The sequence below is a fragment of the Halichoerus grypus genome, chromosome 8, assembly GCF_964656455.1.
Source record: "Halichoerus grypus chromosome 8, mHalGry1.hap1.1, whole genome shotgun sequence".
Taxonomy (NCBI): Eukaryota; Metazoa; Chordata; class Mammalia; order Carnivora; family Phocidae; genus Halichoerus; species Halichoerus grypus.
In genome coordinates, this window is record NC_135719.1 from 110510986 (window position 1) to 110655164 (window position 144179).

The 144179-nt window shown below is 35.9% G+C and overlaps 2 protein-coding genes and 1 pseudogene across 7 annotated transcripts; 2 read left to right on the top strand and 1 right to left on the bottom strand.

Annotated features, from left to right (window-relative positions):
• Positions 1-16039: 16039 nt before the first annotated feature.
• Positions 16040-76987, bottom strand: EXOC5 (exocyst complex component 5). Of its 4 annotated transcripts, XR_013440708.1 has the most exons (20): positions 76721-76987; positions 58816-58910; positions 58057-58204; positions 55882-56076; positions 52089-52153; positions 49413-49441; positions 48090-48199; positions 43150-43194; positions 42901-43041; positions 41839-41921; positions 40600-40809; positions 38876-39023; positions 31536-31644; positions 27739-27859; positions 26661-26747; positions 23437-23545; positions 23037-23252; positions 21811-22382; positions 17767-17819; positions 16040-16965 (listed from the first exon to the last, which is right to left on the bottom strand). XR_013440708.1 is itself a non-coding variant. In XM_078053753.1 (18 exons), the coding sequence occupies exons 1-18, from the start codon at positions 76745-76747 to the stop codon at positions 22194-22196; spliced, it is 2127 nt and encodes a 708-aa protein (XP_077909879.1). In that variant the 5' UTR covers positions 76748-76987; the 3' UTR covers positions 16189-22193. The 4 variants fall into 4 exon arrangements, 2 of the variants coding, with proteins under 2 accessions (XP_077909879.1, XP_077909881.1); XR_013440707.1 differs by having other exon boundaries at positions 16040-17819; XM_078053753.1 differs by having other exon boundaries at positions 16189-22382.
• A 44-nt stretch (positions 76988-77031) lies between these two features.
• Positions 77032-95985, top strand: AP5M1 (adaptor related protein complex 5 subunit mu 1). 2 transcript variants are annotated; one of them, XM_078053756.1, is made up of 8 exons: positions 77032-77493; positions 81667-82312; positions 86609-86836; positions 88186-88325; positions 89205-89290; positions 89379-89497; positions 92521-92617; positions 95262-95985. In XM_078053756.1, the coding sequence occupies exons 1-8, from the start codon at positions 77420-77422 to the stop codon at positions 95342-95344; spliced, it is 1473 nt and encodes a 490-aa protein (XP_077909882.1). In that variant the 5' UTR covers positions 77032-77419; the 3' UTR covers positions 95345-95985. The 2 variants fall into 2 exon arrangements, with proteins under 2 accessions (XP_077909882.1, XP_077909883.1); XM_078053757.1 differs by lacking the exon at positions 92521-92617.
• Positions 95986-102622: 6637 nt separating this feature from the next.
• Positions 102623-111403, top strand: LOC118546294 (large ribosomal subunit protein uL1 pseudogene; annotated as a pseudogene). Its single transcript, XR_013440709.1, has 2 exons — positions 102623-103627; positions 105299-111403. The product of XR_013440709.1 is annotated as a large ribosomal subunit protein uL1 pseudogene (transcript).
• Positions 111404-144179: the final 32776 nt, after the last annotated feature.

A 144179-nucleotide genomic window follows, 5' to 3' on the forward strand; every position in this document is an offset into this window, starting at 1 on the left:
AGATAACAAAATGCACATTTACCCAGGCAGAGAAATCATAGGCCTTTCTTCCCAAAATTGTTAGGGCTGAAAGTAAAAGCAGTTGAACCCAGGAAGTTGACGAATCGAAGATCTGAGAGTGCAGCAGCTGGATGCAGAGCCCAGTGGCAGCCAGTCGAGCTGCTTCCAGAGCACAGGGCCATTGATAATGACTCTTTCACTGGGTGACGACCATGAGGGGACCTAAGAGAAGCCCCTCAAGATCATCACGTCTACTTCTAATGTACCCAGGAGAGAACACAGGTGTCACATCATCCTAGGTAGCTGATTTCTAGACCAGTGGTTCTCAAACTTCAGTGAGCATCAGAATCACTGGCGGGGTAGGACGGGGGGAAGGGGGGTGGGAGGTGGGTTGCTTATTAAAACACAGACTTTAGGGGCGCCTGGGTGGCTCAGTTGGTTAAGCATCTGCCTTAGGGTCAGGTTATGATCCCAGGGTCCTGGGATCAAGCCCTGCACCAGGCTCCCTGCTTCTCCTCCCTCTGCCTGCCACTTCCCGTGCTTGTGTTCTCTCTCTCTCTTTCTCTATCAAATAAATAAATAAAATCTTAAAATAAATAAATAAAATATTTCCTATTGAATTGTATTTGTATAGCAGATTCCATCATACAATATTGATCAACAACCACACGTCCTACTGATGAAGTTCTAGCTCTGAGGTTGCCTTGTATTTATGTTTTGGGAGACTCTCACATCCCCAGGGAATTACAGACAAAGAAATGGGCCACTTAAGGGCTGAGAGATGGGTGGACCCAAAACCACTAAGATGGCTTCAGAAGAAACTCTGGTCCTATATCCTCAAACCTACATGGCCGACTCTGATTATCACAAACTACAGTGGCTTAATTTGGAGCCCTACCCAAGGTCAGATCCACAAACCCAGGAATCCATACAAATCTTTCTGATGCCAGATTCCAGGGCAGAGCACTCGGTGAGTGATATCACCAGAAGCTGCTGACAATGACTCTCGAGTTGAAGGCTCAGGCATACCAGAGGATGATCTCAGCACATTTGTTCTGAGATGATCCATAGACCAAGAACAGATACATTAAAAATATCTCCAAATAATCCAGACCTCTTTCATGCTGTGCCGAAGAATTTAACAGGCCATTCCTGTAGGATGGGCCAGAGAAGGGGGTGGAAATCCCTTGCACAGCATGTTATAGTTTACAAAGCAATTTTCACATAAATTGTCATTTAATTTCATAATTCTGCAAGGGTACTCACATTGCTCCCATTTTACAGATGAGGAAATGGAAATCAGTAAGGTCTGCCCAAGTTCAAGGACTTGAGATTCAAACCCAGGCCGCACAAGCTCGATGCATGATGCCACACTGCCTCTCAGAGGCCACAAACACATGAAGTACAGCAGCAGCTCTGGAAAGTGTTCTAAACAAGTCGGGAGGACAAGCAACAAGATTAATTAATTAAAGTTCTCCATGCCAAGCAAAGGGAGAAGTGAATGAGGCAAGGGGCAAGCTGTTGGGCCAGCCAATAATGGTGAAACAAACAAAAGTCAGATAAAATTGGATTGGTGTTGTTTTTTAAAGACATTTACACAGTGATTTCACTATAACAAAATAAGACATTTCTCTGAGGGCACACCACAAGGTTCTGACATGAACTATCCTAAAGGATCCTTCAGCAGATCTCTCACTCATCACTACTCCCATAGACATTCAATGCTCAATTTTGTGATAGTTTTTATTTTAGGATTTTCCAGGAAGACTCAGTACTACAGGAACTAACACTGCTTTTAGAAGTGGTCAATCTCTGAGAGCCAGTGATGTTGAGAATGCTTATTGAGACAGTCTTTAAATATGTATTCATGAAGATGCACTTCTCCCGTAAGCTCATTCTCCTCCTCCCTTCTTATCTCTCTTATGTCCTGGGTCAGAGCCAGCCTGAGGCAAAACTGACAAATAGAAGTTTATTTTCAGCACTACCTCCTCATTCCTAATCTCCACTCTCCCCATCTTCCTATAAACCCCAGGTACTTCTTCCTACCTCCCTTCACCCAAGGATTCAGTTTTCTTTCCTTCCCAATCAAAATCTGCCCTCCAGAAAGGATATGATCAAAATTTTCACCCTCTAGACCAATGGGTCTCAACTTTGGCTACACACTAAAATCACCTTTTTAAAAATAATGTATATATATATATATATATATATATATACACACACACACATACATCTGTATCTGATGTGTGTGTATATATACATATACATACGTATATCCATATATATATTATATATTGTTATATAAGGGTGTGTGTGTGTGTGCGTGCACATGTGTGCACGCGTGCGTAAACTGATGCCTGTGCTTCAACCTGGACTAATTGAATCAGAATCTCTGACATGGAATTTTGGCTTCAGTATTTTTAAAAAAATCATCTCCAGGGCGCCTCGGTGGCTCAGTCATTAAGCGTCTGCCTTCGGCTCAGGTCATGATCCCAGGGTCCTGGGATCGAGCCCCGCATCGGGCTCCCTGCTCGGCGGGAGGCCTGCTTCTCCCTCTCCCACTCCCCCTGCTTGTGTTCCCTCTCTCGCTGTGCCTCTCTCTGTCAAATAAATAAATAAAATCTTTAAGAAAAAAAAAAAATCATCTCCAACTGATTCTATATAGCCAGGGTTGAGAACCACTATATATACATACATAAATGGAAAGGTTTATTATATAAGCCTTTCTGGAGATTTGTATTTTATATAGTATTTTCAGGGAGGCCCTAAGATTAATGCAGAGTAGAAGGAGAATTAGAGGAAGAGGAGAAGACCCCTGTGTTGAAATCACTCCCTGTATCCCATGGTTGTCATCTCACTAGTGAGCTTTGTGGGACTGGTCGTTGGAGGGTCCTTCAAATGTGTATTTGGTTTAGGTTCGTTCTATCTTATGGCTTGCCTCTCAAGCACACCACCCTTTGACTGGTGTTCATGTTGCCTGGACTCAGAGCCCCTTCATTTATCTCTATTTTTCTTCCATGCTGTCAGATTATTTTCTTTTGTAGGCTTGATTCAAATACCTGCCCATGATTTCCAGCATTCGGCTAGAGTAAGGGGCCCCAGTTTATTTAACATGGTAAATGCTGCAGCAATGGTCCTCAGGTCTTTCTGTAAAGAGAAAAATTAAAGCTGGCTGTCACTTTCTGGACAAGTCTCATGGGGTGGCAATTTGGTAGAAAGCAGGGTCTGTTTCTCAGCTTTGTGGGCTCTGAACCACAGTTTTATGATTGCACCTGAGAGTGATCAGGCCTTCAAGAGGTGGCTCATACTAATTTACCACACAAGTCATAATCCCAATGGACTCATTTTTTTTTAGATATTTCCAACCTTGTCTAAGGTTGGTAAATGGACTACTCCCATTGTCCAGGCTATGCCTTAGCTTAGAAAATTTAATTAAAGTCAAGGGCTTTATTAGTGAGAATAAAGGTAGAGCAAAAGTACACAATAATGTAGTGCCTCCACAATGCACTTCCTGAGATTCCATCTGGAAATTCTAGAAAACATTTTAGCCATACCCACTGCCTCTTTTTTTCCTTGTCTTTGAAATAGAGACTTGCTTTCTGAAAGTCAAGACTTCGGGAGTGGCAGAAGGATCAGTACAAGAGGATACATTTGTTGAGGGATATTGCCAAAAAGAATCAGTCACTCAATGTCTGATATAGTCTCTCCAACCAGACCAGTGGTTCTCAGTCTTCTGCACATTAGAATCATTTGGGAGCTTTAAAAAATCCCGATACCTAAGCCATACTCTAGACCAATTAGATCAGTGTCTGTAGGGGTGGGAACCCAGGACATCAACATATATCAACATATTAGGGGTTCTAAGTATACTATAGAAACGTGTCTCCAGTGAACTCAGGTTATTTTTTTTAAACTCCCCCAGAAAAGTCATGTTTGTGAACCACTGAACTAGGTTAAACCAATTGCATATCCACAGTCAGATTCCCTTCTTCCTTAGACAAGGTTGGAAATAACCCCCTACTTCCCTTTTGTCTGCCATCCTGTTTAGGAGAGTTCAGGGTAAGGAAAGTTTATATTTATATGGCAGACACTGTAGAGGCCTTTACATATGTTGTCTCATAAGTTCTGAATGTAAACTGCACATTCTAATCCCCAGGGCTAAGCTTCCTAAAAATGCACGTCAGCTATAGCCCTCCCCAGGTCTCCTTAAACAGAAACTCTGAGATTGGGTGCTGGAAATCTGAAGATTTTTCAAACTCCCCAAATGAGCTGTTTCAAAGCCAAGGTTGAGAGAATCACTGAGCCACATAGATCACCTAGATCTTTTGGTACTTGTCATAATATCAATCTTTATACAAAACAGATTATGGGGTGGGCCAACCAGAAAACCACCTGCGGTACCAATATATCAGAAGTGTCAAAAATACCACAGACTATATTGCCAGTAAACTCAGGTCTCTATACTTACCTCCTAACATATAGGGCAAAATGCAACATGGTTCCATTTCTACTGAAGTAGATGACCTTCCAGAAGAAATTAAAAGGAAGAAAGGGAAAGGAAAGGAGAGGAGAGAAGAGAGGAGGGGAGGGTGGGGCAGGGCAGGGGAGAAGAGGGGAGGGGAGGGGAGAGGAGAGAAGAGAGAAATGAAAAGAAAAAGGAATAGGAAAGAAAGCATTCTTGCCAGTATTGACCCACATCACTAAACAGATGTTGAACAAGTATTTTTTGACAGCCACAGTCCTCACATAGATCAATCCAGCCCTAATTTCATATCAGATTTTCACTGATGCTATTTGGGTTGGTTGTTTCCAGGTAGACCATATGATAAAATAACAAAGCCAATAATGCTGCCATTTATTGAGCATTTACTACACTTCTGGTGTTAAATCTTACTATAACAGGGAGAGCACCCATTCACTCATTTATTCATTCACTCAACAAGTATTGACTGCCTGTAGCAGAAAAAGGCAGTATCTGATAATGGTGAGCACACAGGCTTTGGGATGACACAGCTTGAACTTGAGTCCCTGCCCTGTGAGCTGCTGGTCCTATGCCTTTGGACAAGTGATTTACTCCTTCCAATCAGTTTCCTCCTATGTGCAATAAGGATAATGTCACCATAAACAAGCAACTCATTAAGATACTGAACACAATGTCTAACTCTTCAGTAACAGTAATGAGCATCGGAGACTGTTATTATTGCTACTATGGGTATGAACTGCGCTGCTAGTCTAAGAGCTAGACACCTTTATCTCATGAGCAAATTCACCCATCCATTTGTTTATTCATCTATTTAGTAATTCAATCAGTCAACAAATCATTCTTTAATGCTGTGCTAGGCTGTGGGAGCTCACAGGAAAGGGAAACAGACAATAAATAAATAGTGATGAGAGCTGCAGGGGAGGTGTGTGTGTGAAGGCGTCCTGGCAGCGTGGAGGGCGGGGCCGGCGACCTCGCGGAGGGCGGCAGGCATCGGTTTCATGGCTCAGGAGATATCAGAGCAGCTTCTCCTAGAAAATGTGCGGCTAGTGATGTGAGGCTGGGAGTTAGGGAGGCGAAGAGGATGCCAGGCAGAAGGAAAGCCATGTTGACAAGAGAGGTTTCTGGGATGACGGCCATTGATCGCTGACCAGAAAGGAAGGTCCTTGACTTTTCCCTGGATTTGGCATTCTGAGAGGCTGGGATTTGATTTTTGAGCCTGTAGACTTAACGTTTACCTACTATACTTCTCAGAAAATCCTCATTGAGATTGGATGAGTTACCTATGCAATTCTTATGAATAAATTGAGCAAAGCTGTAGGCAAGTTAATGTTTCCAGAAAATTTTTGCAATCACTCAATCATTTACTGGCAAGAAACCTCAAGACCAAGGGCAAAAAGGAAATTTGGGTTTAATAACTGTTTGCAGTGGATATTCCAATATGATTTTCATACAATTTTTCTATCACTTGGATTTATTTTATTAAGCCTTTAAATATCAAACACATGATTCTGCAGCAAAAACAGGCTTTTGAAATGTTAACAAAAAGAAGTATTATCAACATTCACTTATTAGGTTAGAATATATTCTAAACACAAAGGATCCCATCACTGGGGTTTCTATGGGAAGAAAGCTCTGCCGATGCAGCCATAAAACACAGACCAAACCTGTAGCACTTTGTGTCGCTCAGCCCCGCTCCAGAGGCTGCAAGACAGCCTGTCTGAATTCTGCATGCTCCCAGCAGCCAGGATGTCTCCCGGGAAGTGTATTTTAGCCCTTAAATCTGGATCTTTGCAGCACAAGGAAAAAAAATGATGACTATACACGAGAGTGACGGTCTCTGAAAACCAGGATGGAAGGCAATATTTACTTTCTTTTTATACTTTTCTGTACCTTGCATTTTTTTTGGTAATGAATGGGTTTATTTCTTAAAATTTTCCCCCAAGTCATAATTTAAAATACAGGTTTTGCCCTAAAACACAGGTAAAACACTAAATCAACTTGGGCTTCACGTATAGTTCCCTCTCACTTCTTATGAGCTCATTTTGCTTTGTTTAAGGCAACTGTGACAGAGACATTAATGCTAGGACTTAAATGCCTTGATGAAAATTGCTCTGTTGTCACGGTTGTAAAAGTCACCTAACTTTCATTCTTGTGCATTTTCTTTCCTTAGTTATATTTTGGTTTGGAGTTTATAATTTAATTAATTATATTTTAATAATGTGTGCTTTTAAATCAATTTATTATCACAACTGATAAAACAATAGGAATTTAATAGAACATGGATACATTCCTTACGAAGGCTTTGTTGGAAACTTTTAAATAGGAGCTGGAAGCTTGGAGGTAATTCCTAAAATTTCTCCCAAGAACTTACAGAAAATTGCACGAAGCCCATAATGACAACATTTTTACCGTTTGTAAATACCAATGGCTAATATTATAAGAATTGAATCGGGATTAATATAATCTTACAGACTGCTTCTTTTCTCAAGAAATTAAATTATAAGGGAAAAACGTCATCTCCTGGTCATAGTCTTACACAGCAAGAAACATTTTAATTGTAAATGTGCCTTTTAGAGCCTTTAAATTTCAAAAAGATGATGAGGAGGACGGATCCTGTGTACTTACTAATCTGTAAATAGAGTACCAGGCCAGAAATCAATTCTGAAATGCGGCATCAATTGCACAGGCTTCCACTTGGTTTTAGTTGAATAAAAGCCCTACTAGATACGCAAATAACATCAAACTTGCCAGATTAAAGAGAGGCCCCTCATACTCTAAATCATGATTGTCAATCATCACCCAGGATTAAGGGATATATTTTAAAAACCTAAAAGCTAGCGCTTCCTTTTAACTTCTGCCTACTGCGCGTTTTGGATTATCGCCCAGAAATAGTATTACTTGAAACAAGACTGCCTCCCTCCTACCATCTATGAGAAGTGCATTGTTACCATCTGCTGTTGTCTATTTGGAATAAAACTCAGCAAGGCACCAGCTTAATGTTCAGAGCCCTTCAGCAGACTATGCTGGTGTTTAGAATGCAGCTTCACATTTAAATGGAGCTGGTTTTCAGTTTAGTCAGTGTTTTCTCAACGTTGCAATCCTCCCCACCAGAAAGAAGCAAATTAGTCTAAGAACTAAGACGGCCACAACATATTTACATTGTAAAGTGGAAACTTTAAACCCTGCAGCGACCAGTGAAGCTTTACTTGTAAACTCTCCAGGTTTATTCAGGTGAATAATTTTCCCATTTTTGTATTTTCTCATTAGCATTACCTGCTGCAGACATTCATATTACTTTCACTATTAGAAAATATTCTTTTAAAAGGCATGTGTTCTGAATAATACCCAAAAGATGTAATCATCAAAGCGTCTTAAATATATATATATATATATAAATACATATATATATATAATGTAATACATATATAAACATATGTATTAGGGAATCTTTAAAAAGAGTTATAAGAGGTCTAAAAAAAACAACAGATTCTGTGAATTTGTATGAAACAGATGTGCAAATAATATCTCTAAAGAAATACACAGTAAACTGATAACCATTTTCTTCAGTTAGAGGTGGGGAAAGACTGAGAGTCTGGAGTGGGAAAGACATTTACTTGTCTATATTATTTTGTGCTTTTTATTTTTAACATGTAAATGTATTAAACATTTTTTATTAATAACCAAGAATGTGATTATTTTAAATGGTAAAAAAAGAAAAAATATATATCCTGGTTCTTTAAATATAAAACAAAATCACATTCCAGGACTAATCTTATCAAAAAATAACCTTTTAATAAGATTATTAAAACAAAGTGTTAATTTATGAAAAGTTCAGCATTCTATTAAATTGCTAACAAAACACTGAATTACAACCCAACAGGTTGCTTCATTGAATTCATTCATCTACTCCTGGCAAGGACATTCCAAATTTGAACTTAATTAATATTCCTTCTCCTGGTTTCCATAGTTTCTTTTTAAACATGAGTACCAGCAGAAACTGGCAGTAACTTTACCCATATTCTCAATAATAACCCCCCCTGGCTGTCAATATGTATAAAAAGGAAAATTTTTTTATACCCAGAAGAGCCTCCATTTTCATGTCTTTTGTTTAAAAATATGCTGGTAACATTTCTTTCTCTCTCTCATTTTGTGCATGCAGTTTGACATACTTAACTCTTATCCTGCCTGTGGTTCACACAATGCTCAGCTGAAAAATGAATGCTAAGAGTGGTGTTGCCATTCTGGGTCCGAACAACAGCCTCCCATTCTACCTTCCCATAACTGCAAAATTGCAGTGGTCTATGAAACTGGGGCCTGACAATTAAGTGTTCTGGTAGAAATCACTAGATATGGCTTGAAATTTATCTGGGTGCAGAAGGTTCTTTTATTTCTATTCTAACACCTGAATGAAGATCTCCTTAGCCACTGTAAACAAAGAAATATGAATTGGTGAGAAACTATACCTATACAAATAAATGGCATATGGGTCCACTAAAGTGGGTCATTTGAGCACAGCTAATTCACTGTATTCCACACAATTTCTCTAAGGCTAGGTATTTTCCTATAGCCCCAAGTGGAAAGAAGCAGTCTCAGACCTAGTCTTGGACCTCCTCTCTCTGCCTCATCTTCTCTTGGATCCATGCTTGTCCTGGCTGGGCTGACTGCCTTCTGTGAATCAAAATGTCTCCAGCAGTATGCTGCCGGGCTGTTGCAGTCTGTCAAATACCTCTGGGTCCACTTAATTTTAGTCTAGACTGTCCACCTCTTTCTGCTAGGATGCTGTTATTTTTCAGATTTTGCTCTTATTTTTCATCTAGCTGCTCCATCTCCGTTTATTTGCATGTTCTACACTGCTGGTGAAGATACTTCTGCTGATTAAATGGGTCTGTTGTGGTTTACAATAAGATGTATAGTCTTACTGATCTGGGAGGAGTTCCATTTTCCCTGGTTTGCAAGAATCAAGCCTGGACCACACATCGCATCAGCCACTGTGGTCCCTGCTTGTGCTTTTTGCATTCAGTCCTCATTGACCACTGGTGTCAACGATACATTTGTAGACTCCACCCAAGAGGCCATGGGGTTATTGACCTCTCTAGCTACATCTCTTTGGTCTTACTGACAACCATAGCTATCCCAACAAGTAACCACAGAGCAGTTTGTTCTCATGGCCAATACAGACCTTGTCTTGACCACTACTCTTTCAGACTCACTGATCTGTTTTCTCCTGAAAGGGATTATGCATCTAATTCCAATGAGTTTCAGAATAAACTTGCAAGCAAAGGACAGCTAGGAATACAACATGCCAATAAACATGTTTCTAGTTGTATGTTTCTCCAAAATTTTCTCCCTTCTTCTATGATTATAAGTAAAAGGACAAAACACTGGATTTTTTAAAAAGTTTATTTACTTAGTTAAGTAATCTCTACACCCAACATGGGGCTTGAACTCACAACCCTGAGATCAAGAGTTGCATACTCCATCTGAGCCAGCCAGGTGCCCCCAAATGGTAGATTTTTAATATGAAAAAGATGTGCCTTGTATTGAAACTGCTGTTCTCCCAGAAGAGTCCTAGGAATAAGTTCAAATACAATTTAATTAAAAAAGAAATGTGCTGACCCTAAATAGAAAATACCTATATAATATCAGAGGACATAAAACCAGATAGAAAAGCATACCATCTTCTTGAATGGAAAGAGCTTAATATTTTAAAAATACCAATTCTCCCTAAATTAGTATGCCAATATACTGCAGTTTCAAGTAGAATCTCAACAGACATAAAAATTGTCCTCTGCTTATACACATACTCCCTTGTCCCATCAGACTTCATTTGAGAAGCGTAAGTTCAAATATAAAATCAAAAATTTCAAGATGTCAGCAGAACATCAATCCAAGGGCATCCCTTCTGAGCATGGGCCATGTGCAACTGCACATCACACACACACAAAGCTAACCCTGCCATCCTGACCTCCATATTTAAAATGGAAACTCTTCCCGGCCAAGTCTTCTTTTTCCCTATATCCTGATCTATTTTCTCCCCTAAAGCACTTATCACCTTCTAATGTATTTTAGAATTTACTTATTAATTATATTGATTGAAAAAAATTATATTGATTGGCTTCTGCTGCTGGAATGTAAGTTCAACAACAAATGGGATTTTATTCACTGAATCATCCCATGTGCCTAAAACAGTGCCTAGCGTATAGTAGGTGTTCAGTAAATATTTGACTTGAATGAATGATAAAATAAATCAAGTGCTAATAGGGCCTCTATCCTAGGCTAATAAAACTCTATGAGGTAGAGTTTTGCGGTGATTCCTCACTAGAAATGTGTTTTGTTAAACTTCTGAATTTTGGGCACCCTTCCACAAAAAGCAACGGAGACCCTGGGACTTCTCCACTCATACACTTGTATTGCTGCTCATTTGCAAATTTGTTAATTGGGTAAAAGTATCCTTAAAATGGGCCTTACGTGTCTTTACTGCCTGTCTTGGAATCTGGACCATGGACCAGGCTTTGGGTCTGGCCTAGCCCAACATTTAGGCAACATTATCAACTGGCCAATGAATTCTTACCCACTGGCTTAAGTAAGAAAGGAAAGGCTCACTCTCCCAACTCTTCATGTTAATTTAGGTATTTCCAACCTCTGCTCACGCTATGAAGGGCCATATTAATGTTCAATCTGCATACTAAAGTATGAAAAATATTAATTTGAGGGTAAGAACAAGTTTGAAAAGTTATACCAATCAAAATCCATGGCTTGATTATTAACAGAGTTGAACTCTGAGCAGGATTATTGGGATTTTTCACTTTTTCAGTGTTCTGATTCATTCGTTTTATAAATGATCTAGGTTTTGGGGGTTGCTGGATAGTTTGGATTCCTGGAGAAGATAAACCCATTATAATCTCAGATGGATATACCCTTTGTTTGGGGAAAATTATCCAAGATAAACTCTTCACCAGTTGATCTTGAAGAAACATGTGAGGTCATCAGAAGTCTAAATCCAGATGTTATAATCTGAGTAGCTGATTTTCTCAGAAATATAACATGGTAGAGTTAAGAGTTATGGGCACCAATGTCTCACTGCTATGTTCAATTGTTGCTCTACCTTTCCCTACCTGGGTAAATTTGCACTGGGTTTCTCTATGCCTTGACTCTTTCATCTATAAAATGATGACAATATTAGCAGCTATTCACAGAGTTTTTGTGTAGATTGGATGTAAAATCATTAAAATAACATCTGGCACAAAGTAAATGCTTCATGAGTGTTAGCTATCATCATTAGTTTTGTTTAATAGCTGAATGTGGTTGGTGTTGGCTGTGCTGGGCTCCTGAAACATTGGAAAAGTGCTTTCCTATATGTAGATTTAGGTAGATGACTCTCAGTGCTCCTGCGTGGTGGTATTAAAATGAACTGACTTGGGCTTTGAGAAATCCACTCTACTGTAACTGACCTTCTAGTCCCTCTCTCAATCATTTTAAAGCAGAAAAATGAAAGGGCCTTGGAATTAGGAGTGTGGGAGGGGGACAGAAAGAACTTCTCTGGGTCTGGATTTGGAGAATGAAAGTTCTTGGGAGAGTTTTTTAATGGACATTAAATTGGCCTCAACATCTGGGAGCCTGATAGAAACTCCACAGGGTCCCTAATACTGAATTTGGGGCTCATGAACCTCAGAAAAATCACGGCCAATGGCAGAGTAAATCACTTTTGGAGCTGTTCTTTGGTTATCCCCCAAGCATGCAGTAAAGCTTTATTAACACTACAACTTTAGGTTTGGGGGGAATTGAAGGTATTGTGTTGGAATCGTTAGAATTTCAATATTTTTTAAAAATTGACCTTCTGTAGACCAAGCCAGGAAAGCAGCACACTACACTATATTTCTGGTTATACTACACTGTATATTTCTGTAATGTTTGGAGTATTTATAGTATATACACATTATTTTAGAAATGAGAATAGAGAAAAAATATTATATATACACAGGTCTTAACCACCTATATGAAGGAAATACTATGGTAAGCCTTATCTTTTGAAGTCAGATGATGTTAATTATAGAACATGTAAATGATCCAATCATAGGAAGTCATCTATATACTTCCCAATTTAAACATTCTAAAGGACTGACTTCGATGGGGAGGGAGGGGGACAGGTGTCATTCCATTTGAGTCTACCCAATATATCTATACACTAAAATGCTAAGAAAACTTTTTTTTTTTTGCCTAAAGTAAAAAAAAAAAACTCAACAACTATACAATCATCAAATATTATTATTCAGATTTCAAAATCATTCCCCTATGTTTCAAAGCCAATGGAATTTTTTTATTCTGCTACAACTTCCAGTATTTCTGAAAAAATAGATTAAAAATAGTTTAAATTTTTTATATGACTTTAACCAAGTTCTCCTGGTGAAAGAATAGATGTTCTAGCACTCTTTGACTTTCCCTCTAACCCTATTTTTGCTAATGTATATGATATTATACATTATTGTGTAAACTGATAATGTTAACATTCACCAAGATACATAAGCTAAGAATCTTGGAATCATCTTTGATTCCTTCTCTTCCTTGCCCTCCACATCCAATAAGCAACAATAGGTAGGTCCTATTGGTTTAATCTTCCAAGTGTTTCCTGAATTCATCACCTCTTCATTCCTGTGCTACTCCCCTAGTTCAGACCTTCACCTTCCAGGTTAAAGCAAGTAACCTCATTTCTGCTCTCTTCTCCCCTCTCATCCACTGCATACATTCCTATCAGTCATCTTTTTAGAGCTGTTCATGTCATTTACCTGCTTATTCATCAATGGTTGGTTCTGTCATCTTCATGATAAAGCAACAATCAGCATAACATTTAAAATTCTTAATAAGCTAACCCTGACCCAAGTATTCCACCTTTACTTGCCTTTTTTTTGATAGATTACACAGTGGGAACTCTATTCAGTCTTCCCATTCAATGAATATACCAATGACTTGTGTGCTACACCCCTGAAAGTGTGAGCCACTTCTATCTGGAATGCCCCATCCCCTGAAACGCTCCTTGCCTTTTAAGGCTCAATTGAAATGTAACCTTCTTTTGGGGAATCTTTTTAGAGGTAATAAAACAAAGTGGTTAAACAACTGGCTCTGGGAGCTTGTGGGTACAGTTTGAATTCTGACTCTATTACTTTTTAGATATATAACCTTGGTCAAGTTATCAAACTTCTCTGTGCCTCAGTTCCCTCATTTGTAACATGGGGATAATAACAGTATCTACCTTGCAGTGTGAGAATTAAGTGAAATGACAAATGTACTTATTAGCAAGGTGCTTGCCTTAGTAGGTATTTAATAAATAGTAATTTGAGAAGCTTTAATTACCTACCTCACCCCCTACCAGCCCACAAATTTGAAAACAGTTCCTCTGAGCTTTTGTAGCACCTGGTTCCATGCTACTATTACCGTACTTATTACAGAGCACTATGATTGGTTGCATACATTCTCTCACTAGGCTAGACTCTTGAGGGCAGGGTCTTTTTATTTATCTTAATATCCTTATCTTCTAATGCAGTACCTGGCAAAAACAGAATTTCAATGTTTATCAAATGAAGAATGAATGAATGAAGTGACCCCTCGGAGGATTGGAAACTCCTTTAAAAAGCTCATAGAAATCAGTGCGAATGAAAAACAATCACAAATATCTCTTCTCCCCACTTTACAACATTTGCACAAGGTCACAGAATTAGTAAGTGACAAAGCCAAGGTGCACATCTGCCATTTGTCTGATCAAGAGCCTTAGCTATTAATCACAATGGTATTTGGTCATTGCATGCTGGTAGCAGTAGGGGAGGAGGTGACTCTCACATATTCTCAGTTGGGCTCAGAGGTGACTTGTTGAGCTAATCTATTTCTGACATCACTATAAGCTCTTAATAGAATGCCTGCATCTTCTTGCATTTAGAATTAAAGAATTTTGGTAATCATAGAGCCCTAACAAGGAAACTGAGAGTTGAGTAATTTGTCCATGCACAGACTCCTATTTCACATGAAGTTCATTATAACATGTATTAAATTCATCCCAGATATTGACCCTTTTCTCACATAAAGTCTATCTTACTTAACATATATATTTTTTGGCCTGCTAAATGACAACTGTATGATCATTTTCCCTCTGAACTTTATTAGTAAAAATATCCTGTTGGTATTCAGTCATCAATGGTCAAATTTGCATTCACACAATCAGTTTCTCTGATGTACTCTTATTAATTAGTAACTACTCACAGTAGGAAAAAGAAAAACATATGACATGCACTTCAAATTTAATTCCTTCAAAATGAAAAGTGCCATGTTTTGGCAAAAACATTTTAACCGTTCTCAATTTGACTTTACTAATTTGCTCACTACAGTAAAAGAAAACACACCAAAATATAATTGTTTCTGAGTGATAAAATTATGAGTAATTTTTATTTAGAATTTTTACATGTTTTCTGTAATGACCACTATCATTCCCCTTTGTCCTAAAGCCAAAACTTTGGTGGTTGAATGGGGTGAGGAAACCCTCCAGAGTGGGAGAGGAGAGAAACCCAATATGGGGTACTGGAGCTCAAGTGGAGTGAGAAGGGTGTCACATAGGAGAGGGAGTGTATGTGTATGTGTGGGTAAGTTAAAAAAAATATGTGTGTGTGTATAAACACACATAAAACCCCCTAGCACTGTCCACTGAGAGGGAGTAGTGACAGTGAAATCTCAGCCATGATAAACTCATCTCTCGCACAAATCATGGCTTCTAAATACCAAGTCCCACTAAATGGTAGAGAAATGGCTGATTCTAGGGCTGGGGCAAGGCAAGTACAAGATGAGTTTGGGAATCCTGTGTGCCTAAAAGTAAGGAAGTGCTTTAAAAAATGATGGCAACATATCAAAAGGGCATAGGAGCCAACGTGAAGGGGCTTGCACTGGCTAAATGTGGAACAATTTGAGATTGAAAATAAACAACAAATTATAATCCATTGACTGGAAAACCATGAATTCATATTGGTATCAATAAATTGAAAATTTGATTAGCAGGATATATACATAGCTTCAACTACATCCCCCAAAAAATACTTAAAAGAAAAAAACAGTAACTTTATAGTGGAGAAGCCTGATAGGTAAACAAGTGATCAAAATGAACATCATCAGAAATGGGGCGAAATGAAATTGTGCACTACCTAACAGAATGCAATGAGAACAGACAGTTAGAATCTAATCGTAAGGAACAGGTAAATCCAAATCTAAAGACATTTTGCAAAATAACTGGCCTGTAATCTTACAAAAGTCGAGGGTAGCAGAAGTCAAGGAAAGGCTGAGGAACTGCTCCAGAGTGAAAGAAACAAGAGATTCTGCAACCTAAGGCAACATGCGATTTTGAACTGTATCTTTATACAACATTATTGGGACAATTAATGAAAATTGGATAGGGTCTGAAGGAGTAATATGTGTTAATTTCCTAATTTTGACGGTTGTATTATGGTTACATGGGAAAACTCTTTCTTTGTGGAAATATAAAAGTACTGTAGGGTGATAGGGCATCATGACAGCAACTTACTCTCAAAGCGGAAAAATTTTATTTGTACAGTATTTACAACCTTTCTTTAAGTTTGAAATTGTTTCAAAATTTTTTCTTTAAAAAGCAGAATGCAGAAAACTAATCAATAGATTATTCTTAAAGAGCTGATAAAGTAATTCAATGAGATATATAACTCCAAAAACATAATTTTAATGATGATGTACTTTGTCCAATTCCTGTGTCCACTGTGAACATACAAGTTCTTCAAAACTGTCTTAGTTTTATGTCATTAACTGACCCAGAAATTTTTCACATGACTTTCACAATCTTATTTAAACACACATACACACACACAAACACACATTCTTCCTATTAGTTAGGACCGTGATATGTTCATAGGTGCTGTTCAGTAGAGAGAAACTATGTGAGTTCTATTTTTAAAATCAAACAAAAATGTAGGTATTATTATAAAAATAACTTCTCCCCCTTGTGGCAAAAAAGGAAAGTACATTTTACTGGAGACTCCTAATACAGAGGCACTTAGTATTACTCCTTATAAAGTATTTTCACATAATTTCATGTGAATCCTCTAAATAGCACACAGCATTTGCAAACAATATACTTAGAGGTAGTTTCACAGTTCTCTTTAGGTCAGCACTGTCCAGATTCCATGTAGATAATATTCTCTATAGCAAAAAGCTGCAGATTTGAAAGAACTGCCACAACAAAATACCAGAGTTCAAAGGAACCAAATTTACCCACAGTATAAAAGATTAAAATGATAGGCAGGTAAAAAGTGATGGTCTCACTTAAAGGTACCTGCTTATTTAAGATTACAGGGGCATCAAGAAGGCTTCCTACCTCTCCAAGTTTAATCTAAAAAATTTGAAAGTCCACCACTGGAGATTAATTCCTTGGAGTTGGTTCCATTCAATCTTCAGACTTAGAGTATTAGTACGAAGATACTCTGGAAGGGATAAGACATTTTCCTTCATTTAAGATTGCTAATAGTGAAAATAAAAGGAAGTCACTCATCTGAGCTGTAACTAAATGAAAGTTAACTTACTCATTGCAGATTCCTAGCCCTATTCTTAACCCTCCACACTTCTTCCTATTAAGTCACCAGTCACTGATAATTCTATGTTTTACTGACCTTCCCATGATTATAAAGTAATTTAAGTGGTTTTTCAAAGTAAACTTAATTCCAGTTTCAGACTTTTAAATTAAAAGTGGCTCAGTTGGATACTGTTTCTTCAACATAGTAATATAAATATTAGTATCTTGGCTAAAATGCATTATTGACAATTTTAATACATGTTGCACAGTACATATTAATATAGAAAAATACATGTTATCAGCAGCATAATGTTGACTATGTTCTAATCCATTCCACCTGCTCAAATATTAGTGCAAATAATTATATATTTGTAATGCATCATTGCTGTCTAGCACAAATCTATGCCTTCTGAATAAATGACTTTCCTCTGAGGTTGTTTGCTGTTTGGAGTATGATGTGATATATTCATATTTAAATTGGCTTTGTACGGTGAGGCAGACTGCAACCATCTAAAACACTTAGAAAATGAACAAGTATGGTTAATTACTTTTCCCTCCCCCAGAAGTGATATTTATCACAAGAACTGAAGTTTACTGTTACCACCCAAATAATAGTGTTGATGTACACAGGGCCAAGTTTTAAAAAATATCAATCTTGTTAAGCCCAGGGTTATCAGCCTAACTGCTCCAAATCATCAATTAAAATTCTTACACTCTAATGTGCCAGGTTTCTCTCCCACATACACTTGAGGAGTTGTTTCTCCCCTAAATTTGGAAAGAGAAAGGATTGATCAGTGGTAAGAAATAAAAGAGTTAAGGCAATTTTTAGAAGATTAAACATGCAATTTTTGATTACATGAAAATGGCTATCTATTGCTAATACACTGAGTACGTTTTCCCTATATTTTCACTCCAACATTAGTCATTTAAAAACTACCAAATGCATTAAATAATTAACAGAATTGGCAAACTTATGACATTAAAATAGTCTGTTTTTGAAGGCAGAAATACTGATTTCCTCATATTTTCCAAGCTAGAGTTGTCATTTACTTCTATGTTATAAAATGATACAAAATTATTAAGCAGACATAGTACTATAATTATGTAAAATAATACTCACTAAAGAGAACTTTTTGATAGAAAGATTTCTATTAAATACAAACAATATTAAATTAAAATTTCATGACCACTTATAAAATTTTAAAAACCAAATTTAAAAAGTATGATTATACACTGGGCACATTAAAAAATCCAACAGTAAATTAGATACTGATCCTGTGTATCAACTTCATGGTCTAAACATTACAGTGAGAACCAAACATTGGATGAGAAGAGAATTAGATTAAGCAAAAACTAATGAGCCTATCAAAACAAAGGACCTATTTAAACGTTAAACAAGGAGACTGTACAGAACATAAACAGTGAGTGAGAAAGACTTAAGTTTCAATCTGAGCCTTTTATTAGCTATAGACCTTGAGTAGGTCTACTTAACGTTTTTGTGGCTTAGATGTTTCATCTGTCAAATGAAGGTAACAGTACCCAACTCCTAAGGCTGCTTTGGAATCTAATGAGATCATGTATACAAATCAAATGATTAGCATAGTGCATGGGACTTGAGTAGATAAATGTAGCTATAATTATTTTTATTATGTATCAAAATTTAAAAATTGCTGTTTTTACTTTAGGTAGAATTATTTACTCTAACAACATGGACTGGTCTTTTCCTCCAAAGTACACAATGTATTTTAGAACCGAGTTTCTCAAGCAGAGAGAAGTACTAAAGGAATCGAATATAGTTAAACTAATCGTATAAAAGCATAAAGTGCTTTTGATGTCAAATTTTCCAAAAGAAATCGGAAGAATTCAGTACACTTCTAGGAAACATCTTACACTTCTGAGTCAGAGTAATATATGGGTAATATGCAGCATAATTTCATATTAAAAAAAATTAAATTCCCAGAGGTGAGCTTTTTAAGTCTACGACAAAGTATGCACTGAGTGAACTTTGCTTATTCTCATAAAACAGTTGTTCAAGCATGCCTTAGCCACTACCTTATAAACATGACCACCTTAAAAGGTTTTGTGGCATTTCAGGAACCAAAATCTCTTTATCTGGGTACTTATAAATATTCACCATCATAGATGAAATAAAGGCATTTTAGGGAAGCAGTAAATTCTCCACTTTGAGTCAATCTGGTAATTCAATTATTTCACCGTAAGTCAGAAGGCTGCTATTCAGATAGTGAAATATTTAAAGTGAAAGAGGAAAGAAAATCATTTAAATATATCATAAGTTAACATACTTAGCAGCCCTTTTTTAAAAAGGGAAGGTGCTAGGGACTTGCAATGGTGATGCTCAAAATGAGGCTAAATACTTGTCTTGAAATAGTCAGATAGTCAACTATATCTAAAGATCCATCCAAGCGTTATTTAATAATTCTTCATAAGGACTATTTATCTACTCTGGTTGACTGTCATTTTCAATATCATAACTTACATATGCTAGACTTCCTTCTTAAACTTGTGTTCCGTATTTCACTTTCTGTACCATTTTATGCAAACATAATATACTCAAGTTGAAGAAAAATAATTTGCAGGGTTTTGGAGCCTATTTTCAACTTCAAAACATTACCTAAATATTGCCTGTTAGCTCATGTGGAACTGCAGAAAACTGTAAGATTCTCCTTATTCAATGTTGGCTAAAGTTACTAATATACAAAGTTCCATTATTGCTACCTAAAATTTTACCATGTGCACATGAAAAACATCTTACTTATTGATCATCTCTTTTGAGTCATAAATTGTGGACAAAATTTTATAGTGGCCACAAATATACAAAATATTTTAAAAACTGGAATACAAAGAATGCAAGTAATGCATAGGGGTTTATACAACAAATTTTTTTTTTCTTAGAGTAAGATAATCAGTTTAGGTTAAATTTCTAATCTTATATTTTTCTCCAAAAAAAAGGAAATGAGAAGACCTATGCTATAAAAAATAAAGAACATCTTGAAAACTTAAATAGAAATAATTTTTAAAATTAAGTACACATATCCTAAAGATGTAAAAATGGAGTGAAATAAAAAAACAATTGCAGGGAATTTGTTTATTAAACATTAATATTAACACTTCTAAGTTAAGTATTCACTTAAGAGTTTTCTTTGTCACTGCCTTGGTCAATGGACATAATGGAAAATATTGCACAAAACTCAAGCATGGAAATAGTAATTAACAAAATATCTAAGCAACATGTATATGCTTTACATTTTAAAAATTAGTCCAAACAAAATAATTTGAAGCACTTCTCTGATTTGGAAGTCTTAAAATGTTCTCTCATGTTTTATTTAAGATTTTTTTCCTTTTTTTTTTTTTTTTTTTTTTTAACAAATTGACACTGTGTACAAAGAGTTCAAATGGCCAGTAAAACTACTGCTTTAAAACTGTTGGCTTTCAGTAACAGAGGTATAATTTGAATTCACATCAGAGCTTTCTAAAATGGCAATAGTACAAGCATATGACTTTCTCTAGTATCCAAAATCTGTTCTGGCTTCCCTTGGCTAAGGAATAGAAAACTAGACAGCCTTCTAAAACTGCCACGATTTACTAAAATGCTTTGATAAAAGTTGGCATACTTCGTTTCTCTTCCTTACCTTGATAACACTGGGCTAAACAGAAAATGAAGAATATTCTGTCAATAGTAATTTAAACAGTAGCTAGCACTGGACCTGGAAATTTTGGTAAAATTGATGACCATTCAGAAACATAGTCTTAAAGGAAAAGTAGTTTGCCAAAATTAGGCCAAAAAGGCTACAAGGCTACATTAAAGGAAAAAAAATGCCAAGAATGAGCTGAACATTAAAGTTTATCTGTTCCTAGAAGATTATGAACACCACAAAGGAAGCTGAAACATTACATATAGATAAGAATGAATTCTTGCAGAGCAAGTTTATAGAAATTGTAGAGTAATAGCCTTTCTAAATTTCCACTTGATGTTTAAAATTTTATAAGTGATTTATTATGTCACCATATTAAGCCAATTCAATTAACTCCAATCAGTAAGAACTGCTTCAGAAATGCCTTGAAAAAGATGACAGAAACTATAGATTTGAAAAGCAACCAGTTTTTACAAAGCTCATCTCCAGACTTAGAATATATAATGCTATCTATCAATTCCTGATTCCCCTTAAAATGTATTACTTATGTTTAGCCATCCCATCTTATTCCAGTTTAGCATTAAGAAAGAAATCTTAAAGGACTGCATTGTTGCTAAACACTGTCAATATTTCTCATATTCACCATTTAGACTAAACCTCATTTTACTTCCCTTATAATATTAAAATAATGAATAAACGTGGTCCTTTAGTTAAGGTCCTCCACCTTATCTTAAGTGAAATATAAAATAAGGTAGACTTATTAATTTCTTGCTAGCATTGGCTTAAAATCTGTTTACGAAATAAGAAATAGTAAACTTTAAGTTTTTTACCCAGAAAGCAGATGTATTCTGATCCACTCCTAATATCTACATAAAACATTTCATCATTTTAGTTTAGTTTATAACATTTTTCTTGGAATATTATTGTTGTACCTCAGGAAAAAAGCCAATTAACCAACTACAGAAATTATGCTCAATTATTAACCTTTTGAAAGAGGCAAAAGTTCTCTAGGAAAACCTAAAATAACTTGTTTAACAATTATCAAGTGCTGAAAAGGTCATTAAAAATTGGTAAATAATAAATGCAGTTTTGCTGTATTTTACCATTAATGCAAAATAGGATGGTGAAATTTTCCAATAGAATAAGTTAAAGAATGTCAACTGGAACACTGGTAACATCTCATTTGTCTTCTGACACCAACATTTTCCAGGATGAAAACAGTGACATGTAGGTTCACAGCATTTGAAATTTAGAATTTGAAATTTATAAGTTCAAGAATGGAATTAAAATTCAACTTAAGGGGAAAAAGCAAAATATGGCTAGTAGTGTCCAAATTTCAAATAAAATCTCAAGGGTAAGTATGGCTGCTGTTTCTCCAAACAGTCATTTTTCCATAAAATGTTGGCTGTGTCATTAAGAAATCTCCTGTGCTTTCCATCAACCAAGGCCTGCTGAAGTACAACACGTTTCCCTTGTAAATTCAACCTCAGCTGAAATGTCGAGCAAGGCGGGCAGATCTATAGTCAGCACGAAGTTGTACAAAGGAGTGAAGAATGTTCTTGTCCAGATTAGCAAGTTGTTCTCCTGAGCAGACCTGCTTTAAATTATCTGGGGCAACTACCAGAAGATTGCAAAGTGCATGCAGAGTATCAAAGAGCTGTAATACCAGTGGAATCTGAATTGAAATAAGAGGAGAAAAAAAAATAACATTGAAACAAAACAATTTCTAGTTTTACAATTAGTTTCTCATTTATATATTATTCTCATTAATATACTATTAAGACTTACTAATGTGGGAGAATTCAATATTAAAAATTGTAAAAGCTCCTGAAAGTGTCAAAACTCAAATATTTCAGACATTACATAAACTTGATATAATCTTTTTGGGTGAAAAGGTCCATGTCAATTTCCTTCAATAGTAACAGTCATTTATATTTCTGTGGATTAGAATTAGTTACCATTAATTTAGCACTTTTCTTAAATAATTTAAGCCTTAAGGAAAAGGGATTTCAGAGAGATGTACATGAAGAAAGAACATATTTTCCTGATGTGTGATATATACAGCATTAGTTATGAAAGTCAACAATGTCATTTGGACTGTCGAATTGAAATATGGCCTTGTCTAAAATACAGCACAGAGCAAAAATGTATTAAGACTGAAAATATGATTAGAACAATACTTTTTCAGTTAGGAAATGTTAGATCTGTCTCACTATAATATCAGCAAGTTTTAAACTTTTCGGTAGTGATTATAAGTCAGCATGCATTTTTAATGGTCTGACTTATGTTCTTGAGCCTATTTACAAGTTTTATATTTGTGAATACATACCTTGAAGTCTTTGGCACACTTCCTATATTCAGCTACATCACAAATTGCTAACATGCCACCCATACAACTGTAGGAATATTGTTGAAGATGCTCATAAATAAGTCGATGAAAACGTACTCCAAGTTCCATCAAAACTGTATCCACATTCTTCCCATCCATGGAATTTTTAATCTTTTCCACTTGCTTTCTTACATAAGCACAGACTTTAACACAGGCCTGTAAAATTTTTTCTACACTTATTACATAGAAATGTGTATCAGTTTAGCTAAGGAGAAAATACATATAGTGTGTCTCATTAATTTCTAAGTATAAAAGAAAAAAACTTAGAGCACAGTAAGATACACCAATGAAAATGTTAAGCATAGTGGATATTACTAGTATACTGAATTATTTTACTCACGTTAGTATACTGAATCAAAACATTGTTTTCATCCTCTGGCTTAAAATCTGTTTTCTTTTGTTCTGCAGCCAAGATATGCTTCATCTGTCCAATCATACAATTTAAGGTCCTAGAGAATTAAGAACACCATATATTTGACCCATTTATTTTAAATTTACTTTAATTTATATTATTTATACTAAATTGAAATTATTTAATTTCAGAGCACCACAAAATTATTTACTATTGGTAGACTTTAGATTTTAGAAAAAATAAAGTCTAGGTCTTGCTATCAATGAACTCTTGGTTTTATTAGCTTCCTGTTCTTGCCCAATACTTTATTTAAGGTAATCTTAAAGATCTTAGAAACCTGTCACTAACTTACTTCCTTAACAACCATATACAGAGACTGGTTAGGAAGAGGGGAAGATAGAGGGTTAAGACAAATGGCCAACATTTGGAAGAATTAGTGAGATGAATAGGAGTTCCACAGTCTAAGGACAAGCAGGAAGCTGAACAAATGGTACTAAAGACTCAGTTGAGAAATGAGAACATGGGTTTGTAGAGGCACCAATAATGTTCAAGTTATATGCTATTCTCCAACAGCAATCAGCCACCCAGTTATGGGAATAAAAGAGACTGCACTGCTCCAAAACCTTGGATCTGTAAGATAGTTAAGGTTAACGGAAACAGATTTTAGGGTAATTATAAGGGACTAATTTAAGAGATGGATCAAACAACCTAAGCATAATAATGAATAAAGAAAAGGATAGAAGATTGGCAAAAGATAAATATATTAAGGGCTAGAGTTCCTGCTGAGGTCAGAAAGGTTATGGAATTGGAAGAACAGGAGGTTGTGAGCAATGAGTGGGATATTCAAGTTTCAAGTTCTTGTTATCAATGATAATGAGGTCTAGTAGGATATGAGAGTAGGTAGCTAAAATGAAGATGATGAAGAAAATGAATGGGTCACACACATGGAAGTAGAAATAAACTAAGATTTAAGTTTAAAAGAAAAACTGTAAGCCAGATGCCCAAATCCTCAATTAATGTAGACTAACATAAATGATTGAGAGACAACAGCAATAGGAAAAGATGATGTGAGTTTCAAAGGCAAAGGGGTTCTGACCTAACACCTATAGATGGATACTGGTCTGAAAATATCAGAGAAGAGATCAGGTGAATGCTCTGCTCACCTCTTGGCCCCATGGTACATGGGTAAAAAAATCAGAAGTTCACATTCATGAGACCACTACAGAATACTGTGCTTTCAATTAATCAACTAGTGCAAAGACTCTGAGATTAAGGCTTATACAGAATGACATTAAGAAGACACCAAGGAAATACATCTTTCCTATATCTCTGAAAGTTTAATATATCCAACCTCCCTATGTCCCAAATATGATTTTCAGGTATTCTGAGGTAAAGCAAGAAGAAACAAATTAAGTTAATATGAGGGATTTAGGTTAGGAAAATACATACTTCTTGAAGTGATGATTATAATGTGTACAATATACCATACACATTATAATTATATTAAATGAAATTATATATGGTTCTCATATGGTCCTGACTAAAAACAAAAGGGAGAGACCAGTTTTAGGATTATTCTAAGCATATAATTCAGTAAATTAGTCTCAGTAATTAATTTTATAATACCCTATTTTTCCTAGTTTTATTCTTCAATTTTATTTTTCTTACCTTCATTATCATATACTCAGTAGTAATTCTTGATCTTAGTGAGAAGATAATTGGGAGGTGAGCTGCAAGTTTGATACTGATAAAGTAAAAATTCTTAATTTTTTGTAAATTAGAGTAGATTCGAGGCTACCCTTATACAGCACTGAAACTAACCTGCATTCAAATATGCTTTCTTAAACAGAAGAGAAAGGAACAGAATTACAGTAAGTGAAAAAGATATGCCCAAATCTAGTAGCACGGGCTTTAGAATTTGAGTTCCAGCTCTACCACCATTAACTGTGTTATCTTAGCACATTACATAATTTCTTTAAGCCTCCATTTCCTCATCTGTAGAACAGAAATAGTATTTCCTACCTAATAAATAAAATAATACAGGTAAAGGTCCTTGCACTGTGCCTAGCACACACCAAATGCTTGATAAGTGGTAACTATCATCATCATCAATATATGCCCACCACGTCATCTCAAGAAAAGAGACCCACTGCTCTACACTATTAACAGGTAATTAACTACAAAAAGTTATAAAAATTTTTGAATGCAGTCTGTATTCACTTAATGGAATTCACTTACAGAAAACAAGTATATTTATTTAAAGCATTTCAGATATAAGCCTAAAAATTCAAATGAAAATAAAATCCTCTATGTTACATATCATTTTTAAGGAGTCTGGAGAGAGAGAGGGAAAGAAAGAGGAGGAGGAGGAGAAAGTGGTAGCCTACAAAAATGGTTTTTCAATTGAATCTAGTTTAAAAGCATACCTAAACATACTGAAAACCTTTTCATGCTGCATTTATAATGGTGTTTTTACAATTTAAAAAATATGAGAGAAAAGGAGGGGCGACTGGCTGGCTCAGTCAGTGGAGAGTGTGACTCTTGGTATCAGGGTTGTTTGAGTCCCACATTGGTATCAGGGTTGTGTTTGGTATCAGGGTTGTGTGTGAGTCCCACTCTTGGTATCAGGGTTGTGTTCGAGTCCCACGTTGGTATCAGGTTGTGTTTGAGTCCCACTTTAAAATAAAAACTTTAGGGACGCCTGGGTGGCTCAGTCGGTTGGGCGTCTGCCTTCGGCTCGGGTCATGATCCCAGGGTCCTGGGATCGAGCCCCACATCGGGCTCCCTGCTCAGCAGGAAGCCTGCTTCTCCCTCTCCCTCTGCCCACTGCTCTGCCTACTTGTCCTCTCTCTCTCTCTCTCTCTCTCTGTCAAATAAATAAATAAATAATCTTTAAAAAAAAAAAAAATTTAATTAAAAAATAAATAAATAAAATAAAATCTTTAAAGGGGTGCCTGGGTGGTTCAGTTGGTTATACATCCGACTCTTGATTTCGGCTCAGGTCATGATCTCAGAGTCATAAGACTGAGCCCCGTGTCTGGCTCTGCGCTGAGCAGGGAGTCTGCTTGAGATTCTCTCTCTCTCTCCCGCTGCCCCTTCCCCCAATGCTCTTTCTCTCCAAAATAAATAAATAAATCTTAAAAAAAAAATCTTAAAAAGTAAATAAATTAAACATAAAAAATATAAGAGAAAAGGTAAAACTAACAACTTGCCTATCAATGCCAGTATCCAATTTCATCTCCATTTGTTCAATTATTTCTTTTTTCTTCTGAAGGCATTCAGATAACTTAGGAGAAGAGCTATTGAATGTTTAAAGGGAAAAAAAAATCACATTAGTAGCCTTATAAAAGTTTTTCATATGCACATGTATATTGTTATAAACATTTATACATACACATATATTATTTTACTTTGCTCACAAATCCAAGAAGCACATAAGTAGTAATTACTATGCCCAATTCAATACTAGGAAATTATGTTGTATTACTATGCCTAATAGTCACACTAGGAAAAATTAACCAGTTAAACGAGAAGGAAGAGGAAGATTTAGATTTGTTACTTTCATCTAAGAGAAGATATCCCTTAAGAATATAAATATATGTGATTTTGCAATTTTGGGATTATTTGGTTTCCTTTTTAATTAGATATCTGTATTAAAAGTAAAACAAAAACAAACACCAAAGGATATCACCAGAGTCTTAAGAATATAATAAATTATACTAATTAAAATGTGGAGACTAATAGCCAATCCAGCTGTATTTAACTTTCCTATATTATAAAAACAAATTTGACAATCATATTTGCCTTCTGAATGCCATCTAAATGTCAAAAACACCTAAACTATTAAGGAATCTGCAACCCTAATAGTTATGTGAATTCTGTGCTATGTGGCATTACAGCTCTTAAAATAGTACATTTCCTTTTAAAGTGTGATTCAGGGATCACAAGTGATCTTTATCTTTGAGACTGTTTTTGAATTAATTTCTTGGCATATCAATGTGTACAATAAAATGTTTAAAATTTTATCTTTTATTTTTCCTCTTTTTAAAAAATATTTTTCCTTTTTAATAACAGTATACATACAATTTTATAAGGCATGTTCACGTATATTCTACCTTATTTAATCCTCACGTACTTTAAAAGTTCACATAAATTGAGATATAAACCAAATCTTATTTAATGCCTTATTAAAATCTGTCCTATTAATCTTACAAAATTTTTGTTGTGTATCTTTATACATAGAGCATTATAAGAGTCACTGAAATACCAAAAAAAATCAATTTGACTAACCTTATTAGTGGCATAAGGTGATCATTAAACTGCTTGTCAAAAAGATGAAAAATAGTATTGGCCTGTTGCACAACATCCAAAAAATAGAGATTTGCATTCCTAGCATCTGAAGAAGGAATTCCTAAAATTGGAAGGCATGTACATATTAGAATCATACTTGAAGAAATTCATCTTGGCAACAGAAAAAAGAACACGGTATCATGAATAAAAGTCACTGCTATTTTAATAAATTAGCAATGATTTTTGTGGACAGAAGAGTAAAATTAAGTTTAATAACTTAATAAAATGAATCTAAAATTTTTACATGAAAATTTTCACCATCTACTCAGTCTTCATTATTTGCTGAGATAAACCAAAAATTAAATCAATAAATGAATCATCTTGGACTGTATCTTCTTTCCTTTCCCACTCTCACGCCCAGTGGTTCCACATGAGCCATCCATACACTTCCACCATTTTTCTTATAACAAGGCCTCATTATCTCTGGTAACAGTTAAAATAATTTTTTATTAGTTTCCTGGGTTCAAATCACTTTATCTTTTCTGCTATATATTGTTGCCAGAGTAACATACTTAAACTTACACATTTCACTCATCTTGCTCTCCATTATTTCCTCAAAAATATTCAAAGTCTCCTCACTGTCTAAAATTCATGGCATTCAAGCGACTCAACATGCTGACTCCAAAAAAGAGAGCTGACCTATCCAGACTTCAGTTTCCTCTTTTTTGTAGAAGAGCAGTCCATTCTAACCTTAGATGTTTGTGTTTCTAGCTAAAATTAAAAGACATAATGGGCTAGGGAAAATATTCACGTATGAGAAAATAAAATTAATACCTAGAATTCTTTATAGGATGATGATTTTTTTCAAAGTTTTAAAAATGAAAGCAAAGGTGTTTCATTTTCCCATAAAAGACAAAATCACCAACTGGTAAGAAAATTAAAGGCTCCAACACAAACTTACAAAAGAAAAAAATAAAGTCAATACACATGTGGAAAATCCTATTAATCAAAGTTATTAAAATTAAGGTAATATTTATGTATATTTCTAACCACTAAATTAAAGTTTTTAAAAGAATATTCAATGTTATGCAGAAGAACTGGTACATGCAACAGCAGTGTAAATTAGGGCAAAAAAAACCCTTTTGGAAAACGCTTTATGTATAGAAATTTTAAAAATTGGTAACACACTTTGTGGGTTTTTTTTGTTTTTTTGTTTTTTTTAAAGTAAACTCTAGCCCCAATATGGGGCTTGAACTCATAACCTAGAGATCAAGAGTTGCATGCTCTACCAACTGAGCCAGGCAGGTGTCTCTGGTAACATACTTTGCTCTGCTAACTTCACCTCTGGGATTTCATACAGAGAAAATAATTCAAAATAAGGAAAACACTTTAAGCTCTACAATGTTCACTGCAGCATTATTTATATTACTAAACTGCTGGAAAAAACCCAGTATGTCTAGTAAGAGGGGATAGTTAATTTTATTTAACTTTGTAATATATATGCATGACAAAATTTTATACTATCATTAGAAATAACAGCAGTAAGTGCTAACTGAATGGCTGCAGGGAAGAAAATTTATGAATTATAAGAGACATTTTCATCCTACCAGTAAATTTTCTAAGTCCTTCCAAATTGTGAATACAGCTACTAAAATGAAGATGCTAGATTTGCATATGAGCTAAATAATAAATCCTTCATACCATATGGATTCAAATTCTTGTTACTTTTTCTCATTATCTTCTTTAATCTTCTTAATATCTTTGAGGTATTATCATCCCAATACAAATTGCCACATTTAGTCATTTGCAAATGGCAAATGTTAAATACTTGATGTCAAGAGTTTGCTGTAATTGGGGTGCCTGGCTGGCTCAGTCAGAAGAGCATGCGACTCTTGATCTTGGGGTCATGAGTTTGAGCTCCACACTGGGTATTGAGATTACTTAAGAAAATAAATTAATAAACTTAAAAAAAAAAAAAAGAGTCTACTGTAATTAAGTTAAAAAAAAGCAGGATACAAATGCTTTTAATTTGTCCTGAGAGCAAATCTACAATCATGAGAGCAAATTAAAAAATGGGTAAGAATAAATCAAGTTTACTGAATTATGGGTAATTTTGCTTCAGTGTTAAAAAACTAAAAAATGATGTGATATACAGTCAATAAACATTTTTGAGCATCTGCTATGTGCTTTCTAAGTACTAGATAATAATGGTGAATAAGACAGATAAGATTCCTAGCCAAAAGAGCATATATGCTGTTTTCTTAAAATACTCTTTCTCCAAATACTCCATTTACTTTTTCACTCCATTCAGCTGTCTAGTTCATATAATTCCTCAGAGAGGCATTCTCTAACCAACCTCTCTAAAAAAAGTCCTCTGCTCCTGAATTCCCCATCCTACCTCCCCAACACTTCTCACTATCTTACTCAATTTTATTTTTCTTCATTGTACTTTCTAGTCATTTGTCTATCTTATCCCTAGGAATGAAAGCTTTGTGAGTGCAGGAGTAGGCATTTAAAAGTGAATGAATTCTGGTAAGTGGAGGCAGACATTAACATATGAAAATTTCACTGTGATAAGTGCTATGAAAAACATTAATTCAGTGATGAAATAATGAATAACTAGGCTGGGAGTAGAGGGCTATCTTAGAGTAATCCACAAAAGCCTCTTTAAGAAGGTGACATCTTAGTTAACTGAGATCAGAGGTTGAAAAGTCAGGCATGAGAAGTGCTAAAGGAAAAGGGATTGGGGGATGGGGGAAAGCCTGAGTGAGAAAAAAAAGAATGAAGGCCAGAGTGGCTGATGGCTAAGGTAGTGAGAGGAAGTACAATATGAGAAGTGGATGAATACATAACAGGAGGACAGATCAAAAGCCATGCTTTTGTAAAGTTTGTTATTGTTTTTCCCCTAAAATTAATAGGAAGTCCCTGATAGGTCTTAAACAAGGAAATGATAATCAAACTGTTATGTGGAGTCAGTAATGTGGAGAGGTTGAGAATGTATACAGAAAGGCCAGTAAGGAATGGATAAAGATGATGGTATTTAAATTAGGGTGGCATTAGTAGAGCTTGAGAAAAGTAGATGAATTTGAGTTATGTTTGGAAGTATAGGATTTGCTGACAGACTAGCTATCAGGTTTGATGAAAAGGAAGAAATATGGCAACTCCTATGTTTGGGGCCTGAGCAACTAGTAAATAGTAATGCCTTTTAAGGACATGGGGAAGAATGGGAGTAGAACAAGTTTAAATGGAAGATAAAGAGTTTCGGTAGGGATATGTTAAATTTGAGATGCACACTGAACAGGTGGAAAGTTCAAAGAGGGAACTACATTAATGCGGTTGGAATTTAGGGAAGAAATCATTATTATCCTATTAATTACCAGTAAACCTGAAAGACCAAAAGCAAAAGAAAAATTTTAATATGAATCTATTCCTTTCCAGGCTTATTTTGGAATATTTTCCTTTCTAAACTTTACATTACTCAACTGCTTCAACCAGAATTGCTGTCACCTTCAGTTCTGCTCCTTTGACATTTTATAACTTGTAGCATTGTACCACATTCTGCCATACACTGTAGTGACTTATGTAGCTTGCCCTGCCCTGTTTGATGTAAGCAATATGAGAGAACTGTCTCTTTCTGCGCCTGACAAACTCTTGCTTTATAGATGCTCAAAAAGCATTATTCATTGCATTGAACTGAATTTGATATAAAGAGTTGAATATATACAAAACATTATGCATACAGTTAATCAAGCATGATCAAAGGAATTTAACACAAAATATAACACAAATATACTTACCAGCAAGTCCTGTTTCCAAAGCATAATCAATATGCTCAATACATAAAAATTCCACAAGAATGGTAAAAATTCTAAAGGCATTCCTTGGTAAATCAGAAGGATCAGAGAGCTTTAAAAACAAAAACCAAATACATCACTCCTAAAGTCTATCTTTAAAAAAAGGGCTTTTTTTTTTTTTTTTTTTAAGCAATCAACTTTGTATACGATGTACCCAGTATTCAGGTATCAAAATGATAACTTATGCCTCTTCCTCTCCACCCCCAAAGCCTCTCTCACATACATAGACATATAGTTACAATGCTTCATATTTATCTACAATTCTCCTGGCTTAGACTAGATCAGTATTTTTCTCACCTGGATTGCAATCCATTAGTGGATTGCGACAAGAAAGAAAGAGGGAAGAGAAGAGAGAATCAATAGTAAATAAAGTATAATGTACATGTTAAAACCACATATAGTTTTATGAAATACACATACACACAAAAACATCATACACATACGCATACATATAACAAAGATCCACTGGACTGCTATGTAAAATCCATTTCTTATAGGTTGTGGTCAAAGAAGTTTCAGAGCCACCAACTTTAACAAAAGCTATTCTAGCAAAACTCAGAATAAAAAGGATTCTCTATTCTTCTGGGGGGTGGGAATGGGGAAATCGATAACAAATGCACTATAAAATATGACAGGCTCAAATCCCAGCTTCATCACTTCCTCTTTGAGTAAACCCTTAAGATATTATTTAACCCCACCAGGCCTCAATTTCTTCATCTGTAAGGTGGGAATAATATTAACAGTACTTACATCCTAGTCCTGAGGTGAGAATAAAATATAAAAATGCACATAAAGTATTTTTAGCACAATGTATGGCACACAGTAAACTTACAATAATAAATGTTCATTTTGCTGTTGATATTGCTGATGATTAGTCAGAAGAAGTATTAGTAATTATGGTGAGAAAATGAAATCTCTCTTTAAAAAGTTAGAAAACTACCTCTCAACATCTTATAACTCCTTTCTGTATTATTTATCAACTGATTGTTGCCTCTTTGTAGTCTATTCATTTACCTTTCTCAGAGCAATGCTTATTATCTGATATAAAGAGCTGGGAGCTGAACTGCATAACCCCTTTAAAAACCCTATTAAATACTGATTTGGTATTACTCAATTCCCTTCCTGATCTTCTTAATACCACCTCAAAGTTTACTCTTCACTAGTCGCTCTACCACAACCTTTACCTCCCTTCTTTGCTCACTGATGCTCAACAGATGCCCTTAACAAGCAATAAAGAATAAACTTTTCACCCTCCTCCTGTTTACATTCATATATCCATGCATAATTGATAGAAGAGGTAGACAGAAAATTGATAGGCAGACAGAAGATGTAAACAACCCTGTCAATCAACTGGACCTGACATTTATAGAATACTCCATCTAACAACATCAGGATATACACTTCTTTTTTCAAGTATACACAAAACATTTATAAAGATGGATCATATCCTGGACTAAAACAAGTCTCAACAAATTTAAAACAGATTCACATCATACAAAGTATGTCCTCTAACCACAACAGGATTAAATTTGAATCAATAACAGAAAGAACTAAAAAATACCCCAATATCTGACAACTAAAACACTTCTAAATCACTCTTGGGCCAAAAGAAATCAAAAGGGAAATTTAGAAGTATTTTGAACTGAATGAAAATAAATACAACATATCAAAATTTGTGGTATGTAGCTAAAGCTTACCTTAGAGAGAAATTTATAAGACTAAATGTTTATATTAGAGAAGAACGGTCTCAAATCAATGACCTCAGTTCCCACCTTACAAAACTAAACAAAGAAGGGCAAATGAAACCCAACGAAGCAGCAGAAAAGTAATAAAGAGTGGAAACTGATGAAACACAAAACAAAAGAATAGAGAAAAATCAATGATACCAAAAGGTGATTCTTTGGGAAAATCAATAAAACTGATAAACCTCTAGCCAGACTGATCAAGGAAAAAAATATACAAATTACTGATATCAAGAATGAAAAGGTGACATCACTATAGATTCTACAGATATTACAAGGATAATAAGGAAATATCATGAACAACTTAATCCCAATAAATTCAAACATTTATGTGAAATATACAAATCCTTAAAGACATGAACTACCAAAGCTCAATTAAAAAGAAATAGGTACCTTAAATAGTTCTAAATCTATTAAAGAAGTTGGATTTGTAGTTAAAAACCCTCACAACGAAAACCGCAGGCCCAAATTATTTCACTGGTAAATTCAAGCAAACATTTAAGGAAGAAATAATATCAATTTTACACAAACTCTTCCAGAAAATTAAAGAGGAAGAAATATTTTCCAACTCATTCTACAAGGCCAACATTACCCTGATAACCAAAACTAGACAAAGACATTGTGTGAAAAAAATATATGTATAAGTCAATATCCCTCATGAACACAAACACAAAAATTCTAAACAAAAGTTCAGCAAACCTAATCCAACAAAATATACACAGGATAATACCTGATAACCAAGGGGAGTTTATCAAAGGAATGCAAGGTTAACATTTGGAAATCAATGTAACTCAGCATACTAACATAATAAAAAGAAAGCATTTGACAAAATCCAACACCTAATCTTATAAAAACTCAGAAAACTAAAAATAAAAGCATTTCCTCAATCTGATAAGGAGCATCTGTGAAAAACCTATAATTAATATCATACTTAATGGTGAAAGACTCAATGCTTTATTCTTTTTTTTTTTTTTTAAAGATTTATTTATTTATTTGAGAGAACAAGAATGAGAGAGAGAGAGAGTACATGAGAGGGGGGAGGGTCAGAGGAGAAGCAGGCTCCTCGCTGAGCAGGGAGCCCGATGCGGGACTCGATCCCAGGACTCCGGGATCATGACCTGAGCCGAAGGCAGTCGCTTAACCAACTGAGCCACCCAGGCGCCCTCAATACTTTATTCTTAAGATCAAGAATAATACAAGGTATTTGCTCTCACCACTTCCATTCATCATTGTACTGGAGGTTCTGAGCAATGCAATAATGCAAGAGAACAAAATAATAGGTTTCTATACTAGAAAGGAATAAGTAAAACTGACTTATTGGCAGACTCCATGATAGACTATTTAGAAAATCCTTTGGAATCTACAAAAAAAAAAAAAAAAAGCGCTACTAGAACTAATAAGTTTGGTTAAGTTGCAGGTATAAAGTCAACATATAAAAATCAACTGTTTTTCTATACACTGACAACAGAGTATCAAAAATATAAATTAAAAAATACCACTTGCATTACATTAAAATAGCACAAAAAATGTTAAATACTCAGGGAAAAACCTTGTGTGCTAAAAAATTACAAAACTTTGGTAAGGAAAATTAAAGAAAACTTAAATAAATGGACAGATATACTTTATTCGTAGACTGAACACTCAATATTATTAAGATGTCACTTCTCCACAAACAGAACTATAGATTCAATGCAATCAAAACCCCAAACTTTTTTTCCCCAGAGACTGACAAACTGGTTATAAGACATATGAGGATGCAAAATAATTTATATGAAAATATTAGGGGACTGACACTACCTAATTCAAGACTTAATTACAGTGATCAAGACAGTGTAGTATTGGCACAAAGACAAATAGGTCGATGGAACAGAATAGAGTCCAGAAACAGATCCACATATAAATTGTCAAGCAGTTTTCGACAAAGGTTCCAAAGTAATTGAGTGGAGAAAGGATAGTCTTTCCAATAAATAACGCTTAAACAACTGGATACCTAAATGCAAAAAACTGAACTTTGATCCATACACCATAGGACATGTATAAATTAACTCAAAACTGATCATAGACCTAAATGTAAAACTAAAACCCAATAAGATATCACTACACACCGTTAGGCTGTCTAAAATTAAAAGGACTGATCATGGGGCGCCTGGGTGGCTCAGTTGTTAAGCATCTGCCTTCGGCTCAGGTCATGATCCCAAGGTCCTGGGATCGAGTCCCACATCGGGCTCCCTGCTCCGCAGGAGGCCTGCTTCTCCCTCTCCCCCTACTTGTGTTCCCTCTCTCGCTGTGTCTCTGTCAAATAAATAAATAAAATCTTAAAAAAAAAAAAAAAGGATTGATCATACCAAATGTTGGAGATCATGGGGAGCAAATGAAACTTTTACACATTGCTGGCAGGAATGGCAAATGAAACAACAACCTTGGAAAATAGTTTGGCAGTTTCTTTAAAAGAAATACCATATGAATCAGCCATATTGCTACTAAGTATATACCCAAGAGAAATGAAAGCATATGTCTGCATAAAGACATATACATGAATGTTCACAGCAACTTCATTCATAATAGTCAAACACTGAAATCAATCTAAATGTCTATCAATAGTTAAGCAGATATACTGTGGTATATTCATGCAAGGAAATACTACTCTGCAATAGAAAGGAGCATACTAATACACACAACAACATGGATGAATTTCTAAATAATCATGCTGAGTGAAAGAAGCCAGAAACACATGTACATATTATAACATACCATGTACTATTTATAAAAACTAGAAAATTGATGAACCTCTTAAAGACATCCTATTTAGCTTTCAAGACTCAGTCCTCAAATGTCGCCTTCTTTTTGAAAACAAATCTATAGTGACATAAAGCTGATCAGTGGTTCTCTGAGGATAGAAGTGAAGGGAGAGGAAAGGGGGATTATAAAAGGACAAAAGGAAACTTTTTGAGGTGATGGATCAGTTCATTATCCTGACTGAAGTTATAGCTTCAGAAATGTAGACATAACTTACCAAAGTTATCAAACTGTGCAGTTTAAATATATGCAGTTTACAGAATGTCAAAGGTATCTCAAAGTTATTTTTTTAAAAAGGAAAAAAGCACCAATTTGCTCATTACACTGCCCTTTTTTAATAATCCTTTAAAGTTTGCATCATCTACAAGGTCAAGTCTAAATTTCTATCCATGGTGTACAAAGAGTTTCTGTTTACCTTTGCAATTTCCTTTCTCATTACTCTCCCATGTACATTTTTATTTCAAGCATTTTATGCTGCACATCTGATCTTTGTATATTACTTTTTACATGTACTATTCTCTGCAAGAATCGCCTTCTTGAAGATATCCTATGTAGCTTTAAGACTCAGGCTTAAAAAGTCCCCTTCTTTTTGAAACCTTTTCAAATAAATACTCTTCCTCAATTCTTTAACCAGGCAGAGCTGGTTGCACTGTCTTTGGTCCCAGCAGGGTATATACCTATTTTGCACTGATTATTTATATGTCTACCTCCTTTCTCCACACTATTCAAAAGTAATATATATGTCTTATTTTTATATCCTCAGTGCCTAACATAGCAGCTGGTACAAAGTAAACACATGTTTCTTGGATCAGATTGTGCTGAACTTCAACTGAATTTCTATCTTGTAACTTTCCAGACAAAAGGTCAGGACACTGAGCTAGTTACTATGATTCAAACAACATAATGTTGACTGCTTCAGGTTCAATAATGTTTAGAAATATTTTAACACATTTCCAGCATTCAGAAAACTAGAGATAATAATTTACCAAATATACCCATCACCCACCCACATATGTCATATCTTTTTTTTTTTTTAAGATTTTATTTACCCATTTGACAGAGAGAGACACAGCGAGAGAGGGAACACAACCAGGGGCAGTGGGAGAGGGAGAAGCAGGCTTCCTGCAGAGCAGGGAGCCCGATGTGGGGCTCGACCCCAGAACCCTGGGATCATGACCTGAGCCGAAGGCAGATGCTTAACGACTGAACCACCCAGGCGCCCCCAGATGTGTCATATCTTAACATTTTTTCCAAATGTACTTCAGATTTTTTTTCTTTTTTTGGGGGGGCAGGGGAGTCCTACATATGGATGAAGTCCCTTAGGTACTCCTCCCTCGTGGCAAACACTACCCTGAATCTATCATGCTTATGCTTGTGCACATCCCTAAACAATATAAGGGTATTCTTCTACTTTTTAAAACTTTATATAGTGGCATTATACTGAATATATCTTTTCCCCATTTTGTTCTTTTCACTCAACACTGTATTTTTGAGATTTTTTTTGTTGATACATGTTGATACTCTAGTCATTTAAATTGTTGTACAGTTTTCTAGTGTATGAACAATGTCAATTTATCAATTCTCTTTTCAAGGCACACTTAATTTGCTTCTAATTTTTCACCATGATAAACAATGCTGCTATGATGTTAGACATGGCATGTAGACCTATGAGTTTCTCTAATGAATTCCGAGTTACTATCCGAAGTAACTATACCAATTTTTACTTCCATTGGTAGTGTAAGAAAATTTATATTGCTCCACATCCTTACTATCATCAGACTTAATTTTTGCAGACTGAATGAGACAGTATTTTCCCATTTTAAGTTTCATTTTCCTATTAGTGAGACTGAATATCTTACTGGTAATTTACATTTTCTGTATTTCTTTACATGTTTAGTGGTCGAGCCAGGTTTTGAGTCCACCTCTGGCCGACTCCAGAGACCTCACTCTTGGCTACCACATATAATGGAGTCAGATGATAGTTTCTTTATTTACTGAGAACCCACTATGTGCGTTTATTAGTCTTTGTTTTCTATTGATTTATATTTATATGTATAATTTATATTGATTTACTGTCTGTCAATATAAAATAGACATATATATCAATACAAATAAAAAAATTAAGACTGCCTCAACTCTCAGTTCCACTGCTTAAGAAGTATGTATCTCAGTTTCTTCATCTGTAAAATGGAATAAAAACCTCACAAGGTTGTTACAATGATTAAATGAGCTGATGTATATCTAAAGTGCTTTGGAACATAGTATATGCTATACAATTATTTGCCACTATTATTTGTTTTCCATAATCTTCTGCTAGTAATATTGGTTACAAATACCTTCTTGCAGACTGTGACTTAGCTGTTTCCTTTGTTAAAGTGCATTTGTTGGAAAGAAATTCTAAATTTTAATGGAGTCAACTTTTCCTTTGATATCTCGGTTCTTAAGACATCCTTCTTTCCCTAATGCTCTATTTCTTTATGAGATGGCTCTAAACCTCCCTTTCATATCTTGATTTAATATATCGTACAGAAGAAATATTTGGTATATTCAACTTTTGAAATTATATTAAAATACACTTCTAAATAATTTTAAAATAATTCTGTTCTCCAAAACAAAACCTTTATAATTTTTGATTACAAAAAATAGTTGTTCCTAACCAGAGAGCAGATTTATATCTTACTATAAACAAGGCAAAGATTAAAAAACACAACCATATAAATAAAATAAATTTATAACTACTCTTACCCTATGACATCTTTCAAAGGCTTGTTTGGTTTCTTGTAAAAGATTAACCACCACTTCTTGAGACAGGAAAGTTTCCCCATGAGTATCGATACTTGGCCCCAATGGTAAGTTGGTACGTTGTCTAATTCTCTCTTTCAAATCCTGAATACTAATGCATCATAACAACAAATGAAAAGAGAACACTTTACTATACACAGATTTCAATTTCAAGTACTCTTCAACTTAAGTTGTATATAGCAACAGAGAAAAATGGACCAATTGCCAGACATAAAAGTTCTAATTCCAATAATTAGTTCTGTAAAGTGAAATAAGCTTTAATCTCTAAACATACGATTTTCAACTGAAAAATGAGTATATTTGGAGTTGTGACCTTTAAAGTCTCTTTCAGCTCTATAATTCTGACTCAAGAGCCAAAAATTTGTTTGGTTTCCTTATGAAGTGGACTATTCCAAATAAGTTAATATAACTAAATGGTTCTGCTTAAAATAAACTTTAAAAATTTAGTGCTTTTTAAATATATCTAACCATTTGAGCATATTGCACATTTCTTTATCATTATTAAACAAGATATATTAAACATAATTTAGCTTTTCTTAATGACTGAGGGTATACTTTGAACATTTATTTTATGGTGGTTTTAGAAGGTTGGATTTCTTTTGCTCCTAGAATACCTAGCTCTAGACCACTATGAACTTTTTTTTTAAAAAAAGATTTTATTTTTGGGGCGCCTGGGTGGCTCAGTTGGTTAAGCATCTGCCTTCGGCTCAGGTCATGATCCCGGAGTCCCGGGATCAAGCCCCGCACCAGGCTCCCTGCTCAGTGAGGAGCCTGCTTCTCCCTCCTCCCTCTGGTCCTCTCCCTGCTCATGCTCTCTCTCATTCTCTTGCTCTCAAATAAACAAATAAAATCTTTAAAGATTTTATTTTTTTTTAATTAATCTCTACCCCAACATGGGGCTTGAACTTACAATCCTGACATCAAGAGTTGCATACTCCACTGACTGAGCCAGCCACACACCCCAAACTATTTTTTTTTTTAATTATCATGATTGTTCTTTAGTTTTTCTCTTCCCTTACTTGCTGCTGCCTTTCAGATGTCACTTCTTATTCCTAATTATAACCTCTCCCTGATCACTATTTAGGATATAAAAAACTGGGAAACAAGAAACTGATTTGAGTGTACTCTGTACTCTAGTTATATGGCTCTGCATAAGTCATTCTGCTTCATTCTAGAATCAAATTGGTCCCAGACAGTTGAGATCTGGGTAACAGATGCCACCAATCCTATAGCAAATCATTTTCTTCTAGTATGTGAATAATCACAGGTTTTAAGGTATTAATTAAATAATTTTATGCCCAAGTATTAAAAAGCTCAGGATACCTAAACTGTAAACTATTTGCTATTTTTTCCCACACCTGCAACAACAAAAAATGATGTGCTTCTTAGTTAATAACCTGGAATAATTTACTCAGTCTGGAAAAAAAAAGAAAGGAGACTACAGAACTCTTTATAGTGCTGGTATTCTGCTTTACATTTTAATTACATTATGTTAGGTCATTTCAACATGTGGTTCAAGAGACAGGATTTGATCAATGGTGTAAATAAGCTGGGTTAAATGAGTTCTTCACAGAAAATTCACTGTCAATATTTGACAACTTTGTCCAAATATAATAAAGGTCTTAAAATCTTTAGTTTTAACTACAACATTTAACAGAAACACTCACCCTCCTGTGCCAATGGATCTCTTTTGATGGTTTTTTGAGTCATAATAGCGCTGTAGGATCATAGCACTTCTGCTTTTCAAATATCCAGTCTCCACCTCAATATAGTTCTCCAAATAGGAAATGAAAATGGATTTGATAAGCTTCGACAAGAAAGTCTGTTTATCAGTACCTAAGTTAAACTCCATCAACTTGCTGGAAAGGTTTGTGGTTCTTTTCATGGAAAAGGGGGAAAAAATTAATGTATATTTTAGGTACAGTGACAATACTAAGGAATATATATTTTTACAATGTGATTTTAATAACTTATGTTAAACCACCATTTCTTAAACCTTGGAAGGCACTTAGGATACAGAGAGCAGCTGCATAGGGCTATATATAAAGTAGAATGGATATTACAAACAACATTGTGGCTTAGAAAACTGACTAGGGATAATCTCCTAGGGATGACTTAGAAGAAACCAAGGCAACCAAGCAGTCTAGAAATGGCAACAGTGGCAGAATGACTTCAATATGTTCTAATGCCATTCATGACATGGTACCCACGTCAGAATACTGAGAGATCTACTTTCTGTTCATTCTGTTTTGTCTTTGTCCATGTGGACTTTCCTCTAATTTTCTGTTTCACATTATTAAAGATAGGCTCACAATAAGTGTTGTTGGGATGGACTTCCTGATTATGGTTACTTTTGAAAACCCTCCTCTCAAAATGATGACACTGATGAACAACAATAGGACTGGGAAAAAAAACTCCCTAAGCAGCTTCTGATACGATATTTCCAAATGTTACACTTGTATTTACAAAGCCCAAGGCAAATTTTCATATCAGACTTAAGGCTGAAACTGTCATTTGTTAAGAATTTGTGACTTTCTCAATTTCTAAAGTTTTAACTGCCAGATAAATGTAATTATACTGTCTTAGAGAAAAAAATTAAAGAATAGTGAACTAGCTTACAATTAAAACCAGAAACAAAATTCTTGAGTCTTAACGTAAAGAAAGTTACGTTAAAATACATGACTATACAGCATAATATCCAATTCCTTAAGTTAACATGCTAAGAATACTGCTCTTTGTACTACAGTAGTCTATATAACCAAGCATTTAATGCTAAAAGGTATACTACTATCTACAAACTATTACTCAAAAATACCTGAATACTTCATTTTCTATTAAAAAAAAAAAAAAGGAAAGAAAATCTGAGATGTTACTATTTTCCTATTTTCTAGTAATTAAAAGCATACCTTGTATATAAATCATAGAGATTTTTGAGATACTGCTCTGCATCAGACTTCCTACATTCTTCTAACTGGTCTTTCACAAAACTCTGAAAAAAAAGTCAACATTTTATCAATTAAGTAAATATTAAATTATATATTTTTCTCTAAAATTATTCCACATTCTTGAATTGTTCTGATTAAAATACAATGGAAAAGGCAATGCATAGAAAATATACCAATATAAAAAAAATAAGAACATAGGTTTCTAATTTTTAATGCTTCTCATATTTACCTGTTCATCTATAGCACTCTTAGGAATAAGTATTAAGAATTTCAAAATTTCTTTTGAAACTGGCCTATCTTGCCTCATAAAGTACATTTAAAAAACAAAACCTGAGGCTATACTGATATAGTCAATTCCTTAAGAAACAGCATTTCCCAAACTGTGGCCTGGGTAACCCTAGTGTCCCTTGAGACATTAACAGGCATTACTCTAAAATTTTAGACTCCTGTTTTCAGAGAATCACAATACATATTAGTGCTGTTAAAGGATATTAAGAGTCCTGAATTGTGTTTTAAAAACAAACACTTCTTTAATGTTGCTTAATCCGGTAGTAAACATAGTTTAGGAAATGTTGTTTTAATGTACAGTGCTATGGGAGTCAAGGTTGTAAATTAAATTACTGTGTTTTTTCTTTTCATGTTAGTACATATTATAAAAAATTCTATAGATTGCACTTGTAATTCTTACCCAATTTCACAAATGCCATCTATTGGTCAAAGTAAGGACCCAATAAAAATAAAAATCTGAGGTTTCCCCTCTACAACCTGTTATAACTACTATTGCTGCTGGAATAAATTTCAAACGTGCTCTGATGATACTTAGTGATTATGATTAGCACCTTTTTTCTTGATGAACAATATTTTTTACAAAAGCATGATACTATCATTCCTTTCCCCTTCACTGAATAGATTACTATCCCAAAGGGCATTACATGAATAAACTAAACTTTTAAAAAACTTTTAAAACAGAGGAAAAAAATCACATATTGCCTTAAGAACTATTTAGTCATTGTTTAAAATTACCTGTAGTTTGACTTCAAATACATTTTGAATAAGTTTAGCCAGTACTGTTTCTGGATTGCTAAAGATATCTCCAACTTGTTTGTTCACTCGTTGGCAGAGTATCGCTGCATCTTCAAATATATCATTTCTCAAGTAAGCACCCTAAACAGAGGCATTTTACATAAGTGAATATATAATTTTTAAATGGTTTTAAAAACACAAATTAGCATAAAATAAAATAAAATCCAATAAAGTATACTATTATGTTACCTCCTGGCACTGCTTTATATAAACATCAACACAATGGGAATAACCCTACGAAGAAGAAAGAAATACATCATCACAGTTCTGGTTTAACAACAATAATTATAACAGTAATAATCTCAATAAAAAAGTTCTTGTATGTAATAAAGCTATGTCTATGTGACATAGACATAGCTATATATATATATTCATTAGATATAAAGCTATATCTAATGAATCACCAATAGTAATAGTTGTTGGACTTAAATAAAATTAATAGTAGAAAACTAATAATATAGTATTTCTCCCAGTTGCTTTCTATGAAATTGATCACCTGGTTCATATCCTTGCAGGACTTTAGAATGAAAGAAGAACCCTGAGGTATGAGTTCTGTACAGTCATTTTGCCCTATGATCACCTAGCCATCTCCTTCAACTCTAAAACATGTATTTGTGTGCATGCTCCCACACACACACAGATTCACAATCTTGAAAAAAGGCTTATATATATATATATATATACATAAGTATACGTATGTATATACATGTATACACATGTATGTATTTCCTTCTTTACTCTCTTGAATTCAAAGCATTTGTGTTCCCCTGCAAGAATCTGAACAGAGCTGTACTTAACTGGCATTCTGGAAATTTACTTTTAAAATTCAATCTATTTTAGCAGAACATATTTAAAAAAATAATTTGTCATATTAAGCTCTCTTTAATGATTTGTATTCATTAACAAATCATACATAAAAAGAAGTAAGCAATGCAAAGTATACAATCGTCTTAAGAGCCATTCTTAATACGCATGCAGATATTTTACTTAAATGAAAAGTCTAAAAAATAACTTCTATTTCCCTACTCAGATACAAATATAAAGAAACAGATTTTTTATATATATTTTTGTGTGTATTTGTTCTTTTTTTCTTTTAGATTTTATTTAAATTAGTTAACATATATCATATTACTGGTTTCAGTGGCAGAAATTTAGTGATTCATCACTTGCATGTAACACCCAGTGCTCATTACAGCAAGTGCCCTCCTTAATGCCCATCGCCCATTAACCCATCCCCCTCCCCTCCAGCAACCCTGTTTGATCCCTATACTTAAGAGTTTCTTGGGATGCCTGGGGGGTCAGTCGGTTAAGCATATGCCTTCAGCTCAAGTCATAATCCCAGAGTCCTGGGATCAAGCCCGATGTTGGGGTCCCTGCTCAGTGGGGAGCCTGCTTCTCCCTCTCCCTCTGCAGCTCCCCGCTTGTGCGCTCTCTGTCAAATAAATAAAATCTAAAAAAAAAAGTTTCTTACGGTTTGCCTCCCTCTGTTTTTATCTTATTTTTCCTTCCCTTCCCCTATGTTCATCTGTTTTGTTCCTTAAATTCCACATGAGTGACATCATATGGTATTTGTCTTTTTCTGCCTGACTTATTTTGCTTAGCATAATACACTCTAGTTCCAACCACATCACTGCAAATGACAAGATTTCATTCTTTTTGATGCCTGAATAATATTCCATTGTATATATACACCATACACCACATCTTTTATCCATTCATCAGTCGATGACATCTGGGCTCTTTCCATATTTTGGCTATTGTGGACATTGTTGCTATCAACCTCGAGGTGCACGTGCCCCTTTGAATCAGTGTTTTTGTATTCTTTGGGTAAATACCTAGTAGTGCAATTGCTCAATCATAGGGTAGTTCTATTTTTAACTTTCTGAGGAACCTCCATACCGTTTCCAGAGTGGCTGCACCCGTGTGCATTCCCACCAACGGTGTCCCTTTCTCCACATCCTCACCAACATCTGTTGTTTCCTGACTTGTTAATCTTAGCCATTCTAACTGGTGTGAAGCGGTATCTCATTGTGGTTTTGATTTGTATTTCCCTGATGCCCAGTGATGTGGAGCGTTTTTCATGTGTCTGCTAGCCATTTGTATGTTTTCTCTGGAGAAATGTCTGTTCATGTCTTCTGCCCATTTCTTGACTGGATTTTTTGGTGTTGAGGTTGGTAAGTTCTTTACAGATTTTGGATACTAGCCCTTTATAAGATATGTCATTTGCAAATATCTTCTCCCATTCCATTCATTGCCTTTTAGTTTTGTTGATTGTTTCCTTTGCTGTGCAGAAGCTTATCTTGAAGTCCCAATAGTTCATTTTTGTTTTTATTTCCCTTGCCTCCCAGAGACGTATTTAATAAGAAGTTGCTGCGTCTGAGGTCAAGGAGATTGCTGCCTGTGTTCTCCTCTAGGATTTTGATGGATTTCTGTCTCACATTTAGGTCTTTCATCCATTTTGAATTTTTTTGTGTATGGTGTAAGAAAGTGGTCCAATTTCATTCTTCTGCATGTGGCTGTCCAATTTTCCCAACACCATTTGTTGAAGAGACTGTCTTTTTTCCACTGGATATTCTTTCCTGTTTTGTCAAAGATTAGTTGACCACAGAGTTGTAGGTCCATTTCTGGGTTCTCTATTCTGTTCCATTGATCTATGTGTTTTTGTGTCAGTAGCAGACTGTCTTAATGATGACAGCTTTGTAATACAGCTTGTGATGCCACCAGCTTTGGTTTTCTTTTTCAACATTCCTTTGGCTATTTGGGGTCTTTTCTGGTTTCATACAAATTTTAGGATTGTTTGTTCCAGTTCTGTGAAAAATGCTGGTGTTATTTTGATAGGGATTGCATTGAATGTGCAGATTGCTTTGGGTAGTACAGACATTTTAACAATGCTTATTCTTCCAAACCATGAGCATAGAATGTTTTTCCATTTCTTTGTGTCTTCCTCAATTTCTTTCACAAGTGTTCTATAGTTTTCAGAGTACAGATCTTTTACCTCTTTGGTTGGATTGTTCCTAGGTATCTTATGGTTCTAGGTGCAATTGTAAATAGCATCGATTCCTTGACTTCTCTTTTTGCTGCTTCATTACTGGTGTATAGAAATGCAATAGACTTCTTTGCAGTTTTATTTCCTGTGACATTGCTGAATTTCTGTATCATCTGTAGCAGTTTTTTGGAGGAGTCTTTTCAGGTTTTCTACAGAGTATCATGTCATCTATGAAGTGTGAGCCTGACTTCTTCCTTGCTGATTTCGATGCCTTTTTTTTTGTTGTCTGATTGCAGAGGCTAGGACTTCCAGTACTATGTTCAACAGCAGTGGTGAAAGTGCACATCCCTGTCATGTTCCTGACCTTAGGGGAGAAGTTCTCAGTTTTTCCCCATTGAGGATGATAGTAGCTGTGGGTCTTTTATATATGGCCTTTATTATGTTTAGGTATGTTCCATCTATTCCTACTTTCTTGAGGGTTTTGTCAAGAAAAGATGCTGTATTTTGTCAAATGCTTTTTCTCCATCTACTGAGAAGATCATATGGCTCTTATCCTTTCTTTTATTAATGTGGTGTATCACAATGATTGATTTGCAGATATTGAACCATCCCTACAGCCCAGGAATAAATCCCACTTGGTGGTGGTGAATAATCCTTATAATGGACTATTGGATTCTATTAGCTAGTATCATTCTTGTTGAGAATTTCTACATCCACATTCACCAGGGATATTGGTCTGTAATTCTCCTTTTTAGTGGGGTCTTTGTCTGGTTTTGGGATCAAGGTAATGCTGGCCTCACAGAATAGGTTTGGAAGTTTTCCTTCCATTTTTATTTTTTTGGAACAGTTTGAGAAGAATAGCTATTTATTCTTCTTTAAATGTTGGAGAATTATCCTGGGAAGCCATCTGGCCCTGGACTCATTTGTTGGGAGATTTTTAATTACTGATTCAATTTCTTTGCTGGTTATGGGTCTATTCAGGTTTTCAATTTCTTCATGTTTTAGTTTTAGTAGTTTATATGTTTCTAGGAATTTATCCATTTCTTCCAGATTGCCAAATTTGTTGGCATATAATAGCTCATAATATTCTCTTACAATTGTATTTCTATCATTTTTTCGTTGTGATCTCTCCTCGTTCATTCATGATTTTATTTATTTGGGTCCTTTCTCTTTTCTTTTTGATAAGTCTGGCTAGGGGTTTATCAATATTGTTAATTCTTTCAAAGAACGAGCTCCTAGTTTTGTTGATCTGTTCTACTGTTTTTTTTTACTTCTATATCATTTATTTCTGCTCTAATCCTTATTATTTCCCTTCTCCTGTTGGAGTTAGGCTTCATTTGCTGTTCTTTTTTCAGCTCCTTTAGGTGTAAAGTTAGGTTGTGTATTTGAGACTTTTCTTGCTTCTTGAGGAAGGCCTGTATAGTTATATACTTCCCTCCTAGGACCACTTTTGCTGCATCCCAAAGGTTTTGGACTGTCATGTTTTCATTTTCATTTGCTTCCATGTATTTTTTTAATTCTTCAATTTCCTGGTTGACCCATTCATTCTTTAGTAGGATGTTCTTTACCTTCCATGTATTTGTTTTCTTGTGGTTGACTTTGGTTTCATAGCATCGTGGTCTGAAACTAAGCAAACACTATTTCTTTAAGTACCTTCTTTGTAGAAATACAATGCCATACAGGGATTCTTTCCCTAATTCAAATTCCCAGAAGACAATATTCCTTTGTATTACCACCTGAGATCCTCTGAATTTAATTTAAATCTTTTACTAGTTACATTCCATCTACTCTCTCGTTCCTACATTCTACCAGATATTTAAGACTAAATCTTCTTGCTTATGACCTATTTCATAACATGTTTGACTGAAAAAATAATTTAAAAAACAAGAAGATAGTATGATTTTTCTGTCAACCTATATAAAAATTAACTGATAAAATATTAATATTATTGAATATAAAATATTAAATACCTAAAATTTAACATTTATGGAGATGTGAAATGTATATTCAAATTGTTCAAAACAATAAAAATTATCACTGTGATATAGTCACACAACTATAATAAAATCAGAGACTATCCTATATAGAATTTATATAATCTCCACAATCTTGAAAACCAAACTTCGTTTTTATTACTATTTACCTTAAAATGAAGCAAAACTGCTGCTACTTCTCTCATTCTGGAGATTTCACCTCTTCTTTGAGCACTAGTAAACTCCTGAATCAGTTGGCATTCTAAATCATGATATTTACCTAAACATAAAAAGAAAGTCATTCATCTACAATGAGACATTCAAGGTATCCAAGTTATTTACAAACATATGAATTATTTACAAATATAATGACTATGGATCTAGCTTTCTTTTTAAAGACTTACAAATACAATATTAGATTATAGGCAGTGAATCTAGCCCTTATAATACAGTATGATATATAAATCTATATTTTCAAGACAAGAAAATCTTCCCAACCAGTAAACAGCTGAACCCCCGCGGTCTGATTACCATTTACCACTGTTACTTAAAAAAGCAGATGACTGAGATAAACCTCTAGATGTCATTTCTGATAGTAAGAGATAGGAAAAATCTTAAACCTAAAGCTACAGAAAGGGTGAAGGGGACTATAAAACTCCTTACTAGAGATCAGATGTCTTTACCATGAACAATGGTGGATTCAAAACCAAATCTCACCTTAAGATAATATATGGTGTCTGATTCACTACATTATTGAGGCTACTAATGTTCTGAATGAAAACCTGACTTTGGACTAATCTATAATAATCAAAAACAGTGCCAGGAAGTCCAACTACCTATGTCATTATGATAACACTTCTGGGAAAACAGGTGGCTCTTTGAACTTTCTATGCAGTGGCATCCCAAACGTGACTCAGGTTACCATGGGGGCCTGCAAATATAGTGGCTTTTCCAGAGACCTAGACTGACCTATTTAAAATATAATCCAAAGATTGGAAAGAATAAAACTAATCATGTAAGGAGTCATATAGGTACCAAAATGCTCATATGAGCTTGGCTTTTAAGAAAAAGAACCTATTTTAGAGATACATGTATGGATATAAAACAATCTCCAAGATGTATCATTAAATTAAAAACACATGGTATATGCTAGCCAATTATTTTAAAATAACTGGGACAGCAGAACTAAATTCTATATATATATAGATATAGATACATATAGATATAGATATGTGTGTGTATATATATATGTGTGATTTATGTCCTATGCTTATATATCCAGAGCATACTCTAGAAGAATACCCAAGAAACTGGTAATGACTGTTTCAAGGAAGGGGACTCAAACTCAAGGATGGGGTGGGAGGATGACATTGTTCCCACTACCTCTCCTTTTACTATTTTTTTTCTTTTACATAAGTATTTTTATCATCTATTCAAAACTAATACTATTTTAAATACTTTTAAATACTATTTAAATACTATTAAAAACTTACTTGCAATTTTGGATTTTACTTCTGAAAACCTGAAAGATAAGAATTAATGATAAGATTCATTAGTAGTGACAAATGTACCATAGTAATCTAAGATGTTAATAAAAGGGGAAAAAGAGTCTGGGGGGTATAAGGGAACCCTTTGTACTAAAGGTAATCATAAGGAAGGAAGGAAGGAAGGAAAGAAGAGAGGGAGGGAGGGAGGGAAGAAAAAAAAAAGAAAGAGAAGAAAGGAAGAAAGCCAGCCAGCCAGAAGGGAAAGAGTACTGACAATAAGCAGGCCAGGTAACAAAATTGAATTTGGACAATTCAGATGGTAGCTGGTTTTCATTTATGAAATTCACATTGAATAACAGTAACTCCTTGAAGAGGGAGAAGTTCTATATGAGGCGCTGACAACTCCACCAGCCCCAACACTGAGCTGTTGTCTCAACACATTCACTAACATGTTAAATTCCTTGATACTTGTCTATTTGCCCCTTCTGTTGGGATTTTTTCATACAAAATTCCATTACTGTTATTTAAACGAAAAAGAATGATAAAATAAGTATATGAAAAATAAAAGAGAAGTCATAAAAAGGACCCAGCAACGTGTCTTACAGACTAATCATTCAATCTTTGCAAATTCAGAAACTAAAATATCACATACTACCATACACTAGAAATTTTTAAAATCTTAAATATCAAGGAAGAAAGTACATCACGGAAAATTAATGTTGAGAGATCCTATGCAATCAGTTTGGAGAGAGGACGGTGGCTGGCAAAAGAGATGGCATAGACAGATAAAGAAGGTAATAAAAACTTAAGAGAGTTATACAAAATTGATGTATCAACGTGATGGTGGATTAGAGAGTGCATGTAAGGCCATATGATCTTTCTGAAAAAATTAAATCTAATTAGGATATATATTCAATTCCAAGGCTCAGTAGAGAGGCTAAAACAAAACTGTAAGAGATGTATGTAACTGAGAAGTGAAAGAAGATGTGTATATGTAGAATAGGATGGAGAGATTATCCAATAATTATCAAGCACCTATTCTGAGCCACACATTTTACCCACTTAAGCACATGGTCCAACTCTGAAATGAGATAAAGAGAGGTTTTTCTGGTGACTTTAAAAATCATTACTCATGAAGCGCCTGGCTGGCTCAGTCACTATGGCATGAAGCTCTTGATCTCTGGGTTGGGAGTTCAAGCCCCATGTTGGGTGTAGAGATTACTTAAATAAACTTTAAAAATCAATCAATCAATCAAGGAGATGGGTATGATAGTTCTTGGTGAGGATAAAGCAATATACTAAAATATTTATATTTTGAAGATCCCATTTCTTTTCTAATTTATTTCAAAGTATATATATATATTTTAAAGATTTTATTTATTTATTTGAGAGAGAGTGAGCAATAGAGGGGCAGAAGGAGAAGCAGACTCCCTGCCAAGCAGGGAGCCTGACACGGGCTCAATCCTGGGACCCTGGGATCATGACCTGAGCCGAAGGCAGACACTTAACTGACTGAGCCATCCAGCGCCCCTCAAAGTATATTTTAACACATATTATGAGCTAAATCTCTTCAATAAATTGCAGTAATATAACAAAAGATTTTTTCCCATTTAACTATGTTTTAATGACTTAATGCTTCTTTATAAAACATATGAGAATATCTTTCTGACCTTAGTAAATACTATTTTAATAAATAAAACAGAACTATTCATTTAAAAAATCATGATTCATAGTGCTGGGAAAATATGAGATTATTATTAGCAATCGCTAAATGACATGGCCATCACTGCTAATCCTATATGATGATTCAGAGTTGGGATAAAATAAGATATATTTTGGGGGTAGGGAATTCATTCTCACCCTACATTTGTATCACAAGGTATAGCAATACATTTATATTCTACCTGTACCCAAGAATCCCCAAGTACTGCCAAAAGTAATAACAGATATATTGTCTGTTACATGAAGACTTATTTTTTTCACACATTCATATGAGGAAACTACTACTACCAAGATTTTATTAAAAAGTCTGACATTCTATGGACTAAAGGAAATCATGAAAAAAAATCTCCTTCTCCATAAAGTTTCTTTTAAAATGAAACCATTAATACCTGACTTAGCAATGGCCCTAGGGCCTTGCATCTAAAGCAAGGTTGCTTAACCTGATGTCCCTAGGGAGGAGTCTGTGGATAGGCTAAGAGTCTAAAATTCCATGAAGTTGCAAATAATAATCTGTGTGTATCTGAGTTATTTGAAGAAACTTTATAGCTTTCATCAGCTTTTCAAAGGTGTCTAAAACCCCAAAAGTTTAAGAATTCTCATCTAGATATAAGAAAAAACAGCTGAATGACCCCATGTTTAAATTTGCCCTGTTCTCTCCCACCTAGATTATCAAAGTCCAAAAAATGAAAATTCAAAGTATCACGTTAGTAAATTTCAAAATTCTCCTTCAGCAATTTCTTTTCAGAAGAAAGATAAAGGATTGAAAGTATTTCAAGGTATATCATTAAATGTAGGTATTAAGAGAGCATATTTTCTCAATTAACTACTATATACTATGAGTTGTACAAAGGGGGTACTCAATAAATTCTTGTTGAATAAGCAAAACCATACAGGGAAAAATACAACTTTATCTATAAATTATAGCACATATCCAAATTAGGTCTTGAGAAATAAACTTGCCTGTCAAAAGGTAACTCCTGGGCAATTAGATGCAACTTCTGAATGATGTCTGCTGCTTCCTTTATCTATTCAAAAAAAATTGAAAGCAATAATTTTAAAAAAAGCCCTTATATATATCAAAAATATTTTTATACTTGAAAATAACCCATAGACCCTCACTCCAACAATTTTCTTTTAAAATCCACAAAAATAAAACCTTTCGAGCAACAGAAAGACATTTGGGATATCACTAATAATGAGTCAATAAAACATAAACATTTGTCTTTCTGGTATTGAAATTTTGTGGTTTTATAATACCACAGCTCCTTCCCAATGAAACCTGCAGATCAAATTTACTTGGAAAAAAATTCAAGTCATTGCTTGCTGAAAAGTAGTGTCTCTTCTGGTTTATGTACCCAAAAAAGACAAATAAGATATATGAAAACAATTCAGATTATATTGCTGCATATATCTCACTTTAAGCTAAATGCATAAAACAATAAAAACACCTGTCATTTAATAAATATATTTATAAAACTTGTTCTAAAAGCAAAGATAGAATTTAATATGAAGTCTCCTGAATGAAGTATCGTACAAAAATGTGTGTACTTAAGTTGTAAAACTAAAGGACTAAGGTCAAGGGTCTAAAGTTCTTAAAATGCAAATATGTGACTGTGCTTACTAATGTGTAGGGGAGTTATATAATATTCACTTTCTTTAAATGTCACATAAGTCCTGAGATTTATTTTGGCATACTTCAGTAATTGATTTTATGATCATTCACTTTCTTTTACCTAAAAAATAAAGAGACTCTTAAAAACATGAAGGAAGAGCTAAAAACATTACTATAGATCTTTCTAACTATGTACTCATGTGAAGTCTGGCAAGCAACAGTGGATAACAGCAGGGCCAAAGAAAGGATATCACTGTTGTCAAACAATAGTGAATATAGCATTTCGGTTTCCATTATCTCTTCTCTCCTAGTCAGCATGTCACTGTCATTTTCAGCTATCACTCACTCAATCCTGCTGCACGTGGGCACAGGTACTACTGCAGTATCACTGTTCACCATGCCATTTAGTTGGACTGGCAATATCCATCCTTTTCTCCTCACCAATATCCCCTTCAGAAAAGACTTGCCTGGTCCACAGCCAGTTCTGTTTCCATCAGGAATGTGTTATCTTTTAAGAGATGGAAGTCCCCATTGTATGCTGTTTGCAAACTTTGCTTAAATGTAGTGGAAATAGAGTAACAAATAACACTTGATTTTACTGAACTTCTATAGGTAATTATTTTGTAAAAATCATTTAAAGCACAACAGTTCTTACGGCCATCCATCAGTTAAAATGTACTATAACAGTAAGTACAGAAGTTGCCAAATCCACAATCTAATCTAATTTGCTTACATGTAGAGTGAGGTGAGAGACCGCCCATGCTAACAGTGTTAAAGATAATCAGAGTCATCAGGCATTATCTACATGAAGCACAATAAGGTGTGATTCTAGGGACAAAAACAACTAACATATTTTGTAAGAACAGAGGTAAGAGGAAATATATAATATGGACATAAAATAGGTCTTTTCTAGGGAAGAAAATTCAAAGATTCTGAAAAACAAAGATTAAAAACCAAAAATGACTATGGAGCAGGAAGATGTGTGGATATCTTATCCCATTTCAGTTCCTTCCACAATCATACACTTCCCTAGCTATGTGGGTGATCTGGCTCTTCTTTCCTTTGGGAAGGTAGAAATTGAGAAAGCCAGAAGTTTATCTGATAATTAGCAATCTAATACCATATATAGTTCCTAAGTGTAATTAACTGCAATAGTACCAAGCCAAAAATAATGATTCACTATTAGCAAACAGTAACCCAAAACTTATGGAAGACATGAGAGAAAAACAAGACGATCGGGGGGAAAAAAGGAATAAAATATAAGAGAAAGGGAACACAGGGCACCTGGGTGGCTCAGTCTGTCGCATGTCCGACTTAGTTTTGGCTCATATCATGATCTCAGGGTCATCAGATCGAGCCCCACATTGGGCTCCTCACTCTGCGCTCAGCAGGGAGTCTGCTTGAGATTCTCTCCTTCTCCCTCTGCCCCTCCCCCCCAACATGTGTGCACACTCTCTCTTTCTCTCTCCCAAACAACTAAATCTTAAAAAAACAAAGGAACACAAAATGAAAGAAAATGGAATATAGAAAAGAGTGAAGCAAAGGAGAAGAGGAATTCACTTAAAAGCTGTTAGTCTATACTTGCACCTCAAAAATTACAGATAGTTAAGTGACCAAGTGAATGAACTAGCAATGTGAAGACTTTTTCTTTCAATTAAAACCTCAAAACTTAAGAGGTAACAATAATACCAAGAACTATACAACTACCTGAGGATAATTGAAATGTTTAAAAAAAGTGTAAAGAACTTAATTTCATGATATAAGATATTGCAAGCAATAAAAAATCAGATTAAAAATATGTATGATCAGTTATATTTTCTTTCCCTAGATCCTAAATGGCTGCCTTGAGCTGCATTCAAATAAACAGGACAACCCACATTGGATATAATATCTGCATTTGGTTTATAACAGCATAAATAGATTACATAATCCGACAGGTATAATCCAAGGTAATCCAAGTTATAAATGTTAAATTATATAATTTTTCATGTTTAAAACATATTTATAATATGCATATATACTTTTATATTATAAATATGTTTATATTTAGTAAACATAAAAACTATCCTGAAAAAGTTCATTGTTCAAGCATTGGGGTGTGTGTCTGTATGTATGTATATTTACTCTTATGCTTAAAAATCACATAAATCTAATAAAAGCTAGATATTGCCACTGTTTAACAAGTGTTTAAATATGATAATCTTAATGTTACTCTTGTCAATTCAACTTTATAATATAAATATAATTGCTTAAACTCATTATTTAAAATACTATCTTTTCCTTAGAGGAATTATGTATATGTAACTGTTTTTTCAAAGTTCTCTAAAAATTATAAATTCTATAAGCCTATACAGTTCCCACTCACAAAAATGTGTTGCTTAATTCAATGTAAACTTTAACAATACATAACTTTTAACTTTCCACTATCAAAAATACTCCATGGAGTAAACTCGGAATAATTCAGGGAGACTGTATTTATATATTAGTGGATAATGTTACCATATGCATATACTACCTATAAGAATGTCTATTTTTTTGTGCATTTTGATTTTTCCCCCCTGGGAGGAAGAAAGTCAGCTAAATAACCTCCTTTCAAGATTGGAGAACAGCCAATACCATGTACCAGTATTAAGTGACTAATGCAAAGAAAAGGATTAACATAAACAATTCAGATTTTTCAATTCTCTTTAGTCCAAACTATGCTTGAATTCTTTATAAGCACTCTTTTTCAAGTAATAGAAATTAGAAGCTCTGAATTCCTTGTGCAGAAAGATACTTCTGCCTATCAGTGATTTAGGTCAGACTACATCCTCACGCAATGGAATATAACTATTAAATTTTGTTAATATTAAAAGTCAACAATGGAAAAGAAATACTTATTAACACAGTTACCTCAGCATTTTCACATATAATTTCATAAACAAAAATTCCAGACAATCCTGCAATTAAAAATCTGAATATATAAACTTCATCAGTAATCTGCAGGCAAGTATACTAAACACACTTCAGAACAATAAAAAGTTTTAATAAGTCAGCTACTCGGTGATTTGAAAGTAATAACTGGAAAGTAATAAATGTAGTTCATAATTTGGGCATCGTTATTAATGATGCAGGTGCTTTTATCCTTCTGACAGTACTCACCTTTTCAGAATTTGTAAAAACGTCAGATTTCAATTCTCCATCTAGAAACTCATTAAAGTATTTCATCAATTTCTGAGCCTCTACTGCCCGTTGTCTAGGTGTGTTTACCCCTTCCAACTGGTCTCCAAGGTGACAGACCTTGGTTGCTACGTAGCTGATGTGCTCATCTAGTTCTTGGAAATGTTGGAAGGCAACCTGGGAAAAATGCGCATAAGCATAAAATACAATCAGAGAACCCAGTTTATAAGTGAATTCGTATCAAAACTAGACCACCAATCTCATCTCTACTCTCTAACTTAGGTAACCAAAGATAACATAGAAGTTATATGTGAGCTAAATTACAGAAACAATTTATGCTCATTAGCACTGCATGATCTGAAAACTTTTTAACAAAGTTGCACACTTTTATGTCTTTAACTATTAAAGTAATATTTTATCATGAACATTTGTTAAGCAATAAAATAGTATCCTGTTTAACAATATTCCCAGTATAATTTAGTCCTAAACAATGATTCTGAAATCAATGAACTAAGTATCAAAGGGACCAGTGATCGGAACAATTTGCTTGCTACTGAGTCAAAAATGTCAGAAATAAAAGGCACTAATTAAAAAGAGCATTTAAGGGGCGCATGGGTGGCTCAGTCGTTAAGCATCTGCCTTCGGCTCAGGACATGGTCCCAGGGTCCTGGGATCGAGCCCCGCATCGGGCTCCCTGCTCGGCGGGAGGCCTGCTTCTCCCTCTTCCTCTCTCCCTGCTTGTGTTCCCTCTCTCTCTGTGTCTCTCTCTGTCAAATAAATAAATAAAATCTTAAAAAAAAAAAAAAAAAGAGCATTTAACATTTATTTTTAAATATCCGAAGAGCAATGAAATGAGGTAAGATGGTTCTTGCCCAGTTTTGAAAACATAAAAGACTATAACAATTATTCAATTGAAGCAAAGGTACAATACTTCCTAATATATTCTTCCCTTTTTTCCAGAGTACACAGATTGTCCTGTGGTTTTTGAAAATTATGTATAATGAATGCCTTAGAATTGCCAATAACACAATTGCTGATAATTCACTATGGTATGGCACTTTTGTTCTAACTTTAAGAGGTGAGGGAGGAGGGAGCTGCAAATATTCACTAAGGACTTCCTCTGTGCCACTGTTCTAAGCATATTACATGTATTTACTTATTTAATCCTTATAACAACCTAATTTATAGATGGAAAAAACTGAGGCACAGGGAAGTTAACTTGTTTGAGATTATATAGCTAGTAAGTGGCAGAACAGACTATCTCCAAAGCTTGTTAGATTAACTATTAATACTATTATTATTACCAAGAGAAAACTGCATTATAAGTATTTGGAATCTATCACTTTGACTACTTAAAAACACATTTTCTATCTTACGTAAATTACTGACTTTATTAAGTATTTTTTCACAGCCATATGTACTTAAGTGAAGGAAATCAAATAAATAAAATTTGAGCAGAAATCAGTTTGCTAATGCCTAACACTAAGAACAGCCCCTGGGAGGCAGCAATGCTAAACAGGACTCCATGAACTATACTTACAAAGGGCAATCAAGTCCCAGATGAGGCCCAGGCTGTAAAAGGGTTTCACAGGTTCCAGATTCAGTTTAGGATTTAAGAATGGCTTAGAGGTTTGGCCTACTTATCCCAGGGGTGGGCTACTGATTTTACTCCAAAATGGATTGAGGAAGAATTCTGTATCCACTCTCCCCATAGTTATACTACAGTTCTCACACGGGTATATACCCCATAACTTCTGTAAAACTTCCCAGATTAGGGAAAAATCTGATCCAGGCAACAGCTGTTCTGGTATTACTCTGTTTTATGCTTAATGAGAATACAAATGACTACCTAACTATCCAAGCTAATCATGAGCCCCTAAAAATGCAGGTCTGCTACAGTGTCATTCTTCAAAGTTTGCCCACTGTGACTGTACTGGATACCACTCCAAACTAAGAAGGGAGTGCCGTGATCCCAAACCACTGATCAACAGCAAGTCAGTGCTAAGAGTACCTGATAACAATTCATTGACATTTTTCCCCAGGGATGGGAACAGTTGAGAAACCTCAACAGTTACTATTATTTGACTAGAGTTTTTTAAGAACTTAATGGTGGAAGGAAATAAAGATAACCTGTGTATTGATAGCTTAACTGCTTACCTGATTGCTTTTCTGGAGCTCTTGCACCTTCTTGGCAAATTCCTTGGCTTCTTTCTGACACTGTTGCTCTAGTTTCTCTACTTTCCTTTGAATCCTTTCATCCATTATCTGTAGTTCCTGAATATGATTTACAAATTCTTCTAATAACCTAATAGAGGAAAATCAGAATATGTATCAATCCATCTATGATTAATCATTAGGAACTGGCCAGTTCACTTGTAATAGAGTATCAATAAGCATTCCTTAAGGTAGGGATGATTATGTTAATTTTCTCGAGAGCATCTTAGGGATTATCTTTGACATGAATGAAAACCTCACCCAGAATATCTACTACCCTCCAGAATAGAAATCAATTTTATAGAAAATAGTCAAAAAGATAAAAAATATATATTTTTAATATATATGATATAAAAATTTTATACAGTATATAAAAATAACAGTGTGCATTCCAGGGAACAGTGACTTTCTGTTCATTTAATTTACAACTATACTTAAAACAACATATTCAACATGTTTTTATTTTAGAGATATAACCAACCTTTTCTAGTATATTACTAATTGGAGAAAATATTAAATTCTTACAACACAATAAAATCCCCTCACACCAGTTAAAGTCCTTCTCTAAAATAAAAGAAATATAAAAGAAAATAAACCCCAGGCTGTAAAAGGGTTTTGGAAAGAATTTCAATAGTCACCTTTATTCCAAACACCAATTTGTATTAGATTGGATCTATGGGGGAAAAAACATTTTTACTTCACCTTTTGGGATCAAAAGCTTCAGGACCCCCTCTAGAGCCTCCTCCTGGGGTTCTCCACACAAGTCGTTCAATATACTCATCTGCCACAAAAGGCTCCTAGTTTACAAAATAAATGTTCTTTAAAAAAGTTTCATAGAAGATATCTTAATGTTACTTGCAAAAATGAAGCAGGTTTTACTATGTGAGAGCTTAAAATGGAATTAAATTACCATTTAAACACATTATTATTAAAATATACAAGGTTATTAATTTTAAAAAATCAACAAATTAATAAAAATTAGGATATTAAAATATTAGAACAGTATTATGACTAGATAGAACATCCCATTGGGAAAATGAGCAAAGGACACAATTTATAGAAGACATACAAGAAACAGGAAACATATGTGGCCTCACTAACAATCAAATAAGGTCAAATTATCACTTTTTTTTAACCTCGAACACACTGACAAAGTGGTTTTTTGGTAATTATAATATGCAATACAGGAGAGGGTAAACTGAAATTCAGACACTCATTTTTGTTAGAAACGTTAACAGGTACAGTATTTTTGGAGGACAACAGGTAACAATTTGATAACATAAACAGTATTACGAATGCTCATACCCTTTAATCCAGTAATTCTACTTTTATTTTTATTTTTTTTTAAGATTTTATTTATTTATTTGACAGAGAGAGACAGAGAGAGAGAGGGAACGCAAGCAGGGGGAGTGGGAGAGGGAGAAGCAGGCTTCCCGCAGAGCAGGGAGCCCGATGTGGGACTCGATCCCAGGACCCCAGGACCCCAGGACCCCAGGACAATGACCTGAGCCAAAGGCAGATGCTTAACGACTGAGCCACCCAGGCACCCCAGTAATTCTACTTATAAAATTCTACGGGAAAAGCAGATATGAACACAATTTTTGCAGAATGTTCACTGAGTGTTATGTATGATACCTAAAAATTGTTTACATAAATATTCAATAAAATAATTATTGAAAAATTATGACAAACTTACAGGATGAAAAACTATGTACTTATTAAAATCATGCTAAAAAAAATTAAATGCAATGAGAAAAAATGTTCACAAAAAAGCAGGATACAATTTTCTAAATTTTCTCAGGAAAAAAGCATTAATTATGAAAAAAAAGAATATTAGAATAGAAGACCCAATCAAGAAACTAAACATTCAAATATTCACCATCAGCTGACAATGAATTTTTTAAACTAATACACACTAATTTACATATTTTTCGTACTACCTTCTTTCATGCAAATGGGTATCATATATTGCCTCCCACTTAGCATGTAACTTAAACTAGTAGCATTTGCTGGTGATTCCAGTTTGAATTCTCGTATCTGCAAAATTTTCCATTTGTTAATCATATTTTAAAAACATATTTTCATTGATAAACATTCACTGAACAATAAAATTTCCAGTGCCAAGCACTCCGTTAGGCTTTGGAATAAAAAGATATATTAAAAAACTGTAACCTCAAGAAACTCACAGCCTAATAGGGGAAAAATTATAGATAAAGAATGCAATCGTATGTGATAAGTAAAATTAAGAATGTGTGCAAACTTTAATATTAATACTGCTAAGTTGTTACCTCAACAGGTAGCTGGGCAACAGAAATGCGGTATTTAGTAATTCAGCAAATTTTGCTGAGCAACTGCTATGTGCTGGGCATAGTAGTAGGCACTAAGAATATAGATGTTAATTCAATAGACAGGGTTCCTGCAAGGCCTCATAGAAATGATCTTCTAGGTAAGGATGCCAACATTAAACAAGTACAGACATAACTAGTTACAACTGTGATAAATGTAAGCGAAAGAAAAGTCCTGGATCTAAGACTATACAACAGGAACAGACATGATAGGAAGATAGAAAGGGTAGAAGACTGGCAAGAAGTAGGCATTACATCAGGCAAACTTTCTGAGGACCAACACTTAAACTGAGACTAGAATAAAGAAAAAAAATCAGCCAGACAATAATGGAACAAATATTTTTCCCGACCATTAGGGAAAGAGTAGATAGAACTTAGCCTATTAGGGGAACTGAGCAGATGGACTAGATGACAAGGACCACATCTGGAGGAACATGAGAGGTGACAATTAAGGCCAAGAGATAATAATCTTGTTCTTTTTTATCATCACCACCACCACCACTACCACCACCACCACCACCACCACTACCACCATCACACTGGTACTTGAGAGAATCATTCACCAGTCTGATGTGAGAGGAGGAAGGAGAGGATGAATTTCAGTCAGACTAAGAATAACCATCACGATAAGAACAGGAATATGTACCAACAAGAATAACATCTCACATAAACACTTTACACGTATTACCTCATTTACCACTCTCTTCATAAGACCTGTAAGGAAGGTCCTATTTTACCCCCCACTTTACGATGAGGAAACAAAGGTTAAGAGAGGTTAATTACTTAACCAAGGTAACACAAGCTGAGCTGAGATTTAAATCATTCTGTTCTATTGCTATGTAAAACTGAATGGCAACTATGGGAAACTACAAGTAGTTCCTTGTACCTAAAGTTAGATGGTAAGGATAATAGGTGAAGCTAAAAAGGTAAAAACTGCCACACGAAGGCATATGCACATCACTGATCATGTCTTTTAAAATTTCTACTTATATTTATAAACATTCTAATTAAATGACCAACCAATAATTTTATCAGACAACTGATACACTGTCACATGCCTATCTGTAGATAGAATCCAATATCAACTTTCAAACTGGTTCATATTTTATAAGAAAACCATATAACCTTTATGACTGTTAATATCACTAATTGCTAACAGAAATAAGTAAACATCGAGCAGTAACACAAAACAATATAAATAGGTATTAAAAAATTTTTAAAGACTTTACATTTTACCTGTAAAAGTCTCTTTTATAGTAGTCAAATAACTGAAAAATAGCAGTCATATTAATCCAGTTTCTCTAAGATTTCCATTATAGGAAAGCTATCTGATAAGATGAAGGCATAGAAATAAACAAGATTGTTAGCTACTTAAAAAAAAAAGTCAGTTTATCCATGTGCTAACATGTTTGAGAATTAAGTCCTAAGGATAATTTAGATATCCTGCAAAGGAAAAATACTGGCCCTCTGAAATATAATTAACTCATTTAGCAAACATATCATCATTTAAATAATCATATCTCTTCTCTAATTCATTTCTGTTGAAACAAAAGTTTTATGTATGTCTAACAATTCTTAATTTACATATATAAACTGGGAAACATTGACTCAAGATAAAGGAATTTATGTTTAGAGCTACTTAGAACTTCAGAAACTGAGCTACTTAGAAACTTAAAATCTGACAAGCATATGAAATACTCCTAAATAATGATGAAATGTTGACAAAAGCTAATTTTTATCTTTACATACTTAATCTCATTTAATACTTACAAGTCTATGAGGTAGGTTTTATCAATATTGATTCATTTTATACCTATGCAATTGTGTGATACAAAAAAGTTATTTAATCCAAGGTCACACAGATTCATCTGATTTCTGAGGTCCAAATTTTCACTTCTGGTAAAATCCAGAGCTTTTTCTTTAAAAGAGGCTAAATTAATTTAGGAAATAACTCTTCCAAAGTCCACAATACTCCCATAAATAACTTTACATAGTAATCATGTTCCTTTTCCCTGTCATTTTTTACACATGCATACCTATGTAAATACTTAATAATCATAGTTCTCATGTGTTAATTTCATTTATTATTCAGTAGTTGCAATTTTCCACTAAATTTCATTGAAATTTACACTGTTCATTAATTTCCATATAACAGTTTTACTAAATGATGTATGTCCAAAAATTTATACATCAACACAGGTATTACTGACATGGTAAAAAATAAGCATTTTTTTCATATGAAATATTTCAATTTTCTCAAAATACAATATTCCTTCATTCAACAAATATTCATGGAGAGCCTACTACATGTTACTGACTATTCTACAAAAGTCAGTAAACAAGGCAGGAGAAAAATCTCTGCCCCTATGGATGTCATGACAGGGAGTGAGAGACAAATGAACAGATACATGATAAATAAGAACTATGAAGAAAACTAAAGAGGATACAGAGTGATGGATTAAAGTATTTATTTTGGTAGAAGTGATCGGGCACGGCCTCTCTAAGAAAATATATTTTGAACGCAGCTAAGGCATAAGCCACGTAGGAAAGCAATGCTCCAAGTACAGAAAACAAACTTAGTATGTGAGCAATGACAAGAGGCCAGTGTGACTAGAGCAAAGGGGAGAATAATTGTAGATGAGGTACAAAAGAGGTGGTGAGAGTCCAGAGCTTGTATCAAGGTCCTGTAGGATGTACTATGATATACTTCCAGCTATTTATTGAAGAAAAGGCCAGGTTCCTGAAAGGGAGGACTCTGCAATATGCTAGCAAATATATGCAGTAATGATTCTACTATTCCTTCCCCCCCCCCCCCCCGAAAGAGCTATGACCATTTACTTGAGTGTGCACTAGGGAAAGCGGAACACTCAAACATTTTGAGGTCTGTTATATACAAGGTCCCAGGTGATACTGATACTTGATTGACTCCAAGTATCATGGATTCAAGAGAGTGAGGACATACGGGAACCAAGTAATAAACCAGATTCCTAGCCAAGATCCAATGGATCCATCAGCCCAACTACTGGCCATTTCCCCAGTCTGCAAACATGTAACAGTGACAGACACACTTGATGGCGGATGTAACTCCCACATTGGGTCCTTGATCTATAGAGTAAGAGCTTTTATAGTGGGAAAGTCCAAGAAGTCTCTGAAATTGCCTCTACTCAGTGTAGTAAATCAAGTGGAATGGCAAAATTTGGTGCCACTCTTTAAGCTCTAAAACAAGGATCAGCAATTTTTTTCTTAAGGAGCCAGACAGTAAGTATTTCAGGCCTATAAGCCATATAGTCTTTTTTTACAACCATTCAACTCTGTAGCCATAGTACAAATGTAGCCATAGACAATAAGTAAACAAAAGGGCATGGCTGTATATCAATAAAACTTTAAAAACCAGCATCTACCCCATGGGCTATAAGTTGCCAACCCCTTATTTAAAGAATGCTGGAGTTATGTTCCCCATAATTTTCTTATTTAATTCATTAGTCTGGTCCTATAGAAACCAGACAAATCCTGGAAGGTGATTATCTCAAAATCAACCAAAAAGTAGCCCATTCCATCTGTCATGTCAGATGTAGTATCTCCCAGCCTCATGGTATATGGCCAGTGATTTGGCAAATATGTTATTTTCTATCCCTATTAAAAAAGAGGATCAGACAATTCAGTCACATAGAACTGACAATGGTACACATTTACAGTTTTGCTTCAAAACCATTTGAACTCTCCTACCAAAGCTGATCCAGTTACTGTCCAAGCTCAGTATCTAGCCTAACAGTAACAGAGACCAACTCTGAGCCCCTGAAACAGCCACATCCTTCAAGTAGACTAACCAACCACATGGTGGCAAGTTGATTACATAAGTTCTTTTCCATTCTATATGAGTAATTCATTCTGACAGGAATAGAAACATTTGAGTTGGGTATGCCTCTCCTCAGAGGGAGTGTTGTTTCTGTGGCACTGGATCCCACATATCACATCAGCCCAAAGGACCCATTTTACAGCAAAGGAGGTGACCATGGATCTACTGGTCATATCACAAACTACACCACCCAGAAGCTACTAGTCCATAGAGCACTGGAACAGCCTGCTGAAGGCACAGCTGAAGTGTCAGTTCAGAGACAATAACTATAAAGATGGAGCACTATTTTCCAAGATGCAGTATATATTCTGAATTTAAAACCTTTATATGATGCTGTGTTCCCACAGGAAAAACATGAGTCTGAGAACAAAGCACAAAAGCAGAAGTGATCCTGCTCATAATGACTCTCAATTTGTGCTTGCTATTCCTACAATTTTGGGATCTAGAGGGTTAAAGGTCTTGATCTCCAAAGGCAAAGATCTCTTCACCTGGGAATATAATAAGAGTCCCATTAAACTATAACTACAAGTGCTGCCTGGGCACTTTGGCTGCTTATATCCAGTGGATAAAAGCAAGAAGAGGAGTGACCATTTTTTTGGCAGAGGCAACTGAATCTAATCAGGAGGTAGGGCTGCTATTATGTAATAGGTGCAGGAACCATATTTGTGACACACAGATCTCTTAATGGAGATCTCTTGGAACTCTTTTGACCAATTCTGAAAGTACACAAACAAGCATAGCAACCCTGGCCTAAGAAAGGTATGGTAACCAGTAAAGCCACCAAGCGTAGCAGAGGCATTAGCTGAAGGTAAGGGGGTATCAGAATGAAGAATAGAGAAAGGAAACAGAGACTAGAGAAATGAGTATCAGTTGCAACCTGAAACCAGCCACAATAGTGGGAGCCATAGTTCATGCCACTAACCTTCTAATTTTCCTCCCAATTGGAATGCCAGAGGAGCTGCTCCCCAAATGTATATGAAAAAGTGGAGTCTCATGGCACAGGAGTGGTCTGTGGTGGACACAGTGATATGTCATCCAGATCTCCCTTCAAGAAGGGTCTTGTTCTAGCTGCCAGCAGTGCTGTGCTATCAACAGAGAGGCTTTGGCTGGCAGTATTTTCAGGCATCACCTCAGCTGCAGAGAACCAATTCACTCAATGTCATACCTTTCCCTGTGTGATCTATCAATACCTAAGATAGGGATATAAAGGCCTGACAACTTTGGTCCAAAGCAGGACAACTCTGACAGTTCATTTTTGTTCCAGAACTCCCCACTGGGGCCAATAACACTGTCAGTGGGCCAGCATTGTAGCTCTATTTCTCCATAGGCCCAATCTTGCATCCTTACCCTGCCCTTTCACAGACATTCACCCCAAGGGTACCTCCTAGTAAATATTCTGCACACTAAACACTGTCTCAAAGTCTGCTTTTCAGAGAACTCAACCTGCAACACTGCAGTAGTGGAGAGATAATGATAATGGTTCAAACGAAAGTGACAGTGGTTAAGGTGCTATGGAATGATCAGGTTCATGACATTTTAAAGGATGTATTCATACAAATTGCTGGATTGGATGTGGGGAGAAATTTAAAAAGGAAATCATGATTAGTCATGGAGAATTGCAGCCTGAACAACTGTGTGAATGGTGGGTGGTGTCATTTACCGAGACTGGAAAGAGATGGAAAGAGGGAGTGAGGAAACAAGTTCTGCTTTGCATATGAACTGTTGTGGATGTCTATTCGATATATAGTAAGTGAAAATGTAGAGCACATAATCAGAAAAACAAGTTTGTATTACAGGGAGGAAACTAGAGCTAGATATAATATCAGAGTTATTTAAAATCTCATAACTAGATGACATCTAGGAAAGAGAAGAGCATGTCAACAACATTCAGAGAGATGGAGGAAAAGGATCCAACAAAAGAGACAAAGCAGGAGGGACTAGTAGAAGGAGGAGGAAAAACCAGGAGAGAACAGTGTCCTGGAAGCAAAGTACAAGTTTTACCCTCTAAGGCAATCAAATTATCACAAGAGTTTAACATAAATCAGCTACTCCTCTCAATGGAATGAAAGTTCCAAAAAAGCAAAAAGCAAAACAAAACAAAACCCTTTCTGCTTATAAAACCAAGTAAATCCCAATAATTTGCTCTCCAATACTTAACCTTGCTGCAAAGGCATTTACAATAAGAAAGATAGCCAAACTAACAGATTCTAAGACTTCCAATTGACCAAGTCACCCCAAAGGATTCTCAAAGGTACCTGTAAACAATTCCCCAAAAAATCTTTTAGAATTTCATAAACCTGGCAAAGTTATATCCTTACCTTCTATTTTACTACAGTAACAAAAAAGCAAAAATTGCCCCAACAAAAACAAAAACCTCAGAAGTATGCAATATAGACTAAAATACTATCATATTAGGTTTAACTTTACATAATTGATTATTGTGTCAGTCTGTTAAAATGATTTTGTATTTTCTACAAATGCTACCGATTATAAGGAAAATATGGGGTTTGTGGTAATTTCTATTAAAAATAAGACATCAAGCCCTTGGACAGGAACATAAATCCCTAATTTAACATTGTTTCTTTGACAAAACTAAACTTTTATATTTTCTTATAGCCTCTTTCCCAAAAATAGATCCAATGCAATGTGTTACAACCACCCACAAACTAAAAAAAACTAATATTTTCCCTCAGCCTAGGTAAAAAAATAAGGCTCAGAGGATTTCAGAAAGTATTTCTGGGTCCTATGAAACGAACTAACCCACGGGTTCACAAGTACTACCTATAAAGTATTTTTCTTAAATTTATTGTGCATACCACTGCCACACTAATCTTTAAAACACTGCTTTTAGTCAGAAACTTCCCTATGCAATTCTTAAATTATCAAGTTCACACTCTTATGTCTACCCTTTAAGGTTCTCATCTTACACGTCCTACCCAATTTCTTTTACCCCCAAAATGAACAGCCACACTACCATCAGCCTATTACAGTCTTCTCTTCACCTCCATGCTACTTCTGCTTCCTTACCTGTGGCCAGGTAACTCATCCCACAAGGATACTCTTTCTCTTCCAACAATCCAAACACCTTTATATATTTACTCCAGCTCAATTCCTATTTACGCCTTGAAGAGTTCCTTCCCTACATGACCTCCCCTGATTTTTTCGCTCTTAAACCCCTACAAGGGTTAAAAATTCAAATCTCAACACAGAACAATATACTAGTCATTTTTGTCATTTATTGTTTTATAATAACTTTTTTAAGTTTCACTCTTCTCCACACTTAAATTGAAACCAAGGGTATCATCTGTCATACACTTCTCTTGCTTTCCAACTGTGGTCAACAGAATAATGTTGAGCACCACAGATACAGAGTAAGTCAAAACATTTGCTAGTTGGGGCCATGGCCAAATCCCCTGCAGGGGATCTTGAAAAATCAAGCCTTGATCCATATATCCAAAACCAAAAAGCCAGTACAAAAGGCAGTACTACCACCCCACACTCCAAAAATAAAGAACAAGCATTCCCAATTTTGGAAAATTCAAAATTTTAATAAAAACCAAATATGAACCTTATGCAATTCTGGCACTGGAACTAAACAAATTTTATTACATTTAGCCTCTTCTTTTTAACCTCATTTGATTTGGTTTTCACGAGACCATGTGTTTTATGGGGGATTAATAGATGAACTACATTAATGAGTATTGATTTTTTTCTTTAAAGCGCTATAAACTCTTTCATTTTGTGTCAGGCTGGCAAAGTGGAAAAGTAGGAAGATAAAGCATATCAAGATCCTTGAAAGCAACTAAGGCGAACTTTGCAAAAGTAAGTTTGAAAACTACCTGCAACATTATGAGATGAATAGTTTTACTTTTTTAAAGTCAATTTTAACATTCGATCTTCAAGGGGATGCCAGCTCTTTAAACTATGATAAAATTAGCCAATTAATCATATTAGAATTGTTTTGAAGATGATCAAGTAGTGGTACTTTAAAATTTTATGAAATATTTTAGATTCTCTTATGCAAAATCTCTCTTCAGAATAGAATATATCTCACTTCTGACAATAAAGTAATATTTGATTTCTATGCCCCAAAGAAAAGGTAACAGAATGTTATAGTATTTTTTTTTATACCAGTCTCAAAAGAACCACAGGATTAGGTTTAAAAATTGCAAAGCTAGAGGGGTGCCTGGGTGGCTCAGTAGTTTAAAGTGTCTGACTCTTGATTTCAGCTCAGGTCATAGATCTCAGGGTCTTGGATCAAGCCCCACCTCCGACTCTGTGCTCAGCATGGAGCCTGCTTGTCCCTCTCCCTCTGCTCCGCCCCCCACTCATTCTCTCTCTCTCTCTAAAATAAATAAAATCTTTAAAAAAAATTTTAAAGCTAGAATAGTCATTAAATACCATCTTACTGTAGTCCCTTCATCTCATTTTTATACCTAAGTAACTGAAGCAATGAAATTTAAGTCTTGTCAAGGTATTAAACCAGTATTCTAACCAGAGATTTTTCCACTCTATTATGGTGTCTTTTAAAATTCTACAAACACCAGGAAAATTATCACCTAAAGTATCTAAAAAATTTTACATTAGCATTTCAAATTAAATATATTTATAAATTTACACATTAAATATATTTACACACACTTAACAAATACCTCTGGGATCAAATTAAGCAAATGGATCCAAGGAATCGTTCACTTTAAAAAAATATATATATTACCGATTTATTCATTTTAGAAAGAGAGCACAAGTGGGGGGTGGGGGGGGCAAAGGGAGAGGGAGAGCAAGAATCCCAAGCAGACTCCCTGCTCAGCGCAGGGAGTCCTGATTTCCTGAGATGAAATCAAGAGTTGGACGCTCAATCCACTGAGCTACGCAGGCGGCCTGGAGTCATTCACTTTTTTGATTCATTATATCTTTAGTAAGCAAAGATGTATATATATGATAAAGTTAACTACATCATTATTACTATTTTATATATATTTTATTACTATTTTTGTATTTCAATTCCAAGGAAAGAAAATAGCATCAGAAAAGTTAGCACACATTTTTAAAATATCATATATATATAAGCTTTTAAACTATACACCACTCAACTCCTGAGCACACCAGGGACTCAATATTTTACACTAATTATACACACACAGTCAATAAATGATCCTCACTTAAAGACATTTTCATTTCAAAAGTTAAACGCCAGGTTGGTTTGACTAGAGAATTCAGACTACAAAATACTTAAATGTAAACCCATTACTCTTTAAGCATCTGCCTCTACCTCTACCACTCTAATGAGAGTGGTAATCTTGGTGTGGAGTTGATCAACCCCTGTTCCAATCATTTATTGCTACATAATAACCACTCCAATAAATTAGTGGCTTAAAAATAAGAATGATGATTACTTTGTTCACAAATCTGCTATTTGGGCAGGGCTCAGCAGGGAAATCTCATCTCTGTTCCATGTCATATCTGCTGAAGCAGTTCATCCTGGGGCTAGAAGACCTACTTTCAAGCTAACAAGTTATGTTGACTATAGGCTGGGAGTTCAGTCAGCGGAAAGCCTGGATTCTCCCAATTGGCTATGTAGCACAGTTGCTGGGCTCTAAGAGGGGGAATCAAAAGAAGGTCAAGCATATCACCTTTTATGACCTAACCTTGGAAATCACATAAGCAACACTTCTGATACAGTTATAAGCCTGCCTAGATTCAAGAAGGGAGCATGGGCCCTATCTCTCTATGGGAGGAGTGTCAACATCACATTATAGGATAGCAGATCTGTAGCCATCCTGAAAAACACACCCTTCCACAGCGCCTTTTTGTAATTCTCTCCTCCTGTCATCTCCTACCTCTATGATTATTTCCTGTTAGGCTCCTTTGAAGGCTTTTTCTCCCTGACCAATTCTCAATCTAGTCCTCTTCTCAATCCCCTTACCAATATTAATTTTAAAAAGCTATTACTCTTCTATGGCATTCTTCCATGTAGTTTAAATTTATCAACTCATATAATCTTTGAAATAACCCTCTAAGGTACTGTTACTATCCCCATTTTATAGATAAGAAAAGAGGTACGAGAAGATTAGGTAACTTGTCAAAGATCACAAAATAGTAAGGGACAAAGCTGAGAGATGTCATCCATTCCTAGGTCTAAACTGCCACCCATAATGGATAACAATTCCCATGATAATTTGTATCTCTAGTTGGGGTCTTTTTCTGAGTTACTAATTCATATTTCTCACTGCCTTCTGGACTTCTTCACCAGGATGTCTTACTAAAAATTTAAAATATAGTTTTTTAAAAATGAATACATTATTCCTTCCCCCTGAAAGGGTCCTTCCTATTTTCTCCATCACAGTTAATGAATTACCTACTTTCTCAACTTCAAAAATTTGGAATTAACTCCTCAGTAACCAAATTCTTTTGATTCTTCTTCAAAATGTCTTACCAAATTTCTTGTCTTCTCTGTCCCCACTGAGTTAGGTCAGAATTTCACCTGCCTAGATTAATCAATCAACAGACAATTCTGGACTACCTACTAAATGACAAGAACTATGCCAGGTAGGGTACACCCTCTATATTCCCAACTATCAATCTCTTCCCCATCGAAAACCATTCTTCACAGTAACGTTAAAATTATCTGCCTCTCCACTCCTCCCTCAAAAAGTCACGTCAGCTCCCATAAGCATAGCCTTAAAGCCCCCTCGAAGATTCCCCCAAACTGCCTCTGTGGGCTCTATGAACCACCACTCCACATGCCTAAAACATGCATACACAGACCCTATCTCTTCTCAGTATTTCCCGAATACACCTCATCTTAAAAATTAGTCACTTCTGGGGCACCTGGGTGGCTCAGTTGGTTAAGCGACTGCCTTCGGCTCAGGTCATGATCCTGGAGTCCCAGGATCGAGTCCCGCATCAGGCTCCCCACTCAGCGGGGAGTCTGCTTCTCCCTCTGACCCTTCCCCCTCTCATGCTCTCTCTCTCTCTCATTCTCTCTCTCTCAAATAAATAAATAAAATCTTAAAAAAAAAAAATTAGTTACTTCTGTCTCTGCCTTGGAATGCCCTTCTCCTGCTTGAAAAGTTTCTACTCATCTATCAATATCCAATTTATATGTCATTACTTTACGAAACCTTTCCTAATTACCCCAGGAAGTGATTCTGTACTCGTACTACACTGTATTATCTGTTAACATATGTCTCCCTATGATACCATAATATAATAAGAAATGTATATTTTATTTTAAGAAATATATATTTTAGTCTTTGTACTCAGCTCCTAAGACCTTTGTTTTTTCCTAAGTGATAAATGTGCTAGGCACATCTTTTGTTCTAATATTTGGTCTTTGACCCTGGTTCCTGACACAGAACTCCTAAAGCCCTTGTAATTTCCTAAGTGATGTGGTTGATAGGAACATCTTTTTTTTTTTTTTTTTTTTAAGATTTTATTTATTTATTTGACAGAGAGAGACAGAGCGAGAGAGGGAACACAGGCAGGGGGAGTGGGAGAGGGAGAAGCAGGCTTTCCGCCAAGCAGGGAGCCCGATGTGGGGCTCGATCCCAGGACCCTGGGATCATGACCTGGGCCGAAGGCAGACGCTTAACGACGGAGCCAACCAGGCACCCCTGATAGGAACATCTTATGTGGAGCTCCTAAATCTTGTAATTTCCTGGGTGACAGAAGTGTCTTTTATTCTACTGAAGCAACAGGGCTCCTGGATGGGGCTGGTCACCAGAAAGATCAAGCATGATTAGAAGTCCCTCTACTCCTGAGTTAACTAAGTTAATAACTGATTATTCCTATGTGATGAAGCCTCCATAAAAATCCCTAAAGTATGGGGTCCAGAGAGCTTCCAGGTTGCTGAATACATCAAGGTGCTGGAAGGGTAGTATACCCAGGGAGGGCTTGAAAGTACTACACTCTTTCCCCCATACCTTGCCCTAGGCATCTCTTCCATCTGGTTGTTCCTGAGTCATATCCCTTTATAATAAACCAGTAATCTAGTTAGTAAATTGTTTTCCTGAGTTCTGTTAGCTGTTCGAGCAAATTATCAAACCTGAGGAGGGGGTCATGAGAACTCTTATTTTTAGCTAGTCTGTCAGAAGCACAGGTGACAACCTGGACTGCAACTAGTATCTGAAGTGGGGGCATACTTGTGGTACTGAGCCCTCAACTTGTGGGATCTGATGCTAACTCCAGGTAGACAGCGTAAGAATTGAAATGAATTGTAGAACATCCAGTCAGTGTCTGCTGGAAAACTGAACTGAAATGTTGTAGGTAAAATCCCCACACATCTGGTGTCAGAAATGAAGTACTGAGACTAGTCGTAGTGCTGAGAGAAAGAGTTTTTTTCCTTTCACTCCGCCAACTAGGTGTTTAACTTAAACTGTCTTTTAACTCCAGTACTTGAGATGACTTCTGCCCTAGTACTCAATAAATGTTTGCTCAATGAACACATTTTCTCAAATGCACGATAATTAATTAATTGGTAGCCAGGTTCCACACACAATTATCTAACAGCTAATATGGCTAAAGCAAGCAGCATTTCAGCAAATAGAAGGTAAAGGGGGTGGTCCACATTTATATATCTCATGTTCATTACTATATATTTAGCTAGTTAATTGAACGAGAGATCTTTTTTCAGTAACTCTGTTTAAATACTTTTGTAACTTAGTTTGAAAATCCAAGAAACATAAATGTATTTGTGTGCAAAAATGTGTTCTTGGCTATTTAAATTCTAATCTGGAGGTCAAACAACCATTGTTACCATAGTCAAATTACCTGACCTCAAATACAATTATCAAGGCACCTCCATTTACAGGAAAGAAAACACTTAAGTTCCTAATCCTGGCATTTAGGACCTCCACAATTAAACTCCAATTTACCTCACATGCCATTCCTCTTCTTCATGCATGCTATACTCCAGCCAAACTGGAACTCTTCCCTTGCCTCAAGGATCTACACTTACCTCCCTTTATGTCTTGGATTTTATTGTCTGCTTTATTAGAAAGTCCCTCCATCCAGTTGCACAAACTCAAATCTAACAGATCCTTAATATATCATTCAAATACCACTTCCTATTCCTTTCCCACTTCTAGACGTAATCTTCCCATTCTCTCAACTCCTATAGCACTTTATCTTTGACACCATTTATAACTTTATTTCAAGTGTACACAGTTATACATCTCTATTCTCTTCCCACATTAATAATAAGGGCAGGTTCTATATGTAACTCAACATTGTCCAAAGTACGTTTGGAATTCACAAAATTAACAAGCAGTAGAAAATATAACAGTCTCATGGTCAACTAGTTTGGGAAATAAACTTCTCAGAACCTTTAATATACTAAGGTATGTTGTAACTCTCTAACAAAACAAAGTATGCCCATTTCCAAAACTTACTTGGCCTCTAAACCATTTTGGGTTTTCTGCAGCTCATTTCATAGTATTACTATTTCTATGGCATGCCTTTGAGACATGCAGCCTCATTAATCTTGGCACCTTATCTTGAACTTAATAGGTATTCAACAAATATTTGTTGAATGAATGGGTAATTGACCCTGGTTAACAAAGAACTCTACCATAAAGGCAGCCTGCCCAAAAAGAAGACTCCAAGAATGACAGGAGAGAAAAATAGCAAGTGAGAGAGGAGTACAATGTCCTCAGTAGTGCAGTAAGAGAAGAGAGGAATACTTGTGACAACAGAGGAATTTACTACCCCAGCCACTTTTTATATGCAGGGAACTAATCTAAACCACGTAGGAATGCCTGTTTACAACGTCCATCCTGAGGTAATCATTTAGAATCACTGGAGATAGAATCTTTCAGAAAATTTGTCAACAAGGGTTGAAACTATGAAGGTATTCTTGTCAATTTCCAGGATATATACTATTAAAGTAACTGAATCATCTATTACTAAAGCATTTCTGCCAACTGAAGAAATATCCTGGAGTTTGATTTTGTTGTATGAGGGTGTTTATGTTATAAAAGGAAGTCTCATAGGATCAACAATAAGATTTTAAAAGAAGTAGAGTTAACACTTACGAAATTTCATGGATTCAAAGCATAATTTTGTATTGATTTATCCTCTTTTTCAATGTGGAAATGAAAGCAGAATTCAACTTAATCGTGCATTAAGACCAGGATGTATAAAAACAAAATATCCTGACTACATCCTGACCTCTGTTTCCTACAGTTCTCCAGCTGTGACTAAGAAAGGGAAGAGAAAAAGACACTCCCTGATATGTCCTACAATCTAGATCCTATGGTAGTAGCAACAGGAAACGGCAGTGATGACTGAGGTTTGTTTTTTGTTTGCCTCCTCACTCTAAAGTAAAGACAAACTTCACTTAGGGATGAAAACTTATCCAAGAATAGAGTCCACTGGGGGCTGAAAAGATAAATACATTTCTTAATTGTAACTATTAACATTTAATTATAACTTTCAACGTAACAGGCTTTTAATTTTGATGAAGCAACAAGAGAAGGTGACATGAATTAAGATCTATAAGCATGTTTAAGGTTGCCCTACGAACCCTCTGGCCACAGGACTGGTCTGTCTCTGTCATCACTGATCAGTTAAGTGAATATTACTAGCTATACATAACAAGTCACTCAGCTAAACTAAACCCTAATTTGGTTCAACTACTTTACTAAATAGCATGACCCTAGAAAGCAAATATATATTTACTTCTAAAAAAATAAATATATAGATATAGATATAGATATATATACATGTATATATATCTACCTTCTCTCCCCTTTACCCTGGGGGGAAGGGGGGCAGAAATCAAATATATTTTCAATTAAGTTAGGTGGACTCATGTGGTCAAACATTTAAAGAAAAATAGACATAATATGGTCTTAGATACAACTGGGAATGTCAAGCAGGATTCATTAAATCACAGGTTAATGCCTTATGAACCATGTAAGAAAATAGTAAGTTTTCTATTAATAGTTGGCTGGTCATGTATTCATTTAGCAAATTAAAGATCTCAACTTCATAAAGTTTTCTACCTTTATAAGATGTGAAAGATAAAACAAGGAACGAGAGAACTATTTAGTATCTTGCCCAGAAACACGCAGTAAAAGCTTTCAACAATCTCCCTGCTCCTGCATCAATCAATAAACAGACGGCACAATTTTGGAATTAGAGAAGTTAATGCAATATACCTCCCAACACTTATATCTGAGAACATACAATTAATATTTCCAAATTCTTTCTTGTAATTATAATCCTTCACTCACAAATTACTATTTGATTATTAGTTATTGTAACAATGGTGTATGTTATTCCTCTCAACAAAAAGCATTATCTATCCAAGAGCTGACAGGAACCCCAACTATAGTAACAGTAACAAATGAAAAGTTCCCAATTGTTGTAAAAACTGTGGCATTCAAATTTTAAGCCAAAAAAACTGCTGACTCTTAAGCAGAAAAAGAATCCAATCTTCACTCGCGGAGAAATTCTCTAATGTCAACTGCAGTCTTCTCAATTATTACTTACACTTTTGCTATTCAATTTGAAACACAAGCACACACAAAAAGGGTCTTTGCTTCCTTTTTCTTTACATCTGTTTTCATTTTTTTCACAAAAAGAGATCCTTCATAGGTTTCATTGTTTGGTGGTCCAATTAGAATTTTCCTATTCTATTTATCTCAAACATCACAGCTTCTTCTTACACTGAATTTCACTAAATTAAATTTTAAGTTTTAGAGAGTGAAAATGCTCCAGGAAACACGTTTGAATGCTCACTGTCTCAGGAGCTAAGGATTCTCTAGCTTGCCTTTACGTGGTTTTAAAATACATTTAAATTCCTTGAGACCCGAACGTAAATGTTAATTTCTAGTTTCGCCTCCCCCTTCAGTCTCAAGGGCTAAGTAGGCCTTTTATTGTCCTAAAAAAACACTTCAGCCTTTTCGAATGTAAAGGAAAACTGGCCACTTGTAACGTTTACTAACGGAATAATTTTAATTACTCAACCGCAAGAAGCCCCCAGTCGTCCCAATCTCAGGTGGTCCCCTTAGAATATTACTCGAGGATCCAAGCGAGAAGACGGGGCTCGCCCAACCTGAGGCTGCTCGCTCCTCTCTCCGCGCCCTGAGTCAGCCTTTCCCACTTCTCATCCAGAGTACATCTTCCAACCCCTAAACCTCCGAAGCTCCTCTCCAGCCCTGCGGACAAAACCAACCCTCCTCCTTTCGGACTCCAGGTTCCCTTCCCTGCTCACCTCCCCACCCGCATCCCCAAGCCACCCCTCCCCCATTTCACGCTCCGCCCGCGCCGCCACCGGAGCCGCCACCCCACCCCTCGCCTTTCGCACCTTTCCTCCCCGGGCTGCGTCCGCTCCTCCGCCCGCCCACCTCGCTGCCCGCACCCCGGGCCTGCCACTCCCCGAAGAGCCGCCGGGACTCACCTCGAAGAGCTCGGCCGTCGTAGCCATCCCGGCCGGCTGAGAGGCTCGCCTCGCACTGGAAGCCGTCTCCTCTTCACATGCTGCGCCTCAGCGGCGCCGCGCACAGGTCCCCGCTCGGCTCGCCAGCTCTGGCTCCGGGCCGCCGCGGGATCCCCCACTCCCCACAGAGCCCAAGCGGGGCGGGAGGGCGGCCATGAAGCGAAGCCGCAGACGCCTGTCAGCTGCCTCCCGGCGCCGCCCGCGCCGCTCCCATTGTCACCGCCTCGTACGCCGGAAGTGGAGCTGCGCGCGCCGGGTTGGCTGTCGGGAGGGGCGGGAGAGGGAAGCCTGCAGCCGGTGAACCGCAGAGAGGCTCGTCGCTGGGGCGAGCGAGGAACCATGATCCTTGCGGGCCACCGTCCCGGAAGTGGCCCTTAGAGGAAGAAAGTACTGGGGTTCCTGGGGAGGAATGCTTCTCGGCATTCTAGGTGAGGATTCACAGAACTTTTGTGACATGTGTTGACAGGAGGGACTCAGAGGTTTTAGTCACTCCACCTGAAGGAGCCAGCGTCTCTGCTGAGCCCAACCTGTTTGTGGTGGGACAGAAGGTGGCTCAGGTTGGGTGAGCCTCGGATCTGGTAGGATCCCCTCTGAGAAAGCCGGTCTGCGTCCTTTTTCCGTGGCGACCTTAGGGATGAGTTGATGCTTTAGTGGCTTGTCATGGCCCAGCGGGCAGTGTGGCTCATAAGCCACGAGCCGGGAACTCCACTTTGTGGCACCGTCAGATTCTCCAGGTAAATGCAGTTTGAATTCTCAGGGGTGATGGATCGGAGGGATTGATAATGTACTGTAGTTTGGGGATGTGTCTTTGTCCGCCGCCTTGGGCTAGTTACTTAACTTCTGTTTCATCTGTTAAATGGAAATTTTAACACCACTACTTAATAGTATTGTGAGAATTAAGTGTGTTGATGTTTGGCACATATTATGTGTTTTTCAATATTAGTATTACTGTAATAAAAATTAACTTCACCTGCTTGGGATTGAGATGGAGATGACCAAAGGAAAGGAAAGGAAACTTATTGAGCACTGAACATGTTTCAGATTTTTCTACTTTCGTTAATAAAGGTCATTCAAGGACATTTTAGCTCATTCTTCGGGAAAATCTTCGCTGAGCAGTAAAAGACTGTTATTTTCATATTATGTTTCATTCTTAGAAACTTTCAGGTGGATTACTTTAAAGTTCCTAATTGTTGAAGAAAATTGGAAAAGTACAAAAAATAAAATCGTATTCACTTTTTCTTAGATTGTGTAGGCTGATCTGGCTCCACTTTTAGAATATGCCACATTCTATCAAAATAACTCTGTGGTGAGAATTATACAATAACTTATGGTAAAATGTAAGTGGCAGTTCTGTAATCTGTATCACCTTTTATTCTTGGTGGCTATTGACAGTTCTTTCTTGCCAACGTATTTATTCTTCCCTGAGGAAAGCTCTGTAGGGAGGTAGCATAGCTCTGCATTGAGATTGAGACAGATAAAGATGAGTGTGATTTTAAATGAAAGTGGTTGGCAATGTGGATATGAAAAATTCCCTCTTCACAACCTAAACATTTTTTGTTACTGAGGGTATCAGAGTTAAAGTTTGCCATTTTCTCCCAAGATACCTGGCTTGCTTTGTTGTTGTTGTACCTCAAGTAAGGAGTTTAATAATATTTAATATGGTTCAGGAGCCTCATTGGTTGGTCCAAAGTACTTATATATTCCTTTGAGTATCTTTATTTCTGCCATTCTCCTCCTCCTCACAGGTAACTCTTACATGTTTGTTGCTATCCCTTTATTTTGTGTTTGTCTGTGCATTTTTCAAATTACACAATTAAGTGTGCTATAGACTTCATTTTCTTATATTTGCCAGACTTTTCAGCACTATTTTTAAGAAACATCCATGTTACTTTGTGTTCATCCAGAGCAGCGCTGCCCAGTAGAATTTTCTGCAATGATGGACATGAGAAATGTCCTAAATCTATGCTGTTTAATATTGTGCCACTAACCACATGTAGCTATTGTGCTTTTGAAATGTAACTATTATAACTGAGGAACTCAGTCTTGTTTAATTTTAAGTTTAAATAGTCACATGTGGCTAGTGGCTCCTGTTTTGGACAGTGCAGATCTAAACCATTGCTCTTTTGTACTCTATGGTTTACATCCTCCATGTTTTGCCTGTCCCCTTCCCCTAGTGATGATAATCCCAGGTTGCCTCCAACTCAGCCATCAGAATGGTGATGCAGTAGATACCCTCAAAAGGCTCATAGGGCCTATCTATGCTGATTTTGACTGAATATTGCCAAATAATTAGCTCTTCAGAACACTTTCTCCAGTCTCACTCTTCTCATCAGCAGTGAGCAAAGGTTCCTATATCTCCATTCTTTCCTAACATTTATTTTACTTTTTGTCAATATTGCTATAAAGGATATCTTATTTTCATTTGCATTTCTCTGTGTAGCAGTGATTCTTAGCCCGTTGGATTTCCTTTTCTGTGGATTGCTTGTACATATCCTTGTCCATTTTATCTTTGAGAGTTGCTATTTGTCTGTTTGTTTGTTTTCATGTTAATTTTCTCCTGAAAATTAATTCATTGTGTATTCTTGTGTATTCTTCATATATTCTCGATACTAGGCCTTTGTCATTTTTAGCTACTACAGATATTTTCTCTCATTTTGTCATTTTTAACTTTATATATCACTTGATTAAACAAACCACTAATTTTATTACAGTCAGAGTAGTACTTTGGGGGTTTTGTTGAGGTCATACTCTACCCTTATTTTCCAAAGCTATCTTCTTACATTATCGTCTCTTAACTTTATCATTTTATCTGTCATGTTTAGGTCTTTAATCCATCTTCAGATGTCGTGTTAATAGAGGAATCCATTATATTTTTCTCTATAGTGTGGGCCAGTTTTCCTGTATGTTAAATGTATTTTTTTGGTATATATATATATTTTTTTTCATCGATTTGTGGGACTATTGATAGTTGATTATGTTTCTCTTATAAATATTGGTCTGTTTCAGTTCTATTACTTTATTTGCCTATTCTTGGACCAGTACCATACTGTATTTATATCTGTGACTTTGTAACTTATCTTAATACCTTACAGAGATAAGATTTTTTTTTACTGCTTATAAAAATAAGTTCCTTGAAGAACTCATTGTTGCTTTCAGATTTTTTTTTTTTTCTCATTGTACTCAGGATATTTCAGAAGAAAAATTCAGATATGTTTGGGTGGGTTTTTCAGCATCTCTGTGGAGGCAGCAAGTTGGGTTCAAATAATTCATCTGTCACTTATTAATTCTGTATCATTAAAGAAATTAGTTTTATTATTTTCCATTTTCTGAGCTCCTGGGCCTGGTGTAAGGGCTAAGCATACATACCCTGGCATATTACCCACATATATGCCAAAGGTTAATGGCCATCATTTAAGATTTTTAAAAGCAGATGGTCGTTCCTGTATGTAATTACGTTTTCCCAAAACAAAACTTGGTTTAGATTCAGATTTAGAAGTTTGCTGTCCAGATATATAGTAATAGTATCAGCTTCAGTATGGCTTAGTTTGTTATTGTACCCCATAATTGTAGGGCCAAGGTTTGAGTCCTATTTTAGAAAAGGTCTAGAATAAATCTAAAATGATAGGTTGAGTCATCCAATAAAAATATTTATTGAGCACATACAAGGTATTGTGTACAGTCCCAGATTAACTTCTTATCTTTACATCCAACATTGAGATTCTTACACTTAAGAAGGACTTTAATTATCCTCTAGATAACCAAAGGGTAAAACACTGGGCTGGAGTTTAGTCCACAGTTCTCAACTGTTCTTATCCAGAGACCCAGAAAAAGAAATGGCATTCAGCTGCTAAGCCACTACTGGAGGGCTAGCTAAATCTTCTCCTTTCTCAATCAAAAAAGTACATCAGAATGTGAGTGATAACTAATATAGAGATAACTTTGAATACATTCCTATTTTTCTTTTTAAAAATTATTAGTAAACATCAATATCTTATTAGGGGTATTAATGAAAAAAATTATTTTGGCCAGGTGTGTTTTTGCTTCTTGATGAGAATTGCTGATATATTTAGATACCCCTTTATTGTACAAATAAGAAAATAGACTTAGGGAAGTTAGGTGACTTACACAGAAGTTAATACCAATAAATGACTTTGTTCTGGACATTAGAGTGGAGAGAAAAGGAATAGGGAAAGTACATCTTTTTTTTAAACTAAGAAAATGTGACATAACATTTTGTAAATGAGTAAAAGCGTCTTACTTAGATTTTATTTTTATTACCTCATAATATCTTTCAGGGCCATAGAGATAAACATTTTTATTAGTAAAACATTCTTACATTTTAAGGAGTTGGCAAGAAGACTCAGGGTATTTGTTATTCACTATTAACTGAGTAGAATAGAACATTCCTTTTACATTTCTATCATCTCAGCTAGTGAATCCAAAATTATGGCAGGTTAAATTGAACCACTTCTTTGATTCTGCTCTACTAAGATGGAATCAGAAAAGAAAAAAAAGGCCTTAGTAGATGCCTAAAAAGTGTCCAAGTATACATTCCTGGCCTACCAAGCAGGAATCTGAGTGACCAAGAAACTAGAATTTTGAATTAGAACCATGTACTCTACCTATTTAAAAAATTAACTAAATTGAGCTATTTTCAGTAATAAATAATGACATTATAATTTGAGATAATATACCAAGTATACAACAGTTAGTTACTACAGTAGAAATTTAACGTGTAATACATTGTTTTGGTTGTGGATTTTGTGGGTGTATGTATTATTGTGTGTTTTGTTGTTATTGTTAGTCTTGTGTTTTGGGTTTGTTTTTGTTTTGGGGGTTTTTTGGATTTTTCTACTTTTATTTTCCTTGGAAGAACCATTTATAATATTTTTGTTTCCATAATTCAGACGGTATCCAACTGTTGAAAAACGAGCCAAAGTCTTCAATGGAACAAGTTATGTGCCTATTCCTGAAGATGGTCCCTTTCTTAAAGCACTGTTTTTTGAACTTAGATTATTGGATGATGATAAGGACTTCGTAGAAAGTCGTGATAGCTGTTCACACATCAATAAAACATCTGTCTATGGACTCCTAGTAGGAGGTGGAGAACTCTGGCCAGTTGTTGCTTTTCTGAAGAATAACATGATATATGCTTGTGTTCCACTAGTTGAACAAACTTTATCCCCTCGTCCACCATTAATTAGCATTAGTGGAATTTCACAAAGCTTTGAACTTCTTTTTGGGATACAGGATTTTCTTCACTTGGGTCAAAAAAATGAAACTGAGTTAAACACAAAATTGAACCAACTGCCTGATTTGCTTCTACAAGCTTGTCCATTTGGAACTTTGTTAGATGCCAACTTACAGAATTCATTGGATAGTATTAATTTTGCTTCTGTGACACATCCACAAAAACAGCCAGCCTGGAAAGTTGGAACATACAAAGGAAAACCACAAGTTTCTATTTCTATCACTGAAAAGGTAAAATCCATGCAATATGATAAACAGGATATAGCAGATACATGGCAGGTTGTTGGAGCTGTCACTTGCAAGGTGAGATTTTCTCTGATACTTGTTTTATCATACCATTGAACACCTATGGAGAAAAGTAAAATTTTCTAACTTTATTTTACATTGTTATATGACATTCTTGATTTTTATCATAAACAGCAGTCATTAAATGTGTGAAATTTTGCAACATTACCTTTTTGTATTCCTTATGAATTGAATTTTTTTAAAAGATTTTATTTATTTAAGAGAGAGAGTGCACAAGCCGGAGGGAGAGGCAGAGGGAGAGGGAGAAGCGGACTCCCCGATAAGCAGGGAGCCCGATATGGGGCTGGATCTCAGGACCCTAGGATCGTGACCTGAGCCAAAGGCAGACGCCCAACCGACTGAGTCCCTTATGAATTGTATTAGTTATATATGGCTGCATACTGAATTGTTCCATTATCCCCAAAATAAACATTTATTATCATCATTGTTCTGTGGGTTAAGACTTCAGGAACAGCTTAGCTAGGAACTTCTAGTGTGGAGTCATGAGATCACAGTCAAAGCAGCTGGAACTATAGTTACCTGAGGGTTTGATTGGGGCTGGAAAATCTACTTGCAAGGTGGCTCACTCACATGGATAGTAAATTGGTGCTGGTTGCTGGTGGGAGGGCTCAGTTCTTTTCCATGCGGACTTCTCAATAGTCTAAGAATATCCTCACAACTTGGTGACTGGTTTCCTATGGATCAAATGATGAGAGAGAAAGAAAGAGAAGGCACAGGTAGAAGCTATTCTTTTTATTACCTCAGCTGAGGACAGATGGCATCACTTTTACCACTTTTTGTTCATTAGAAACAGGTCACTAAGTCCAGTCCACATTCAAGGGGACTAGAATTAGGCTTCACCTTTTGAAAAGAGTAAAAGAATTTGTGAAAATATTTTAAAACCATCATATTTGATATTTTCCATTTCCTCTAAAAGGATGAAATTGACAAATCTTTGAATTAATATCTAAAACCATTTTGAAGGGCTCTTATATTATTTTAAAAAGTTTGTAGGTTAATATAGTGTTCTCTGGTTTCAGGATAGAAAATAGGAAATGGCAATAGGAGTAACAATATAATTAGTAGTGAGGAGTGCCATTTTGAATAATGATCAAAAATTAAAGCCTTCCATAATTTCTGCAATTACATATCAGTAATATTTTTAGATGTCCTTATTTTTCTGATATCCTTTATTCTCTGCACTTATGAATATAAACTTTTTAATAAAACTTAATGTTGAGTGGCTATGTACAAATGCTCTAGATAAAAGTAGATTTCAAGAACAGAAAATTGGAACAGTCCTGGCAGACAAATTGGGTCTTTCTTTTCCTTTTAACCTTAAAATAACTTAAGAGTTTATGTGTCTATTTTAAACTCACTTCTATCATGATCAAAAATACATTCCAGTTATTAACTTATTAGAAATAACTATTATAAATGATGGGGCGCCTGGGTGGCTCAGGTGGCTAAGTATCCAACTTTTGATTTTGGCTCAGGTCGTGATCTTAGGGTTGTGAGATCGAGGCCCATGTCAGGCTCTGCACTGGGCATAGAGCCTGTTTAAGATTCTCTCTCCCTCATCTGTCCACCCCACCCCCAGTAAAAAACGAACAAACAAAAAAAACTACTATAAATGGCTCTAAAATTGAGGTGTGCATGGATTATGTCATTCACAAATCTTAAAGTAGTTGAACCCTTCTTTCTCATAAGTCTGTGAAATAAAAGGAAAATTCACCATTTTTGTTTTTCCCTTCTGTGGCAATAAATAGGGAATATATTATATATAAATTTGCTACTAATTAATATCATGGTTTTTAAATATCTCAGCTCATTGATAGGCTGACTGACCCTAGTTTATTGCTTATGGGAATTTTGGATTGGTTTCTATACAAATTATCATGATGGAGAACTTTCTTCTTTAAAAAACTTTCTTCTAAAAATAAAAAGAATGGGGGTGTGCCATAATCCATGCACTAAATGTTTCTTTAAGCTTGTACGTAAATAGTACATCTGTTAGCCAAACATTTTTTTTAAAGTTCTTCAGGAGGTTAGTATTTAAAGTTTTATTATGAAGCCTATTATAAATGGAAATAATTATCTTCATTTAATCTTAGTCCTAGTAGAAAACCTGGTGAACCAAAAGCCAGTGGACTGAAGTTCTAGTCCTCATTCCACCACTAATTCTTTGGTGTCTTTGGAAAAGTCATAATTTTTACAATCTTTTCTCATTTTTAAAATCAGGTAAGTTCCTAGGTCCCTTCTGTTTTTATAACACCTAGTTAAAAGTGAGATTTACATATGCCAGATTGGCTTAAAGGGTAGTACCCAGGTTTCATCTAGAATGACTGTCCTCATTCTATAGTAAATGACTGATGATCTGGTATTTTAAATCACTAGGTAGCAGATAATCCATTGGTGGCTTCCGTAATGGTTGCAATTTTCCGATCCCTCTAAGAATCTTAGACTGATTTAATAAGCATAAACTGAATATTTAAATATTATAATAGTATTTGCTATTAATATTTGCTCATTTTATTATTTCCATAAATATCTGTCAAAAAACAACTTTTTTTTGTTCTTTCTAGTTCACATATAGAGTGAAGTCGCAGATAGTTTGAAACTCAAAACATTAAAATATTTTTTTTCATGGCTGCATAGTAATTTATTTACTTTTTAAAATTTTTTTAAATTTTATTTTATTATGGTATGTTAATCACCATGCAAAACACTAAAATATTTTTAAGTTTTGTGGTAAGGTTATTGGACATCTTTATTTTCAAATGTGATAGACATTATTGTAACTGTTACCAAAAAATCTTTATGAGGTACTAATACCTGGTACTGTTCATAATGCCTGCCGGCTAAGTGTTTACATTGTATAGCAGATATATTCTTGAATTCACACATATGTCAAGCAGTAGATAAAACATAAGAAAGTGAATCATGTCACATTGGAATGGAAAACAAAGGTAGGGTACACAATTAGAGAAAGATGCCCATTCAGTAAACATTTTTTTGAGTGTCTCTTGTATATAGCAATGTGCTAGGCACTAGAAATACAAAGAAAAATATAACAGTTCTTGCTTTCAAAGAACTTAAAGCTTCAAGAGGGAAACAAACAGGGCACAGACAAATATCTATAGGGGGTGAGCAGTTATTGCATGATGCGGACTATGTATATGATAGTAGAACTAGCTGCTTGCATTTGCAGCTAAGCATTATACCTGCTAAATTCTATTAACTCTTAAAATATTTGTTCAGATCTACCAAACAAAACACATCAATAAGCTTTCTATGGCCCAGTTGGCTAGTTTTAATTGGGTGCTTTAATAGAGGTAAATGTCAAGTTAGAGTTGAGGTAGAAAGGAAGAGCCTTTTTACCATGAACACACAAGTAAGGTATATCATTCTGGTTGGGTCAGAAAAAGAGCCATTACAAGGTTTTTGGGAGTAAAGGTATTTAATATAGGATTTAGGGCTTACTAAAAATAATAGTTAATTTAAAACTTTATGAAAGTGAAAAATAATTTTGAATTCTGTGAAGCTCATACCAGGTGTAAGAGGAGTTGAGAGAATAAAAATTCTGATATTCTGGCTGCAGCCTTCCAGAAACAGTCACTAATGACTTTAGTCTGGAGAAGCCAGAATTCACAGATAAGTCTGAGATGCCACCATGTCTATCTGTTACAGCCTCAAAGCAGAAATTCATGGAAAGTTCTGAAAAGTGCTGCATCTGGCCACCACATCCTTAAAGCAGGAGCTGAGAGGTCTGTGAAGCTATCATATCCAGCTTCCATAACCTTCCAAGAATACTGGCTTCCCAGTTGCAGGGTAGAAAATGATTAAAGAGGTAGATGGGAGCCAAACAATGAAAGGCTTAAAAGTAATGCAAAACTGAGGGGAAACTATTGAAAGATCTTGAGCATGGATACAATATATTTAGAATTCTGTTGGATCCAGAAGATGGATTGATTAGAGGAAGGCGAATCTAGATACATTTAGAGGCCTGTGACAAAAATTGTAGGGGCCTGTACCAGTGTGTTTGCAATAGGAATGGAGAGATGTCAGTGGACTTAAAATAGCTTTTTGAGGGTTTAGATGTAAGCAGAGGGCTCTAAGAAGTCTCTCCTAGTTCCTGCTTGGTATCTGAGAGTATAACAGAACCACTAACCCGAACACAGAAAGCAAGAATAATACCTTGAAATAAAAATGAGTTAAGTTATGGGAAATGACTCAGATAAATTTAGAAAAGCCTCACCCAGAAGATGTATGCCTCTAATATCTTGGTAATATCTGTTTCTGTTTCCATTACAGTGTGATTTAGAAGGAATCATGCCAAATGTTACCATCAGCTTGAGTCTCCCCACCAACGGGTCTCCACTTCAGGATATTCTAGTTCATCCTTGTGTGACTTCTCTTGACTCTGCTATTCTGACTTCTAGTAGCATTGATGCAATGGATGATTCTGCATTTAGTGGACCTTACAAATTTCCATTCACTCCTCCTTTAGAGTCATTCAACTTATGCTACTATACTTCGCAGGTAAACAACCTTGGAAAAGTTGAGACTTTGCTAATCTTCATATTTATGAATTCTGTTGTAAGCAAATCATTCATACTTTTGGCCCACATGAGAACTTTTCATTATTAACCAGATAGTAATTGATGAATGAAGATGAAGATTCAGGTCTTTGAATAAGATACTTCTTCTCTCTGGTGTCTGTAATAGCATTGAATGGTTTTCAAAGTCATGGGATCTTTTTTTTTTTAATGTTCCCTAATAAGGACTCCATGGTCATAGGATAGATCCTGATATAATTTAGTCATGGTTTGAATTATAACATAAAATTCCTGTAATCCCAGGCAACTGGGGTGACAAATACATAATATTATTTATAGATATTGTTTGTTGAATAACTGTTGTGTCAGACATTGTCCTAGGCACTTTACATGTGTTTTCTCCAGTACTTTTAAAACCCTTAATATAGGTATTACTGGCCCCATTCTACAGATGAGGAGAGTCTCAGAGAAGTTAAATGACATGCCTAAGGCCTTATAACTAATAAGTAACAGAGTCTGGATTGAACCCAGATTTTCCACACTACAAAACCCAACTTCCTTTTTACTATACCATTTGTCTTTTGTCCTAATTATGAATCAATAGTTTAGAAAACCTACTCAAGCTACCTTACATAAAGGGAATTTATTTTGATAATATAAGAGGCAATCTGAGCGTCATTCAAGGATAAAAAGTAGACCCAGCCTGTACTGGGAATAGAACCAGAAAATCAAAATTAAAATCACCCTGTACTCAATGTCTATACTGTCTGTCTCATCTCTCAGTTTTCTCTTCCAGCTGGCTTTCTCTGCTTCCACATGACCTATAACTCTAAAACCTTATGCTACATAAGTAGAGTCTATTTATTACTTCAAATGTACCAGAAAGAGTGATTGGCTTACTTCAGCCTACAGATAGTTTCTCCTTCAATCAGTTACTGATAACCAGTTGAGTAAGCTACTGCTGAGCTAGGGGGTGGGGGAGTCACAAAATACACATAGGGAACTGTGAGCAGGGCGTCAGTGAACATTATGTCTAGTGCACATCTTATGTTGCAGGTCATAGAGAACCTGGAGGAGGGGAACCTGGATGAGCAAGCAAGGAAAAACAATGTATTGCAAACCTTTGTAAGGCACCTTTCTTATCTCTGGAAACAGAGAAGGAAAAATCCCTGCCTTTAGAACGATAATGGCTCCCTCATCTATTATCAAAACAGTGTAGAGTAATCTATACATAATAACTACATTACTACAGGCCTTTTTCTCAATCATCATTGGTATTTTAGACCCATTAACCTGAGAATTATACAAAAATTTGTTTATGTTTGTTTCCAGGTCCCAGTCCCACCAATTTTGGGTTTTTATCAAATGAAAGAGGAAGAAATACAAGTAAAAATAACAGTTAACTTAAAACTTCATGAAAGTGTGAAAAATAATTTTGAATTCTGTGAAGCTCGTATACCTTTTTATAATAGGTAAGAATAAAACAACCTGGTACATGATTTCTGCCTTTCTTAGTACATTCCCATTGCCCTACAGTAAATTAATCTTTGTTTTTTTACCTTATTTTTAAGATCTAAAAACTTTGTTCAAATGAATGCTGATTCTGAACAAAAAATTCAGTCATAAAAATAATCTCTTTACCTTTAAATGTGTCTTCATTTCTCTAGTTAAACTTACTAGTCAATACAGGAGGGCATGTGATGTCATGAGCACTGGGTATTATATAAGACTGATGAAACACAGACCTGTACCTGAAACCAATAATACATTATATATGTCAATTAATTGAATTTAAATTTAAAAATGTTAATAAATAAATAAACTTACTAGTAAATACAAACTTAAGCCAATGTAACTTCTTTAGGGATTATTTCACTACTGGCTTTATTTCTAGCAATTTCTCTGTGCTCTACATAGAAGTCAAACCCAACTATCAGCTACCTGGTGAATTAAGCCAATGGTAACATAAGATTACTTCCTCAACAGTTCTGCTTTTAAATTTGTTCTACAGCATAGTTCTTTTCATAGGATGCCTAAAGATACAGTGAAATTATAGTTTTAATGTTATGTCATTCCATATGACTGTATTAATACGTTTTATATGACTTTATAGTTGTCTTTAGAATTAATAATGAAATGTCTATCATCACCAAAAACATTTATTGTGGTTTTGGTGTTTTTTGAGATATAATATTTATTATTTGTTCTACTTTATTCTGCAAACTTGAATATATAAATCTGCTTTTATGCTGTCCTTCTATTAAGTAACACTAGCTAGATTTGACTTAGATCTCTTTAAACTCTTCTATGATCATATTTTTCTTTCTATTTTGTCCTTTTCTTTTTTAAAGAGGTCCAATCACACATGTGGAATACAAAGTTAGTTTTGGCCAGCTTGAAGTATTTCGAGAGAAAAGCTTATTGATCTGGATTATTGGTGAGCTTTTATTTATTGACTTTTTAAATTCATTTGTTGTAGAATCTACTTACTTTAAAATAGTTAACTGGTACATTTGTGTTTTTAGGACAGAAGTTCCCCAAATCAATGGAAATTAGTCTTTCTGGAACAGTCACTTTTGGAGCCAAGAGTCATGAGAAGCAGCCATTTGATGAGATTTGCATTGGAGGTACAGCATATTTAAAGGTAAATACATTTATGTGGCTCACTACATTAGAAACCCTTCCTTTGTTTTTAAATTGCATATATCTAATTGATTTTTAATGTATTCTAACCATTTTTTGTGGGAGAACTTCTTGTCTGTGCTAAGTCTCTTTAGATTTTTGTGAGATTTCTTTTTGTTTAGTATTAGTCACTTTCTATTTCACTTAATACTTAAAAAATTTTTAAGGTGAAACAGTTAAGTATAACCTTAACACATCAAAGTAACCAAGTTCTATTTCCCAGCTCTTAGTTACCACATTTAAGATTCCTATACAAAAAATATAAGATGTAGCCCTTGCCCTCTAGAAATTTTCCACTGATGCATGTCAGTAATTGATCAGTGCTAACTGCTTTTGGTATTTGAAGGAAACAGTGAGCATTTCTGACCAGAGTGGTCAAGGAAAGCTTTGCAGTAGAGATGGGAGTTTAAGCAAAACTCTGAGGCCCAGATAAGCATGAAAATGAAACTTTGAAGATTGACCAACATTTATATAGGTAAATAAATGACTTAATCAAAGGAATGAAGGATGACAAGGCACACTTAGGAACCAGTGCTAGAAATAGTAGTAACACATCAGGCTGGATAAGTGATTTAGGTCTAGATTGTAGCTTTGGAGGGTTTGCATTCTGACTTTTATTCCTTTGTTAGAAAATGTTTTTAGTTTTATATAGATCTTTCAGAAAACAATACTTTATGAAGATCAATCTGGAATGGATGTGAGAAGGTGAGTAGGAAAAAAATAATAAAACTTGATTCCTGATGAAGGGTAGTAAGTTAATGATGCTGAGTGTCACAGAAAGAAAGAAAGACTCCTGGAGAAGCTGTGATAAAGGTAAAGCATTGGTCACTAATTAAATATAGAAACAAAAAATAATTTTAAGTCCAAGATTTAAAAACATTTTTTAAAAAATGTAGCTTCAATCAGACTTGAAGCTCCAAGAGGGCAGAGACCATATGAGTGTCATTCATTCATTATTTTTATCACCAACATCTAGTTCATTACCTACCACATAAATATTTGATGAAGGATGAATATACTTAGAGAAAGTACTAATATGGAGAAAGTTGGGCGGAAGTGGTATACATATCATGTATATTGCTGGTGATAGCAACATATCCCAATGTAAGTGTCTAGTAGGTAGCTGAAAACCTAGAGCTAGATTCTCAAGAGAGAATTCAACAGTATATAAGGATTCAGGAGTTAACCTTGTGGAGAAAAAAATAATTGAGGCAGTGGAAGTGAGTAAGATCAGAAAAAAAGAAAATAAGTAGATGATTTAGAAGACCCAGTGAGAGGAATTGAAGGGATGATCAGAAAAGTAGCAGGAAAACCTAAATGGAATGGTAGAGAAATCAGAGAGATTGAAATCTATATAATAACAGAAGAAATGGTAGTGAAGTAAGAAGTGCAGGGACACCTGGGTGGCTCAGTCCCTTAAGCGTCTGCCTTCCCCTTGGGTCATGATCCCAGGGTCCTGGGATCTAGTCCCACATCGGGCTCCTTGCTCAGCAAGGAGTCTGCTTCTCCTTCTGCCTTTGCCACTCCCCCTGCTTGTGCTCTCTTTCCCTCTTTCTCTGACAAATAAATAAAATCTTAAAAAAAAAAAAAAAGTACACTAGTGATACTCATTTCTTCTATCTTGGCTTCAGCTATATCCACAGCTTTGTTTCAAGGATTGTTATAAAAATTCCTACTTCTGGATATTTTTTAGAAAAAATATGGGATGTTACTACACTGTAGGTCTTGCAGAGGTAGGGATTCTGACTTTTTTATTCATTACCATCACCTACTCAGTTATAATCTCATTGCAAGCATGTAATACATATTTGTGTTCACTGAATAGATTTATTTTTATAATATTTAGTTATATGGAAATCAATCTTATTATAACTTCCAGAATCCAGAATTATACCAAACAAGCAAGCAGAAGCCCTTTACAATTAGAGATAATATAAGTTGCAATAGGAAAAAAAATGCTTAAAAGATCACAAAATTTACATTCTATGTATGTGGCCCAGTTAATTTGGCAATCAAAAGGAGAAAGGAAGTAGGAGAAATTTGCAGGGATGGAGATAGAAGAAGAAGTGTAGAAAAGATAACAGGATACTGCAAAATCAGGAGCTTTTAACAGCAAATATGAGAACCACAGCAAAAGGACACTGGAGCTCCCTCGATAAGACACAGACCTTTGATAGTTCATGTGAATATCACTGTGACTCAGGCACCCCACCACTATGCCTTCAGAGAAAGTACTAATAATGGCCCTTTCTACAATAGCACAGTATAATAATTGGCATTTATATCGATGATGCCACATTATCAATTAAATCCAGAAATACGGATTACATTTTAGAAAGGTTTCATAGGTGAGAGAAAGGATGATTTCTAAGCTTAGTTCTAGAAAAATTGAATTTTAGTTTTCTGGAAAATTAAGCAGAACATCTCATTCCCTCCAAACATGAGATAAACTGTTTCAGTTTTAGTAATTGTATTCTTGTGTTTTGCTAGAAAGTGTATACATTTCTGCTTGTAAAAGAATTATGATCTGAAATATATCACAATCATATAGCCTTAGAGATAAAAGAGAATACGCAGAATACCAGACACCCTAAGGGAAGAAGCACCAGTTTTTGTTGTCAGTGGAGTCTGAGTTCACATGCCAGCTCTGCTACTTAAATTCTGGGATGCTAGTTGCTCCCATCTCTGAACCTCAGTGCCCTCATTTATAAAATAGGGATGCTTTGCAACATAGATTACAGTCCATATTAGTGAAGTATCTGGTGGGTGTTAAGCACTTCCTAATGACAACATTACAAAGAAATGGTCCTAATGCAAAGGGGAAAAGGTGTATGTGTGTATGTATGCACGAAAGCGTACCACACACATTTTTATTTTGTGAACTATGTGAAGTGAATCGCTAAAATTGTGTCAAGGGAAAAAAATGTGACCATCGCTTTTATCAAATAATCACCTCAATTTGGTGTATTTCTCTTCTTTTTCTAGCTTCATTTTAAGATCTTAGATTATACACTCACTGGTTGTTATGCGGATCAGCATTCAGTTCAAGTTTTTGCATCAGGAAAACCAAAAATAAGTACACGTAAGTTGTACAGATGCAAACTAACTTGAGGGAATTAAAATGGTGCTATGCAATTACTACCTAAGACAAAACTAAAATGTAGTAGAGATCAGAGAATAATCCTGATTTATAAAAATTCTGACCTGATCCTATCCTGTGTAACAGTATGTGTACTTTACATTGGCCTCTGCCTTCTCGTGTTTATAAAATGGTCTGGGTGAGCAAGAATTGGTATAGAGGTGGGCTTTAGTATGAAGTTGGATTTGTTTTGCTCTGGTTATAATATACTTTTTTATTCAGAAGTTGTTCCCCGACAAGGGTTTGAGTCTGGCTCAGACAATTTATTAGCTGTGTAAATTTGGACAAGTTAGTGAACTTCTCAAAGTTTTAATTTCCTCATCTATAAAATGGAAATAATAGTACTGTTTATCTCGGGATTGTTACGAGATTTAGATAAAATTATATTGACCAAGTGCCTAGCATGATGCTTAGCATGTAGCATGGATTCAATAAATGTTAGATGTGATTATTATTTAAAATCTTAAATATTTTTAGCAAATGCTATAGTCAGTGAGCATTATTTAGTGCCCTCTCCATTTTATAAGTAGGAGGGCAATAGAAAGAAGGTTTCCAGCCTTCGGGGAGTTTATTGGTTGTCAGTAAACATATATACTGTATATGAAAACACAGGGAGACAAAAAGTAATTTATAAATGAATTCAGAATTATTTAATTCAGATCAAATATTTATAGTAGCATAGAACAGAAAAGTAACTAGAATGAGTTTAAAAGTTAGCTAAACATAAGCAGAACTCTTAAGTTTTATTTATTTAAGTAATCTCTACACCCAACGTGGGGCTCAAACTCATGACCCCAAGATCTGACTGAGCCCAGGTGCCCCTAGATAAATATTTCTTAAACTAAGGATTAGGATCCCCAAAATAGGTAGGATAAGACAGAACTTTGTACATGAAAGTTTCAAAAGGATTACAGAACTCAGAACTACAGAATTCTAAGCGATTACTTGTGAATGGCAGTAATAAATTCCATGTAATGTAATCAGAATAAGTCATAATTCTTTACCTCCTTAGGATTTCCCTATGTTTTCTCAGGCATCGTTTTTTGGTTGTATTTTAAAGAAATGCATATACATGGAAGAGTCTTCAAGATGCATTTTTTTATTGAAGGCATGATATAGTTATATCAGTTTAGACAAACCATGCTAAATGCAAATATTTTGGATTCTATCTATGGGATACTAAATGCAAACAGACCAGTATTTTAGACTGTATGGGAGATATGTTTTCTCTTTCGGTAATGTCTAAATATTTTAAGTATCTTATTAATATTAACTAAACATATTGTAGCAATTCTCAGCATAATACAGGATGGGGTCGTTCAGTAATGTACCTGCTTAATGTAAAATATTAATATATTTTAATATAAAGTAATATAAAATATTAATATATTGAATAAAAGAGGTCATCTTATAATGCATCATTATGACCAGTCTTTTATTTCCGTCCTGTTAGTTTCAGAACACGACTACCACTTTGTGCAACTAAGACCTTTATTTTGCCATCATCTTGACAATACAATTTATTTTCAACATATACAACTTAGTTCTGAAAATATTAATGCCAATAATAATGTTAATTTACATAATAATAGCTAACATTTATTGCTTACCGTGTGCCAGGCACAGTTCTAAGTATTTTACGTGTGTTAACTCATTAATCCTCGCAACACCCTATGTGAGAATTGTTATCTCCATTTTACAGATGAGGATGCTGATGGAACAGAGGGATTAGGGTCATGTAGCTAATAAATGGCAGGACTGGGAATCAAACCAAGCAGTCTGGCTCTGGAGCCTGCCCACTTAACCAGTATGTTGTGTTGCTTTTCAATGTTTACTAGGTTCTCAGACTGAAGAAATAAATAAATAAATAACAAGGTAATACATCTTACCTCTATCTTTTTCATTATGAAGAAAGGCATGAAGAAGAAAGGTAGAAAAGGCAGAATTAGATATTCACTAATGTGTGTAATAATCAGAATTTACATGGGTCTAGCTCCAAATGAGCATTATTAGCTCAAATTTACATATCAGAAAACTTTAGTTCAAAGAGGTTATCATTTGTCCAAAGCTATTAAAACAGAAAACTTAAATTTGATCAGAACTTTAAGAAACCATTGAAGCAACTTTTTAAAAGTATTACTAGAAAGTGGAATGTTTATTTCTGTCTCTAAAACTTGGAATGGGTAAAGAACAGCAAGATCAGGATAAGGACCATGGTGAAGAGAGGTCACATAATTGGAAACCAATAAAAAGTTTAAAATTTTTTTTGTAGTTGATGTCATGGTCCATAAGAAACAGAATTTAAGGAAATCATGAGAAAAATTGATAGACGTGGAATAAATGAGGGATATTGGCATAAATTTGGCATAAATAAGCTCAAAGATAGATTTAAATATTTAATAAACCCGTATTTTTAAAGTTGTAAAAATTACAATGCCTTGATAAAGTGAAATTAAAATATTTCAAAGTGTTGCCTTTCTTGAAATCATTGTGTTCCACATTTTTAAAATATCATGACTGCTCTCTCATTGAATTTTTGTTAATGTAATACAGTCTTATCATTTCTTTCTTTTTTTTTTTTTTATAGACCGGAAACTAATTTCTTCTGACTATTACATCTGGAATTCTAAAGCTCCTGCGCCAGTAACATATGGATCATTATTACTGTAATTATCTCATACTTAAATAGGATTTATATAATGGTAACATAAATTAAATCATTAGTCTTTTATTTTTAATGTGTGTGCATATAACCTATGAATGAAAAAAGTCATTGATTTAATTATAAAAATGCTCCTGTTTAATGTTTTTAGCCTGACATAGTTTGAAAGAACATTTTAAAGACTAATATTTCCTATTTTGTTACCCTTTGATTTTACTCAAATATGATTCAGAGCAGAAAACAGTAGTGATTCACTTTAGGCTTATTTTAAACTAGTCCTGGGTCACCCTACCATATATACTTTCCTGCTCCTGTGGCAGACATGGCTAATCAGTTGTAGCCTTCTTTCTCCACTGAGCTTTCCTGGATATGGGCTCAGCCTCCTTCTCATTGCAGAGCTGCAAACAGCCACTCCTGATGGATTGTAGATTAAAAGATGGATGTGCAAGATAAAAAACTCTGCTCTTTCAAACCTGAGTAGTAAGATTCTGGTACAATGTATTGTTATAGAATACCAGAAACCACTGTAAATCTCTTGGGAAAAAAAAAAAAATAACCAGTCAATGAAAACAAAGGAATGTTGTTTAAATAGTAACCTGTTCTTAATCAGAACTTTCTTATTGACTAATAAAGAATCTGAATAATTCTATTTAAGGTGTTTGTTTATCTCTGTTCTAGAGTTACTTTTCAGGTAAGCTTATTAATCTGCCACAATAACATTTTGCTCAGGATGTCAGTCAGCATACTAAGAGGGGTGGGATACCTTTAGAAAATGAGCCTAGTGTTTTGTGATCACTTAATGCCTGCAGCCAAATTTTTTTAAAGATAAATTTAGGTATAATACTGTTTTTCATGTTTATTATATGAAAATTCTTAATGAATTCAGGTAAAAATTCAAAAGCTGTTTTGTGGGTAGAGAGTATTACTTAATCTTATTTCAGTGTTGTGTAGCCTCTTTCCTTTAAATTTATCACTCCTGCTTTCTTATTAGCATTCTCTTGATTTCTTCAGGAACCACCCTGTCATACTTTTTATTCTGTCTTTACAAATTATATGTCTCATTCTGTTTTCAAAGCAGTTCCTTGTCAAGTTGGACTTTAAGTGGCCATTCAAGAAAAGATGAAATCTCAAGATCCTCAAAAGTTAATCTATGTCAAGTTTCTTTTTATGGAACAGAATTAGAAGCGTTATAAAAAATATGCATTACAGATTAATATTCAATTAAATTATCTCTTGGTTTCTATTTTTTTAGTCAGTCTCCTAAGGAAAAGCTTAGAAAAATCTTCTAACTCCTTGAAAGAGAGCTATGATAGTTTGAAGGGAGAGTGCATATAAATTTAGGATTTGAAATATGGCTTTTTAATTAAGGTCAATCTCACTTGTTATAAATTCTCATTTTCTGTAAGGCATTATCATGGCAGAATGCTCTATGTTCAAAATTATCCCAAGTAACAAAGAAAATAGAATAACTGCCTGACCAGGACTTTAACTTATTATTCTGGCTTAATCATAGATAATCAGTAGTTAAAATTTTCCTTTTGGAAGAAGAAAAAAAAACATTTCACTTAAGTTATTTGATCTCTCTTAAACTCAAGGAAAGCTTAACGTTTAACTTATGTTAATATTAATGGAGCCATTTGGACATCTTGATTGTATAAATGTTGAGTAAAGTACACTAAGATAGGCAAGAGGCATTTATCTAGTAAGTACATAGATATTCAGTATAATAATCCCCTAGGGAAAACTTTCTTTCTAAGCAATCAGAAAAACCAGTGAATCTTTGATTTGACATTTCTAGAAGCCTGAGGAAAATCAAGGGAATACTGGACAAGTGTAGGGCGAAGGGGAACCTGATGCCATCTGTTGCCATTCCATTCTAACATAACGCTACAGAACTAAAACCAACTCATGTTTTCATCCTGTTGAGATCAGCTGGGCACACTGTGATGCTTTTGATTTTGTCTAGAAACCTGTCACTTCAGGATAATTTCTGAAGACAAAGTCTGTTTCCCGTTTGGTAGGTGACCTGTTTAATGTTTTCCCTGTGTCTGGGAACTCCTTAGTGTAATTAGCGACCTTTGAACTCCACAACTAATCCTGAGCTATTTTGTATTCCTTACTCATCTTTAAGGCTGGACCTTTCTTTTCTTCAGAGTCCGCTGCCACAATTAAAGAAGAAACAGCTGCATTTCAAAGGGATTCCGATTCCAGAAGCTTAATCGTGATTGACATGTTCTTATTCTAAGCTATAAGACACTCTAAGAGTCCTTTCTTGGGTTAAAACTTCAATCATTTTCTAAAAAATTATCTATGGATTTTATTCATTTTCTTTGATAACTATTCTTTGCATTTTTTAACTTGAAAGATGCTTTGCATTTGTGGCGAATATGAGCATCTACTTCCAGTGAAAGATTTGGATGGTGTCAGACATACTCTAGATGCAAAATTGCTAAATTCCCTTTTAGTGCCAAAATATGATTATGAAATCTGATGTCTATCATAAGGGTAATTATTCTTCAGTAGACCCAAAAGGTACAAAAAGTGTTAAATTTCTGGAAATGTACTCTAAAAAAAGTAATTCATGATTTTCGTAAAACGCTTCTTCATTTTTTACTGAACAATATTTTTAAAACTTTATAAAGCTGGCAATACTCTTATAGTGTAAGGTAATTAATACCCTTACAGCGGTGGGCACTTTTTATTTTTCCTTTTTAAATTATTGATTCTAATGTCAGGTTTGAAGTAAATAGCCTTATCAGGAATTCTTAAGAGAATTATTTGTGTAAAAAGTTTTTTTTTTTATTAAACAATAGTCTGTCTCATAAACTTTATTTTTTTCACAGCAACTCAGTATTTCTGAGTTAAAATTATTGTGGTTTTTATACATTGTATGATTTAAGGTCTTTCAAAGCACAATTTTATACCCAGTAACAACTAATATTTTTCTTTTATTTTTTTATTATAGTATTTCACACTGCTTTAGAGACATTCATAGACTCCTGTACCACCCCTGAGAGGTAGGTAGGTCAAGTTATCATCCAGAGCCTCTGTGGGGACTGCTGCCATAGCAGAACGGTTGTTTCTAAGACAAAGGTCAGAAAAGGGATGTTAATAAACAGTCCTCAGGTTTAAGGGACTTTTTTAGGATTACATCTTAAATTCCAACAAATCAGATTTAGGAGTTACTGAAAGTGAAATTGATCCATCCCTCATCCAAACTTTGCAATACTTTCCTGTTCTGACATCATTTAGATAGTTAGCTGTATTATCAGATTAGAAACCATTGTACCCGGCTGCTGAAAGGAAAAGGAGGCAAAAAGCTAAACATGGGATGAATTCTGAACCTTTTAACCTGGCTGAAGTACGTTGGTCCCTGTTATGCAAATACCTTCAATCCTCTGCTAAGTTCAGTGGAAATAATTTTCTTGAATGACAGGTTTATTCAGCAAGGATTCAGTTGGTGATTAATCCCCCTTTGATCTAGGGTATTTCACTTAACTACCAGTTACCTCGTTCTGACAAAGTGCAACTGAGATTAGGGAGATCACTAGAACACTACCAGGGTGTGCGTTTATTCTCTCTAACCTTTTAAAGCAGGGGCCAAGAATGCAATTTATTTTCAGTATTTGAAGATGTAAAGTCCTGTCTGCTAAGTTAGAAAGTCAATTGAATACCAAATGAAGTTTATTTCTTACGTAATAGAACAAACATTTCTTTTTGCTTTGACTAACAATGCTTTTAGGAAATACAGACTTTGAAGAAAGAAGAAACAGAGACTACATTCTAAGTATATCTTCTAGTTTTGTTTCATGTACTAGAGTGTATACTTATTGGCCCTGAGATAAACCAAAAATCAAAGCAGTGGCTACAACTTAGATTGAGAAAATGCTTCTATTTTATTAAACTGCATGGTTTCTCCCCGCCCTCCCCCCATTAAAAAATGTCATGCTATGTGGTAAAGAAATCCAATGGGGAAAACATATTGTAATACACAATTATTCACCTTAAGACTTGTGGTTTCAAAGCTTTATTTGTTAACTTTGTCCTTCCTTGAGGAAAAAGGGCTTGTTATATTGCCACCATAAGAATAATCACATTCTTTTTCAGAATGATAGGGGTTTTTTCCATAAAGGTAAATGATGCCATTACAAAAATAATCCAAATTATTTTAAATTATCAAAATAATTACTTTCCACTGTATTGTTTACTATTTCTTCTGCCTTTTTCTCATTTAATTGGGTACCTCTTCTTCCATAACTGTAAAATTTAAGATACTTTATGGAATTTTGTACAGTATTTTAAGAATAAATATTTTATGCTAGGCTTCTTAAAGAATTTGCTTTTAAAAACTATTAGCAACATCAGTGTCGATATTCATCTTCCAAGATATCAAATTTGGAGATTTATTCCTTAAGTATATTTCAAGATTGGCTCTTAAAAGAAGAAACATAATGATTTGTAACAAAAATAGTTTTAAAATATTAAATTATTATTGATTAATTTTATTATTACTGACAAAGCTTTTTTTTAATGCTTTATAATTGTTCATTATTCTATTAGCAGTTTAGAATACAAGTTACATATTTAGATAACTTTCCCACACATTTTTTTGTCTCAAACATTCTGTGATCCAATTTCTAAATTCAAACAATGACTTGTACACATCTAATTCATGTTGGTGCCAAACCAGCCTCTCTCGTTTCAATTTAGTAACCAATCTGTTTCTAAATACCTTCTGATAGCAAGTTACTTAACCAAAGCAAAATTGATGTGCTTGCTTGGGCAGCACATATACCAAAGCAAAATTGAGAAGCAGAAAAAGATTTAAGTTAGAAGAGCAGGATCCCCTGGCTATATTGCTAAGAAACTAGTATTTTTAATAATTAACTACTCTTCTGCAGTCAATATTTAGTTAATAAATGTTGCAATATATTTTGAAGTATGCCATCAGAGAAAGAATCTAGATTTAAACGTATGTATACACATATGTGTGTATATTTGTGTAATATATATGTTAGTGTATCTTACTTGGTGGGTTGCCCTATGAAATGTTTGTGTATCATGTCAAAGGAAGAATATTTAAAGTCAGATAATCTTCTCTCCAAACATGTTTGTTAACAGTAATAGAGAGGTTCATTAAAATGAAAATTAACAGAGAACTCATGCAATTACTCTCAAAAATGGTTACAACACTTAGGAGCTGAAGCCTTTTCAACTACCTTCTAATTTTTTTCATCAACTGTTTTATGGAGATAATATTATTGTCTGTGTATAGCCTGGAGCAGTCAGTGCCTTATCCATATTACTAGTTTACTCTGAGGTCCAGATTGATTTCTCTAGGCCCTGACTAATCTGTGTAATTGTTGGCAGTGTGGTGCTAATGTATGATGCATAGCATTTACGGATTGACAGGTACCCTGGGATGGAAACCACCTGCTGAATTGTTTTTTCCAGTAAGACATGTGGAAATTTGTATGTCTTAATAATCCATTAAACATTTGAAGTCAAACTGTATGTTTCCTTTAAATGTCTTCTTTTTAAATGGTAGTTCTGTAAAAATAATATTGTTTAGTTAACATACTACTAATAATAAAAATGAAAATAAATCATGATTATTCCTCTTAAAATTTTTACTTTTTCTTTCAAAGGACTTGAGTGCCCTCTGCAGGCTATAAAGAGATAATTAATGACTGTATTTAAACCCTGTCATTTTTTTTTTCCCTTTTAGAAGCATAGCCTGCATTAAGTGGGATCCATTTTATTTATATTGTTAGCTTTGTTAATTTGTCAGTGATTGAAGCAAGAATTCCTTTGTCAGTTTTATAGTTGTGTTTAGTGTGAAGAATATTACCATTGATTTTCCAAATCACTTAGCTGGGGCTCTTTAAATGTTGGAACCATACACATTGGAACTAATAATAAACATTCCCTCACAAAAAGGAGACCAGGAAAACATTTAGCTTTTTGAAATTTATTGGAGATGTAGGAAATAACTTGATTATTTCCCATTACATTTTTAGGGTATTATACATTTGATATAAAGCCTTTTTCAATATGCATCATGTAAAATTTTTAAATTATATACAAGTTCTATGTATTGATCTTGTTGATGAGTGATGATTGTGTTCAAGTTAAAAAAACAAGGCTTCTTAGGATTTCTTTAAAGAAAGAATTGAACAGATAATGGTTTGTTGTGTTATTATGTAGGTCTGCTAACTAGAAAGAGCATTTCTATTTGAAGAGCAAAAAGCAGAGGTTTCATTGAGTCCCTCATTTCAGTGTACCCATACTTTCTCAGCAGGTATAGCAGTTCTGTTCCTAAAGGGTTTAGGAGTTCATTTTGTATATAAACTATAGAACTGGAGTGCCAGTGGCACTTCTGATTCACTTAAAGCTGCCAGGGAAACTAAACATGAAGAGAACAAGGGGAATGACTGGGTCAAATTAATAGAAATAGATCTTTTTGCAAGCATCATAATGATCCTGATCATCAACCTTGAAAAGTAAATTAGAACAAGCAAATTGCTGTTGAAAAATTCTTTCAGCACTCTGCTGTTGCTACTCAGCTAGTCATGGCTCAGCCAGAGGCAAGGAAAAAATGCACTCAGTTTTGTATTAACAAAGGCAACATTATTAAAGTGAATGTTTACATTGTGTTTATTGAAGTGTTCAAAGAATATTTGTTGCATCTTCAACCTGCTATTCTCCAGACTAGTATAGTGCATGAGTGATAGTAAAAATGAGTCATGTGTACATTTTAGAAAGATTACTGACATTTAACTTAAATGTTTCTGAACTATCTTCAAAATATTTAAGCATCAGACTTCAATACTTTCTCTTTTGAAGGTTTTCATCTAAGAAATGCATCCATAAAAAAAAAAACTCATTTGCTTGAATATACCTTCCAGTTACTTCCAAATGCTTGATGAAACTTTCCTTCCAGAAACAACAATGCATAGGGGATAATGGGCTGAAAACAATCAAAAATGAAAACAGCTGTGAAGTTGCTGAAGTGAGTGTGTAACAATACATAGTATGTGCATTGGAGAAACAGCATGATAACTGTGAGCACTTGTGTGAGCTACAGTTGTCTTGAACTACTTCATAAAAACCAAGTTGAGAATAGCCAAGACAGCAAATGATAACATGTCAGTCTTTCATTTAAAAATTTAAGAAGTATTATATGTACTGGTAAAATGGGAAATTAATAATTAAAAGTTCAGAAAGAATTTTAGCTTTCACCTATCTAAAATGAACAATTTAAATCACTTCTATATTTTAGAAGTAGGAAAAATATAGTACTTAATGGGGATTAAAGTACCATATTTTGCTTGGTCTCTTAATAAGTGTTCATGAATGTAGTTCAGTATTCTGCAGTCTCTTATGCATTGAGTAGTTTTTGAAGAAACGTTTTCTTAGATTCACCAACAGGACAGGTTGTCAGTCTTATACATTTCAGCCCCAAAATTTATCTATCACAATTAGCAAAGATTATTAGCCCATGCTGTAGGCTGTTGAGAACCTCTTAGCCAGATATTATTTACCACTTCTGTAGCATATATTTACAGAGTATTATGTTTTTATTACTTTGAAGTCCAGAAGGAATTGATAAAAATTACTTAAAAGTTATGAATTACTGTATAGAAGTTTATATTTAAAATGAATTTTATTTAACATTTTCCTAAGGAACTTGGTCCATAATCTTAAAAAGAAAATTTTTTTTTAAATAAAGTAAATACCAAGCCTCTAACTCTGCTTTTCTAAGGAAGTAACCAGGAAAAGTGGTTAGTAATGTGCATAGCTTAGTTAATAGTGGCAAGAGGACTTTTTAACTGATGGGGATATCAGTGGCTTCATGCCCATAATATGGATTTCCTTCTATTAAAAGAACATGCCATTTTATTTAATATTAAAGACCTAAACATAATTGAACATAAGGTATGACTTGAAATTAAAAACTGCTGAGTAATCTAGTTGAAATGGAGACCTTAATTTAGTTAATAAAAATTCAGTGTTAAACTTTATTGTATTGTACTCTTATTATATGCCACTCTAAAACTAGACACAAAGACAAAAAATAGTCTCTGATTTTGCATGGTGCCTTACGACTCCCACAATGTATTAGCATTGTAATATGGAAGACTACTTCTACACATTCGTTAATACAGAAGTTGTTCAAAGAAGTGATGGTTGAAGTTCCCAGGCAAACAGGACAGAAGGGCATCCCAAGGTCAACATCCTATCTGTGAGGTCCGACAAACAGAATTCCAGAAACCTGAACATCTAACATAGTAAGTGTATACATAGAATATTTTTTTGGTTCCAAATGTTTGAGATTTGAATAGATAAATACAATTTTTTTTTCAAATCTTCACTTTTATTTTTTTTTCTTTTTATTAACATATAATGTATTATTTCTTTCAGGACTACAGGTCTGTGATTGATCAGTCTTACACAATTCACAGCACTCACCATAGCACATACCCTCCCCAATGTCCATCACCCAGCCACCCCATTAAATATAAATTTCTAAGGAAATCAATTATTGCTATATTTAATTTCCACCCTAGCATACAAATACAAAAGCACTTCTGCCTACTAAAATCTACATTCCTCCACTCTGTCTCCCCTTCCTTGATATTTTTGAATGCATATTCACATGTGCTAGTATGAGACTTGCCTCTGTATGATCAATGAATAAAATAGAATGATATATAAGTAGGAATATAAAGAAAATATATAAGTGAAGAACTTATATAACTTGATAGGGTAATATATGTTATATTTGATAAGCTAACATTTTCTCTAGTTCTCCTACAGTAGAACCTACACCTTTGGAATATATTCTTAACCTTGTTTCATTTGAATATGTATACATGTATATAAGTAAGTAAAACGAGAAATAAAAGCTTGAGCACTGGTCTCACTTACTAGTTTACAAATCTTTCCCGCACCTCCCATGCCAATATTTTGAACTTCTTGAGGACAATGACATTTATCATCCCATCTTTGTATTCCCAGTGCCACGAGAAACACAAAAGAAGCTTAGTCTTGATTCAGTGAAGTAGCAAAATGTTAAATATGTAATAAAGCAGATTGTCTTCGCACCTAAAACAAATCAATGATGTTTGAGTGATTATGGTTTTGCATGTGTGTATAAAAAGTTCATTGTGCAAACAGTGGTTCAGTCCACGTTCAGCACAGGTAATTTCTGCCCTGTGATTGCCATGTGTACCACCATTCAGAGATATTGTCACCATTTGTGACACTGCTTCAGGCATACTGTGCAGAGCTTTGGCTCAGCCCGTTAGACCCGCGACAGCTGAGGCCTGCAGTTGCTGCCCATCATAGGACACATTCTTTGTGGTTATGCTTCAGTGAACCTTAAAGCCCTTGGCACTCCCTTCTTAGAAATCCTTTCTGGAACTCCTTCTACAATGGCTTTGTGAGTCCCCCACTATTCACCAGAGTTGATCCTGATTTTGTTCAATATAATGTGACCTGATGTGCTATGACTCCTCTCATCCCATAAAGCCACAGCTTTCAGTGATTCCCATATACTAATGAAATAGAGTCACCAGTATCCAAGAATTCCAAGTGATTATTTTGAACATATCCATTAACCACAAAAGCAGAGTGGTGTAGAGGAAATATACAATATTTGAAGTCATACACAGCTGATTTCAAAACCTGCCACTTACTAGCTGGGTGATCCTGGATAAATTACTTCTGTGATCTTCCCTTTCCTCCTAGCTTCATAGGGTTATTGCATTAAATGATACCAAGTTCTCCGCATAGGTGTTCAATCAATGTTCTTTCCCTTCTAGATCAAAAGTTAAGAATGGCCTTTTCAAGTAACTTTCTCTGCCTATAATTAGTTATACCTTCAGATTATCAAAATTATATGAGTTGTCCATTTGACTTTGGTGGGGGTTTTTTGTTTTTGTTCTTGTTTTTTTAAGTAAGCCCAACATGGGCTCACAACCTCAAGATCAAGAGTCACATGTTCTGCTCTTTTCTGGTTACTACGGATTGAGGAACCATGAGCAGCAAAGTCTCCCACGACACCCTGTACGAGGCGGTGCGGGAAGTCATGCACGGGAACCAGCACAAGCGCCGGAAGTTTTTGGAGATGGTGGAGCTGCAGCTCAGCCAGAAGAACTATGACCCTCAGAAGGACAGACTTCTCAGGCACCATCAGGCTTAAGTCCACTCCCCGCCCCAAGTTCTGCATATGTGTTTTGGGGGACCAGCAGCTCTGTGATGAGGCCAAGGCAGTGGATATTCCCCATATGGACATTGAGGTGCTGAAGAAACTCAACAAGAATAAAAAATGAGTTAAGAAGCTGGCCAAGAAGTATGATGCCTTTTTGGCTTCAGAATCTCTGATCAAGCAGATCCCGTGAATCCTGGGCCCAGGCCTGAATAAGGCTGGCAAGTTCCCTTCCTTGCTGACCCACAATGAGAACATGGTGGCCAAAGTGGATGAAGTGAAGTCCATCATCAAATTCCAGATGAAGAAGGTGCTGTGTCTTGCAGTGGCTGTTGGCCACTTGAAGATGACAGATGATGAGCTTGTGTACAACATCCACTTAGCTGTCAATTTCCTAGTGTCATTGCTCAAGAAGAATGGGCAGAACGTCTGGGCTTTATCATCAAGAGCACCATGGGTAAGCCCCAGAACCCGTACTAAGGCACAGTCTAATAAACCCTAGTGCTACCATTTAAAAAAAAAAAGTCACAGTTCTACTGACTGAACCAGGTAGGTGTCCCTTTTTGGCTTGGGTTTTGAATGTTCAGCTATATGTTATATTGCGGGAATGACTACTCCACTGCTTGACTGGGTCCTTGAAATTAATAAAACTGCTGTAGAATTGAGTGAGTTTGTTTTATTTTTTTATTTTATTGTTTTATTTAAATTTTAGTTAATATACAGTGCAGTATTGGTTTCTGGAGAAGAATTCAGTGATTCATCACTTATGTGGGTGTGTTTTATAAACTTTACTAAGGTTTAACAATTCGTCATTATTCATAGGAGGACATTCCCTCAAAATTCATATTATAAGTTTTGAAAAAACAGTCATCTGTCAAAAATGAGACTGAATGAAAATAAAATCCATCCACAGGAACATTGAACAAATACAATAATAGCCCACAAACCTTTAATAGTGCTTGATTCTAGAAGGCTTTTCTGTATGTCATCCAAGATGTAGTCTGTGCCATTCATAACTAATTGTTACATGTGAAAGTCATTCCTTCATAAGATGAACCACTGATTAAACCGGAGTCTGATGTCTGGTAAGGAAATGAATATATCCAGAATATTCTGAAACACATTTATGTGACATACTGTACTAGGCTGTAGGGAAAAATGCGATGATTAAGAGCTTGCTTTCCCAGAATTTATAATCTAAAAGATATAAAACCCCTTGTATCTCCGGGGTTTTCTTGAAATACTTTTTCCTATAAAAGGAAAATGTTGATTTAGTTGACAACATAATTTTTTTTCATGTCTAATTGCTTGATTTATTGATATAATAAAACACTATTTGAGTTGTCAAATTTAAGTTCCTGGAAATCTGAAGTTACAGAACAAGGGCACTTAAATCTTAGAATGCTAAAAAGGGTTGAAAATAATTTGTTCTCTCCCCACAGAATGGGACATTTTGTTTTGTTTTGTTTTACTGGCCCTTTTGCCCAAATTAGCTCTACTGAATAAAATAGAAGCTAAGCTGCAGCTGCAGAGTTCTAATAATAGATGGGCATATTCCTTCATCTTCCCCAGGTCTGAGTCTCGACCACAATGCCAAGCCTCTCTGATGTCTGAAAGTGGAAAAGTGAATGGCAGGATAACATCGAGGCCTTTGAGACCCTCAGGGAACTCCTGCTGAAGACCACTCCCCACTTCCCAGTCCTGCATAGGAGGGTTCCGTAGGGATGCCCAGTTGGTGGCGCCTGAGAGCTTCCTAGGGGCTGCATGAACCCACAGCTACTAACAGGTTTTCTCTTTATGCTTCTATTTCTAGCAAACACACTGATTTTTACAATTTTAATAGTCATATAAAGTTTCCTCAAATTTAAATAAAAAATGAATATATAACAGTTTTAACTATACTGGAATTAAAGTTAAATTTAAAAAATAAATTGAAAATGAACATGTATAAAGAAAGATATTGAGTAAATAATAGTTCAGGTGGTATATGGTGAACAGAAAGATGGAAACGCAGATGAGTGCACAAGAATTATTTGGGGGTGTTTTGAATCAAGGTTTGACACTTAGGGAATCTAAAATAGGAATAACTCTTCATTATGCTACTCAAGATAGTTTTTCAGTAAAGTCCTCAGAGGGGCTAATAAGCAGTGTAGTCTGTGGAGAATATACTCTGGCTTTTGGGTTAGGCAGACACAGTTCAAATGCCATCTCTGCGTAAGTTAACCTTGGGCCTGGGGTCCTCATTTGTAAGCTAGGAGTCTTACCTCATAAGATGGGTGTATGAATTAAATGGCATAGCACATAGAGAAAGTACATAGGTGATGCTCATTCATTCCTTTGGACTCACCCTCGAATAATGTCAGCTGTTTCTATTCATGACTTCTGAACTGGAAGTAGGTCACAATTATTTCCATTCCAATTTTTTTTTTTTTTTGGTAATGTGCTAGCAAAATAGGAAAAACAGCATATTGAGTTCCCATATTTACTGCAGCACAGAGAAGTTAAAAGTTTGTGTTAGTGGCAGAGTCAGATGTAGATTTTCATCTAGTTAAGCTAACCAGCCTCACTGCTTCTCCTTCTGTGCACACAGTAAATGAACTTACACACATAGACGTTCTTATAACAGATAATTTTGTTCTCTGCTTTGGTAACTAAAAGCTAAGCTGAAATGTTAACCTTTATTTGACCTTTTCTAGAGCTTTTTAAATATGTTTTTGGTTATTATCTTATATTGTGTTCCTTTTATTATTCTCTATTTTCTCTTTGCTTCAGTGTATCTATTTTTTATTTTATTGTACTACCGTATCTTATTATATGGATCTTTATTAATTGATCTTTATTGTCATTATATCCTTTAATGTTGGTTTCCTCAAATCATTTTTGGAATAAGGTTAAGAATGGTTATATATGCAAAATAGTGTCATTAATCTGCCACTGATAATGTTCTAGGCAAAATTTAAGAGAAAAAGATTGGAGAGAATTTAATATGATCCTGAAACTGGTCACGTCAGACAGTTCCCTGGTGACTTATAACTTTAAGCAGTTCATTTTTGCTAAAACACAGTGAACTTAGTTAATGCCACCGATCATTGCTTTACATCAAAAGCCATTAGAATCTGTTTGACTATCTTTTTTTAAATGAGACTCACTTCACTAACTCTACCAGCTTATGTATTCAAATACATACTGTCTTTCAAATTAGTCTCCTCTAGAGATGATTCTGGTGAATCCATCATAGCTAGAAAAATGAGGGGACTTTCTCTTTGCAAAAGCCTTCAAAGCTAATTTAGGAGCTACAGAAGAAAAATGAACTTTATGATTGCCTCTTCTCTTTAAATAAAACCCACTTTATCTAGCTTAATCAACTGTCTTATATTCATGGGACTCAATTTTTAAGAAATCAAATATTTGGAAGAATATGCCACATGATTTGAAGGCCGTTCACAAAGAAAAAGGAATTTCCAGAAAGATTTGGTACTATGACAGACTCCATGGAATTAGTGTTTAGTTAACCAGAGAGACTACTTTGAAGCTCTGTTGCAAGTTTGGGTGTTTCTAAATGCATCTCAGTAATAAGCACATCCCATACAGCATAATTTACATGTTTCTAGGAAGCCAAAATATTTTCAATATCAGGATTTATTTGAGTTTTGTTTGATTAAAGCATAAAAATAAGTGTTTTAAATATAATAATTTGGGGGTCTTTATAGCAAAGATCTATTTTGACGGGAAAATTGCAGCAATTGAACCTGTAGTGTATAGGACTAGGACTGCCTAAAATGAAGGGAAAATAAAGGAGTACTTATGCATGTGTTTTCATATTCTAATTTGAATACTCTATCAAGAGAAACTAAAAATTATGTTTTATACGTCATTCTCATTCTTATAACAATATTGTGATTATTTGTATTTAATGTTAAATATTACCTGACATTTTTACTTCAATTATTTTTAGCTGTTCACACACAGATGCAGTAAGGCTGACATAATTACCCCCTTTTAATTCACAAGAGACATGTATTTACCTATTTGTTATAAGGCTTTTCATGCTAGCATGCTGTTACTGTGACAAGACTACACACAGTAAGTAAAATAATATCGTCTATTGCACAGCAACCTCAATAGCTGAATGTTAATTTAACCAGTAAAGACAAAGTAATTGCAATAATAAGAACTCCTTTCTTCTGATGAAGTTAAAAATGGAACTCAAATTGTACTTATATGGCTCATTGGCTTAGTGATCACTGGAAAAATCGACCATAGTGCAAAGCCTATTTGCAAAGCTGCAACTAGTTACTAGAGATCCTAGTTGAAGATCTCATTTAGGATCAGTGTAGATATTAGTAGAATACTAGAGTATTTGGCACCTGGAGTGGATTATTTTTAACACTTATCACCTCCATGTGACAAAATTATTTTCAGTGATAATCATGAAAGGAATAAGAATGATGTCCAGAAAAGGAGTTCAGGTAGTGACAATTGTCTTTTATTGACCATATGTATGTGGATATTTTGGGAGTTTTCTTTTTACTGGCATAATAATCATGCCAGTGGAAAAAAATAAAATGAAATATTTATTACAGAACAAATAAAAATATAAATATTTATAAATTACATTAATGCTTTTTTTTTTTTTAAGATTTATTTATTTGACAGAGAGAGACACAGCTAGAGAGGGAACACAAGCAGGGGGAGTGGGAGAGGGAGAAGCAGGCTTCCCGCCGAGCAGGGAGCCCGATGCGGGGCTCGATCCCAGGACCCTGGGATCATGACCTGAGCCGAAGGCAGACGCTTAACAACTGAGCCACCCAGGCGCCCCCATTAGTGCATTTTAAAAGGGCGAATTTATTTTTTGGATTTTTTTTATTAATTTTATTTTATTATGTTAGTCACCATACATTACATCATTAGTTTGATGTAGTGTTCCATGATTCATTGTTTGCGTATAACACCCAGTGCTCCATGCAATACGTGCCCTCCTTAATACCCATCACCAGGCTAACCCATCCCCCCACTCCCCTCCCCTCTAGAACCCTCAGTTTGTTTCTCAGAGTCCATAATCTCTCATGGTTCGTCTCCCCCTCCAATTTCCCCCCTAAAAGGGCGAATTTATACCTACATAGTGGTCTGTCACAGTAATGCGTAATAGCATTACAGTAACTGATATAGTTTTAATAAAATCAAAATGCCTGCAAAAAGTACAATTTAGACAACTACATCATACCACTATGTAGTGTTCTATTTCCTTGAGTTATTCTTTACTTTAACACAAATGATTAACAATAAAAAGAAGTATTACTCAAATTTAGTAAAAGATTTAATGTTTGAAATAAGATTTACACTTCTCAAGCAAAAAGTTCATACTTCAGATTTAGCATGTTGTCTCACTGTTGTAATAAAAATTTCACAGAATTACTGGATTGAAGTGACTCAAGTTCTGTTTCTTAATCTTTAAAATCACTGTGCTAAATTATTAATTTCAAGTATACTGTTTAAACAAAGGATTATGTAGCACCACGAAGTTTGAAGATAGAAATTGCCTTCAAAGCAGGCTTTAACAATCCTCAACTGCTATTACTATGGAAAGGAATGGATGCAGCCAAGTCCATGTGTGGGGGCTGATGGTATAATTGGGAATTCTCCAAATTAACTTACATGCAGGATGCATTGTTTATTAAAGGATAGGTTTTCAAAATGTGCCAATCTGTAATTTACATATATTTTATTTCAACTCAACAATAACCACAGTAATTATTTAGAATTTAGACCAACAAGAGACAGTTTTGGAGAGGATTGTTTTGTCACTAACATTGTTTAGAATTGTTGGCACATGACAATAAAAAGCAGACCAATGTTTGGTCAGTTTTATTCTTGTATTTAAGCTTCTCTACAGACAATGCCTACATCAGGAGGTGACCACCCTACCCTCAACACATGACGGCATACTTTCATTTCATCTCGACCTGCAAGACAGGCTTTGTTTTGTGCCAGGTACATCAACTGAAGAAAACATCCAGAGATGTTCTGCACCAATCTTTACATGTTCATCAGTATTCACTTAGTGAGGAGAACCAAGGGTTAATTAGTAAAATTAACAGTTGTTAAATAACTGTGTGTCACTGCTTCCCAGGGCCATTGTACAACATGATTAGTTCTACATCATTTCCTACCATTAACACTATAAAACCTTTTTTTTTTTTTAACCCCATTTAACTGGAGAAGAAACTCAGCTGGCCTTAAGTAGGCAGCAGACTCTCAGCATGTTTGCTTCATATTTGAGCACATTCCTGGTTTCCACTCTGTTCCTTCCCCAATCCTAGAATCTCAGTGCTACTGTGATCCTCAATTTCTGGGATCACTTCAGAGTTTCTGTGTCCCGACTAAAGTATTAGGAACCTTTTGTGTTCCACCATTCAGAGGATTCACTTTTCGAATAGCATTGCGGAGTGAGTAAAGCTTAGCACAAAGACCAAAGGTGCAATTTCTGACACTGAGAGTGTTCTGTATCTTGGGTAATGGGGCCTTCATACCACCTCTCAAATCACACCACGTCAACCACTCTCTGCTCATTTTACTCACATGGTCCATCTGATACAGTGACTTAGCCCAAGTCATTACCTTAAGATTGCAAATGGGGCATTAGGGCTCATGAGCTTATGGGAGTTTCTATCTTGATGAGGACAGGTTTTCAAATCTTTTTATAAAGTCACAAGACTTTTCTATCCCAAAACTAAAACAAAAGGCAGTGCTGGTGGCTGTACAATCATGACTATATCACTTATTGTAAGTTTCTTCATCTGAAAAACGTGGGAAGAAAGCAAGATGACTAGATGATCTCTAAGGTCCGTATCACATTATATATTTCTATTGTACATATAAAACAAATTTTATATAAACCAAATTTATCATTTCTATGCACATAATTTTGGGAAAAGAGAAGAGACAAATTGTTAATAATAGGAAAATATGATGGCGGTGACAATGATCATAGGACTCGTGGTTAGGAAAGCAAGTTGTGGAGTCTTTCCCTTATGGAAGTTTCCTGATTGGGTTTCTCTCTCTCTTTCTCTTCCTTTTCACTTTCCCTTATGGTTTTTGTTGAACCGTGGCCCACCATCCCATACCCTGGGGCTCTACTTAACAAATGTTAACAAAATCACAACAAGAAGTAATGATAAATTCTTTAGAGTTAAAAAAAAAGGGGAAAGAAGAAGAACGAAGAGTTCTGGGAGATGGAAGTGGGGTACAATTTTACAACCTAATAACATACAATTGTCATAGAAACTGAAGGCAGATGTGGCAGGGGGCAAGAGTGAACTTCTGGTGATCAGGAAGTGCTATGAAAAACAGCTTCTACACCATTCAGGAAGTGACCTTGCTTATCACAGAACAGCAAGTGTCACAAGGACAGATGAAGGTATAATTGAGAAGTGCTTTTACTTTTCAAACTCAGTATCTTCATACAAACGAAATGATTTTAAAACAGCCGTGGTGGAGTGTCTGGGTAGTTCAGTCAGTTAAGTGTCCCACTCGATTTCGGCTCAGGTCATGATCTTAAGGTGGTAAGATTGAGCCCCACATTGGGTTCTGCACTGAGCATGGAGGCTGCTTAAGCTTCTCTCTCCCTCTCCCTCTGCCCCTCCCCCCATGCTCTCTAAATAAATAAATAAACAAACAAATAACAAAAACCTCCCTTAAAAAAATAAAACAACTGTGGCAATTTCACAAAACACCTAAATGCTAACTGCAGTTGCACACTACCTTCTGAAACACCAGCAAAATCCACAGACACTAAGGGTAATAATGCTTGAAACACCCTATCCCAGGGAATGCTCTTTCTCAATAAGATATAGTTTGCTATTTGACTTGACATTTTTCTTTTCAGCTTTCTATCAGTAACTATAGGATTTAAACTGAGATGTTACCTGATTCCTGGAGGGGTGAACTCCAGGGAAAGGTGGTGAGAGAGGTTTCTGTGTTGAACCCATTCTGATCCAGAGTTACTAGGAGGCCAACAGGTGTCCTGGTGGTCCTGGGGTAGAAAACAGGAAAAGGCTTACACTGGAGTTGACCTTTGGTCAAAGCTAGCTCCAGGGAAGAGGAGTTGGACTTCATCTAAGAACTGCTTTGTCTTGCCCAAAGACTTCCTTGTGGTATAGGTGGGGCCTTCTGGACAGTGGAGCACCCATTTTTCAATGCAATTCCATGTGGCAATAAGAAGCAATAACAGTAGTGGATTAGTGTGGTCAAGGTAAGTATTCCACTTCATGGGGTGAAGTTGGACCAAGCAAAAGCCTCTTGTGCTCTGGATAATGAGGGTGGTGGGGTACCTATTATTTGTCCCTAGTTATCCATATATTTATGGATGATTTGTAGAGCAGTTCAGGTAGCTGCATCCCCAAATTGCAAAAACATCTTTTCCTTCTTAAAGTGAGATAAAACAAAGTGAAATGTTCGCTCTCTACCACCCAAGTCAAGTTTAAATCTCGGTCTCCAGAGGGAAATTTTGAGTATTCATTACACACAAATATTTACTATGTCATACAAATGCATAATGTTCTAGGCTGATTCTGAGCATAGATCATAAAAACTAACATTTGTTAAGCACTTACTGTTGGTTAATCTCAAGGCATTTTCTCTTTTAATCCTCCCAATAACCCATGAAAGTTTGGTACCTCCATTTTGCAGAGGAGGGAAATTGGAGTTTGACGAGACGGAATGGTGGACCAGAATCTGGGCACAGGGCAACCAGGCTCAGGGACTCCCTTCTCTATACAGTGCCTCCCAGGAAACAGACCCGATTCTTTGGCAGTTGGAATGAGAGACCTCACTTCTCTTTCCGGCACCACCCCTAGACAGGTAAGAGTGAAGTTACTCTCTAAACATGGAAATTACTAACATTGATCCAGTCCATCTGTTCCCTAATGAGGTCAGTGTGACCATTTCTCTGCTTCCATCTTTCATAACCCTCCCTTTTACAAACTGTACCATTCAGTTTATGTGTACTTTCCAGCAAGCCTGCCACGGACACTTTATCATCAACCGTAAGATAAACTTTCAGTCCCGACTCCATTTCCACAAGCAAATGACTCACTAAAATTTCAAGTCAAGAGGTGAGAAAAATGTAAATGTAATTCTTTGAAATGTCTCCTTTGGGTTTGCGGAATGTACATTGTAGGGGCTAATTGTCAGAACGTTTAATTGTTACCCTGTATCGAGCTTCCCCTGTGCGCTGGAGCAACACCGTAGGTGCTAATAGTGAGAAAATTTGACTGTAGCTCTGCTGTGTTCTCTTCATTAAGCTAATGGAACATTTTCCTTTCATTTTCTCCCTAGGGTGGCTGTAGGAGTACAACCTTATAATTGTTGCTCTTACTGTAATTGGAGGTAGTAGGAGTATATATAATCTTATTGTCTTTCCTATGTGGTGGTAGTTTATTTATGACCTATTGATAATTCCCAGCCAGCAGCAGAAAACTCAGTGAGTATTACATTAGCATTCCCTCCTAGGAGAGTGCCTACCAAACAAAGACTATCATTAACCAGAAGGAACACGTACTAGGGATGGCCCATCATACCAAATATAAACTTCATTACCACAAAAATTGACCCCTCTGGGTATCATGGATGTTTCTTTTTTTCAATAAAATTAATGAAGGCTTCATCTTTACCTTTCTTTAGATGTATTAACAAAGCTTCACGAATCTTTTTGGGAGGCTCTCAAAGGCCACTGCACATCTTCAAAGTAATGGGGAGTCTTACTTAGCCACTGAGGTCCCTGGAGTATAAGGGGTCATGAGAAAAACATCAAAATTGAGCATCCACCGCCCTGATTCAGGGCACTGGGGTGTGCTGAGTACAACCTAAGGTCAGCAGGACCCTCCCCAGAGGAGGGATATGGGGATGCCCTAGGAAACTGTTGACAGTACAAATGAGGAGATCTGCTGAGGCACAAACATCTGTATTGCCAAATCTTGATCTCCTATAACATATTTTGATGAAATAACACTTTATCTTTTACAAGCTGGAATGTTTTTTAGGACACGGAGTATTCTCTGAAAATTCTCTACAACCTATGTGTTTTGTTTGGCTTTCATTAAAGGGTCACTGTAGAGAACTTGTATATTAACTATTTTGCTGTTTAAAATAGTTCCGTTCCAGGACTGTCCTTTACTTCTGATCAGAAAGTATCTCTGAGGTCTGTACACAGAGCTCATAAATATAAACAAGTTAGGCTGGCATCCATGAGAACATAGAATTCTGTATCCCACCCCCACTAGATTATTGAACATGTAAGAACTGAATGGTGGACTGGATGCATAGTCAAATATCTGAATTGTCAAAACTTAAAATCTGCAAATTGGCATTTGGGTCAAGTAACAACACTAAAAATCTTCACAGAGATGATTTTGTTTTATACTCCTGCAGTAGTGCAGAATAATGGCCTCCAAACATGCCCGTGTCCTAATCCCTGAAACCTGTCTCTTACCTTCAATGGCAAAAGAGACCTTGAAGATGTGATTAAGTTAAGGATCATGGTATTGGAAAATGAACCTGGATTATCTGGTGGGCCAATGTAATCACCACGTTCATTATATGAATGAGGAAAGAGAGTCAGAGGAAAATGGGACCACAAAAGCAGAAGTTGGAGTGATGTGGCCATGAGCCAAAGAATGTGGGCAGCCTCTACAGGCTGGAAAAGGCAAGAAAATGGGTTATCCCTCTAGAGACTCTGGAAAGAATGCAGTCCTGACAACCCATTTAGGACTTCTGACCACCAGAACTATAAATGGTAAGTCCATGTTGTTTTAAGCCACTAAATCTGTGGTAATCTGTTATAACAGCAATAGGACACTATATAACTCTCCACAGTTTTACAAAACAGACTCATCATCTCCATTTAATAGTTGAGGAAGCTGATATTTCAGGGATTCAAGTGGCTTAGCTCACCCTGCTTCCTCTCACAATGCATGGGGGGTGTAGCTAGTTTTGAGTAGAACTGCATTCTCTCTTAAAGCAGATGGGTTCTCCCAAGGTTCTGGAAAAGCTGCAAGATGCATGCATTAGGTAACTTGCTAACTGCACATCCACCCTTTTGTCTTTCAGTCATCAGGTTAGATGACTTTTTTTTTTAAGATTTATTACTTATTGGGGGGGGGGGAGGTGGCAAAGGGAGAGGGAGAGATAGTCACAGGTAGACTCCCTACTGAGCACAGAGCCCAGCGCAGGACTTGATCCCAGGACCCTGAGATCATGACCTGAGCAGAAATCAAGAGTTGGATGCTTAGCCAACTGCACCACCCAAGCGCCCCCAGGTTAGAAGACTTTTTAATGAACTTAGATGAGTTTTTTTATTTTCTAAAAAGTTGGCAGTTTTGTGAAGATTTACTCAGCATTTCTGAAACCAGAGCTTCTTATATTGCTCCCTCTTTTGGCAGATATTTTCCTTTGTCTCACCATTTAAGTTTAGACTCAAAAACTATTTATACCGGGAGGGACTAAACAGTCTGTAAGGGGAAGGGGCTTAATGTGTTTCCCTGTTTGCAACAGTGGCTTCAATCAGGTAGGGTCTTAGAGAAAGATGTCATATTCCAGTTTCAACTTCTCAGCCCACATAAATGGAGAGCATAATTATGGATAGTTAATGGTCATTTTCCATGTCCCTAGCATCATGGTTCCCTGGGTTCTGCAGCAAGTCTAGATGTAAAGGTTTGAGCCTTTAGGTTTGTTCTGGTTTTAAGCAGATTTGGCTCTACAGAAGATATGCATTCATTACACATCTCTCCTAGTTTGGGGGAATATTCTTCCCCTTACTGTGTGGTCCAAATGAAGGCAACCCCATGTGACCTAGGCATGGCCAATTGGAGAACAGTATGTTAACTCCTGATTGGTTCAGGGATCAAGAAGGATGGCCCAGAGTTCTTAGGCCTTTGCTGCCAGAGAAGGAAAGATGTTTTCTCTTCTTTTGAAGCTATCAGAGTAATACAAGCCTATGACTCATGCATCTTGTGGCCATGTGTACTGAACATTTGAGGCAGTCATCTGCTGCAAGCGAGAGCAGCCAACACCCAGGAGCTGAGAGTTGACAGAAATTCCAGTACATAAGCCAACAAAACACCTTTTCAAATTTAAGTAAGATGGATATGGATTTGTCATTAAAATAGTATATATTCTTCAATTTAATTTTTCAGGGCGCCTGGGTGGCTCAGTTGGTTAAGCATCTACCTTTGGCTCAGGTCATGATCCCAGGGTCCTGGGATGGAGCCCCGCATCGGGCTTCCTGCTCAGCGGGGGGTCTGCTTCTCCCTCTGCCCCTCACCCTGCTTGTGTGCTCTCTCTCTCTCAATGCTCTCTCTCTCTCTCAAATAAATAAATAAGATCTTTAAAATAAATAAATAAATTTAATTTTTCAAAAAGGTGATAATATCATACCTGAAGAAAATGACATAAAGCGCAAGCCTCCTCTCCAGATTGTCTCATCTGCCCATTCCCACCCCATAGGTTAATAATGGTCATTCTTAATTTTTGTATGTAACCTTATAGATTTTCTTCATGCATGTACAAGCAACTATAAAAATACATCTATATTTTCTCTACCACAGAAAGTGTATTAGACATATTGTTCTTCAACTTGCTTTTTTCACCTAACAATGTATCTTGTCAATCTTTTCCTACCAATAGATAACTTCATCCTTTATGCCACTAGATAGTATTACAGGATCCATTGTGATCAGAAGGTCCTTGGAAAATCAGGTTGGTTTTGAGGAGTTGGGTCAACTCTATATGAGAAAATAGTGTTCCTTCATGGCAAAGAATATACAGAATTTCTAGGCTCCCTTCTTAGTAGATCCAAATCTCCCTTTTTTTCACATATTAGCAAGCTTACTTTTCCCCAGAAATTAACATCAAAATTTAGGGTGACACTTGCCATGAAAATTATGAATGACTAACCCTATATAATCTTGAAAAATGAACCCAAGATAAATAGAACTGTGGCATAGGTTAGAAATCTATAATTCAGTTTGGTTCACAAATGTTTTCTTTGTACAGTGTTTAAAATTTTTTTAACTACTTGCTAATATTTAAAAACTTTATATTGGGCTATTTCATATTAATATTTTAGTATTTAATTTATAACATCTCATTTCAATATTTCATATTCAATACAGATTTCTGGTTTCCCTGGACAACTTGGACTGCTCATTTCCACAGAGCAACAACAGGCTAAAGTTCTATAGCAAGTTCCAGGGTAAGTGCTCAATAAACGCATGTAGGACTTCCATCTAAAGATGGCAGGTTAAGCATACACATTTCCTCTGACACCCTTACCAAAACTCACAGAAAGTATCATATTAGGATGGTTTTGAGGAGTTTTTTTTTTTTTTTAAGAGCTATAAAGCCTCAAAGACAATAGGAAAGGATAGGATAGCAACAGAATGTTGGAAGCTGGAAAGCTGGCAACAGAATGTTGGAAGCTGGAAAGCTGACAACAGACACCTCACCTAGTAAACCAGAGAAAGTAGAGTCTTAAGGCAATGGTGGGAAAGCAAAAAACCCAGCATGCTTTGCACAATGAATTTCTAAAGCCTCAGGGATTGATGGCCCCAGAGACTTAGGGAAATGTATATGAAGTTGAACTGCAAACAGGAAGAGTGGTAGAAGGATGTAACTAGATCCCATCCCTTTTCCTACCTGGCAGAGAACCAGTACCTGAGCTAGGAGAAAGAGGGCCTCTGGACTTGGGGGGAGGGAGGCCTAGGAGCAGTGACTAATGTTGACCCCATATTGAAAAGAGGAGGATGAAGTGGAATATGTATACATACTAAATGTTGAAGCTACTGCCAGCATGCCTCCCAACCTGGCTTCCAGAAAGCAGCCAGCTTTATAAACTCAGGGAGGATTACTAAATGTTCTTCTTTGGAAATCTGACCCCGCCAAGAAAAATGACCTAGCAATACTGATGTGGGTTGGGAGTCCTTATAAACAGAACAGCCTGATCACTCTGCAGCAAGACCCATAGTCATCAGGCCTCCCAGGCCAACCAGAGAACTTTGAGCTTTTAAGCAATCCATTCTTCATTATTATCAAGCAGCTCGGGATTCTTAGATATCTGAGGGAAACTTCCAACATAAAAGATAAAGTCCAAAATGAACCAAAAGAAAAAAAAAGTAAGTTGCAACTTGGAGGAAACAAAGACTACAGAGGGACATGAAAACTTTTTTAAAAAGCTACCATTAAAATTTTCAGGGAAATAAAAGATGATACTGCATCCGTGAAACAGGAGATTCTATTACAAAGGAATATTCAGAAAAATGTAAAAGAAAAAAGTTCTTGGAAATTAAAAGTATGATAACAGAAATGAGAAATTCAATAAATGGATTAGAAGGGAAATTGAGAAACTCTCCCAGAACTCAGATTAAAATACAAACAGAAAATACAGGAGTAGGCTTAAGAGAAATACAGGAGATCCAATACCTGAATAATAGGATGACAGGGAAGATGAGGTAGAAATCACCAACAAAAACATTCATAGAAATTTCCCAAAATTAAATGAAGAACATGAATTTCTACATTGAAAATGTCCAGGGGTGCCTGGGTGGCTCAGTTGGTTAAGCATCTGCCTTCGGCTCAGGTCGTGATCCCAGAGTCCTGGGATCGAGTCCCATGTTGGGCTCCCTGCTCAGTGGGGAGTCTGCTTCTCCCTCTCCCCCTCCCCACCACTTGTGTGCTCTCTCTCTCTCTGAATTAAATAAAATCTTAAAAGAAAGAAAGAAAATGTCCAGTAAATTAATAAAAAATAGACTTATAATAGGCTCCTAAATATGAGACTTCAGAACTCAGAATACAATTAGAAGATTCACAGTGTTTCCAAAGAAAGAAAACAGATTAAATATAAACAATCAAGATTTCTTCAAGAGAAGCAGATAAGACTTCTCTAGAGACCACAAGAAGCTAGAAGAAAATGGAATATTTCCTACAAAATTCTGAGGGAAAATAATTTCCATTCTGTCATTCAAAGCTCAGTCAAAATATCACTTAAATGAGGGGCGCCTGGGTGGCTCAGTCAGTTAAGCATCTGCCTTCAGCTCAGGTCATGATCTCAGGGTCCTGGGATGGAGCCCCAAGTCAGGCTCCCTGCTCAGTGGGGAGTCTGCTTCTCCTTCTCCCTCTGCCCCTCCCCCTCACTTGTGTTCTCTCTCTCTCTCTCTCTCTCTCAAATAAATAAATAAATAAATAAATAAAGTCACTTAAATGAGACATTTTCAGAGATTCAAGTTTCCCAAAATTTGTTTTTTATGTATCCTTTTTCATGTAACTACTAGAGGAGACTCCCCAAAAAAGGTAGGGTAGACAATTTTAAAAACTTGGAGTCCAATAGAGTTGGGATCCCACACAATCAAGAGGCAAATTGAGTCCTCAGAATAAAGCGATCAGATGCCAGTGCTCTCTAGGTTATGTCAGAATCCCAGGTCTAACCTGTGCTTCATCCACTCAGGCACATCCGCCATGTTAACCATTAGTTTAATACAAAACATAAGACTTCTTCAAACCCAATTTGCATTACGATCACTATTATCCAGAAGGATGAAAAAGTTGGGGTGTGGGTGTGGGATGGGAGCATTTTTCACATATTATTTGTGATTTTTCTTTTAAAAAAGTTGGTTTTACTGTATGATAATTTAAAACATGCTGTTTATTAAAGGAAGGATTAGTCCTTGTGTCACATTTTCCTGTTTCCCCACTCCCAACTTCCCCCAAACCTATCAAGACCTATGTAACAGAATTAGGATCTTAAATACCTTTTGTTTTTTTTTAAATAATGTTTTAATTTTAGAATACTTTTAACTTATGGAAAAGTTGCAAAAATAGTAGAGAGTTCTCTGATAACACCTCATTCAGTGTCCCCTATTGTTAGCATCATATAGTGATTCATTTGTCATGACCAGGGAATCAACATCAGTACTTTACTATTAAGTAAACTCCATAGTTATTGTTTCATTAATTTTCCCCTGTTCTGGGATCATATTCCAGGATATCACATTACATACATGTCTCTTTAGCCTCCTCTGCTCTGTGACAATTTCTCAGACTTTTCTTGTTTTTGATGACTTTGGCTAATTTGAAGAGAGTTAATAAAATATTTTGTAGAATGTCCCTAAATACGGGTTTCTGATGTTTATTATCATGGTTAGACTGGGGATTATGGGTATTTGGGAGGAAGACCAGGGAGGTGAAGTGTCATTTTTTGTCACATCGTATGTGGGATACATGCCATCACTGTGACATCACTGATGATGTTAACCATGATGAGCTGGCCCAGATGGCATTTGCCACATTTATCCATGTAAAGCTATTATTCCTCCTTCCCACACTCTATTCTTCAGAAGCAAATCACTAAGCTTAGCCCACATGCAAAGGGGTGAAGAATGAAGATGGGTGGTGAGTATCTATATAAATCATTTGGAAATACTCCCCTCTCCCTTTTTTATTTGTGTTTGTTCAATTGTGTATTTATTCTATACTTTGGATTATAATCTAATACCGCCTTTTTTATTTTGTTGCCTAAATTTTTCCAGGTTTGTCCATTGGTAGCTCTTCTAGGTTGGCTCCTGTTTCCCTTGGTTATGCCTCATTTCCTGTTTGTGTTTTGAGTACTTCCCTACTCTGGCGTTACAGGATCCCCTGAGTTCATCTTGAATATTTTCTCTGTCAGCCCTATAATCAGCCATTTCCCCAAGGAGCCGGTTCCTTTTATTAGAGAATATCATATACCCCTAATTTAATGCTGTGATTCTTTTTTTTTTTTCTTTTTCTTTTAGGACTTCACCCCTCCGTCAACTTAAGAGCTATTGGGAATATCAGGGAAAGAGAAAGATTTTGATAAGTTTCTTCAGGATTAATGTAGACTTTATTTTAACACCTTACTCTAGCTTCTTACAAGACAGAGACTATATTAGTTGTCTCTTATCCTAGAAGAACAGTATTAGAAATTGGAATTTTCAGTCTTAACCTTATACCCTTAGAAATATTATTTGACTAACATTTTACAATCCATCTGAAGAATGCTTAACAGATATTCTAAGAATTAGATTCAGTGATATTAAGTATTTTAAGAGCAGGAACCCCATAAATACATATGATAGTTAACTTCTTAGTCTTTGCATTTTTATTAGGAATATCTAACAGATTTTATAAATCCCATACTCTGAGTCATTCAGTGAGTGCATAACTAGTGTCATTTTTCTTTACTTAAGAAAAAAAATGTTTTCACTAGACACATAAAATGAATAACCAACACTAGAATTAAAAAATTACTTTAGAAAGAGACAGTTAAATTAATCTGAAATCTATACTATATAAATGTGAATTCAAAGTTAATTGTATTCTTTTTCCAAAAAGCTACATTTGCACTTACAGATACAAGGCTCAACTCAACTGTCTGTGTCAAATGACTTAATCTGGTCATTAGACTTATGGGGAGATTTAAGCATTTTAGTGAAAAGGGGACAAATACAATATTCTTTTGTTTAAATTAAGTTTTGCAATTCAAAGGATTTGTTCATTTGGGCCTTCAAGTTCCTTCTTTCAACATGAGAGAGTCTCAAAGGTAGAATCTTTGCTTGAAAGGCTTTTGCTTTTGAATCTAACTTTTACTTTGAAACTAACCAAAAAGAAACTAAGTGTATCAGAAGCGTACCTAATCTCCTAGAAGTCAGCATTGCATCCAGTGTATTAAAATTAAAACCTTTTTTTTTTTTCTCCTCCTTAAATAGGCATCTGGTAATAAAAGGCCAATCAGCTGGGTTAGGATAAAACAAGCAATGTTTTTTCTTCACTAGTTCATTTGGAAAAGTCGCTTTCCTAATTGAGAAAAATTTAATGAATTTTAGTTGTATTAAAATAAAGGTGATTGGCAACAATGTACTCATTTGAGAAAGTCATTACATTTATGTATTGTGTTTTGATGTAAATACTTTTGCCAAATGTATTAGCAAGGAATATAATATTATGGTTCATGGTTCTTGTAGTATCTGAAAAGAATAATTGTATAACTAATCAATGAAAACAAAGTAAATGTTCCTCTTGGGTTTGTACAATAAAAATGGAATTAAAATTACTCAGGCTCAAAAATGCAAATATAATGCATCTCTACCAGTAGAAAAATAAAATTCTAAAGGCAGAACTTGTATAGTAAGGCCAGTATTTCAATTCCTCTTAAAGTCTTCATTTGATTCCAGAACTGATCACTTCAAAATTCACTTGCATGCATTTTTATAAAGTGATCAAATATTTCACTGTTTTTAAAACAAAATTATCATTCATTCTCCTGAACAGGCTCACTGATATTCAGAACACATTCGGAGGGAAAATTAATGCTAATCAGTATAGCGGCAGCAACCAAAATAGCACTGTAATGTATTAGACAGTAACATAAGATTAAATTCACATTAAACTCAAGAGCAAATAACCCACATCAATTTAAACAGATTAAATACTGGGAAAGGGCAAAGGTTAGAAATCATCTGAAGGATAACCAAATTGTATTGAGAACAATAGGCCTTATATTAGACAACAGCACCCCCTACTGGAAGCTTGAGGCTGCCTGGACAGGCATTCTTGGAGGCTGCTGAGGGCAGGGGGAAAGGAATCTGTGAGGATGCTCAGACCTCCACCTGGCAGGTGGGGCTGCCATGGAATTCAAGGGCATCATCAGTCCCAGAATCATTTCTTCTCTATTGTGTAATCACAAACCTTAGGCATATCACCTTAAATTTTTATTATTTCTCAACTACAGGTGAGCAAGAAATGGATTCTGAAGATTTTATTAGTAAACATTTAGAGTGCCTCTTTTTTTAAAGAAAGGTCAAATTCTGTGATAAATACTTGATATGAAAAAGCAATATCTGTTCATGCAATGATTTTAATTAGGCTTCCTTGGAATTTCCCCACAGTGCTCAAAATTATTCCTGTCCTTAGTAGAGAATGTTTCTTAGGGTGCTTTGACCTAATACTCCAACAAGCATGCATGGTGGCTATATTTAATACATCTGTATATGAATACATATATACACACAGCGTATATATATATATATATATATATACACACTGTGAAATCTGTGGTTCAGAATGGACCCTAGAGAAACCTTGGTAAGATGGCAAAGCTTCAGCATCAGTTTGCCCCTTAGGGTTCGGTTTTATGGCTTTTTTTTTTTTTTCTGTTATTCTTTGGGTAAGTAAACATCCTTAATGATCACAAGAAATATGAAAACTCTTGAGAAATAATAAAAGCAATCATTTAACAAGCAGACTAGCCATCTATAAGACATCCTCTTTTTAAAATTAATGTACAATATACAAGTCTTTCGAATTCAACAATTCAAATAAATCAAATATTTAAACTGGGTTATGTTATATAACTAAAGGACACCTCAGTCAAGCTGACTTGTTAAACATGTTTAAATGCCATAAGCAATAAGTACAGTAATCAGAGACATAAACTGAAGACAAATCAGGAGACATCATTTTAACAGATGGGGGCGGATACATAGAGTGACTAGGGGAGAAAAGGAAATAGAAGCAGGCACTAAAACCAGGTTTGGCTTGAAGAGAAGCCAAAACTATTATGAAAAATGATCATGGAAACAGCTCTCAGCTTTGCATTTTATTTTCTGAACACCCACCCCACCACCTCCAGCACCAAATGCTTTAGTTTCGTGACTAACCTGTGGATGGTTTTTATAAAAAACCTACCAGGGAGGTGTATTACCCAACCAAATGGATCCTACCTCAGAGACCATGTTCATGTTCCCAGCCAGATGAGAGGAGAAGGTGACTTTTCCTTCCCCAGAATTTTTGAAGTGTGTGGAGGAGCACAGGGCCAGCTGAACTGGAAGGTGCTCCGTTTAACCCTCCTGCCTAAAATATGGAGTAAAATCATTTCAGAAAGGAGTTAAATGTCTATTGGGAGTTGTCTGCAAGGTGGGAGTGTTCATTTCCTGAGGCTAGAACCACTCAACACATTCCTCAAAGAAACAAGATCAAAAGTATTTGAAATTACAGGTGCCTGTAGGAAGCAGCTTAGTAGTGGGGAAAAAAATCAGGACAGAGGAGACCAGGATCCTAACCCAGCCTGGCTCTGCTGTGTGCCCTTGAGTGTCATGTAACCTCTCTGTGCCTTACTTTCTTCGTCTGTAAAAATGAACACATCTATTTTCCAGCTTTGATAGCAAAAGAAATTTTCACGAGGATATAGTATCCAAACAAGACTTGATCTAGCAGTGCCTCATAGAATCATCATTGTTCAAGAAGGGAATGGGTTCACAGAATCAAAAAACTAAAGTTAATGGCACATCTTCCCTGGATTCACCCATTCATTTATTTATTCTTCAGTAGGTGTTTATTAAGGGTCTACTATGTGTCAGACTGCAAACCAGGGAATGGAATACAAATTTGAACACGACCCAATCTCTTTCCTCAAGGAACTTGCAGCTTAGGAGGGAAAAAAGACAAATAGATGTGTTTTCACAGCATAGGTCAGTGAGTCGTCTGCTAGCATAAACCATGGTGCTGTGTGAGGGCATGTCTGGAGGAGCGCAGCCAGGTGGGCACAGGTGAAAACTATCACCAAAGAATGCGTGGAGCAGCAACACCCAATTCCCACCTTAAACCATAAACAGAAGTTAGCCATTAAAGAAAAGGGGAGTGGTGTTTTAAGCAAAGTGAGCAGCCTAGAGCAGGGAGAGAACACAGTTCAGGCAACTGCAGGCTGCTCAGTGTGGCTGGGGGGCAGGGGTGTGTCCAGAGAAGGGGCTGCAGTGGGAGCAGGAGCATGCCCTAAAGTGCTGAAGGAAGAAGCTCATTCTACCCAGGGTGAGGGTGAGCGTGGGAACAGAATGGAACAGATTGGAGGTTTTTAAGGCTGGTGGCAAGAAGACCAGTTAAGAGCTTGTGATAAAGAATTGTACCAAGGCCACAGCAGTGGAAATAGAAGAGAAGAAATTTGCAAATATTTATAAAGGAGAATTAACAGGGTTTAGTGACTAATTGTGTTTGAGGGTGAGAGAGAGGGAGATGTTGAGGATGACTTCCAGACTTCTGGCTTGGATGGCTGGTGCACTGGCAGCAATGCAGGATGATCAGTTTGGGCTGGGGGAAACGAGCAATTCCGTCTGGGCCGCTGGTTGATGAGACATTCAGATAGAGATGTCTATAAAGATTCTAGAGGATAAAGGAGAGATTACAGCCAGAGATACCGATTTGGGAGTCATATGGAGCATTGTCCAGGATAGTGTATTCTCACAGTTCATTGCCTGGAGAGGAACTGTCTTCTTCCTTCTACCACCCACTTGCCCAAGTACTGGAAAATCTTGTGGAAGGATTCTGATTGGTTTGGATAGTATACCCAATGGCCAAGAGGGTAGGTTGCCTTGATTGGCAGCCTCGACTGGGACCATTTACTTGGAAGGATTATTTCCCAAAGGGTAGAAGAGTGCTGTGCAAAGCAACGAATGTTACAAGGAATGTTCCCCAGTCCACTTCTTTTTTCTCATTAACCATTTAATAAATATTTGTCAAGCAAATGATATTTTCAACATACATCCATAACCTTTAAATTTTTATTCTGTAAGCATTTTAATAAATAGACTGAAACCTTTCAATTCTCTCTGCCAAAATGCCCAACCAACAGGGACCACTAAAGAATATGGTGATGAAGAAGTTACCCAGTTACCACAGGAATTAAACTGGTCGTATCTATATAAAATGAACATGAACAGCCATCTAAGGAAGTAAACCAAAGCAGTGTCTGTAAATACGTGACTTACATCCCCACAATTAGGAACCCCCACAGTTCCAATCAAGGTGATCTGGAATTGTGTGTAGAAAAGGGTAGTGAATTATATGGTACCAGAACTGGAGATAGAGTGTATGAACTGTTTAGGAAAGAGAGTGACCTCTCTGAATAACAAGGTTCCATATACACTAACATTTTACCTGATTCTGTGTGTTAGTGACCTCTGAGTTTCTTGTTAGTAGTTGTTTGACTATAAGAAGAGAATGTACTAGTTTTGCAGATGAAAATGCACCATCTTTCTTGCAGTTATATTTCTCATAGAAAATTAGAAATTTTGTATTAATTTGGCCATCTCTGTTCTGAGTTTAGTTATGTGAGTTGGCATCTCCAAATCCTGACTGCATAGGTTGATGTAGGTTGTACAAAACTCAGCTTTGAAAGCCATAGGAAAGTAAAGGCCATCTTGTGGGACCCTCTGGCAGAAGGCTTGCTAACCCTCCAGCCATCCACTTGGACAGGACCCCAGCAGGATACCTTCTATGATAGTTGAAAGGAACCCCAATTGATAAGTCAACAGATAATTTTAGACCACACTAAATCAATGTGTGGTGATTAATGAAAACAGGAATTCCTATCTGTTCAATGGCTAAAATGTGTCAAGAATAGCTCTAGGTACTTTATTGAGATGCAAAAAAAGTATGTAAAATGTCTTCCTTGAAATCTTGTATGTAACAGTGTGTACAGTCTTATTTGTAATCAGACTGAATGTTTGTCTTTCCAAAATTCAAATGTTGAAGCCCTAATCCACACACAGTATAATGGTACTTGGAAATGGGGGCTTTGGGAGATGATTAGGTCATTAGGATGGAGCCCTTATGAGAGGGGAGAAGGCTCCCACCAGACACCGTGTCTGCCGACATTTTGACCTTGGACTTTCCAACCTCCGGAATGGTGAGAAATAATAAATATTTGTTGTTTAAGCTATCCTGTCTATGGTAATTTGTTATAGCAGCCCAAGCTGACCAAGACAGTGAAGAACTGGAATTAACTTAAACATTCAACAGCCAATAATAAAACGTGATCCCAATTGGCAAAAGCATATAAATGAAAAGACTGAAGAACTATACATGGAAACATTAACAGACAAGTTCAGGTGTCTTTTTTAATAATCTGCTTTGTTCTTTTATGTATTTAATTTTTTTTCTATGGTGAACATATATTTTATAATTGAGAAGCTTTCATTCACTATTGATTCCTAAGAAGAAACTTCAATATTATTGTATAAGTCTACAGTCTTCTTTAGGTTTTATTATTTCAGAAGAATGTAGGAGTTCTTATATTGAATTTTTAGAGGAAGTACAGTTAGACTGTCTCTTGGTTTACCAAAGACTTTATTTGTCACTCTGCTTGCACATATTTGGTCCTTCATTCAAAACAAAACCAATAGAGCAGCATCAGCCCAATTTTGCTTCATTGCCATAGCAACAAAATAGTGACAAAAGCACACAGCCCCTTCCCTCCCTCTCACATATGTGCCCTCTTATTGTTTCTCACCTACTTTCATTCATTGCCATTGTCTTCCATCCTTTTTTTTTTTCCACCTTTTTTCGTATGTTGACTCCTTCCTCCCAAAAAAAAGTTCATGTGTGGCAAAAAAAAAAAGTGCATGTGGCTAATCAAAATGACCTAAATTTTAAATGCCAACCTCTTTTCTCTGTTTTATACTCTTCAGGGATCCTCCTCATTCACCCTAAGTAAGGAACAGTTATATTTTTCCTGGGAAGCTTGTCTAATCCTGATTTCTGAATGCAAGTAATTTCGGTATTCAGAACTTAATTCAAATGAACTCTTTTTTTTTTTTTAAGATTTTATTTATTTGAGAGAGAGAGACAGACATAGCGAGAGAGAGCAGGAGCAGGGAGGAGAAGGAGAAGCAGGCTCCCCGCTGAGCAGAGAGCTCGATGCGGGACTCGATCCCAGGACCCTGGGATCATGACCTGAGTTGAAGGCAGATGCTTAACCGACTGAGCCACCCAGGCGCCCCTCAAATGGACTCTTACGTAGAAGGAGAGAATGCATAATGGGGGACCTGCTGGCAGTAACTTGGTTTGATTAGACTTTATTCCTCTCCCCTTCTCTTACCCCCTCCACACAAATTCATGATAAATCCATTATTTATTTTGGGAACTGTGAAGAGATGAAACTGTAACAAGAACCACCACAGATATTTCAATTGCACTTAAAATCAGAGATGTGGACATTGTTGTATTCCATACAGAAGGGTGTGCAGGTGACCTTGCCTACCACATCCATTCTGAGCCCCTCCTTTTCCTATGCTCCTTTGTCCCTCTTATGAGTTCTGACTTCTCTCAGGTATCCACTGTCTTTCTGGAAGGCATGTCTGTCAGGAGAGCATAACCCCAGCCCCAAATCTAGATGGTGAATCTTGATTGATAGAAGCTAATTGTGATGGTACCATTCCTTCGCCAGGATTGGTCCAGGCATGGGCATGCATTGCTTCTCTGGCTAATAAGACATAAGGGAAAAAAGAAAAGACAAGGGGAAGTCTGCTGGTGGCTTCTGACAAAGGTGGCTGAGAGGTACGAGAATGTGGCAGGGACTGCTTCTTGTTGCTCACTGTACATGCTTCAGTTATTCTATAGTGGTAGAAAGTCTAGCTGGGCACATGGACATCCAGATTAAAGAATACATTCCTGACCATCTTTTGCAGCCCATTGTGGCCTAATAAGTTCTGACCAATAGGTAAAGGCAGAAGTGTGATGTGGCAACTCCTGAGAATCTTTCTTATTAGACAACTGACATGTGCCCTTTACCTGCTCTTTCTTATTTCCTTTATTCTGCTAGGTGAGAGGTGGATGTGATAGCTGGAGGTAAAATAACCACTTGGGACAGTGGATGACCTTGGGAATGGAGACCATGTATGGAAGAACAAAAAAAGAAGCCACACCTGAGCCACTGTTATTCTGGGTTTTCTGTCATTTACAGTCAAATCAAATACTAATTCAAAGAAAAGGATGGCCTATTTTCACCCTCTAGATGTTGTTGTGTCTAGACGTGATGTCTGGAACTGCTGCAGCCATTGTGCAACCCTGAAGGAACTATGCCTGAAGCCAAAGGCAAACGTAAGAATGGCAGGTGATAAGATTGAGATGTAGAATGAATGGATAAAGAAGATGTGGTGTATATATATACAATGGAATATTATGCAGCCATCAAAAAAAACCCAACGAAATCTTGCCATTTGCAACAATGTGGATGGAACTGGAGGGTATTATGCTGAGCGAAATAAGTCAATCAGAGAAAGACATGTATCATATGATCTCACTGATATGAGGAATTCTTAATCTCAGGAAACAAACTGAGGGTTGCTGGAGTGGTGGGGGGTGGGAGGGATGGGGTGACTGGGTGATAGACATTGGGGAGGGTATGTGCTATGGTGAGCGCTGTGAATTGTGTAAGACTGATGAATCACAGACCTGTACCCCTGAAACAAATAATACATTCTATGTTTAAAAAAAAAGAAGAAGAAGATAGTAGGAAGGGAAAAATGAAGGGGGGGGGAATCGGAGGGGGAGATGAACCACGAGAGATTATGGACTCTGAGAAACAAACTGAGAGTTCTGGGGTGGGGGGAGGATGGGTTAGCCTGGTGATGGGTATTAAAGAGGGTACATTCTGCATGGAGCACTGGGTGTTATATGCAAACAATGAATCATGGAACACCACATCAAAAACTAATAATGTAATGAATGGTGACTAACATAACAATAAAATAAAATTAAAAAAAAAAAGATAGAGCTGTAGTCAACTAACCCTCCCATCTTCCCGTGGATTTTATATTATGTGAGAAAATATTTTTGTTATTGTTTAAGTCACTGAGTTGGTGATTTCTGTTTCTTGAAGCTGAAAGCAATCTAGCAGGTACTAGAAACTGGTGGCAGTTTTTCCGCTGGGATTTTTGTTGGGGGGGGGGTTGGCCTTTTGTTTTTTGTTTGTTTGTTTTTGTTTTTGTCTTTTTTTGCCTCTTAATCTCTTAGCTTTTACTGGAGGGGGGTTCAAATCAGTGAAATGCTCACTTTCTGACCAGAGGACTGGGAAGAGGAATCCCTGTAAGCTGAAGAGCAAGGGAGGAGTCTCGTTTTTCTATTTTCTATTTCTTCTCCCAGCCCTAACCTGAGGCCAGTCGTAGATCTGCACTGTCATTGCAGGAAAGGGGCTCCCGTTATGTGAAGGGTGTGGAGGAAGCCCCGTTATTTTTCTTTCTTTTTTTTTTTCTCACTACTTCACCCTGATGGGGGGTCAGTGTGTACACCTGTGATCTCCTTTAGCACAGGAGGCTAAAACTCTTAAAGAAAACCATCCTTATACCCAGAGGAGCCTGAGAAAAAGACCCATGGGAACTAAAGAGTATGAAGAAAATCTCAGAGAGGAGAGATCTGAAGAATGAACCCAATTCTGTGAGTGAGCTGACACAAGTCGTAGGCTCTCCTCCAAACATAGTGAAGGCTTTGAGAACTGAACTGATATTGGAACCACTGTCCACAGAAGGTGAGATCAAACTTGTGATCTAAACCTATGCAGGCTGATAACCTGCTGAAAAAATAAAATCAACATTCTCTCGACATTTTAAAAGGACCCAGAGAATCACAACGTAGTATTTTAAATGTCTAGGATACAATCCCAAATTACTTGACATACAAAGAACCTTGAACTCTGACCAACTCTCAAGAGAAAGACAATCAGCTAATGCATCTCCAAAATCATCCAGATGTTGGAATTATAATACAAAGACTTTAAAGCAACTTTTATAATGAATCTCTATGAGATAAATATAAGTATTACTGAAATCATGAATGGAAAGAAATGTTTTCAGCAGAGAAATAGAAAGCATAAAAAAAGTACCAACTGGAAATCTTGGAACTGAAAAATATAATATCTGAAATAAAAAAATTAACTGGATGAGCTCTGTAGCAGAATAGAGATGGCAGAGTAGGGAGTCAATATACCTGAAGGTGGATCAATATAAAGGATCCACTTGGAAGAGAGAAAACAAAACAAAACAAAATAGAGCTTCGGGGACCTGAGAGACAATATTGAAGGTCTAACAATCCTGTTATTGGAGTCCTTGAAGAAAAGGAGAAAGTGATTGGTGCAGAAAAAGTATTTGAAAATATAATGGCTGAAAAGTTCCCAAATTTGGTGAAAGACATAGATTTACAGATTTCAATGAATGCAAACAGGATAAATTTCAAGAAAACCATGCCCAGACATAATCAAACTGCTGAAAACCAAAAGGTAAAAAGGCCATGAGAGGAAAGGAGTTTCAACACATGACAGTTGATGGCGAAATAGAAAGATGGAAACAAGGCATTCACTGACTAATTCTGTGGTCTTACAAGGTCACTCCCATCCTCCATATTGCATGAAATTCAGTACAAACTGTAAAACTCCCTGATGCTTTATGGCATATGCCTGCTTCTGGGAAATTGGACCAGAGTCCTACCTCAGCTTCAGGGAGGGTGAGACAGAGACTGTCCTGTGCCTTGTCACTTCTGGTCACACTCTCTTTCATTTAATCTTGCTGCTACCTGCTGTTCACTCTCTCCCCTTCTGTCCTTTGTCTAGTGGGGAGTGAGCAACATTTTCTGCAGGATAGCTTCCTCAGAAAAAAATTAAAATCTGAAAGTATATTAAACCATTATGTTTTAGATAAAAAATATAAATTCTAAAACCAAGCTTAAGTATTTTGAAACGTTTTTCCCCTTTCACTAAACTGTTTCTTTTTTTCTGCTTTTTCTTTCTATCTTTTCATTGTGCTTGAAACTACGTAACAGGTGCACATTGGAACACTGATTATACATTTCTTTAAACAAATTTTGTTGTTACATTGTGTTAACATCTTTTTCTTTTTTGCCTCTTCTTGATTTACCTTTTAGTTAACCTTCAAGACAGTATGGAAACGACATTGGATGGGGAGAGAGCAGGTCGCTGTCATCTTTACCTTTTAGGCTACTTGCAGATATAGATCCGTCATTAGGCCCCTTAAAATTGTGCTTCTTAAAACAGGAGATTTTCCCTTCCATTTTAGATAAGACAAATAGCTATGTACTAACACTCAGAAGCACTCCTTGATTCACTGATTTGAAACCATAAATTTCACAGCAAAGATTTCTATTTTTGTTATACTCCACATCTAGCCAATTTGGCCTCAAAACCAGCAAGAAAATTCAGTCCATTGTTTTCTTCTGTCTCCTCACAGAGGACAGAAACACTTGGGTTTTTCAATGTAGGAGGTGGGAACAAAGCCCAGAGCAGGCCTGGCTGATATTGACCATCCCTGGGCTGTTTTCTCCCACCTTGTGAGCTAAAGGATTCCTGAGACTAGATGCCAGGCCACAGCTCATCACGGTGGCTTCCTTCTCACTGCCAATGGACAAAGAGGTTGAGGAGGAATTGAAACAGAGGAAACGACATTGGATGGGGAGAGAGCAGGTCGCTGTCATCTTTACAGCAAAATGCTCCTCAATCCCGAAGAGGGGCTCTAAACCAGTAAGATGCTGGTGGGATGCTTCTCTCCTTCCTAGTGGAGTGGATTTTCTGATAATCACAGCTCAGGAGAGTTGCTCCTTTTCAAGTGACAGCCTCTGGGTACTTCTCTTTAGTCAGTTCCAAGTAATGCTTGAGATAACACTAAGACAGAATAAAATTTTAATTATTTTCTAGGTTTTAAAGTGTATACAATGATTGATTTTTCTAAGTGTGGTGTTTATGTTGTTTTAGAAACAGTCCTTTTATCTATTACTAAGGAAATTCAGACAATTCTGACATTTAAACAATTCATGCTTCTTTCACATTTTATTACTTGTAAAGCATTTATCTGTCAAAAGTGCAAAACATTTCTGTAGATTCCAGGTATAATTTTTGAAAATGTAATTGTTTCAGAATTTAACTGTCCAAATAATTCTTAAGCTGGGTATGCATAAATAGAGGAATGTGTATGCAGATATTTGAACTGTTCATAAACTTCAAACATAGCAAACTGAAGATTATCAAAGTTTAAAAAAAATTCTTTTCAAAGTTTAAAAAACTTGTCTTTGGTCTGACATGGTTTGCAAGGTGATGGCTTTTTGTCCAACCTAAATGTTCCTCCTAGTTTTGTAGAACAGAGAACAAATAAAAGTAATGGAGAATTTCAGGCATGAATCAAAACGGGAAAAGAATGGAAGTTGTTGCAAACCCTTACCAATGCATTCATGCCGATAGCAGCATAACAAAGTGGTAGAAAGGTTTGCTGTGAACAGGATAGCGTGACTCAGTGAAAAGCCAGGTGGGTACATAGAGAGAGCTCAGCGGCACTACACCAAGGAGACAGAGCCTGCGGTCCTGTGGGGGAGGCAGCGTTCAGGGCAGAAGGGCAGGGAGCCCAGGGGAGTGTGCTCTCTGGAACGCCAGGTTGTCACCTAGAGAAACATCCATCTCCCTTATTACCCCACCGTGCTTTTCTGCCACACATCAAACAGCAGATGGACAGCCAGCTGTCAGAAAGCACGGTCTGCTTGCCTCCTAAATGGGAGTATAGTGTGTGGAAGGTACCGTTTTAGAGTCTTGTACTTTCATGTGAGAAGAGCCTGTAAGGCAGCAGGAGCTCGGGGTAGGGGTTATGTGTTGCAAAAATGTTTCAGAAACATCAAACGTTACACTCTCTGCAGAAAGGTAGACTCCAGCTTGGGCTGCTGATTCCTTTGCCTCAAGCTGAGTCAAGTAGTACACAAAGCATAGACAAAAGCCTGCAAACGACTGGCAGCCGCCACGGGGTACGACAAACCAGTGCCGGCTCGGCTAAGTCCGGACATGGTTCTTTCTCTGCAGAAGGGCGGCTGCACCCGCGTCTAGCTGAAGCATGGTCACATCTCCTCCCCTGGACCTCTGCAAAACTCTCCACAGTGAGAAGGCAGGACTGGTCACCGAAGCCCCTTGTTTCTGTATCTGTTTGAAGGCTTATTCAGATGGAGATTTTATTCCTCAGGCTTTACCAGTTTTAAGCTTGAGCTTTTTTTTTTTTTTTTTAATGAACTATAAAAAGAGGCATGACACACTGTTAAAAATAATTTCTTCTTCAATAACTGAAGCCCAGTGCAGTTTCCTGTTTCCAGAGGCGTATGGAATTAGCCACATGCCTCTAATGTTAGTTCTTCTATTTCCCACATTACTCCTTGACAACCCAAACTGGTCACTCTTTGAATTATCCATTTACTCTTTACTGCAATACTAATCCTCACAGACCACTGTTCTGAGTGTCTTCTGCCACTTGCCATGGTATATCAACTTTTTAAAAATATCATTGTTTTCTTCAAGGAGTAAAAAGAAAAAGCATTTTCTTTTGTTTAATACTATGGATGTTAAAAATAAGATATTTACTGGATCTTAAAAACTGTCTGCCCATAGGGTTTATTTCTTTAATGAACATTTCTTAAGTGTGTATAAAACATCCTAATACATAAGAATGAGGCCCCCTTTACTCTTTCCATTTTATAGAAAAGGAAATAAAGTCCCATTGCATGATTCCTGCAGACCCCTACCATGCAGTGGGGACATGAAAAAAATCCAGGCATATTACCCAGTAAGATGGTTTAACCGCTGTTATGTTGTTCTCTTTCCGTACAGAAACAGCATCAAGAAATCTGCCCATTTCAATCCTTTATGGAATGCAACACTCTGGAAAGAAAAAACACTTCTCTCACCACATCCCCTTTTGGGTTTTCTCCTGTGCTAACAGTGGGACAGGATTGCTGACCACTGTTCACAGCTCCAGTGTGATCCTGGGCATCTCTAAGACAGGGCCTCCCCGAGTGGGAGATGTCTAGGGGGAGCGAAGCCCTCAGCACACAGGAAGAGCCGACACAAAGAGAACTGGTCTGCCACATTGGCCTTTTTTCTTATTTGTGGCTATGTGGTTGGAAGATCCTCCTTTCAATCAAGTATCTGTCTACTTCTATACAAGTAGGTGGCTATTTTCATGTTCACAAAACACTCTTCAAAAGCCAACCTTCAAATATCCTTGAAGGTGGAAAGGCAAACAAATGTGCTATTGTTCACTTAGATGACACGAGACACCTCCCAACATTTGCTCTAATCTGCTAATACCCTGTGGCAGGTGGACACAGTCAAAAGAATTCCCATGAGAGCCATTTTCTCATTTGAACAAGATGGAAATGGCACTGGATTAAGTTCAAATATCATCTGTGACTGGAGCATATAAAGACATTAAAGAAATTTATAATACTGTGATGACTACCCTTGCAACTATTACCATCTTTTAAAATCCACCCCTCTAGCTTATTCCCACTGCTTGTTAAGAAAATACAATGTGAAAGGGGTCAGCAACACAACTTTTCACAGTAGAGCTAATAACCCACATATGTTTAGTAATTCATTCAGAGTCCAATTTCAAAAGATAAAACAAGTAAAAATGACACCGGGGTTGTTTCATTTCATGGTCAATCACACAATTCCTCATTATTGACCTGACAGCCAGCGTGAGACATGCAAGTGGTACCATGGACAGTGGTGGAAGCGAAGGCTCTGGAAGATCCAAGGGGATCGCTTGCCATAAATCATTTCTATGGAAATGCACAAGCGGATAATTCCCACGCAAGATGACTTCAAGAGCAAAGTAGTAGATCTGGTTTCTGAGTACAACTTAATAATGAACATGTAAATAGAAAATGTACAAATCTTGAGCAACAAGTACTGCCGTACTGATGACTTGAACAGTGATAAACCAATAGACTCAACACAGATGTTCTCAGATTTTATAAAACCAATAATGGGGGGGGGGGGATGAAGGCACTAGATACCACTGTCCCAAGGAACACATCACAAAGACAAATAGACTTCTGTTTAGGCAGAGTTTGAAAAAGTTAAACGAAGAAGCATAAAAATAAGTTATCTTGGTCAGTCTCTAATTTCATGTAGACAGGTGATACATTTTAAAGACGGTTCAGCAGAGAATATCTTAAGGATATTTCTATGCTAACAAATAGTTATTAAGTACATACTGTTATGCATTTATAGGTGTTTCAACCAAGGAGCAGTTGTAATAAAAACATGAAAATATGGAATACGGTATTTCTGGTGTCTTAAAATCTAGCCTTTATTATATAAATACAATTATAAACTTGAATCCTCACTAAATCTTTATTATCTCTGCTCCATTGTTATGTTCTGAATGAAATGTACAAATTAGGGAAATAAAGAAAATAGCCTGAGTAGTATAATCCATCCTGTGGCAAAACAAGATGAATGGTGTTTTAATACACAGACGAATATGCCATAGTTACCAAGGAAGACTTCAAGTGGTCCTATTCAACGGGAAAAGGAAAGAAAACATAAAAGAGTCCTGATCATGAAGATAAAAATTTTCCTGAGGTAGCAGTAGTCCAGAGAATAAAACAAGGGAAAGTAGATACAGTGAATTAGGACTTAACAACAACAACAAAAAAGTAACATTTAAAAAACAACTTACCTAAAAGAAACTGGTGTAAGAGTCTGTAGATATTTGGTTGGTTTTCTTCAGTGAAAAGAGACTTTTAATTATGTGAATATGTGTAATGTATAAAATAATTCATGTTTTAAAATTGGGAATAAAATAATACAATAAATGTGAGACACTGTGATAAACAGAAAGAACTATACAACTGCGAAGTATATTTCCATGTATTTTGCATTCATCAAGATGCTTGTCTTGCTGTTATTTATAATTGTCAGTACTAATGTGATGCTGTAGGTTATTGACAATAATAAGCAATGCATATTTAAACATATGTTTGCCATTGCTATTAAAGTCAGCATCAGGGAAATACAAATCAAAACCACAATGAGATACCACCTCACACCAGTCAGAATGGCTAAAATTAACAACTCAGGAAATAACAGGTGTTGGTGCGGCTGTGAAGAAAGGCGAGCCCTCCTACACTGTTGGTGGGAATGCAAGCTGGTACAGCCACTCTGGAAAACAGTACGGAGGTTCCTCAAAAAGTTAAAAATAGAGCTGCCTTACAACCCAGAAATTGCACTACTAGGTATTTATCCAAAGATACAAACATAGTACGAACATAGTGATTCGAAGGGGCACAAGCACCCCAACGTTGATAGCAGCATTGTCCACAATAGCCAAAATATGGAAAGAGCCCAGATGTCTATTGACAGATGAATGGATGAAGAAGATGTGGTATACACACACACACACACACACACACACACAGGAATATTAGCCATCAAAAAGAATGAAATCTTGCCATTTGCAATGATGTGTATTATTATGCTAAGTGAAATAAGTCAGAGAAAGACAAATATCATGATTTCACCCATATGTGGAATTTAAGAAACAAAACAGATGAACATAGGGGGAGGGATGGAAATAAAATAAGACAAAAACAGAGAGACAGACAAACCATAAGAGACTTTTAACTATAGGAAACAAACTGAGGGTTGCTGGAGGGGAGGTGGGTTGGGGGATGGGGTAACTGGGTGATGGGCATTAAGGAGGCGCTTGATGGAATGAGCACTGGGTGTTATATGCAACTGATGAATCACTAAATTCTACCTCTGAAACTAATAATACATTATATGTTAATTAAATTGAATTTTAAAAAATTAAAAAAAATAAAGTCAGTATCTTTAATTGTTCTATTAGAATTCTTTTTTAAAAAAGATTTTATTTATTTATTTATTTGAGAGAGAGAGAGAGAGAAAGAGAGAGAGAGCACAAGCAAGGCGAGAGGCAGAGGGAAAGGGAAAAGCAGACTCCCTGCTGAGCTGGGAGCCTGAAATGGGGCTCAGTCCCAAGACCTGGGATCATGACCTGAGCCGAAGGCAGACGCTTAACAGAGCCACCCAGGTGCCCTGTTCTATTAGAATTCTTAAATAAGATATTCTTTCTTTGTATATGCTTAATTACGCACTTAGTTTCAGTTTTCCTTCAGAAGCTGTATTAATTTCAATTAGTCATTTTTTAAAGTTGTTTTTACTTGCTTCATAGAAATGAAAGTCTATGACCATAATTTTGGTGATTTTTATATTATTCTGGGGAAGTTATTGAGCATAATTTATTATACCCCCTCTTTACCTTAGGAAAATGAATATGGGGTAATTATTCACTATAAATAATCTATGCCTACAAATAGTGCTCTAGCTGAAGCAAAGGAACCAGTTGGTAGAGATGATCATCTGAAAATTAAGAGTTTAAAAATTCAGTTAGCCAGTTAAATAAATCCCACTGCTTTGGTTTACTTGGTAGAGACACAGTATTGTTTTATTTTAGAGTTCAGTCTCAATATCATAACATCTTTTTCTTCTTTAAGACTCGATGATTTCTTCACCTTACCATTTCTCCAAGAAATAAAAAGTATAAGAAGGATATTATATATTAACATCTTAAATTTTTTATTTTGACTCTTGACTAAGCCCCCATCTTATAATTTTTTTAATTTATGAAAATGTAGAGACTATTACTAAAATATACAATTTCAACACATTTACATGTGCTTTTACTTCCAGGCGAGAAATCAAACAGTATTGCTGAGAAAATTATTAGAAATATGAGCTACATATCAGTTGTGATTGCCTTAAAATCAATATCCTTTTATTTGGACAAACAGCAGCAAGAATCATTAAGATAGGACCCTAGCAATTGAGGATAAATTATAGCTCAATTGTGAATTTGTTATGACTCTTTATTCATTCCACATAGTATTCAAAACATACTGATTCCATAGATTCCTTTGCTGATCTTGTTTTGAATTTCCCAAGTGAAAAATATAATCAAGAAGCAAAATCCAATCTAGAACGAGCTACACTGAAAGCCGTGGATGGGACTGGTCATGTTAAAACAATGGCCTGTCAGTTGGTTAAGCGTCTGCCTTCAGCTCAGGTCATGATCCCAGGCTCCTGGGATCGAGTCCCCCATCAGGCTCCTTGCTCAACTGAGGTTCTGCTTTTCCCTCTCCCTCTGCCCCTCCCCCTGTTTGTGCTCTTGCTCTCTCTGTCAAATAAATAAATACAATCTTAAAATAACAACAACAACGGCATGCTTCTGCCTGCACGTGCAGCCCCCCTTTCCCCCCACCCCCGCTGCCCCTCAGAGCCGTTGTTCAGTTGTCCCCGGGACGACATTCTGTGGCTATCATCTACCATCTCTCTGCACCTACAGGCTATTAGACAAAACCTCTGCTCTTTCAGAGTAATAGAACGCTTGCAACGCCACACAATTATCTTTCGCAGCTTTAATTTCCAGGAATTTGACCACTAGCCAAAACAATGATTCACCTGTTTTCATAAATTTGTTTCAATGTTATTATTTCTAATGGTTTTTCACATTATTACACCTGCTACTTTGCCACAAGCACATCCTTTTCCGTTAGCTCTACGTCTGCCTTAAGTCTCAGCTAACAAGATCACCAATAGGGGGCACCGGGCTGGCTCAGTGGGTAGAGCAGAGTCAGGGACTCTTCATCTCTGGGTGGTGAGAAAAAAAGATCACTGATATATAACTAGCCATTGCTTTTCTCCGAATGTTCTTTAAGACAGACAAACCCCAGTGAAGACCCACAGCTGGTTAAAAGTGCACTGTCGGCTGATCATACCACAGGTAGCAACTGCTACGAAATCTCAGAGTTTGAAAGGAAATTCTGCTCTCCAGATCCAATAAGGTAAGGACTGTCTTTCAGTAGCATAGAATTAGCAGATGTTATGCCTCAGGGCATTGCTAGAAGATGTATTCCTTGGCGAGCTCATCCAATCTATCAGAGTATCTTGGTCTTTCAGTTCTGCCTGGTGTATCTTCAAGAAAAGAAATTAACTACAGTTTAGGTTTGGAACTAAAAGAGATTTGTAGATTCACAATATTTTCCCTGTGTCTAAAGGGTTTTCTAAAAATATTTAATTAACTAATTAATTTATTTATTTGAGAGGGAGAGCAAGAGAGCAAGCAGTGGAAGGGACAGAGGGGGAGGAAGAGGGAGACAATCTCAAGCAGACTCCATGCTGAGCATAGAGCCGGCCGTGGGGCTCGATCTCGCAGGACCTGAGATCATGACCCCAGCCGAAAACAAGAGTTGGATGCTTAACCGACTGAGCCACCCAGGTGACCCTGTGTCTTAAAGTTTTAAGAGGTAAATTTTTTGTTTCGAAGATTATTATTCAAGTGTTCAGCAATGTTAAGGCTTTTTTAAAAATAAGATCTTCTTTTCAGAAGTGCAAATTAAGTTTGTTGATTATCAGAGTATTTTTTGAACTAATTTTAAGTATAAAATAACTAATGCTTTTTAACTTGTGACTTTAGTTATTCATGTTGCATTAATTTAAGCTATGAGTAAGCCATTTCTACTTCCCACATATTACGTATTACAAACTGTCTTGCCCCTAGCAGGCAATTTTATATCACAGAGATTGAAAATTTCAATTTGCAATAAGAAGCTTTTTTCCCTCAGGTCCAACATCAAATACTGTTTATAAAGGTGTGTAAGCAGGATTTTTTTTGGTTGTGTTGGATTGTGCACATTGACAATAATATCAGAAGGTGAGTAATGAATTTTCCTGATTTATGCAATATTCTCTTAATATATCTGGAGGATAAAATCAGTTACATGAGGGGGGGGTGTGAAGCAAAGGTTATCTGAAAAATTTTTTTAAGATTTTATTTTTTGAGAGTGAGAGAGCACAAGCAGGGGGAGGGGCAGAGGGAGAGGGAGAAGCAGCCTCCCCTGCTGAGCAGGGGAGCCTGATGTGGGGCTCCATCCCAGGAGCCTGGGATCATGACCTTAGCCAAAGGTAGATGCTTAACTGACTGAGCCACCCCAGCATCCCGGTTATCTGAAATTTTAATTGTCAATTGAAATATCAATTATGACAATAGCCCTGTGACCATTTCCAAAAGTCAAACAATGTCCCTGTGTTGAAGCCACCTCAGTGTCTTGAGTTACTCAGCATGCTACCTTTTCCACTCTCCATTTAAGGTGCAGTGATGATGGGTGCCTCTTCACTGGGGGTCTAATTTACTGACAAGAAGAACATCAAATCAGAAAATACATTGACAAGGGACTCAGTATCACAAAGTTAGGAACGCTATAACCTATGAGGGTCTTTTTACCTTTCCAAACCCAAGCACTCTCCAACATATTCAAACTCCCATTTTTCATTGAAGACAAGTGGAGTTCCAGCATTCACATCCTTTAAATGATTGGGCTCCATAAATCTCGTAGTATTTAGGTGGCAAGTGACTCAACTCATAATGTACCACAATCCACATAGTTCAGAGGGTTCTAGTTCTACTAGTATGGTTATTCTTCCCTCCTTCAAGTCTCCTGAAGAGGATGCGGAGGGAACATGTACATATTGATATGCCTGTGGGACTCCATTGGGTACTCTATTAATTCATTTAGCATATGGGTATTTATTATATACCATGCACTGTACTAAGCCCTAGGATATAGGGGTGAACTAAATATCTATTTAATTCTTACAACAACCCTGTAAGGTAGATATTATTCATTCACATATTACAAATAAAATTGTACTATCCAAGTATTTTTAACCCACAGAAAAATATTAAAACTTTGGTCCTTTTACTACATGTTTAAAAAGGAAATCTAGTTAAGTATATCTTTTTCTATGATGGAAGAAAAGAAGATTTGGATTTTTTCCCTAGTGAAGTCTGTTGGTATTTTTCCTTAATTCTTAGATATTGATGATTGGTATGTCTGGCACTTGACAAACTAACTCATAAAAAGAAATCAGAACAATAAAAAGACAAATAACCCAAGTAAAAAATGGCAAAGGATTTGGAGAGATATTTCTCTAAAAAGATATACAAATGGCCAATAAACACATGAAATGATGGTCAACATCATTAGTCATCAGGGAAATGAAAATCAAAACCACAAAGACATACTGCTTCTCACCCACTAGGATTGCTGTAATCAAAAAAGACAGACAAATATTAGCAAGAATGTGGAGAGCTTAAAATCTTCATATGGTGCTAGTATGAATGGAAAATGGTGTGTTTCCTGTGGAAAACAGTTAAGTAGTTCCTCAGAAAGTTAAACATAGAATTTACCATACCACTTCTAGATATATACTCAAGAGAACTGAAAACAGGCATTCAAATAAATACTTGTATGTGAATATTCATAACAACACCATTCATAATAGCCAAGAGGTAGAAACAATCCAAATGTCCATCAATGGATGAATGCATAAACAAAATATGGTATATCCATATAATGAAATTTAACTACAGAAAGGAATGAAGTACTAATACCTCCCGCGACATGGATGAACCTTGAAAACATTTTGCTAAGGGAAGAAGTGGAATACCAAAGACCACATATTATAGATTCCATTTATATGAAATGTCCAGAATAGGCAAGTCTATAGAGACAGAAAGCAGATTAGTGGTTGCCAGGGACTTGGGGGAGAGGGAGAGTGACTGCCAGTTGGTACAGGATTTCCTTTTGGGGGGATGAAAATGTTTTAGAACTAGATAGTGGTAGTGGTTGCACAGCTCTGAATACACAAAAATCTATGAAATTGTGTGTTAAATATTATACGTTAAAAGGGTGAATTTTATGGGTCAATTATATGTCAGTTTTTAAAATTTTAAAAGTGAGCTATACAGTTGTCTGATAAAAATTTTTTTTTAATTTTTTTTGTTTGTTTTTTATTTATTTATTCATGAGAGTCAGAGAGAGAGAGAGAGAGAGGCAGCGGCAGAGGGAGAAGCAGGCTCCCCGCCTAGCAGGGAGCCCGATGCGGGACT

Bases quoted from the DNA above. Each gene is read 5' to 3' on its own strand.
- EXOC5 (XM_078053753.1), bottom strand. From the start codon at position 76,747: ATGGCTACGACGGCCGAGCTCTTCGAG. The intron at 58,205-58,815 runs GTGAAGTAAAAA...TTCCTCTATTAG, and splicing joins GAAGCTTTTGATCCCAAAAG to GTTATTAGAAGAATTTGTAA. The intron at 23,546-26,660 runs GCAAGTTGTTAG...TTAATTCTCTAG, and splicing joins TTGGATACTGGCATTGATAG to GACCTTAAATTGTATGATTG.
- AP5M1 (XM_078053756.1), top strand. From the start codon at position 77,420: ATGGCCCAGCGGGCAGTGTGGCTCATAAGCCACGAGCCGGGAACTCCA. The intron at 89,291-89,378 runs GTGAGCTTTTAT...TTGTGTTTTTAG, and splicing joins CTTATTGATCTGGATTATTG to GACAGAAGTTCCCCAAATCA. The intron at 89,498-92,520 runs GTAAATACATTT...TTCTTTTTCTAG, and splicing joins GAGGTACAGCATATTTAAAG to CTTCATTTTAAGATCTTAGA.